The sequence below is a fragment of the Coenobita brevimanus genome, chromosome 19 (assembly GCF_032717465.1).
Source record: "Coenobita brevimanus isolate Jiangsu-jjx chromosome 19, ASM3271746v2, whole genome shotgun sequence".
NCBI lineage: Eukaryota > Metazoa > Arthropoda > Malacostraca > Decapoda > Coenobitidae > Coenobita > Coenobita brevimanus.
In genome coordinates, this window is record NC_136972.1 from 7,549,637 (window position 1) to 7,693,815 (window position 144,179).

Here is a 144,179-nt window from a genome sequence, read left to right on the forward strand (position 1 = left end):
TCTTATAAATGGCAAGTTTCGAATGTACCAAGCTTTCTTATGACACTTCTTTTCCACATCAATGCTTGGCTCACCTAAGCTACTGAAAAGGAACCCTCTGGATGTTGTTTGAAGAATGAGTTTGCTTTCTAAGATGATTTTTAGGTGACTTCTGTTAGGGTTTTCAGCTAATTCCTGGGCGATCCCTGTTATGAACTACTACCGTGGTTCATGATAATAAAGATTATTGTGCAGTTGTTGCTTGTCTGGCTGTTATACTACTGTTATTGGGGAAAAAATTTCATTGTATATTACCTTCCAAAACGTAGCACGCATCAACAGCAGAGTTTAGGTAATTTTCGTTTATTTAAGCTTCTTGCAAATATCATACACGTTATGAGGTTTCCATATTTTCTGTATATCTAATTTATATAATATAAGAATTTCGTGGATGGATTGTACATTAACGTTATAGTGACATTTACAAAACTGATTTAATTCGTTGAAGTAAAGAAATAAAATAATGAATTCTGGCATTACCCTGAAAAGGTTTTGGCATTGATAGTTCATATGTAACACAACACAACACTCATTGGAATCTTCACAACCGCTTGACGATGCATCCAGTAAGGGGTAGGCTGGGAATAAAACACCCCCAGGCAGTTTTATCTCTATTCATGAAAGGCATCCAGAAGGTAATAGTGATACCACAGGGTAAGACGATTTTGTACGGTTGAGAGTGAGTTATAGGAGCTTGAGGGTGTTAGACAAGCAAGTACGTGTGTGTGTGTGTGTGTGTGTGTGTGTGTGTGTTGGAGCTCTTGGCCAGATTAGTTGCTTTTGACATGTTCTCCCTCAGATGAGAGATAGATAGATAGATAGATAGATAGATAGAGAGAGAGAGAGAGAGAGAGAGATGAAAATGGAGGGATGAATTTACTAATCGGTATTTACACTCAAATGGTGAATGTATCCTCCAGGTTTATATAGTTCACTAAATCTAGACCCAATTTTTTATGCATGTTAAAATATTGGTAGAAATGAAAATATCTATATCTAATTGGTATTTCATGACAGACCGACAGACAGACAGAGAAACGGACAGGCAGGCAGACAGACAGACAAAGAAACCATATTTCTTATTATTATGTAGGTGACACAAATGAGTAAATATAATTTCTTCTTTATCATTTAATTCGTAAAACTGGATATTCCGAAACCATATCATTTAATCGTATGAGTGGATGGAACATACTGTTTAAGCCTTTGACTTTGACATGAGAATCTGTTAATATATTTTGGTTATAATGAAACGTTAATTTCTTTTATTAACCTATTTTTCTATTTATTGGTTGAGAGAAGCTTACCTCCCTAGTAAAGTTAAAACTTATCTTTATCAATATTCTAATTATCCATTGCCAGACGTCTTAATCCCGTAAGGGGTGCCCACAAACAATTCTCCTCCATTTTGCCCTGTTCCCCGCCATTTCACTGCCCTGCTCCCAGATCACACCTCTCTCTCGTATACCACTCCACTCCATCCCTTCATCTCATCCGTGGCCTCCCCCTCCCTCATCCCCATTCCACCGCACTCACATACATTCTCCTCGTCAGTCTCTCGGTCTCCATCCTCTCCACATGGCTAAATCACCTCAGTGTGTTTCTCCTAACGTTTTCTATCACATCTACATCCAGACCACAACGCTCCTTCACTTCCTCATTTGTCGGTCTGTCAATATTACAGTTCAGAATTACGAAAGTTTTTTTTTTTTAATTCCTACTAACACCTTGGTAATTTATTTACTTGGAGATCATCCCCTCAATCAGAGTTAAAACTGACTTGTAAGGTAACCTGTTGTAGTTAAAACCTCAGTCTCATCTGGCGTTAATCCAGTGGACTGCAGGCTGAAGTTACCAATCTCCTGCCGTCCACCATCCTCCTTTTGTGGAATAGGGAGGGAGTTGAGGACCCCTGGCCCAATGTAAACCCAGTGAACTGCAGGCTGAAGTTACTCCTGCAGTCTACCATCCTCCTTCAGAGGGACAGGAAGAGAGTTGAGGGACTTTTGTATAATCAGGCTTTGGAGCAGCTCAGCCCTATTCATGCCAGCACACGAAGGCGTCCGTCATTAGTGATTCTTTCAGTACCGTATTCCCGAGATAATGATATTCAGCACAAACTGGCAAATTAACTGTTGCAAAACACAACGCCAAAGCATTTTCACTCGACGGAGCGGAAAAAATTTACTGGATACTGTTGCCATTGAGAAGGATCAGTATTCAACAATCATGTGGAGAGAATGGAGAATGAGAGACTGATTAGCAGAGCGTATGTGACTGAGGTGGACAGGAAGAATAAGGATGAGATGCAGGGATGGAGTTTATATGTATATGGAGACTGACTCGAAGTGCGTATGTGGTTGAGGTGGACAATGAGACCGGAGATGAGACGAATGATTGGAGTGGAAATGTATGTATACAGAGACTGACTCGGAGAGTGTGTATGACTGAGGTGGCGAGGGGAGGAGGAGGGGGAGACCTAGAATAAGATGGAGGGATGGAGTGTAGATGCATATAGAGACTGGCAACGAGAGTGTATGAGATTGAGATTAAGGAGAGAGGGGGAGGGGGAGACTGAGGATTAGATTCAGAGACGAAGTGGAGATGTATACAGAGACTGACTAGGAGAGTGTATGTGACTGAGGTGGAAGGGGGAAGGGGGAGCGGAGACCTAGAATAAGATGGAGGGACGAAGAGGTATATAAGTGAGCGAGGTGTGAGTTGTAGAGATGACATTCTGATCCTTGGTCCCCAGAGAGAGAGAGAGAGAGAGAGAGAGAGAAGCAGTCTAGTTTTCTTTCCGCACATAAACATTAAATATTTCTTGGTGGACCTGAATCCTTCTACGTTCTCTCCCATTCATCTTTGCTACAGCTCAGGCAGTGGAGGGCAGGCAGAGCAAGAGGCAGAATTGAGCACTCTGTCTCTGTCTCCACGCTACCATCTCTCTTCAAGGATTTCTGTGAGCTCGACAGCCTCACTATTTCATCTTTCTCTCACGTCAGTTTGAGCTCATATCACAGTAGCTTTTTCTGTTTTTTATCTTGTGAGTGAGACAGGCCCGAAGGCGTGTTAGAACAATTTGTCTTTGTCTCCCTGCTGCCATCTTTTTTTCAGACATTTCTGTAACCTCGAATGTTTTTCTGTATCATCTTGTCCCGCGTCATTCCTAACGATTCCAGTGGCATATGTTCTCTTTTTTTTGAGCTAACACAGTGAAATGAAGCAGAAACTGAGACCAATTTCTTTCTCTCTGTCTTCACATTACCATTTTTCTTCTTGGATTTCTCTGACCTCGAATATCTCATTGTATGATTTCCGTCATGTCATTCTGAACTAATCTCTTGGCTTATTCATTCGGTGTTAATCGTGTAAAAGAAAACGAGCAGAAACTGGGACGTCTCTACCCGACAATCTTCCTTAAGGGGTTTCTTTGACCTCAAATATATGTTCATTTTATTTTTGTCCCACGTTACTTCCAGCTCGCCCACTGGCATATTTTCTATTTTGATCTAATGAGTGAAACAGTTAATACCGGGACAGCAGTCTCTCTCTGTCTCCACACTGTGTATATATATATATATATATATATATATATATATATATATATATATATATATATATATATATATATATTTTAAGAAACTTCTATTATCAACATCATCTCACTGTTTCAACTTTCTGCAACGTCCCTCCTGATTAATGTTCTGGTAATTTTGTTATTCTTTTCTTTCTTGTTTTATCTTATCAATTAAAAGACCAAAAGAAATGGGCTGCCTTCTTGTAGTATCACCGGTTCAACTGTCTGGTTATACAAATGCCCACTTCTCTATCCCCGAAGTGGAGGATGGTGGACTACAGGCGGAGTGCAATATCAGCTTGATTTGGGTTGTTGTTCAGTTAAACCATTAAATATTACTACCGTTACTACTACTGCTACTACTGCTCCGACCATTGCAGCTGCTGCAGTTACTCTAAACTTATCTAGCAACAAAATTATCCAGTTTAATCTAGTCGTTAAAATAAAATAAAAAAGAATAAAGCATATATAATTATGCCTCGAAACTCTCACTTTTCTTCATGAATTTGAATCAGAATATCTCATTTCATCTTTTATTTTAATCTTAGTCTTAGGTCACATTTTTTTTTTATGTGAGGTAGAAGGAACCAAGGGCCAGGAGCCCTAAAACTTGCTCCTTCCAAGAGAAAAACAAAATACAAGAGAGAGCCAAATTCAAGATCCGATCATTTCGAGATGCCTGGACACACTGCAGTTGAAAGACTGGAGATCATAGGACGCAGGAAATACAGAGAGAGGGAGACAGTTCCAGAGCTGACCTGTTGCATAAATGAAGGACTGGGAGTAACGGTTAACTCTTGCATTAGAGAGTTGGACAGAAAAGAGATGAGAGTTTGCAGCTAGACGGGTGCTACGAGCCCGTCGTGGAGATGGAGGAATGCATGCAGACAGTTCAGAGAAGCAGTGACCATTGAAGTAGCGATAGAAAAAGAGATAAAGATGCAGCAGTGCGGCAAAGAGACAGAGGTTGAAGGGAGCCAGAAAGAGAAGGAGAATTAATGAGACGAAAATCCTTTGACTCAACTCTATTGAGAAGAGCTGTATGTGGGGAGCCTCCCCACACATGAGAGTTGTACTCCACACAGGGACAGATAAATCCCCTGTATAGAGTTAACTATTGTGCAGGGGTAAAGAAGGAACGGAGTCGGCTTCGCACAACTAATCTCTTGGATGCAGATTTTACAAGAGATGTAATATGATCTCACCAAGATAAGTCCCGAGTAAATGAAACCCCAATCATGTTCAAGGATGATGCTGGATTAAGCTGAATGATATCAAACATTAGTGGGTATACCTGTGGAAGATTTTGTCGGGTTATAAGTGTTAAAACTGAGTCTTCGATGCATTAAAAACAACAAGACTATTTTTACCCCAGTCAGAAATACGAGCCAAGTCAGATATTAGGTGTGCCATAGCCTCATCCCTTGTTTGTTGAAGTAACTGCTGAGATGGACGTTGTGGGAACCGAATGGAAAGGTGAAGGGTGGAGTCATCCCCGTATGAATGGATAGGGTTACTGTAGGTGTACAACTTAGAAAGTCATTGAAGAATTAAAAGAAGAGAGTCGGTGATAGGACAGAGCCCTGAGGAACACCACTGTTAATAGATCTAGGAGAAGAAAGATAGCCGTCTACAACAGCGGCTATAGAACGACCAGAAAGGAAGCTAGAGATGAAGGCACAGATAGAAGGATTGAAACCCTACGAGGGCAGTTTAGAAATTAAATATTTATGCCAGACACGATCGAAAGCCTTTGAGATGTCAAGTGCAATGGCAAAGCTTTCGCCAAAGTCCCGAAAGGAGGATGACCAGGAGTCTGAAAGGTAGGTGAGAAGATCGCCAGTGGAGCATCCCTAACAGAACCCATACTGACGATCAGAAGGAAGGTTGTAATAGGAAAGATGCTTTAAAATTTTTCTATTAAGAATTGACTCGAAAACTTTTGAGATACAGGATGTTAAAGCAATTGGACGATAGTTAGAGGGTTAGGAATGGTCACCCTTCGTTGGGACTGGCTGAATGAGAGCAAACTTCCAGCAAGAAGGAAAGGTACAAGTTGATAGACAAAGGCGAAAGAGTTTGCCTAGGCAGGGTGTAAACACAGAAGCACAGTTCTTGAGAATAACAGGAGGGACTCCATCAGGAACATATGCCTTATTAGTACTGAGGCCTGTGATGGCAGAAAATACATCAGCTGAAGAAATTTTAATGTCAGCCATGAGGAAGTCAAAGTGATGGAGGAACAGCACCGGAATCGTCTAAGGTGGAATTGGAGGAGAAAGTCTAAGAGAAGGGCTGCATTATCAGTAGAAGAAATGGCTACAGAGCCATCAGAGCAGAAAAGAGGAGGGAAGGATGATGAGGTAAAAGTTGTTAGAAAGGTTTTTGGCAAGATGCCAGAAGGAGTGGAAAGAATTCGAGTTAGGGAGTTGAGAGCATTTAGTATGGATGAAATTATTTTTAGCAGAGCGAGGAACAGACTTAGCACGATTCTGGGCAGAAACGTAAAGATGATGTGATTCAGGGATGGGTTGGCTCCGGTACCTTTAATAGGCCCTCTCCTTGTTGCGGACAGCATTAGAACAAGCGTGATTAAACCAAGGCTTTCTTGTGTTAGTCACAGGATATGAGAAAGGAATGTATGCTTCCATGCCCGAGAGAATAACCTTCGTAATGCGCAAGGCACTCCCAGATGGCTCCCGGCCATTGAAGCAATAATCACTCCAGGGAAAATCAAAGAAGTACTGCATGAGGGCCTCCCAATCCACAGCTCCAAAGTGCCACAGACGACATTTCTTTGGAGGGATCCGCATGTTGTACCGGAGTGATGGGACAGGATAAGGTGATAAGGTTGTGATCGGAGGAGCCCAACGGAGAGAAAAGATTAACAGTGTAAGCAGAAGGATTAGTTGTAAGGAAGAGGTTAAGTATGTTGGAGCTCTCTACAAGGCGGTCAGGGATACGGGGAGGGTGCTATACAAGTTGCTCTAGGTCATTAAGGATAGAAAAGATGTAGGCTTGTTCACCAGGTGGATCAGTGAAAGGAGAGGAGAGCCAAAGATGGTGGTGAACATTGAAATCTCTTAGAATGGAGATTTCAGAGAAAGGAGAAATGGATAGAATGCGTTCCATCATAGAAGTAAGATAGTCAAAGAATTTTTGATAGTCAATAGAATTAGGAGATAAGTAAACAGTGCAGATATATTTAATCAGAGAATGACAGGAAAGCCGAAGCCAGAGTGTAGAGAATTCAGAAGAATCGAGTTCAGGAACACGGCAGCAAGATAAGTTGTTGCGTATATATACACAACAGCCACCTTTGGCTTTGAAATGAGTATAAAAAAAGTAGGAGGATACAGAAAAGGGTCTGCTGTCAGTTGCCTCAGAGAGCTGAGTCTCATTTAGAAAAAGAATGTGAGGTTTAAAGAAGGAGAGGTGGTGCTCAACAGAACAAAAGTTAGAGGAAAGGCCGCGAATGTTGCATAAATGAAGAAGAACAGAGGCAGTGGTTCCAGGCAGCTTGAGTCGTCACCGGGAGAGGGGCGGTAGGTGGGGACATTAATGCTCCCCCACCCTTGGGACTCCGAGGCCACGTGTTTTGCTGCCATGATTTTTTTTTCTTAATTTGGGAAAAGGAAGTGTGGTGTGTACTTTGCATGTAGTTTGGTGTTGATAGTTAGAGAAACTTGTATTGGAGAGCATGCTGGCCTACTCTCTGTGTTACTGAGACACTGAAAAAGTTCAGCAAAGGGGGATGGTTGGGACCTAGTCCCGAGGGCTGATAAAACGGGAGCTCCAGCTCTCCCTGTCATCAGCTTTCCATCCACTTTGGGAGTACTGCCCTGCTCGACTGGTGCTACAGTCTGCTCCTACATAACCATCATGTTTGCCATTTTTAAGAGAGAGAGAGACAGAGAGAGAGAGAGAGAGAGAAAGAGAGAGAGAAAGAGAGAGAGAAACACTTTGAGTCTCTCAAGTCTCATCTGTCTGTACGTTTCATATTAGATCAGAATTCTCGACCTCCTCTCGAATTCATCTTCCTCAATATCACCTTCATCCGCATCCATTGGGAAAATTTCACTGCTTTGATCTTGAGGGTATGATGGCGGCGAAGGAAGATGAGAGAGAGAGAGAGAGAGAGAGAGAGAGAGAGAGAGAGAAAGGGAGGGAGGGAGAGAGAGGGGGAGAGGGGGAATTGTGTATGAGATGGTGGAAGTCACCTGTGAGTGTCGTGCATGCAAAATATAGGCAGATAAGTTCAAGTCGACATCATGGTATTAACGCTAGCTCCGTAAGTTCTATAGGATCTCTTCTTTACTGCTTCCTTGTTGTTGCTGATGATGATGTTGTTGCAGCCTAATCTGAACATAAACCCGGTGGACTGTAGATAGAAGTTACTCGTTTTCTTTACAGTGCAACATTTTCCTTATGTGGAAAAGGGAGGGAACTGAGGAGTCTTCACATAACCAGGTCGAAGAAGTCATGATGATAATGATGACCAAAATACGACATGAATGAAACACGAGTTAATGAAAAATTGTAATTAAATTAGGAGTCAGTGTGTGCCTTTCCACCCTGCTCCAATTACTCCTTCATTCCTCCCAAAGGACTAGCAGTTGCTAAATGGAGGTAAAACGTGGCTATGTGTTGTGGCGATGTGCTGTGTCTATCTCGAGTTCTGACAAGGTTTCAAAAACCTTGTTATTGTGCAGTCGGATTTTACTGTTGTGTCCTGATTTTAACAGGCGTCATTGTAAAAAAAAAAAAAAATCATATTCTTGATGTGTACGAGCCTAAGTCTGTGTTGGTGTATAAGAGTACGTTTTTGGACTCAAGGGATAGTGATGTATGGTATAATTCAAGATCTTCGTAACCTTCTATAGTTTGGTGACGTTTTCTTGGTCTCTCTCTCTCTCTCTACATAGGGATAGATAGATCAGTACAATTGTACTAAATGAACCAAGAAATTCAGCAATGAAAACCAGCAGTATTCCTGACACTGTTGCTTAAGTGTAAACTGTAACTGAAACATTGTGTATGATGTCCACTGCCGGGCCAAACCTTCTCGTCGGAGGGAGGGTGTTAACCAGAATTAACCTTTACCCATTCTGTCAAACTGTGAATGGGGAAGGAGTGTCTCCACTAAGAGTGATGCATGAGAAAATGGAAGGATTGTGATGGCTGTATTTGTGTGTGCTAGAATTAGTGTATGTCAGTGATATGTGCCGACAGGGTGCAAACATATGAAAGGACATACCCTGAATAAAACGGTCTGCCTTTTGCTGCAATAGAATACTAGAACTGTCCCCACCACGAGAGGTTTACTCAAATATGAATATTAGCTAGATATTTGTGTGATATAAAGAGAATGGTGACGCTAGACTGAGTACCTTATTTGGGTGGAATAAACCAAGTGTGGAACCGGCACACAAAATGGGCCGAGTGCAGGAGTCAGCTGTGGCGGGGCAGAGAAATGGAAAATCACTGCGGGTGTGGCTGGAAAAGATACGGTACCAGACATGAATATGGATATGGGAAGAGATACGATGAATACCGAACCTTTAAAGATATTGTAGTGAGTTTCTTTGCAACTCGGTCTCTCAGATTAGTTCCCCCCAAAACTTCAACCTACAGAAGTTCAAGTCCAACAGTTACAGATATTTTTTTAAAGCGTTAGTTTTGGGCGAGGCGGTGGCTGAATCGGTAGAGAGGCGGCCTACAGTCCTAATGGACCTAGGATCGAATCCTGTCTGGGTCAGGGAACAGTTTAAGGATTTGAATTTCCTAAAAGCAGACTTTTCTGATCTACCAGATGACCCGCCGACATGACACAAAAATACCCCTGCTAATACCAATACACCAGTCCTGTATGAGACAGCCCTAGCATGTATTCAATAAGGATGGTGGGTGTTAGCGCCGAAGTGGTGACATGTGGAGGTGTAGGAGGACTACTGGGCCTTGGACTAGGTCACTGCCCACAAGAAATAGGCCCTGAAGCCTTTGCCCAGAGTCGGACACGTAAAAAAATTAAAAAAGTAGGCTAGTTGTTTTCGTAGCCAAAGGTTCATCTGAAAAGTGAACCCAGTGGAATGCAAGCTTAAACTGTCTTTCACCCACGGTCCACCATCCTTCTTTGGGGGGTCACGAAAGTAGTTGAGGGACATTTGTATAACTAAACAGTAGTAGTAGAAGTTATTGTTCCCTAGGCAGTCTGGCCGAACAGCCCCGAGTCCCTAAGGAAGGCCATGGCCGAGACCGGGCTTTCCCACAGAGCTCTCAAGGAATGTATGTTGTGTTGTTGGCATAGGTGATTGTGTGCAGTACAGTCTTCCATAATGTGCTTAATAGTATGGGGTGCTGTGTTACATCCTGGACAGTCATCTGCAACGGAGTCATCCAGCCTCATTTGGTAACTTACGAAGGCTGGATGATGCCCACATCTCAGCCTGGCCAGATGGACCCTGTCCTCACGAGGGAGATAGGATTCAGAAGGGTGGACATCAGGAGTCCGCGCATGCAGCTGTGTGTTGTCTCTAAGTGACTGAATGGAGCGGCGAGTGATTTGAGTATGGATATGTTTCTGGAAGCTGGTTTGAGGAGGGCGAGGGGTTAGAGATGACAGTATTTGTATATGATATCGTGTGTTGGGTGTTGATTTGATGTTCCTTGGTGTGTGTGGATGTGCTGCCATGTAGTGTAATGTATGTTGAGGGTTTGTGGAGGCTGCCGCAAGAATCTGGTTGCCTCTCATGTCTACAGTAGGTGATCTTTGACTTTGGTTTCTTGATGTAGGTGGTCTATAGGTGTAGTAGCTGTGCAGCCTGTGATTATTTTTAGGGCCTTGTTTTGTATGGTCTGGAGAGCTTTGTAGTGTGTTTTAGCGAGGTTAGGAGCCCAAGCAGGGATTGCAAAATACATCACTGAACGTATATATTGTTTGTTTACTGTGGTGGTGGTTTCTTTGTTGTGTCCGAATGTTGTATGGGCAAGTGACCTCAACGCATTGAGTCTTGATGTTATTTTATTTTTAATGTTTTTGATGTGTTGTTTAAATGACATAGATGTATTGTATATTACACCAAGGATTTTGTGTGTGTGTGTGTGTGTGTGTGTGTGTGTGTGTGTGTGTGTGTGTGTGTGTGTGTGGTAGGGGAGGCTTGTTTATGGTAAGGTGTGGAATGTGATTATGCTCTGCTGTCCAGTTTGTGAGAAGGGTCACTGTAGATTTGGCTGGGGCTATTTTGAGCCTGTTTGTGGTGAACCATTCGTGTAGTGTGTTGAGGTAAGGTTGGAGGATGTGTGCAGCTGTGTTTGCGTTTTGGTGTGTACATGTAAGCGTTATATCATCTGCATAGGAAGCTATGTGCATCTGTGGTGTGTGGGGTATGGGTATGTCGTGCATGTATAGGTTAAAGAGTGTAGAGGACAAAACAGATCCTTGGGGGACGCCATTTGTGAAGTTTCTGATGTTCGAAGACTGATTGGCAAATGTTGCTTGTTCACATCTGCCTGCTAAGTAGGTTGCCAACCATCTTTTTGTATTATTGTGCATGTTTGTGTTATTTTGTTTGTGAGGTTGTGGCGGGGGATGGCATCAAAAGCTTTGCTGATGTCTAGTGTGACTAGGAGTGTTCTGTGTGGTGGCCTAACTGAATTCATGCCATCAAAAACCCTCTGTGTAAGATCTGTAAGAAGAGTGGTTGTGCAGTGTAGTGGTCTAAAGCCATGTTGCGATTGGGCGAGGGGGGTGTGAGATGTAATTAGTTGTAGTACCATTCGTACTTTAGAGGGGGTGCAGAGGAAGTGTGAGGAAGGTATCGTGGGGTCTTTGTTGGGTTTAGGGATAGTGATGATAATGCCATGCTTCCAGATGTTGGGTATTATGTTCTGTGAGCAGCTGTACTTTGATATGTTGGTGAGTGCTTATATGCCTTGTGGTCAAAGGTGTTTAAGGTGAATGTTGCTTATGCTGTATGGTCTACAGGCATATGAGTGCTTAAGGTTGCTATTGATGTGCTGCATCTGGTTGTAAGTGAAAGGTGCAAAGTCTGGGTTTGTGGGGAACTGTCTCTTACGTCGGATAATACGTCGGTCATCGCAATGGGGGTTCAGATGGCTAACATGTGAAAAGTGATTCATGAGAGTGTTTGCTTGTTGTTTGTTTGAAGGTATGGTGTCTGTTGTTGTGATGGCAGCAAGTGATTATGTAGTGTTGCTGTTGGAGAGTGTGATGCTGTTTAGTGTTTTGTATAGTTTACTGATGTTTACTTTCTGGTCAAGTGTTTGGAGATAATTTTTCCAGTTTAGTATTTGTTGTTCTGATATTTTATTGTTTATTTGAGTTTTGAGTTCTTGTATTTGTTGTACAGAGTCTTGTGTATGGGGTGCTGGGGAGTGTCGCAGTGTGTCCCATTGATTGATGAGGCCTTGAATTTCTGGTGTGAAGTTGGGATTGTGTCTCTTTCTGTTGCCTTTAGGGATGTGTCTTTTGTCTGCGTTTTCTATAATTGTATTGAAAGTGTGCACAGCGGTGTTGATGTTTGTGATGGGTGTACTGTTTAGTGTTGTTTAGTGTTTCGAAATGTTGTTCTGTTTCAGTTGTGAAAGCCTCCCAGTTGGCTCATTTATAATTAGTGTATGTGTGTCTGTGGCCAACTGGGGTGATTCTGGTTTGGTAGTGTTGGTGATTGGGAGGTGATCAGATCCAAGGGTTTTGACCACTCTCCAGGAAGTAGTGGGGGCGAGGTTTAGGGAGGAGAAGGTGATGTCTGGGGATGATGGGAGGAAGAGGGCTTGGTGTGGGATACGGGTATTTTGATGGAGATTGTTCATTATGAAAGGATGATCTGTCTGGTGCTTGTAGTACCAGCCCTATGTTTGTGTCAGGGTTGTTGACATGCCAGGCCGACGCCTTGGCGCTGAAATCACCACCCAGGATGATGTTGGGTATGTTAGTGACGTGGTGTATTTGTGGAGAGTAACTGTGTGGTACTGTGGGGGACGACTGGAGGGGAATGTATGTGTTGGCAATTGTCATAGGCCCCTATGTGAGTTGTTACCAGCGCGTATTTTAATTGTATTTCTGTTGTGCTGTAGTGTGGGGGGAAAAGTGACTTTGTGTTCAACTAAACAGTTGAACCACCCGGTTACCTTAGTGTCATCACATGAGAGTGTCTCTCTCCGGCACCAAACTGTTGTAAGTAATGTGGATCCAGAGTCATTTCATTACGATGGCGTCTCGGAACCATTTATGCAACTTTGGGAGTTAAATCTATATACTTCCTTTTGGAAAATGTGCACAGAGGTGAATTAGCCTAAATCATCTAAAGAAAGAAAAAAATATAAATACGTCAGCAAGACTCAGAATGAAGGATGGGTGCAATCACAGATAATGGTGGGCACATCAGATTGATGGTTAGTATGTATTTTATATATAGATGATAAAAACAACACAGCTCTTTGTTTGACTCTGGGCATAACATGCACAACATGTTCCCTGAGCCCAGCAGTCCTCCTATACGCCACACACCTCCACATGTGACCAATTCGGTGCTAACACCCACCATCCATACTGAATACATGCTAGGACTGTCTTCTACAGGATTGAAGTATTGGTCTTTTTTTTTTTTTTTGAGATGTCGGAGGGTCTTCTGGTTAAAACATTAAAGTTTGCTTGAGCGAATTTCTCTGGGGCCGTTGCCCACCTCTCTAAAGACTCGGCTACCGCCTCCCCAGATGACGTCCTTTTTCCCCCCTTGATACTCTTAGATGATTGTATTAGGTTTAGGTAAGGTAAAATGTCTCACGGGTTGCTGCTGATGTGGCTGTTGTTGTTGTTTTGGTCTTGGATTAATCTGAAACGTGAACTCAGTGGACGGCAGGCTTAGGCTTTTGTCTGCAGTTCACCATCCTCCATTCTGGATGTTTGTATAACGAGGCAGTTGAGGCGCTTTGTCATATTGGGTGCCACCACATAATGGAATACCTCCACAACACCTTATTAAACAGGTTAATGAAGTATTGTATGTAGATCTATCTATCTATTGCCAGACGCCTCAATCCCGTTTGGGGTGGCCACAAACAAATCGCCTCCACGTCGCCCTGTCCCCCGTCATTTCACTGCCCTGCTCCCAACTCACACCCACCTCTCTCATATACCTCTCCACCCCATCCCTCCATCTCATCTTCGGCCTCCCCCTTCCTCTTCCCCCCTCCACCTCACTCACATACACTCTCTTCGTCAGTCTTTCACCCTCCATCCTCTCCACATGGCCAAACCACCTCAGTGTGTTCCTCATAACGCTTCCTATCACATCCACATCCACACCACAACGCTCCTTTATATCCTCATTCGTCAGCCTGTCTCTCCATGTGACTCCACAGGCTGGTCTTAAATGACTCATTTCCACTGCTCTCACTCTTGACTTGTGTCCTTCCAACAACGTCCAAGCTTCACTTCCATACGCTAGAGTTGGTATCACAATACTGTCATGTAGTAACTTTTTCACTTCCATGCTCACTTCCCCGTTTCTTATCACTGCTTTCAAAGAACCAGCAACCTTTCTTCCCTGCTGTACCCTTTCAAGCACTTCACCCTCCAAACCTCCATCCTGACTCATCACACTACCCACGTACTTAACCCGCCCCGTCCCGGCCACTTTTCGACCACTGGTACCCCCCAATCCCGGGTAATTTTCGACCTTTTTTTTTTTTGCTAAAACTTTCGCTTTTGGTGAGAAACATCGAAAATTCATAGAGAAATCGCTCACCTGAGGTTTAAAATACTCATTACAGGTAGGAGAGCCTCCTTACTTTACTGGGTTTTCTATCAGGCTGGCACCAAAGAAAACGAGTTCTATGGGAGGATAACTATTTCACACCACTCATAAACGGTATTTATTTATTTACTGTTATGAATTTATATGTAGTACAAGAGTATATTGGTTTTCAAGCAGTAATATAGGCATTATAAGCATTGTTTCACTCACTAATACCTGACCTTTTTTTGCCACATTACCTGATCATCATTTCTAACTGTTTCTTCCTCTAATGCTATGTAAAGTTTGTCCTCCACATTGTCATTGATTGGGGAATCACTCTGGCCCTGAATTTCGGACCGTGGCATGACATGGCTATACTGGCCAGGTCACTGATAACAGGTGAATTGCTGAGAAAAGGGCCTGCAGGGGGGGGGGAGGAGGTCATGCTGGGTAAGGCATTGTCTCTGCCTGGCATCTTGTTGAGGCAGGTGTCCCGTGTATACGTACCAAAAATGACTCGCGAAAATTGAAAATTGTGGAAATTATGAACCTTGCAATTGCAGGACGTTGAAGTACGTCCTCGGGATTAGCTGTGACAAAACGTGAGGACGTGGAAGTACGTCCTCGGGACGGCGCGGGTTAAACGTACTCACATTTTCCAATTCCTCACCATCCAGCCTCGCTGTACATTCACTGACTTCACCTCTCTCAAAGACCATCACTTTACTCTTCCCTACATTCACCTTTAGATTCCGTTTCTTACATACTCTCCCAGATTCATCCACCAAGCCTTGCAGTTCCCCTTCGCCTTCACTCAACAACACAGTATCATCTGCAAACAACAGTACAGGGAGTTTCCAAACACTATCCTCTCTCACCAGGGCCACTCCAACATCCACTACCCTGCCTTGTACCTCTTTAATTACCCCATCCATGTACAGATTGAACAACCATGGAGACATGACACATCCCTGTTTCAACCCAACCTCCAAAGAGAAAATTTCACTTAGTTCACCATCCACACACACTGCAGCCTTAGCACCATCATACATACTCTTCACAGCATTCAACAACTTCCCATCTACTCCATATATTCTTAATACTTTCCATAATCCTTGTTTCTCCACCCTGTTATATGCTTTCTCCAAATCCATGAAAGCTGCATACAACTTCTTTCCCTTCTCTAGAAACTTTTACACTAAAGATCAAAGAATGAATATCTGATCTACACAACCTCTTCCCTTCCTAAAGCCTCCCTGTTCTTCTCCAATTAATTCCTCTGTTCTTTCTCTACCGGTAACTCTGTCAATAATTATCCTACCATACACCTTTCCTATTATACTAATAAGACAAATGCCCCTATGATTACCACACACTTCTTATTCCCCTTTTCCTTTGTACAAAGGAATAATTATACCTGACTTCCAATCCTCCGGGACTCTACCTTCCTCCCATGCCAATCTGCACATCTTCCACGTTCATTCTACTACTATCTCTCCCCCATGCTTCAGCATTTCACCACACACTCCAACAATTCCTGGGGCTTTCCCCAATTTAACTTTCTTCATTGCTTCCACAACTTGTATCCTACTGTTTCTTCCTCTCTTCTCACCTCCCTCCTTCTCCCAGCCATTCCCCAGCCACTTATACTCGCATTGCTTCCATCCCGTATGTTCAACAATTCCTTAAAGTGTTCTCTCCATCTGCTCACTATTTCTCCCTTCTCCACTAGTAATATACCATATTTATCTTTCACTCCCCTGCTAACCTCACTTCTACCCTGTCTTACTCTCTTCACCTCTTTCCAGAACATTTTCTTACAGTCCCTCCACTTTACACTCAAATTCCTTCCAAATTCCTCATCCACTCTCTTCTTACTGTCTCTTACTAATCTTTTCACCTTTCTCTTTCTCTTTACGTATAACTCTTTCTTCCACCTCTCAACTTCTTCCACGCCCCTATTACTCATCTATTCATTGTATGCTTTCTTCTTTTGTGCCACAGCCTGTCTCACCTGTCCACCACGCTGTTCCTTGCACCCCCCATCCGTCTTCTCTTCACCCCACACATCACATCACTTGCTGCACATATTTCTTCTGTAAATATCATGCACACACCTTCCACGTCCCCCATTTGCTCTATTTTATATTTGCCCAATCGTTCCTCCACTTCTCTCTTATACTCTGCCTTTTTCTCATCCTCTTGTAACCTTTCCACTCTTCTTGCAACTACTCCTTCCTCTCGTCTTTCCCTTCTTTTATTCCTCCATCTTACTTGGATCCTAATTCTGGCCACCACCAAGTAGTGGTCAGAAAGTCCACTCCCCCAACCTCTATAAGCTCTTGCATCCATTACACATCTTCGCATCCTTTCATCCACACACATAATCAATCATTGCCTTCCTTTCATTCAGTTCACCACCCACCCTTCTCATCACTCGCCACGTATACCTGTGGATCATTTTATGCCTGAAGAGGGTATTGGCTATCACCAACCCCCTCCCAGCACAAATGTCCACTAACGCACTGCCATTCTCATCTATCTCAGCAGGCACATCCCACTCACCAACTATTCCATCCACCTTCACATTCCCTACTTTACCATTCATATCACCAATCAAAAACACTCTCTCATTCCTTCCAAACTTTTCCAAGCACACTTCCACATTTGTCCAGAACTCTTCTCTCACTCTGCTAGCACGATCTTGCATTGGTGCATACACACACAATCGCCCACATTTGTATTCCAACTTTCAACTTTACCCACACAATCGTTGACCCAACTGATCCATACTGTCTTATGCTCTTCTTCCATCTTTTACTCACAACTATACATACTCCTTCCTTTGCCCTCTCATTCTCACCTACTCCTGCACATATACCCCATCCATACTCCCATTCTCTCATACTTTCTCCTCTCCATTTTGTTTCAGTTATTCCACATATATCCATTTTCGCACCCTCAAGCACCTGGACAATTTCTCTCTCTTTCAACTCATCATTCGCTCCTCTTACATTCCATGTAGCCATTACCAAGTCCTTTGTCCAGTCCTGGGTTGTCATCGTTTGGTCAGTCCTTGTCCGAGGCTTCTTGTTTGTTTTTTTAGTTAGTTGTTTTCCGGGAAGGGGCACTAACCCTCCGCCAACCCTTTTAGTCGCCTTTATGACAAGCAGGGATACTGGGGGAGTATTCTTGAAAAAAAAACCCTACCCCCAGGGGGGTATGAAGGAAACCTGAACAAAATGTAAAGTACATCAGCTGGACTCGGGGAGAGTGATGGGAACAGTCATAGCCGGCGGTGGGCAGTTCAGGTAGGAGACCTAGGAAGATTGAACTTCGAATATGGTAGCCAATGTCGGGGATTATAAACTTTTGGAAATGTTCTGTGTGACAAGGAAAAAAGTGTACTCTACATCACTGCTTCTCAGTCATATGTAGTGTGGTATGTTTTTGGTGTTGTGTGTTGTATTGTGGTGTGGAGTTTTGCATTGTTGTTTTGTGTGATGTGCTAACCCACCACGTGCCAGCGACGTACTTGTATATTGGGCCATGCATGTGCATAAAATGCCAGTGATGTACATGTACATCATCGATTTAAGAAACTTTCCATAATTCAAAATTTCAGTTTTCTTGCGAGATATTTGCTAGGGATGCTCCCGCGCCTGTTTAGGCATAATGCCCATGCTATGAGTCATCACATCGTCCCTCCTCCTGCGTCGGGCCCCGCCAACACAGCCCCACTTTATGAGTGAGTGAGTGAGCACCATGGCGCATCATGGTATTCCACAGCACGAGGTTGACGAGCTCCTGAACATCCCCTATGATAAAGTGATTCTCCCATTGATGATGATGTTGTTGATCGAGACTATGTCCAACCTGAGTAAAGCAGTGAGTATGAGATTCCATCCCCAAGAAAGGCAAATTATATGACTGTCTGCATGGCTGTATCTCACCCTGCACCACCACAACCACCACTTCCCACTTCAACATGCTGCTCTCGCTCCATGGACAATTCCTCTTGGAATGAGGAATACAAGGCTGACCCCTCGGGTGAACATAGGCTGCCTTCGTGGGTAACATTGCCAAAGAAAATCCAGAAGAGTGGAGAAGAACTATTTAGTAAAAAGTACAAGGTGAGCAGCACTTTGTCATTCACGTGGTGCACGATGTTACCCACCACCTCCAGTCCCACGCCGTGCTGCTTCTTCCCAACCACGCCTTAACCTCCCTTCGCTCCCTCCCCACACCCTCCCTGCACTTTCTCTCCACAGCCTCAAACGGCAGTGAAAGGTGTAAAAGGTAGAGTAAAGGGGAAGAAGAAAGGAGGGGGAAGAAAAGTGCGACTCGTGGGGAAAGTGGGGAGGCAGGCTCTATTCCCCAAACTCCTCCCCAATCTACTACTGAAATTCCTCCCCATCCTGATGACGGCGACGGAGGTGGCCCCATTGGTGATGAGGCAAAACCGAAGGAGAGGATGAAGTCATGAGGGAATGGGATGATGGGAGTGATTTCGTTCCCATCATTCATCCCATCACAGGCGGTGGTTCGGCAGGCTGTACTGTGCCGGAGCTGACTCCCACCTCAAGGGGAGTCGATTTCAAGATTTTTTTTTTTTTTTTATGAGGGAGGTAATATTCAGAATCATTCCCCTCTCTAACACCTATGCCGCCTTCTACCAATGCATGGAGTGTGACGTGGGGTTGTGCCTAATCCCATGCTTTGAGGAATATCACACGCTCCTCCACTTGTAAGTATTAGAAACTTGTGTTATGTGCTAAAAGGACGCCTATGAGTGTTGCTGTAATGTATATATAAATTAGTGTAAGATATTTCATAAGTAACTGTAAAATGTAATATAAAAATTAGTGTAATTAATTTCATAATAATAAGTGCAGTGTAAGTACTTTATACATAACTTGTGTGTCTTGTGCGTTCAAGAAAAAGACACAAATAGTGAATACATTGCGCAAAAAAAATTCGTTGTGTGAAAAAAAGATGCAAATGTAAAATATATGTGTCATCAAACACTGATGTGAAGACTAGAAAATCCGATAAAATGAACATTATCGAAATAATGGCACTCTCACTCGAATGTCGTGATGCATCCCCACACATAATTATGCTTGGGGACAGTTCCCATATCATCTGTATACCTTCCTAGAGTGTCCCTGGGTCATTTGGAATACTTACCTATGAAGAAAACAAAGATCTTCCTCAACTCGCTGGGTGTCGGCGGCAGGTGATAAAGTCTACGGGTGTTACTCCGAACATTTCAGTTACTCGCTGAGAGAGAATCGACCTCAAAATCGACCTTTTAGGGTTTTGTGAGTACTTTTATGGCTGTTCTGCATGTTTTCGCATCATTCCTAACCTATCTAGCAAAAAACATGGTCGAAAATTAGCCGGCACTGGGGTGCCATGGAGGTCCCAAGTTGGCCGGCACTTGGCGGATTAAAGGATGCATGTGGCGAGGCAAGTTTTAGCAGTGTGATGTTATTGTATGTAATGTGGTGGTATGTGGTGTGGTGGTGTGTGGTATGGTAATGTGTGTGTGGTATTTGGTATGGTGGTATGTGATATAATGTGGTAACAGAGAAATGGTGTGAGAATTATTTGTGTGTACAAGCAGTTACTGAATGGAAAGATGGGAATGGACAGGAGGAAGGAATTCTTGAATGCTGATCAGTGAAAGTGAGGGGTGATGGAAGAAAGGGGGAAAGAGAAGCGAAAAAAGGAGAGAGAGAGAGAGAGAGAGAGAGAGAGAGAGAGAGAGAGAGAGAGAGAATTTTGTGTTCGCGATGATATGAACTAGGAATATAGCAGATTAACCCGTCACGTCCCGAGGTTTTCCGCACCTCCGACATCCCCTAATCCCGAGCTATTTTGGAAAAAAAATTTTTTGGCTAAAACTTCCGCTTTGGTTGAGAAACAAAGGAAAATCACCAAGAAAGTGCTTACCGTGGTCCATAAGTGGTCGGAACATGTGAAGTCCCCCGCGCCAGGTATCGTATTCTATCATTGACATGTGAGGCACTCACGTTCTCTATGGTAGGAAATATTGGGAGAAACAACAAACAACACCTCTACATTTATTGAATTTGAACTAATAAACAATAAGAGTAACAATATAATGAATTTCAAACACATATATATGAAAAATAAGCATTTTACCTTCACGCGAGCATAGTGAGTTAGGTCCGAGTGGTAACATGCTATGTGTTAAGTTTCTTGTATCAGTCAACATATCATTTTTTCTACTTGTATACTTCTGTTTCATTGACATTATACCTATTTTTACTGTTTGTAAATGGTGTCAGATGTTTTCATTCATTACGATGACATGCAGCATAAGTATAGCACACATCGGCATACTAAACGCACTCGCTATGACTCGTATTTCAACATATCCAATTGTTTTATCACTTTCCTATTATTTTTTCCTTTACATAGAACCTTTCCTCCACCACTGTAAATGTTTTCAACTATTTACATTCATTACGAGGCCATTTAGCGAAATGCTAACGCATATTCACGTAGCCAGCACAATCTCAAACACTCGTTTCATCTTCTACTTTATTTTTTCACTCCAATTATACTTTCCCACTTACATTACACACGTTTACACCCCTATACTGCACTATACATAGTGACTGGCATTATTTATTCAAGTGAGCGTCAGAATATCGCATGAAAATACCCTCGCAATGAACGTTTCGACCAACATAATACTCAAACACTTACATACAAATTTTTCACATATATTACACACTTTCCCACTTGTTGACTTCTGTTTTCATTATTACGGGCCTTATTCATTCCACTGTGCATCAGGATATCGCATCTATATATAACCGTTAGGAATATTTTGACTTAGAATATATTTCAGCACTTACAATAATTTGAACTTATATTATATCCGTTTGCATTTCCAGTAATAATATTTACATATTTACGGGCCTTATTTATTGCACTGAGCAACAGAATATCGCATCAAATAAAAAAATCGCTAGGTATGTTTCCACTTACAGCATATTTATACACTTACATACAATTTTTGTTATACCCGTATGCATTTTATACTAATATCTTCAGATCAACAGGACTGATAATTTCACTGAGCATCTGTTTGTCGCATTTACTTCATAGTTTCAGCGTCCTATCGCATTCACACCATATCAGAATTGCATCAAGGTGTGATATTCGCTGAAACATGGGTGAATACAGAGACCCACGTCACACTCAACGCACTCATAGCGGGTGTCCTTCCTCTGTGTGGTAAGTCTCACCCGGGAATTGCTACACACGTGACGCCTGCGTTGGGGCCTAGGTCTGTTTGGCTGGGGAGGGATAGGAGTGGGGAAATGGCAGCCGGATATTCTCATGGGAGTTTGGACAATAGGGGCAGTGCGGGTGCGATGTTGGGGCCTTTCAACAGCATACCGTGCAAACATCTCTTGTGAGCTCCCTCACAAACCCTTCAAAGGTTTCCTGAACTCCTGTTGTCATGGCATGAAGGTGGTGGCAATTCAGAGCAGTGATGTCTAGCAAGTGAAAGAACAGTTTCTTATACCACTTCATCGTGGTCCTGGCACACTCTACCGTCGATATCATGGAGTCTGACTGGTCCACCAGGCGCATGTTTATGTTATAGTCCATGACACACTCAGGTTTCCAAATGTGACGCCTGTTCTCACTCCGGTAATCAACGGAATCAGTATGGTGCATCAAGGGGTGGTGAACTGTTGACAAGAGGCTTACTTCTCTATTATGGTTCCACACAGTTGCAAGGATGTTGTTGGCTTTGAAGAAGACAACCTCATTCCTGTCAAGTTTCCGCCCTACCTTGACCATGTGACGCCAGTTCACCTTCATGGTTCCACAGATTCCCGTTTCATGCATGTGTAGATAATGAGCGAGAAGAGGGCTAGTGTACCAATTGTCCAGGTAGAGGACGTGACCACGATGGAGATAGTCTTCTATCATTGTCTTTACCACTGCTCCCGACAGTCCAATACTCCGATCTTCTATTATGTCTGTCTGTGCACCGGTGTATAAGACTATGTCTTGCACGTATCCAGCCCTACAGTCATACATAACAAAGATCTTGAACCCAAAACGGTGCCTTTTGCTGGGTATATACTGCCTAAATGAAATATTACCTCTCCACAACACAAGACTCTCATCTATGACGAGGTCTTTATAGGGATAAAATGACGAACGAAAGGTTTGCCTCAGGTGATCAAAGACCAACCTAATTCGCCTCATCTTATCTGTGTCATTCGCATTTGCAGGATCATCAGCATCATAGAAATGGAGGTGACTTAGAATTTGTTGGAAGCAATTACAGCTCATGACTTGCCCAAATATTGGTGTAAGCATAACAGGGTCCCTTGTCCAGTAAGCCGGAATTCTGTTCTTTCGTATAATACCCATCAAAAGGACCAGGGCAAAAAATAGGAACATTTCTGAAAGGGAAACAGAGTAATCATATATGATAGAATGCCTGCTCCTTGTTCCCAATCTTTCACTCTCACGGCAATGGGTGCTTGCAAAACGGTTAGTTTGGTCATTAATCTGCTCCACGAATGCCTCACTAAAAAACAGGTGGAAAAAATCCATCCTGGTGGAATTACGGTGAATTCCGGGAGCAATGCAGCCAGCACGCCCCTGCTCAGTGAAGGGGTGAATGAGGGGAGAAAAATCACTCCCATCCTCCAAATTCCATCCCACAAATCCCTCGTCCCCATCATCCCCATCACCGCCTTCGTCTGGGTGGGGAGGAGATGCTGGTGGGGGAGGCTGGGGAAAAGGAGTGCGGAGGGCTTCCCCACTCTCACTCCTCTTCCCTCTGCCTTTACCCTTTCCCTTTCCCTTACCCTTACGGCCTTGAGGAACATTAGAGGGCTGTGGGGATGAAGTTCGGGAATATTGGGGAGCATAAGACGTGCTGGGGAGTGGTTCCTTCTCAACTTCCCCCTCCATTACAACACCACGTGATTTTTCACGCACCTTCTCGCCCACGTGTTTGGGTATATTGGGGAGCATAAGACGTGCTTGGGAGTGGTTCCTCCCCACCTTCCCCCTCCATCACAACCCCACGTGATACAGAACGCACCCGCACTGGCCCACGTGATACACCCCACCGCCTCACACTACCTAGGGAGAGCGATGACTCACTCACGCCACTCTCACTTTCCATACTCCTCCCTGCACTTTCCCCTTCACTCTCCACTCCCTCCATGACACTTCCTACCTCCCCAAACAAATACTAGGCCCATACCTGCTCGTCTGATGTGGTGTGCACTCGGGGCCACGATGAGTAATCACCTCACGTCCATACCACGTGGCAGCACGTCCCAAGGCTCCGTCCTCGTCCTCGTTCTCGTCCTTGTCATCAAATTCGGGTTCCACATCACGTTGGGGCTGGGCATAGGATGTTGCATGTGGTTTTTTGGCCGGCTGCCCCTCTCTAGCAGCATGGTAAGTCACGTACTGCCGCTTCATGGGGGATGGGACTTCTTCATCAATGCTGGTGGTTTCCTCCTCCTCTGGCTGCACATAATCTTTGTCAACAACCTCATCGTCCAGTGGGGAATCACTGTCACCTGTAAAGGCATCCAGGGCGGCTTGAATTTCGACCTCTGAGAGACCTCTCGTCACCATGTATGAGCAGGACCATTGCTAACAGGTGAGTGAACGAGCCGCGGGTGAGCGCGGGTCACGCGGGGTCACCAAGTGTCCCCGCCTGGTGGCAGGTAGGGGAAGGTCAAGCGACGATACGTACCAAAAATCAAGCGCGAAATTTTAAAATTGTGGAAATTATGCACTTTGCAGGTGCACGACGTACCGGTACGTCGCCGGGACTGGCAGATGCAAAATGTTGCAATGTACCCATACGTCGACGGGACGGGGCTGGTTAAGAAAACATTAAAGGAAATGTACTGAGAAAAAACAAGCATGCAATATTATACAAAACTTTAGTTAAACAGAGTTCTAAACAATACTTCTTGGTACCTGTCGACAAATAAAAAAACATTTGTAAGCATAATGTCGAAAAATAACATGTAAGAGAATACAAAAGTGTCACATTCGAAAATATCCTGGTTAGGAGGAAGAGTCAGGGAAGTCTCAACAAACTTGTCCTATCACTCCAGTACGGCCTTTGGACCCTCCAGGGAAACGTCGTCTGTGGCATTTTGGAGCCACGGACTGGGAGGCCCTGAGGCAGTACTTCTTTGATTTTCCCTGGAATGATTATTGTGTCCATGACCGGGAGCCATCTGAGTGTGCCTTGCGCATTACGGAGGTTATTCTCTCGGGCATGGAAGCATACATTCCTTTCTCGTATCCTTTGTCTAACGCAAGAAAGCCTTGATTTAATCACGCCTGTTCTAATGCTGTCCGCAACAAGGAGAGGGCCTACAAAAGGTACCAGAGCCAACCTATCCCTGAATCATATCATCTTTACGTTTCTGCCCGGAATCGTGCTACGTCTGTTCTTCGCTCTACTAAAAATAAATTTCATCCGTACTAAATGCTCTCAACTCTCCAACTCGAATTCTTCCCGCTCCTTCTGGCACCTTGCCAAAAACCTTTCTAACAACTTTACCTCATCATCATTCCCTCCTCTTTTCTACTCTGATGGTTCTGTAGCTATTTCTTCTACTGATAAAGCAGATCTCTTCGCACAGACTTTCTCCTCCAATTCCACCTTAGACGATTCCTGTGCTGTTCCTCCATCTCTTCCCCCCTCTGACTTCCTCATGGCTGACATTAAAACTTCTTCAGCTGATGTATTTTCTGCCATCACTGGCCTCAATACTAACAAGGCATATGGGCCTGATGGAGTCCCTTCTGTTGTTCTCAAGAACTGTGCTTCTGTGCTTACACCCTGCCTAGGCAAACTCTTTCGCATTTCTCTGTCAACTTGTACCTTTCCTTCTTGCTGGAAGTTTGCCATAATTCAGCCAGTCCCAAAGAAGGATGATAATTCCCAACCCTCCAGCTATCGTCCAATTGCTTTAATGTCCTGTATTTCAAAAGTTTTCAAGTCAATTCTGAATAGAAAAATATTAAGGCATCTTTCCTATCACAACCTTCTTTCCGATCGTCAGTACGGGTTCCATCAGGGACGCTCCACTGGCGATCTTCTCACCCACCTTTCAGACTCCTGGTCAACCTCCTTTCGGGACTTTGGCGAAAGCTTTGACATTGCACTTGACATCTCAAAGGCTTTCAGTCGAGTCTGGCATAAATCTTTAATTTCCAAACTGCCCTCTTACGGTTTCTATACTTCTATCTGTGCCTTCGTCGCTAGCTTCCTTTCTGGTCGTTCTGTAGCCGCTGCTGTAGATGGCCACCGTTCTTCTCCTAGATCTATCAACAGTGGTGTTCCTCAGGGCTCTGTCCTATCACCAACTCTCTTCCTTTTATTCATCAATGACATTCTAAGCTGTACATCTAACCCTATCCACTCATACGCTGATGACTCCACCCTTCACCTTTCCATGCAGTGCCTGCAACTCCCATCTCAGCAGTTACTTCAACAAACAAGGGATGAGGCTATGGCACACCTAATATCTGACTTGGCTCGTATCTCAGACTGGGGTAAAAATAATATGGTTGTTTTTAATGCATCTAAGACTCAGTTCTTACACTTATCAACCCGACAAAATCTTCCACAGGTATACCCACTAATGTTTAATAATATTCAGCTTAATCCTGCATCATCCTTGAACATGCTTGGGGTATATTTACTCGGGGCTTATCTTGGAAAGATCATATTACATCTCTTGTAAATCTGCTTCCAAGAGATTGGGTGTGCTAAGCCGACTCCGTTCTTTCTTTACCCCTGCAGAATTGTTGACTCTATACAGGGGTTTTATCTGCCCCTGTGTGGAGTACAACTCTCATGTGTGGGGAGGCTCCCCACATACAGCTCTTCTCAATAGGGTGGAGTCAAAGGCTTTTCATCTCATTAACTCTCCTCCTCTTACTGACTCCCTTCAACCTCTGTCTCTTTGCCACACTGTTGCATCTTTATCTCTTTTCTATCGCTACTTTAATGGTCGCTGCTCCTCTGAACTGTCTGCATGCATTCCTCCACCATTACGACGGGCGCGTAGCACCCGTCTAGCAGCAAACTCTCATCCCTTTCCTGTCCAACTCTCTAATGCAAGAGTTAACCGTTACTCCCAGTCCTTCATTTATGCAACAGGTCAACTCTGGAACTGTCTCCCTCTGTATTTCCTGATCTAAGAAACTAGAGAAATGCATTTTAATTAAACTTTGTTTTTAATTTGATTTTAATATACAATATACAGTTTTAGTACATGCCTCCTGTTTGTGTGAAGGCTGCTGGTTTTCTAAGAAAAGGCATCAGTTTGCATTCATTTTATCTATCTATCTATATATATATATATATATATATATATATATATATATATATATATATATATATATATATAAAGGCATCAGTTTGCATTCATTTTATATATATATATATATATATATATATATATATATATATATATATATATATAAAATGAATGCAAACTGATGCCTTTTCTTAGAAAACCAGCAGCCTTCACACAAACAGGAGGCATGTACTAAAACTGTATATTGTATATTAAAATCAAATTAAAAACAAAGTTTAATTAAAATGCATTTCTCTAGTTTCTTAGATCATCAGTTATAAAATTAGTGGCCCAAGAAGAGCTGTGCTTTCTTTGAATAATTGATAGCCACTGATATTTGGTATGAATTGTCCACTATTGTCAGTTTCATTTCGAGTTTCGTGAAGCTTCAGTTGCCCCACTTTCGTAATTCGAATAAGGTTCGTTTTTTGAAGTTGTATATGGGTCGGTGTTTCATAAATCTCTGTTCAGTAATGGTTTGAATTTATTTATGATTTTTTTTCCTTTGACTTCCTTAATATAGGATCATCGTTTTTTACTTAAAAAAGGGCATAATATTGAACTTTGGAGAACATTTTTTTACACATTTAGCTATGTCGGTATTAACATATAAGCCCTTACTGTGATTAATATGATCCCTATGGAGGTTAGAACGAAGCCTGAGATTTGAGGTCTCGCCTATATAATTCTCTTTGCGTCCACTGCAGCGAATTACATAAAAACAGCTTTCTGTCGAGCATCCCATGATTTCGTTAATTTGGAATGTATAGTTGGCATTGGGAGAAGTAAATTGACTGCCTTCAAATATTTCCATGCAGAGTTTGCATTTTTTGTCTTCACATTTCTTCACTTTGAAACTAGATATATTATTAAACCTAGCCGTTGTTAAAATTCTTCTTAGATTATTAGGTTGTCGCTTTGATTTAATTAAGGAGACATCTTTGTAAATTTCTTCTGTTTCGGGTGCCTTTTTAGAACATTAATTGTACATAAGAATTCTTTAAAGTGATCATCATAATTTGGGTTATAGGTTGTTATATATGGTATTGTATGTGTATCACTGGCGTTTATGAATGTCAGTAATGATTTTCTAATCCTGCTTAGTGAGTGTTATGTCTAAGAAATTGACTGTGTCTCCACTTGTGTCACATGTAAATGTTAGTTTGGGGTCCAGGTTATTCATGATGTTTATGACTGTTGAGAAATGTCCAGCTCTCTCGTCCCAGATCATGAAGATATCGTCCAGGTATCGCATATAGTTCTTTTTCATTTTATCTGCTATTATTTTACCAAAATGTGATGACACCTGAGAATATAAGATGTTTTCTAAGTAACCCAACACAAGATTGACATAATTTGGAGCAAATTTTGTCCCCATTGCTGTCCCTGATACTTGTAAGTAGTTTTGCCCATTAAATTAGAATGAGTTGTTGTCCAAATTTAATCTGCATCCTTCTTTTATTAGGTCTGAAAGGAAACGATTTGCATTATCATAGTGTTTATCAATCCAATAAGTGATAGCTTCATATCCAAGTTCATGGTGAATATTACTATATAGGTTTACCACATCAAGAGTTACGAAAATTTCATTATCATCTAATTTAGTAGGAATCTTGTTTAAAGGGTCTAGATTGCTTTTAACATATAAAGGTATGTATTTCAGAAAGGGTTGCAGTATTATGTCTAAGAAGTGACTGAGAAGGTGGGTAGGGCAAGTTGGCCCCGCAACAATTGGTCTCATTTTAAGATCTACAGGGTTTTTATGGAAATCACTTCTATATTACAACCATTAATTTGATCAATTTTCAATTTGGACTTATGCACTTTTGGTAAACCGCAAAATAAGCTTGTATAGTCAATGTTGGTTAAATAATTAACTTCATCTTTAGTTAAGCTATCCGTATAATTATTAATTACCTTTTTATTTTAGTCATTGTTTTTTGGTCTATTTTTTTATATTTTTTCTTATGTATCCTGATTCTTTAAAATATCCATCACCTTTTGTTTATAACATGTTGTATCCATTGGTACAACAGCTAACCCTTTATCAGCTTATTTACTTATAAAATCAGTGCAGTCCTTAAGGGCTTTTATAGCTTTTTGTTCACCAAGTGTTAATTTATATTTGGTTTATTGTTTTGTTTGGTGGTGGTAGATCGACTAAGTCTTAGGAAATGAACTGCAGCATCGAGAGTGGAGTTTCTACCAGTATTTGGGTCCCGTGTAGATTTAGGTTTTACTAGTGATTCATTATTTAACACACTGTTGTGAAAAAATTCCTTTAATTTTAATTTTCGACATAACTCATCAATATCATTATTAACGTCCTCGTGATTAAGTTGATTTGGTGTGGGGCAATATGTTAGTCCCTTTGTAAGTAAGGATTTCTCATTATCACTCAGTGTGTAAGTCGAAAGGTTTATTATCTTTGGTTCTTCTCTCTGAGTTTCCTTCAATTTTGATTTCTCCTGTAAAAAATTCTGATTATTGTTTCTCTCATGTAATAGGTCTTGTGAGGCAACATTCAGTTTAGAGAAAAGGTTCCCCATTTCATTCAACCCTGGAACATAATTGTCTCTGTCTCTGTTTTGACCTTTTAAGTTTTTATAATAGGAAGGTCTTATATCATTACCGTTCAATCTTACACATACAGTATATATATATATATATATATATATATATATATATATATATATATATATATATATATATATATATATATATATATATAATTCATTTCTATTTTCCTATCATGTAACTTTCATATCTCAGTATTTTCCTGTACACAATTATAGTGAAAGACAATATAAACTTTACACTTATAAATAGTATGTGTTTTATAATTTTCATTTTTAATCAGTGAGCAATCAAGAGAACTGTAAAATGTGAGTATTAATTAATGCTATCTATAAAGTAATATCATTCTCAGTGCCAAAAGAACCCGCATTAGCATAACCTAATAGCTCTACACAAGTAGTATCAGTAAACCAGCACAAGGAAACAAATAACTCTACATAAGTAGAGAAACGAGTAGAAACTGAATAACAAAATATAAACCAAAATTACTCAGAAGTGAAGAATGATAATAAGTGGTCAGAGTCGTCAGACGTTGACAGTGAGGATTTTAGAACTTTCATACATACTTATAAAAATCAAGTAAAATCAGATAGCCTAAACAAGGGAGAGCACACATCAAAAAACACAATAATTACCTTCATATTTCTGTTGCAAGGAAATTCCAGTAAAAATGAACAGACAAACAGATAATAGCATGACAAGTAAAGGAAGTCCCAGTGCATCACATGAACCACAACATCACTATGCAAATTCGGTACCAGTCAATGTTTATCATGAGGACTAAAGTCTCACAAAATTTTCAGGTAATGATAAGGACAGAGTAGATATACTGACAGTGTTAGATGAATGTGAACAACATTTCGTTTGGAGAAACAAGAGAATTTGTGTGAAGTGTAACTGAAGTTTAGTACTATGAAGTAAAACAGTGCCAAGTGTGACAGCTGAAAGTATGACAGTGCGAAATAAAGGAGTGTGAAATGCAGCACACCAGTGTGAAGTGTAGCAGTATGAAGAGTGGCACCGTGAGATGTGTTAGTGCATTATATTTCACAATGTCTTCAAACACCAAGTCATTTAGGTAATTGTTGTATCTTCATCTTTTAGTTTGTATGTTTATGCAGACTCATTTGGTGAAGGTGTGTGTGTGTGTGTGTGTGTGTGTGTGTGTGTGAGAGAGAGAGAGAGAGAGATGTATTAACACAGCTGCACTTCTGTCTTTTTAGCTATCTATTGCCAGATGCCTTAATCTCACAAAGGGTGGCCACAAACAAATCGCCTACATGTCACCCTGTCCCACTGCCATTTCACCGCCCTGCTCCCAGCTCACACCCCCCTCTCTCATTTACCACTTCACTCCATCCCTCCACCTCATCCTTGGCCTCCTCTTCCCTCTGCCCACCCCAACTCACATACGCTCTCCTTGTTAGTCTCTCGCTCTCCATCCTCTCCACATGACCAAACAACCACAGTGTATTTCTTCTAACACTTTCTATCACATCCACATCCACACCACGCTTCTTCACTTCCACTTCCTCATTTTTTCAGTCTGTCTCTTCCCATGCAACTCCACATGATCCAGTCAAATAACTCATTTCAGCTGCTGTCACTCATGACTTGCTTCCTTCTAACAAGGTCAGAGCTTCACTTCCATACGTTAGGGTGTTATCGGAATACTGCCATGGGGCGACTTTTTTACTTCCATGCTCACTTCCCTGTTTCTTATCACTGCTTTCAAAGAACCAACAACCTTTCTTCCTTGTTGTTCCTTTTCAAGCACTTCACCCTCCAGACTTCCAACCTTACTCATCACACTACCCTAGTATTTAAATGTACTCATATTTACCATTTCCTCAACATCCCACCTCACTTAACAGTCAGTGACTTCATTCCTCTCGAAAACCATAGCCTTACTCTTCACTACATTCACCTTTAGATTTTGTTTCCAACGCACTATACCAAACTCATTCACCAAGCGTTGCAGATCCCCTTCGTCTTCATTTAACAATGCAGTATCAACTGCAAACAACAGTACGAGGAGTTTCCAAACACTCCCCTCTCTCATTAGGGCTGCTCCAACATCCACTGCCCTACCTTGTATCTCTTTTATAACCTCACTCATATACAAAATGAACAATCATGGAGACATGACACTTCCCTGTTTCAATCCAACATTCAAGTAGAAAAATTCTCTCATTTCACCATCTATGCGCACTGCAGCCTTAGCACCCTCATATGTACTTTTCACGGCATTCAACAACTTCCCATTTACTCCTTATATATTTTAATAATTTCCACATTCCCTGTCCATCCACCCTGCCATGTGCATTCTCCAAATCAATGAAGGCCTCATATAACTTCTTTCCCGCCTCAAGAAACTTTTCCATTAAAGACCTAAGAATGAATATCTGATCTGTGCAACCTCTTGCCTTCTTAGAACCTTCCTGTTCTTCTCCAGGTAATTCCTCTGTTATTTTCCTAGCTCTGTCAATAAGTATCCTTCCATATACTTTTGCTATAAACACTAAGAAGACAAATGTCCCTGTGATTACCACACACATCTTTTATGTAAGGGGAATAATAATGCATGACTTTAAATCCTCCGGGACTGTAACTTCCTTCCAGGCCAATCTGCACATCTTACATTTTCATTCTACTACTATCTCTCTCCCGTGCTTCAACATTTCACCACACACTCCATCAATTCCTGGAGGTCTTCCCATTTTAACTCTCTGCATTGCTTCCATTACTTCGATCCTACTGATTTTTTCTCGCTCTCACCTCCCTCCTTCTTATAGCCACTTCCCAACCACTTACACTTGCGTTCCTTTCATTCTCAACGTTTAACATTTCCTGAAAGATTTCTCTCCATCTTTTCACTTTTTCTCCCATCTCCATTAGCAATCTGCACTTACATCATGTTATTTTATAATTGTATTTGCGCTATCATCTTGCAGTTTTATTGATGCTGTGTGTGTGTGTGTGTGTGTGTGTGTGTGTGTGTGTGTGTGTGTGTGAGGGAGAGATAAATAGCTGTAACTACGCAGGTGCACCCAGTTGCAATGCATCGTTTATATTGTTTTACTGCTAGAATAAAGCACACATAAAAATTCTCGTAACTCGTGTTTTCACTGTTAGTGTTTCATTATTATTATTATTTTTTTTTTTCAGCACGATGGGGCCTTTTGAAGTGTTTTTGTTTCACCCGAGCAATGTTATGCATCTTGAAAGAAACCCCTTGAATTAAAGGTAATTTGATTTGTTTATGGGGGATGCAATACTAGTGTTCTGTTCCAGCTAATGCCAGACGATTTTATTCAATTGAATGAATTTAGGAACCTGAGTGTCTATGTTTGTATTGTACCAATAGCCCTCTCAGCGCCGTGAAAACATTAGTAAAGTACTGTACCAATAGTCTTGTCAGCGTCTGGACCACTTTTATTTTATTTCCACTTATACCAGATTGTTTCACTGAGCTAGGGAAAACCTATCATATTCAAGGAGGTAAAGTAGGTTATATACAACACTGAAGCTTGTTACGGCTAAACAGAGTAGGATTACACTGTCAGACAACTGCATCGATAACGCAAAAATGACAGCACATTTGATAAGAATTTATTGTGACTTACTTTTGTTTTAAGATACAGTTAAAGCAAACTGAATGCAAAAATTGTCATGGATTGTTTTAGGAAAGTTATGTACATATGGTACGGTAGGTATAAAAACCCACCGACCAATTGGACATACTGCTGCCCTCAGTTGATTCTGCACTGAAGGACAAGTCCAACGGCTTCCTGCAAGCCAGGGATGCTTTGACTACACTTAATGGTAACCATATAACCAAATTATGTAAAGAGCTCCGATCTGCTGGAGCCTGTGAGGTTTTTTATTTGAGGTGTGGTGGGAGTTTATTGCTCATACAGTTCCATTCAAGGATGATTGAGACTGGCCACCCTCACCTTAATGTCAAGACTGGGAGGCCTATCCTTGGGCATCTACGCTTCTGATGGGCCAGTAAAGGTCTGGATATGATGGCGTTCATATGGAATGATAACAACAGTGAAAGTAAGGAAGCTATTAGAACGCCTATATAATGATGAACAGAGTTTATTTAGAAGTGGCAGGGAGTGTGAGGATCAAACGTTTGTAGTAAAGGAGATGCTGTAGTCCCAGTACGAAGGAATATGTCGCTCTTTCGTAGTTAAAAAAAAAAAAAAAAAGTTTCCAGATGTGGGTACAATTTTTCTATGTGAGGGCTGCAAGGCTTCCATGGATCATGAAAGACAGTTTGACCGTTTTAGAGAGGGAAAGATGGAAGATGTTAGAGATGCATGGTTCGTAGGGAATAACGTTTAATGATGCAAGGAAATTTTGTAATGACAGCAAAATGCATGAACGGGTGTAAAAAAAAAAAAAACGAAAATTCCTAAGAATAATGCATCAACATTCTCGAGACCTGAGCATCGTAAATAATAAATTAATTAGGATCTTTAACGAACACCACCCACACACAACACAACAAAACCTTGGTGAATATTAAAATAAAGAGGATAATATTTTGCATCAAAAGATACTTGTTAACTAAAAAATAAAAACGTGCTTTGAAAGGCCATGGACTAAGAGATGGACAAATGAAAGAATATTGGATGAATATGGTGTAGACGTGGATGTGGGAAATATGAAAGACACGCTCTGAGCTGGTTGGCCATGGGGAGAGAATGGATGAGAAATCGGCAGGAAGAGTGTATGAGGGTGAGACGTGTCGGAGGAGATGGAGACGCAGACCGTGAATGAGATGAAGAAATAAGGTCATTATCATTGTGTATGCGAGTGGGAGGAATGGAGGGAAAAAGGAAGGGAAATTGAAAAAGAAGAAGTGATGAGGTGCGTAAGTATGTAAGGCCGGATGGCGTTTGGTAGGAAGACGGTTTTTTTACTGATTTAGGCACAGAAGACTCCTTGACGTTCTTTTGTTAGGACTACCCACCCACAGGATGTGGCGTCAGACAGACGGATATAAATAGACAGCTAGACAGATATATAGGCATATAATAGAGCAGTAAATAGATTAAGAGAAAAAATATACAGAGGTAGCTGCAAAGATATACAGATCCAAGGATACACAGATAGAAGGATAGATATATTCGTATAAAGTATATGACAGACATATGAATGGATGAATGGATGGACGGATGGATAGAAGGAAAAATATGGTAGACAGACAGACGGATAGGAAGATGCAATAGATAGAATGATAAACACTTCCGCCGCAAAAGTTACTACATGCAAAGTATGAAGGCCTCATTTAACTTCTTTCCCGCCTCAAGAAACTTTTCCATTAAAGACCTAAGAATGAATATCTGATCTGTGCAACCTCTTGCCTTCTTAGAACCTTCCTGTTCTTCTCCAGGTAATTCCTCTGTTATTTTCCTAGCTCTGTCAATAAGTATCCTTCCATATACTTTTGCTATAAACACTAAGAAGACAAATGTCCCTGTGATTACCACACACATCTTTTTTGTAAGGGGAATAATAATGCATGACTTTAAATCCTCCGGGACTGTAACTTCCTTCCAGGCCAATCTGCACATCTTACATTTTCATTCTACTACTATCTCTCTCCCGTGCTTCAACATTTCACCACACACTCCATCAATTCCTGGAGGTCTTCCCATTTTGACTCTCTGCATTGCTTCCATTACTTCGATCCTACTGATTTTTTCTCGCTCTCACCTCCCTCCTTCTTATAGCCACTTCCCAACCACTTACACTTGCGTTCCTTTCATTCTCAACGTTTAACATTTCCTGAAAGATTTCTCTCCATCTTTTCACTTTTTCTCCCATCTCCATTAGCAATCTGCACTTACATCATGTTATTTTATAATTGTATTTGCGCTATCATCTTGCAGTTTTATTGATGCTGTGTGTGTGTGTGTGTGTGTGAGGGAGAGATAAATAGCTGTAACTACGCAGGTGCACCCAGTTGCAATGCATCGTTTATATTGTTTTACTGCTAGAATAAAGCACACATAAAAATTCTCGTAACTCGTGTTTTCACTGTTAGTGTTTCATTATTATTATTATTATTTTTTTTTCAGCACGATGGGGCCTTTTGAAGTGTTTTTGTTTCACCCGAGCAATGAAAGAAACCCCTTGAATTAAAGGTAATTTGATTTGTTTATGGGGGATGCAATACTAGTGTTCTGTTCCAGCTAATGCCAGACGATTTTATTCAATTGAATGAATTTAGGAACCTGAGTGTCTATGTTTGTATTGTACCAATAGCCCTCTCAGCGCCGTGAAAACATTAGTAAAGTACTGTACCAATAGTCTTGTCAGCGTCTGGACCACTTTTATTTTATTTCCACTTATACCAGATTGTTTCACTGAGCTAGGGAAAACCTATCATATTCAAGGAGGTAAAGTAGGTTATATACAACACTGAAGCTTGTTACGGCTAAACAGAGTAGGATTACACTGTCAGACAACTGCATCGATAACGCAAAAATGACAGCACATTTGATAAGAATTTATTGTGACTTACTTTTGTTTTAAGATACAGTTAAAGCAAACTGAATGCAAAAATTGTCATGGATTGTTTTAGGAAAGTTATGTACATATGGTACGGTAGGTATAAAAACCCACCGACCAATTGGACATACTGCTGCCCTCAGTTGATTCTGCACTGAAGGACAAGTCCAACGGCTTCCTGCAAGCCAGGGATGCTTTGACTACACTTAATGGTAACCATATAACCAAATTATGTAAAGAGCTCCGATCTGCTGGAGCCTGTGAGGTTTTTTATTTGAGGTGTGGTGGGAGTTTATTGCTCATACAGTTCCATTCAAGGATGATTGAGACTGGCCACCCTCACCTTAATGTCAAGACTGGGAGGCCTATCCTTGGGCATCTACGCTTCTGATGGGCCAGTAAAGGTCTGGATATGATGGCGTTCATATGGAATGATAACAACAGTGAAAGTAAGGAAGCTATTAGAACGCCTATATAATGATGAACAGAGTATATTTAGAAGTGGCAGGGAGTGTGAGGATCAAACGTTTGGTATAAAGGAGATGCTGTAGTCCCAGTACGAAGGAATATGTCGCTCTTTCGTAGTTAAAAAAAAAAAAAAAAGTTTCCAGATGTGGGTACAATTTTTCTATGTGAGGGCTGCAAGGCTTCCATGGATCATGAAAGACAGTTTGAGCGTTTTACAGAGGGAAAGATGGAAGATGTTAGAGATGCATGGTTCGTATGGAATAACGTTTAATGATGCAAGGAAATTTTGTAATGACAGCAAAATGCATGAACGGGTGTAAAAAAAAAAAAAAAGAAAATTCCTAAGGATAATGCATCAACATTCTCGAGACCTGAGCATCGTAAATGATAAATTAATTAGGATCTTTAACGAACACCACCCACACACAACACAACAAAACCTTGGTGAATATTAAAATAAAGAGGATAATATTTTGCATCAAAAGATACTTGTTAACTAAAAAATAAAAACGTGCTTTGAAAGGCCATGGACTAAGAGATGGACAAATGAAAGAATATTGGATGAATATGGTGTAGACGTGGATGTGGGAAATATGAAAGACACGCTCTGAGCTGGTTGGCCATGGGGAGAGAATGGATGAGAAATCGGCAGGAAGAGTGTATGAGGGTGAGACGTGTCGGAGGAGATGGAGACGCAGACCGTGAATGAGATGAAGAAATAAGGTCATTATCATTGTGTATGCGAGTGGGAGGAATGGAGGGAAAAAGGAAGGGAAATTGAAAAAGAAGAAGTGATGAGGTGCGTAAGTATGTAAGGCCGGATGGCGTTTGGTAGGAAGACGGTTTTTTTACTGATTTAGGCACAGAAGACTCCTCGACGTTCTTTTGATAGGACTACCCACCCCACAGGATGTGGCGTCAGACAGACGGATATAAATAGACAGCTAGACAGATATATAGGCATATAATAGAGCAGTAAATAGATTAAGAGAAAAAATATACAGAGGTAGCTGCAAAGATATACAGATCCAAGGATACACAGATAGAAGGATAGATATATTCGTATAAAGTATATGACAGACATATGAATGGATGAATGGATGGACGGATGGATAGAAGGAGAAATATGGTAGACAGACAGACAGATAGGAAGATGCAATAGATAGAATGATAAACACTTCCGCCGCAAAAGTTACTACATGCAAAGTATGAAGTACACGAATTACTACAATGTGTCCAGTCAGGAAAGAATATTGTACGGAGAGAGAGAGAGAGAGAGAGAGAGAGAGAGAGAGAGAGAGAGAGAGAGAGAGAGCGTGCAGTTACAAGCCAAAGTAGAATAAAAAATACACAGTCTGCCTTTCCACAGGGATTCGTTACAAGTTTGGGGACTCCTAACTTGAAGACTAATTATAGAGAAATCAGACAGGATGAGAAGGAATTTTGGGGTTATGTCAGTCTTCTTTCACACACACACACACACACACACACACACACACACACACACACATACACAGACACACACACACACACACACACACACACACACACACACACACACACACACACATGAATGTGCACAAGAGTTAATTTTTTTTTATGCGAGGAAGAAGGAACCAAAGGCCATGAGCCCGCAGTTACAGTTCCCTCCAAGAGAAAAACAAAATGCAATAGAGAGCCAAATTCAAGATCAGATCATTTTGAGATGCCTGGACACACTGCGTTTGAAAGACTGGAGATCATAGGCAGCAGGAAATACAGACAGAGGGAGACAGTTCCAGAGCTGACCTGTTGCATAAATGAAAGACTGGGAGTAATGGTTAACTCTTGCATTAGATAGTTGGACAGAAAAGGGATGAGAGTTTGCTGCCAGACGGGTGCTACGCACCCGTCGTAGAGGTGGATGAATGCAAGCAGACAATTCAGAGGAGCAGTGACCATTAAAGTAGCGACAGAAAAGAGATAAAGATGCAACAGTGCGGCAAAGAGACAGAGGTTGAAGGGAGTCAGTAAGAGGAGGAGAGTTAATGAGACGAAAAGCCTTTGACTCCACCCTATTGAGAAGAGCTGTATGTGGGGAGCCTCCCCACACATGAGAGTTGTACTCTACACAGGGGCGGATAAAACCCCTGTATAGAGTCAACAATTGTGCAGGGGTAAAGAAAGAGCGGAGTCGGCTTAGCACACCCAATCTCTTGGAAGCAGATTTTACAAGAGATGTAATATGATCTTTCCAAGATAAGTCCCGAGAAAATGAAACCCCAAGCATGTTCAAGGATGATGCAGGATTAAGCTGAATATTATTAAACATTAGTGGGTATACCTGTGGAAGATTTTGTCGGGTTGATAGGTGTAAGAACTGAGTCTTAGATGCATTAAAAACAACCATATTATTTTTACCCCAGTCAGAGATACGAGCCAAGTCAAACATTAGGTGTGCCATAGCCTCTTCCCTTGTTTGTTGAAGTAATTGTTGAGATGGGCGTTGCGGGAACCGAATGGAAAGGTGAAGGGTGAAGTCATCAGTGTATGAGTGGATAGGGTTAGATGTACAGCTTAGAAGATCATTAATGAATAAAAGGAAGAGAGTAGGTGATAGGACAGAGCCTTGAGGAACACCACTGTTGATAGATCTAGAAGAAGAACGATGGCCGTCTACAACAGCGGCTATAGAACGACCAGAAAGGAAGCTAGCGATGAAGGCACAGATAGAAGGATAGAAACCGTAGGAGGGCAGTTTGGAAATTAAAGATTTATGCCAGACTCGATCGAAAGCCTTTGAGATGTCAAGTGCAATGGCAAAGCTTTTCCCAAAGTCCCGAAAGGAGGATGACCAGGAGTCTGAAAGGTAGGTGAGAAGATCGCCAGTGGAGCGTCCCTGACGGAACCCGTACTGACAATCGGAAAGAAGGTTGTGATAGGAAAGATGCCTTAAAATTTCTCTATTCAGAATTGACTCGAAAACTTTTGAAATACAGGACGTTAAAGCAATTGGACGATAGTTGGAGGGTTGGGAGTGGTCACCCTTCTTTGGGACTGGCTGAATGAGAGCAAACTTCAAGCAAGAAGGAAAGGTACAAGTTGACAGACAAAGGCGAAAGAGTTTGCCTAGGCAGGGTGTAAGCACAGAAGCACAGTTCTTGAGAACAACAGGAGGGAACCCATCAGGCCCATATGCCTTGTTAGTATTGAGGCCAGTAATGGCAGAAAATACATCAACTGAAGAAATTTTAATGTCAGCCATGAGGAAGTCAGAGGGGGGAAGAGATGGAGGAACAGCACCGGAATCGTCTAAGGTGGAATTGGAGGAGAAAGTCTGTGCAAAGAGATCTGCTTTATCAGTAGAAGAAATAGCTACAGAACCATCAGAGTAGAAAAGAGGAGGGAAGGATGATGAGGTAAAGTTGTTAGAAAGATTTTTGGCAAGGTGCCAGAAGGAGCGGGAAGAATTCGAGTTGGAGAGTTGAGAGCATTTAGTATGGATGAAATTATTTTTAGTAGAGCGAAGAATAGACTTAGCACGATTCCGGGCAGAAACGTAAAGATGATGTGATTCAGGGGTGGGTTGGCTCCAATATACTTAATATTCAAGGAATCCATAGGTCAATGTAAACTACTGTACCTGATACCTTGAAGAAAGCAAACATTGTTCCCTTATTCAAGAAAGGGAATAGACAGAATCCACTCAACTACAGACCAGTATCACTGACCAGTGTTGTAATTAAGATATTAGAAAAGATGATAAGAAAAGTTTGGGTAAACCATTTAGAAGAGCACAGTTTGATAAAAGAAAGGCAGTTTGGTTTTAGAAAAGGAAAACCATGTGTTATTAATCTATTAAGGTACAGGACATCCCCCTAGTACGTGCCTATATGGGGAGCAGAGGACGTCGCGTACTAGGAATTCACATACTGTGAATACATAAACTTATGGGAGAAATTACATATGGGCAGGACCCCCCCTCATACTTGAGATGCTTTTCAGACATAATTATTGTACTGTACAGGGAATCTATCTAAGACATACTACCTAAGATGAAGTAAACCAACAAGATTATGGCTTTATTAGGTAAATCAACAAGGATAGGGCTTAACTAAACCAACAACAATATGGCTGAAGGTGGGTGGAGGGTAGGCTACCGTTATTGCTTCTTCGGGGGCAATGTTGCGTACTCGGGGTGACCCCGGATTTGGGCCACTCTTCGCTGCCCATCTTGCTTACAAGGAATTCAATTCGTGTACTAATAAAAAATGCACACACACACACACACACACACACACACACACACACACACACACACACACACACACACACAGGTAAGATTGAAAAAGTACAATGAGCTGCAACAAGATGGATACCAAGCATAAGGGATCTGAACTACGAAGAAAAACTAGAAAAACTAAGTATACTAATACCATTGGAGAGAAGGAAGAGAGGAGACACGATCATGCTATATAAATGCATTCCAGGGAAAGAGAAAATAGACGTAAATGAGTATAAAACCCATCGGGAAGCATCAGCAACAGGACACTGCAAAAAACTACATATAAAGAAAGTTGATAAAGATGTAAGGAAGTTCAGTTTCCCAAATAGGGCAACTGATCAGTGGAATGCATTACCAAATGAAATAGTGTGTGCCAAAACAATTAATAAATTTTAGGATATGTATGATGAAAGTGTTTTAATACACGGGAGAGTACGAGCTTGACTCATTCCTGTTAAGATACAATTAGGTAAGAACAATTAAGTAAGGTAAGAACACACACACACACACACACACACACACACACACACACACACACACACACACACACACAAGGGTAATATTAGGTTTTTCATCCATCCATTAGTGAAATATGTACACAACTTTACCACAGAGCTTTACCTAAACATTGATTCCTATACTTTCAAGGCTTATTACGAAACTAGCAAACAGAAGGTATATAGATCACTAAGAATATGTGATAGCTTTCTTTTACCCCAGCAATATATGTGCATTAGCCGCAGTGTTTGAGGGTAAGAGTCGCGTGTAAAACGATATAAGGAAGTCCTGTACTTTCAAGCATATTGCAGGAATATATGGAGATAATGAAAATATAGGAGTTTGTCTTTAACACGGCTGTTTATCTATTGGCGTCAGATTATACACTACTAAAGGAACATTAGTCGAGGGAGTAAAAAAAAAATCAGTGTTTTACTATGGGGGAAGAGAGTGAATATGAAATAGAGAAATTATGTGATTTTCCTCTTTACCAGGCAGTATATATTTCTTACCGGCACTGTGTGAGGCTGAAAACACTGCATATAAACTTGTGGCGGAAGCTGTGTAGCAACCACATAAACAAACCCATGAAGTGCTGGGTAAAAGCCCGCCACAGCCCAGAAAAACTGCAGGAAAATGCGTTTTATAGACGTAAGTATGAAGACTTCTGAGTCGACGCCATTTTGCGTGCCCTGTTTGTGCTTAGGGGAACAAGCTTAGAGTTTTTAAGGAGTGATGTAAAACATTATGGAGCGCTTCATACATTTTACGGAGCAGATTTATGCATTACGAATGCAGTTTACTGCATTTTAGATAGCACACTTGTGCATATTAGAGTGCAAGTTTATTCATCTTAGGGCGCAGTTTTATAAATTTTAAACAAATACATTCAAGGAATTAGATTTAAACAATTTAAAGGGCAATTGACACATCACACTGCTCAAATTAATTGTTTATAAAAACAAGTTGATTCATTTTAGACAGGAAGTTCATATGTTTTAGAGATCAGATATATGCATTTTGAGAGCAGGTTCATACATTTTAGGGATCAGGTATTATAAAGACCAATTTTATGGATTTGAACCCTTTCAGGCTGATGAGTATCTATATATCTCTCTATTGCCAGACGCCTCAATCCCGTACGGGGTGGCCACAAACAAATCTCCTCCATGTCGCCCTGTCCCCCGCCATTTCACTGCCCTGCTCCCAACTCTCACACCCCACTCTCATATACCTCTCTACCCCATCCCTCCATCTCATCCTCGGCCTCCCCCTCCCTCTCCCCCCCTCCACCTTACTCACATACGCTTTCCTCGTCAGTCTCTCACCCTCCATCCTCTCCACATGGCCAAACCACCACAGTGTGTTCCTCCAAATGCTTCTCATCACATCCACGTCCACACCACAACGTTCCTTTATATCCTCGTTTGTCAGCCTGTCTCTTCATGTGACTCCACAGGCTCCTCTTAAATAACCCATTTCCACTGCTCTCACTCTTGACTTGTGTCCTTCCAACAACGTCCAAACTTCACTTCCATACCTTAGAGTTGGTATCACAATACTGTCATGTAGTAACTTTTTCACTTTCATGCTCACTTCCCTGTTTCTTATCACTGCTTTCAAGGAACCAGCAACCTTCCTTCCTTGCTGTACCCTTTCAAACACTTCATCCTCCAAATTTCCATCCTTACTCTTCACACTACCCAAGTACCTAAACGTACTGACATTCTCCTTTTCCTCACCATCCATCCTCGCTGTACATTCAATGATTTCACCTCTCTCAAATATCATCACTTTACTCTTCCCTGCATTCACCTTTTGATCCCGTTTCTTACACACTATCCCAAACTCATCCACCAAGCCTTGCAGCTCCCCTTCGTCTTCACTCAACAACACAGTATCATCTGCAAACAACAGTACAGGGAGTTTCCAAACACTACCCTCTCTCACCGGGGCCACTCCAACATCCACTGCCCTACCTTGTACCTCTTTTATTACCCCATCCATGTACAGATTGAGCAACCATGGAGACATGACACATTCTCTTTCATCCCCAACCTTCAATGAGGAAAATTCACTCAGTTGACCATCCACACGCACTGCAACCTTAGCACCATCATACATACTCTTCACAGCATTCAACAACTTCCCATCTACTCCATATATTCTTAATACTTTTCACAATCCTTGTCTATCCACCCAGTCATATGCTTTCTCCAAATCCATGAAAGCCGCACACAACTTCTTTCACCTCTCTAGAAACTTTTCCACTAAAGATCTAAGAATGAATATCTGATCTACACAACCTCTCCCTTTCCTAAAGCATCCCTGTTCTTCTCCAACTAATTCCTCTGTTCTTTCCCTAACTCTGTCAATAAGTATCCTACCATTCTCTTTTCCTATTACACTAAGAAGACAACTGCCCTTATGATTACCACACATTTCTTTTTCCCTTTTTCCTTTGTACAAGGGAATAATTATACCTGACTTCCAATCCTCCGGGACTCTACCTTCCTCCCAGGCCACTCTGCACATCTTCCACATCAATTCTACTACTATCTCTCCCCCATGCTTCAGCATTTCACCACACACTCCATCAATTCCTGGGGCTTTCCCCAATTTGACTTTCTTCATTGCTTCCACAACTTCTATCCTACCGATTTCTTCCTGTCTTCTCACCTCCCTCCTTCTCCCAGCCATTCCCCAGCCACTTATACTCGCATTCCCTCCATTCTCTATGGTCAACAATTCCTTAAAGTGTTCTCTCCATCTGCTCACTTTTTCTCCCTTCTCCACTATTAATCTACCATTTTTATCTTTCACTCCCCTGCTAACATCACTGCCACCCTGTCTTACTCTCTTCATCTCTTTCCAGAACATTTTCTTACAGTCCCTCCACTTTACACTCAAATTCCTTCCAAATTCCTCATCCACTCTCTTCTTACTCTCTCATACTTATCTTCCTTTCTACATATAACTCTCTCTTCCGCCTCTCAACTTTTTCCACGCCCCTATTTCTCATCCATTCATTGTATGCTTTTCTTCTTTTGTGCCACAGGCTGTTTCACCTCGGCTGATGACAAGTTTCATATTTTCCTCCAGCTATACCCAAACGATTGCATACAACTATGGGAAGACCTTTCGAACTGGAGAAATTAAATACAGCATTCTTGTACCGTTTCAGTATGAAAGACCTTTCCTAAGTTCCTTAAAATGTCTGATTGTGGCAAGATTATAATGCAAAAACACAGCCTCGATGTGAAGGGATTAAAGAAATATATGTATATATTACAGGGACAGACTTTTTGAAGTGTGTCTGACTCTGGACATAAGGTCGACAGCCCATTCCCTGTGGCCCAGCAATTCTCCCGCACACCACACATTTCACATGCCACCACTTTGGCGCTAATACCAATCATCCATATTGAATGTAAGATAGGATAATCAGAACTGATGCATAAGCATTAACAGGGGTGATTTTTATACATTTCTGTCGATATTGTGAAGAGTAGTAAAGCTTCAATTTTTACAAAATTCTGTTCATCAAACTGTTCCCTGTTTCAGCCTGGGGTCGAACTCCCTTCATTTCAGACAGCTGACCACCTCTCTGGCCACCCGTCTGGGGCCAGGACGTGTAAACTAAAAAAATAGGCAAGCTCTCTCCTCAGCAAATTAAATACAAGGGTAAATAAACCATATAAAGAAATAAAATAAAATAGAAATGGCCATTGATTTTCTGGGGATGGTGGTGGCTGAGTCGGTAGAGAAGTGTTTGCCATTATAGTAGACGTTAGTTCTATGCCACGCTGGGGCAGGGAACAGTTTTAGGATTTGAATTTCACCAAGGCAGTCTTTATCGATCTATCATGAGTCTCATGATGAGACCCACCGACATGGAAAAGCATCCCCGACAATACCAACATGCCAGTCCTGAATGAGACAGCCCTGGTATGCATTCAGTATGGAAGGTAGGTGTTGGCACCGAAACGGCAGCATGTGGAGGTGTGTGGCACGTAAGAAAACTGCTGGACCTCAGGGAACAGGCAGCTAAGCCTGTACCCAGAGTCGAACGCATAAAGAAAGACACAATGGGGTACGATAAAACGTTTTTATGAGCTTGCTGTTCCCAGACGGATTTCCTCAGCTTAAGGTAAACATTTTGAAAGGAGGGGGAGGGGAAAGTTGAATACACCTTCACTAACTTCTCCAGTAGTGTGGCTGTCACAAGCTGCATAACATCATGCGAAAGTAACAAGAAGATATGAAAACACCAACTGTCCTAAGGTTTATAAAGGAGTCTGGAGGCAGCAAGAATAAAACATGAATCACACCACTCAGCAAAAGGGATTCAAAATAATATATGTTTAACCTTCAATACCAATAGCACTGTTCGCTGCAGAACACATGAATGTATGGAGAGAGAGAGAGAGAGAGAGAGAGAGAGAGAGAGAGAGAGAGAATTTCATTCAATAAAACACTGTTACATGGACTGTGTCAAAGGCTTTTGAGAGGGAATTTAGAACACGATGTACCCCTAATGGAAGGATGCCTTTGTAGCTGAACTATTACAGAGGTGAACGATTCAGTATGTATAGATACAAGAATAGATTTATTTGTCTGAACAATGAATTCTTTATTTGTATTTCTTATTTTTTTTTTTATCTATCTCTGACCAGTCTCATCGTAGAGGGATGGCTGGTTTAATCTGAACATCTGTTCTTACAATTGTCGCTGTGCCACCCTAGTCCGTCGGATTGAGCAGACCCATCAACAGCAGGCAAGCAACCACCCCTGCAGGGGCATCCCCTGCAGTGAACCCATGCTCCCACGCAGCTTTCACCGCATCACCTCAGCGAGCTGCAGTGATTAGTATGGAGGTTTGGTCCCTGTGTGGATGCCGCATTTGCATCCCTCCAGCCAGGTAACAGGAGCACCATAGCAGGTTCTTCATCACCCCGTTATTTAGGTACATGGTTACCACACAACGTTGTAAATGGTTTGGTAAGTTACAGAAAACAATTTCGCTCACTCAGTGCATACCCACCTGAAGTGGAAGGAAGACTACCGGGTAATTAAGAGTGGGAGAAAGCATGGGAGAAATAGGAAGATATGAGGACAGTCACGGAAAAAGAATGATAAACATGAAGGACGTAGCAAGCATCAATACATCAAGTGACTGGATGGTTTGCATCCCAACTGACTGCACCACCGAATATGATCGGAAGGTTGTTCCGTAAAGGCAAGGTCTAGCGTCATAAAATTCATAAATAAATGAAGTTACATCGTAGGATATATTACATTACACGTATTGTAGGTGTTAATATTGTCCCAGTCAAATATATATGTACCAATTGGCAGAAAAATTGATTACAAGGAAGACACATTACAAAACGATGAAGATAACTATAGCGAAATAGTTGAAAATCGATACCATGAACTTATACTTCCAGCCTATGTATTCTCCCCATTGCACTGCTACAAATAAATAAATAAATATATATATATATATATATATATATATATATATATATATATATATATATATACATATATATATATTTATAAATAACAGAACGGAGGAAGGAAAAACAAATGAGTAAAAAAAAAATTCCATACACTAGATTACTGGCATCCTCCGTTCATAAAATATCTGTAACAGTTAGATTTGAATAGCTGTGGGTTGAAATTTGGAAGGAAACAACTCTCGGGAAGCGAATTCCAGAGAGATGCAGTTCGGGGAATGAAAGAATTCTGATAGGCAGAAGTTCTGCAATATGGCTGAGTGACATTCCAGTCATGAGCCCTACGAGATGCCCGTGTAGCACGAGGGAAGGCATGGAGAGGTGGCACCATGGACGCAACTTCGTCTGAGCATTTGCCAAAAAAATATCTGTAAAATAATGCAAGGGAGGCAACATTCCTTCTTACATGCAGAGGAGGTAGTTTATATGTAATGACAGGGTTGTTAATTAATCTAACAGCTTTGTTCTGAATTTTGTCTAGTTGTCTTAATGCAACCTCTCCACAACCATTCCACAAGGGTGAGCAGTATTCAAGCTGAGAGCGCACCTGACTTATAAATTATAGCTAACTGCTCATCGGCGAAGAAGTTACGGACTCTGTACAATAATCCAAGTTTCTTTGAGGCGGTTTTAGCAAGTGATCTGACATGAGAGGTCCAGCTGAGGGCACTGTTAAGTGAGATGCTAAGATTTTAAATACTTTTGGAGATGGGAATATTAGTAGTACTGAAGGTAATGTACAAATCTGGCAATATCTGTCTATTAGTAAACTGTATATATTTAGTTTTACTAGCATTAAAAGAGACAAGGTTGTTTTGTCCCCATTCACTGATCGTAGATAGATCTTGATTTATGGAGATGGCTGTACTGAGTTGAGAGGAGGAGATATTAGACTTTGTAAATGGGTGTCTGAGTGTGAATGAACTATGTAGTGATGAGTCATCTGCATATGAGTGAATGGGATTGTGGGTGACAGATAAGAGATCATTAATATGAACCAGAAATAGGGTTCGCGCCAGAACTGATCCCTGCGGCACGCCGGCGTTAATTGAGTGGAAATTGGAATATACATCATCAACTTTTACTCTTATTTTCCTGTCACTAAGATATGAAGAAATCAAAGGAACGAAAGACGTTAGTCCATAGCAAGGGAGTTTGGACAGCAGGGAACGGTGCCATACTCTGTCGAAAGCTTTAGAGATATCAAGAGCTACTGCATGAGTTTCTCCAAAAAGATCAGTTTATTGATGGATGGTATGAGTTAAGAGATTGACTATGTCAATGGTGGATCTTTCATTGTGAAAACCATATTGTCTATCCCTAATTAAGTTGTTGGATTCAAGATGTTTAACAATGTGCTTATTAACTAAAGTTTCAAATACCTTACCAAGAGAATATGTGACAGTTATATATATATATATATATATATATATATATATATATATATGTTATATATATATATATATATATATATATATATATATATATATATATATTGTTACATAGCCTTTGTGTAATTTTAACGCACAGTATGCTGCATGTTTGAGCACGAGCGTGTTCTGCCTCAGTCCCCCCCTTCTACCGTTATAGTAGAGTAAGTCGTCATTTCTGGAGTTCAGTACGGGATTTTCAGCTCTTTGTCCCCATGGCTTCATTTGCGCGTCCTTCTTACAAGTTGTATCAAGCTCTCCTGGCCCCTATATAATGAGCTCAGTCTCTGCATCATTGCCACTTAGATCTGCTCCTCATTTTGTTCACATCTCTGTCCTCCCCTGTACAGATATTATTATTGTGAGTGCTCAAGAAATCTCCAAACATCTAGCAGCTGTGTGTAATTTAAGTATAAGTGTTATTGCATTTTTCTTGTACTGTGTAGCATAAGGTTAATTCTTAGGCCTAGTGAGGTTTTTGATTAATGTTGGGTTTTGTGTCAGTCATTTTTGAGAATAGTTTGTATCTGTAATAATTTATCTGGCATTCACTGAGTATTATCTGGTATCTCATTTTATCAGGGCTGACTTAGATAAATTTACTCCTGCTAATTTCGTGTTAATAGAGGCTATTGCAGTTAACCATATATTTAACCTGTTTATTTGCCATTACATTATCCTTATGAGTCCTGAATGTTTTGTTGTTAGTTTGTGCATTAAACTTTAACTTGTAATTTTACCTAACTCTTTTGTTTTGAACCTGGAACTTTACGGGACAGTAGTGATTTTTTAGTATTCACACTTAAAGTGTACATTATCTTTCTCTGTTCCGTAACATAAATTTGGCGACCTCATATCAGGATATTCAGGATATTATCATAAGGATATTGCTTGATATTTTGTGACTGTTACTTATTAATTATGTCTACTATTACTACACTTGATGAAGCCAAAGATTTTTTGTCAAATGTGCAAACAGTGTGTGATGTAGAAAACAGAACAAAGAATGAACTTAAGCTTGTTGCTCAACAATTGGGAATTGTTGTTCGCTCTCATCATTCTAAAGATCAGATTGTTGACATGATTAATGAAAGCTTGTTTAATGTAACTCCTCCAAATGAGCAAACGCAGATTGAATTAGCTAAGTTACAGCTAGCCCTGCAGGAGGCCCGTGCTAGGGAGGCTGAGGCACAAGTTGAAATTGCTAGGATTCAGGCAGACCATGAGTATCGCATGAAACAAGGTGGAACTAGATCATCTAGCTCTGATGATTTTGATGTGGCTAAAAATGTTAAACTTGTCCCTCCTTTTAATGAATCTGATTTAACAAAGTATTTTCAGTTGTTTGAGAGGGTAGCTACAGGTTTTAATTGGCCAAAAAAGTATTGGCCAGTACTCCTTCAAACTGTTCTCACCGGTAAAGCTCAAGTAGCTTATGCATCTTTGCCTCAGGATCAATCTGATAATTATGATGTAGTTAAGAGCTTGATTCTTAAGGCCTATCAGCTTGTTCCTGAAGCCTATAGAGTAAAATTTAGGACAACTTACAAGCAAGATAAGCAATCTCATGTTGAGTATGCAAAAATCAAAGAAGATCTGTTAGAGCAGTGGTTAAATTCTAAGAATGTGGATTCTGATTTTGATAAATTTAAGCAGATGATTTTGCTGGAGGACTTCAAAAGGTGTATTTATAAAGATGTAAGCCTATATCTTGATGAGAAAAGGATAGATAATTTGTCTGATGCTGCAGTTTTAGCTGATGAATATGTTCTCACTCACAAGAGATATTCTAGAGAAAAAGGGAAAGCTGAGAGTAAGTACGTTGCCTCTACTCAGAGTACAGGTAACAAGAAAGAGAATAAGGATGATGTTTCTCAGGAAGTAAATACCAGCTTCACCTCTAGATTTCAGAAAAGTAAATGTACTTATTGTAGTAAGCTTGGTCATACTACGGAGAGATGTTTCAGGAGACAGCGTGATGTGAACAAAAAGGAGTCTTTAAATATTCAGTCAATTGGTCTAGTGTCCACTCTTGAGAGTTCCCAGAATTCTTTAACTGAGTTAACTGAACCTGCTTTGAGGGGTAACTTAAATTCTCATGATGGAGCTCCTCTTTTGAGCAGTAACGTGGGTGACACTCTCAAGAGTTCATGTGCTAATTTCCTGTCTGATGGTTTTGTCAGTCTTCTGGATAGTAATGACAGGAAATCAGTTAAAATATACCGTGACACAGGTGCTTGCCAATCCCTTATGCTGACCAGTGTTCTAGGCTCTAATGTTAATTCATCTGATGAAACTGTAATCTTACAAGGTGTAGGGAATAATTACTTCTCTGTCCCTCTGTGCAGAGTGAATTTAGAGTCTGGTTTTGTTAATGGTTCCGTTATGGTTGGGTTGGTTGAGACACTCCCAATGTCAGGTGTAACTTTCTTACTTGGAAATGATATTGGTGGAAGTCAAGTGTGTCCAGCTCCTCAGTTGTCTAGTGAGCCAGTGGCTGCGGCCCAGGATTGTGGTGTCCCTGATGTGTTCCCTGCATGTGCTGTCACTAGGGCTATGTCTAAAGTTACTGGTGATTTAGAGGATAATGATGATGATGATGTTATCCTAGCTGACACTTTTCTTGCTAATTTGGACCACTCACCAGATGAGGCAGTACCCCGTAGTGTTGATAATTTGTCTCGTCAAGAGTTGGTTGAGTTGCAGGTTGCTGACCCTGAGTTGAAAGGTCTAGCTAACTCTGCTTACAGTGAAGAAGAGTCAGCCGGTGCTTCTACTTGTTATTATGTAAAGTCAGGAGTACTTATGAGGAAGTGGAGACCCCCAACAGCATCAGCTGACTGTGAATGGGAGGTTGTACATCAAGTTGTCATCCCTCGTGTTTGTAGGCAGGATATCATTAGTGTGGCTCATGATTCCAGTTTGGCAGGACACCTTGGAGTGAGGAAGACTGTGGCACGCATTTTGAAACATTTCTACTGGCCAGGTATCTTCAGGGATGTTTCCTGGTATTGTAAGTCTTGTCACACCTGTCAAGTTGTGGGGAAGTGTAATCAGACCAAAAAGGTTGCACCTCTAGTTCCCATTCCTCCTTTTGAGGCGCCATTCACCCGTGTGTTGGTGGATATTGTGGGCCCTCTTCCTAAGACTTCTTCAGGATTTTCTTATGTGTTCACCATGATTGATATGGCTACTCGTTATCCTGAAGCCATTCCACTTAGAAATATCTCAGCAAAGAACGTAGTTAAGGAAATGCTAGGGTTCTTCACAAAGTTTGGTCTGCCCAAGGAGGTACAGTCAGACCGGGAAGTAATTTCATGTCAAATGTTTTCAAGCAGTCTCTGAAAGAGTTGGGCATCACCCAGATCACGTCTTCAGCTTACCATCCCCAGACCCAAGGAGCGTTGGAGAGATATCATCAAACACTCAAATCGATGCTTAAGAAATACTGTTTGGAACATCAGAAAGACTGGGATAAAGGTCTTCCATTCGTTGTATTTGCCGCAAGAGAATCTCCAAATGAATCACTGGGCTTCTCACCTTTTGAACTACTGTTTGGCCATGAAGTAAGAGGACCCCTTAAGTTACTCAAGGAATGCTGGCTGTTGGAGGAAGATGACGTCAACCTGCTGGAGTATGTGATGAAGTTCAAAGAACGGCTGTCCACTGCTTTAAAGCTGGCGAGAGAGAATTTAGGAGCTGCTCAGGAGAAGATGAAGACTTGGTATGATAAGAAGTCCAGGTTACGCCACTTTCAGCCAGGAGATCAGGTTTTGATTCTGCTACCAGTGCATGGGCAACCTCTTCAAGCCAAGTTTAGTGGTCCTTATTTCGTGGAGAAGAAACTCAGTGATGTCAACTATGTCATCGCCACACCAGATCGTAGAAAGAACAAGCAACTTTGTCACATCAACATGCTAAAGTTATATCACAGGCGAGACGAAAATAATCCAGTCTGCACTGTAGCTGTTCCACCCGAGTCTGCAAGTGAAGCTCTCCCATGCAGTATGAGCCTGAGTGATAGTTTGGGGAAGAATCCTGATATCATGAATGATCTCCAGACTAAGCTTTCTCATCTACCTCCCAAGGAAAGGCAGGAGTTTTCGGCATTACTGCAGGAGTACCCTCAAGTGTTCCGTGCCACTCCAGGAAGAACCACTGTGTTGATGCATGATGTCGATGTTGGAGACGCAAAGCCAATTAAATTGCCTCCTTACCGTGTGAACCCAGTGAAAGTTCCTCTCATCCAGAAGGAGCTTGGCTACCTGTTGGACCACAAGATGATTGAGCCCTGTCAGAGCGAGTGGAGTTCTCCTGTCACTCTGGTCCCTAAGCCAGGTGGGTCACAGCGGCTTTGCATTGACTACAGACGTGTTAATCAGATAACCAAAACAGACACTTACCCTCTCCCTCGTGTGGAAGATTGCATAGACAAGATCGGAAAGGCTAGGTACATAAGTAAGTTTGATTTGTTAAAGGGATACTGGCAAGTACCTATGACTGAACGTGCTAGGGAGATCTCATGTTTTGTAACACTAGGAAAGACTTTTGCATGTTCTGTAATGCCAGATACAGATTGTTTTAGAGTAATAAGAAATTTCCTTTGTAAATTTCTTTTTTCTTTGTGGGGAGGTGTTACATAGCCTTTGTGTAATTTTAACGCACAGTATGCTGCATGTTTGATCACGAGCGTGTTCTGCCTCAGTCCCCCCCTTCTACCATTATAGTAGAGTAAGTCGTCATTTCTGGAGTTCAGTACGGGATTTTCAGCTCTTTGTCCCCATGGCTTCATTTGTGCGTCCTTCTTACAAGTTGTATCAAGCTCTCCTGGCCCCTATATAATGAGCTCAGTCTCTGCATCATTGCCACTTAGATCTGCTCCTCATTTTGTTCACATCTCTGTCCTCCCCTGTACAGATATTATTATTGTGAGTGCTCAAGAAATCTCCAAACATCTAGCAGCGGTGTGTAATTTGAGTATAAGTGTTATTGCATTTTTCTTGTACTGTGTAGCATAAGGTTAATTCTTAGGCCTAGTGAGGTTTTTGATTAATGTTGGGTTTTGTGTCAGTCATTTTTGAGAATAGTTTGTATCTGTAATAATTTATCTGGCATTCACTGAGTATTATCTGGTATCTCATTTTATCAGGGCTGACTTAGATAAATTTACTCCTGCTAATTTCGTGTTAATAGAGGCTATTGCAGTTAACCATATATTTAACCTGTTTATTTGCCATTACATTATCCTTATGAGTCCTGAATGTTTTGTTGTTAGTTTGTGCATTAAACTTTAACTTGTAATTTTACCTATAACTCTTTTGTTTTGAACCTGGAACTTTACGGGACAGTAGTGATTTTTTAGTATTCACACTTAAAGTGTACATTATCTTTCTCTGTTCCGTAACATAAATTTGGCGACCTCATATCAGGATATTCAGGATATTATCATAAGGATATTGCTTGATATTTTGTGACTGTTACTTATTAATTATGTCTACTATTACTACACTTGATGAAGCCAAAGATTTTTTGTCAAATGTGCAAACAGTGTGTGATGTAGAAAACAGAACAAAGAATGAACTTAAGCTTGTTGCTCAACAATTGGGAATTGTTGTTCGCTCTCATCATTCTAAAGATCAGATTGTTGACATGATTAATGAAAGCTTGTTTAATGTAACTCCTCCAAATGAGCAAACGCAGATTGAATTAGCTAAGTTACAGCTAGCCCTGCAGGAGGCCCGTGCTAGGGAGGCTGAGGCACAAGTTGAAATTGCTAGGATTCAGGCAGACCATGAGTATCGCATGAAACAAGGTGGAACTAGATCATCTAGCTCTGATGATTTTGATGTGGCTAAAAATGTTAAACTTGTCCCTCCTTTTAATGAATCTGATTTAACAAAGTATTTTCAGTTGTTTGAGAGGGTAGCTACAGGTTTTAATTGGCCAAAAAAGTATTGGCCAGTACTCCTTCAAACTGTTCTCACCGGTAAAGCTCAAGTAACTTATGCATCTTTGCCTCAGGATCAATCTGATAATTATGATGTAGTTAAGAGCTTGATTCTTAAGGCCTATCAGCTTGTTCCTGAAGCCTATAGAGTAAAATTTAGGACAACTTACAAGCAAGATAAGCAATCTCATGTTGAGTATGCAAAAATCAAAGAAGATCTGTTAGAGCAGTGGTTAAATTCTAAGAATGTGGATTCTGATTTTGATAAATTTAAGCAGATGATTTTGCTGGAGGACTTCAAAAGGTGTATTTATAAAGATGTAAGCCTATATCTTGATGAGAAAAGGATAGATAATTTGTCTGATGCTGCAGTTTTAGCTGATGAATATGTTCTCACTCACAAGAGATATTCTAGAGAAAAAGGGAAAGCTGAGAGTAAGTACGTTGCCTCTACTCAGAGTACAGGTAACAAGAAAGAGAATAAGGATGATGTTTCTCAGGAAGTAAATACCAGCTTCACCTCTAGATTTCAGAAAAGTAAATGTACTTATTGTAGTAAGCTTGGTCATACTACGGAGAGATGTTTCAGGAGACAGCGTGATGTGAACAAAAAGGAGTCTTTAAATATTCAGTCAATTGGTCTAGTGTCCACTCTTGAGAGTTCCCAGAATTCTTTAACTGAGTTAACTGAACCTGCTTTGAGGGGTAACTTAAATTCTCATGATGGAGCTCCTCTTTTGAGCAGTAACGTGGGTGACACTCTCAAGAGTTCATGTGCTAATTTCCTGTCTGATGGTTTTGTCAGTCTTCTGGATAGTAATGACAGGAAATCAGTTAAAATATACCGTGACACAGGTGCTTGCCAATCCCTTATGCTGACCAGTGTTCTAGGCTCTAATGTTAATTCCTCTGATGAAACTGTAATCTTACAAGGTGTAGGGAATAATTACTTCTCTGTCCCTCTGTGCAGAGTGAATTTAGAGTCTGGTTTTGTTAATGGTTCCGTTATGGTTGGGTTGGTTGAGACACTCCCAATGTCAGGTGTAACTTTCTTACTTGGAAATGATATTGGTGGAAGTCAAGTGTGTCCAGCTCCTCAGTTGTCTAGTGAGCCAGTGGCTGCGGCCCAGGATTGTGGTGTCCCTGATGTGTTCCCTGCATGTGCTGTCACTAGGGCTATGTCTAAAGTTACTGGTGATTTAGAGGATAATGATGATGATGATGTTATCCTAGCTGACACTTTTCTTGCTAATTTGGACCACTCACCGGATGAGGCAGTACCCCGTAGTGTTGATAATTTGTCTCGTCAAGAGTTGGTTGAGTTGCAGGTTGCTGACCCTGAGTTGAAAGGTCTAGCTAACTCTGCTTACAGTGAAGAAGAGTCAGCCGGTGCTTCTACTTGTTATTATGTAAAGTCAGGAGTACTTATGAGGAAGTGGAGACCCCCAACAGCATCAGCTGACTGTGAATGGGAGGTTGTACATCAAGTTGTCATCCCTCGTGTTTGTAGGCAGGATATCATTAGTGTGGCTCATGATTCCAGTTTGGCAGGACACCTTGGAGTGAGGAAGACTGTGGCACGCATTTTGAAACATTTCTACTGGCCAGGTATCTTCAGGGATGTTTCCTGGTATTGTAAGTCTTGTCACACCTGTCAAGTTGTGGGGAAGTGTAATCAGACCAAAAAGGTTGCACCTCTAGTTCCCATTCCTCCTTTTGAGGCGCCATTCACCCGTGTGTTGGTGGATATTGTGGGCCCTCTTCCTAAGACTTCTTCAGGATTTTCTTATGTGTTCACCATGATTGATATGGCTACTCGTTATCCTGAAGCCATTCCACTTAGAAATATCTCAGCAAAGAACGTAGTTAAGGAAATGCTAGGGTTCTTCACAAAGTTTGGTCTGCCCAAGGAGGTACAGTCAGACCGGGGAAGTAATTTCATGTCAAATGTTTTCAAGCAGTCTCTGAAAGAGTTGGGCATCACCCAGATCACGTCTTCAGCTTACCATCCCCAGACCCAAGGAGCGTTGGAGAGATATCATCAAACACTCAAATCGATGCTTAAGAAATACTGTTTGGAACATCAGAAAGACTGGGATAAAGGTCTTCCATTCGTTGTATTTGCCGCAAGAGAATCTCCAAATGAATCACTGGGCTTCTCACCTTTTGAACTACTGTTTGGCCATGAAGTAAGAGGACCCCTTAAGTTACTCAAGGAATGCTGGCTGTCGGAGGAAGATGACGTCAACCTGCTGGAGTATGTGATGAAGTTCAAAGAACGGCTGTCCACTGCTTTAAAGCTGGCGAGAGAGAATTTAGGAGCTGCTCAGGAGAAGATGAAGACTTGGTATGATAAGAAGTCCAGGTTACGCCACTTTCAGCCAGGAGATCAGGTTTTGATTCTGCTACCAGTGCATGGGCAACCTCTTCAAGCCAAGTTTAGTGGTCCTTATTTCGTGGAGAAGAAACTCAGTGATGTCAACTATGTCATCGCCACACCAGATCGTAGAAAGAACAAGCAACTTTGTCACATCAACATGCTAAAGTTATATCACAGGCGAGACGAAAATAATCCAGTCTGCACTGTAGCTGTTCCACCCGAGTCTGCAAGTGAAGCTCTCCCATGCAGTATGAGCCTGAGTGATAGTTTGGGGAAGAATCCTGATATCATGAATGATCTCCAGACTAAGCTTTCTCATCTACCTCCCAAGGAAAGGCAGGAGTTTTCGGCATTACTGCAGGAGTACCCTCAAGTGTTCCGTGCCACTCCAGGAAGAACCACTGTGTTGATGCATGATGTCGATGTTGGAGACGCAAAGCCAATTAAATTGCCTCCTTACCGTGTGAACCCAGTGAAAGTTCCTCTCATCCAGAAGGAGCTTGGCTACCTGTTGGACCACAAGATGATTGAGCCCTGTCAGAGCGAGTGGAGTTCTCCTGTCACTCTGGTCCCTAAGCCAGGTGGGTCACAGCGGCTTTGCATTGACTACAGACGTGTTAATCAGATAACCAAAACAGACACTTACCCTCTCCCTCGTGTGGAAGATTGCATAGACAAGATTGGAAAGGCTAGGTACATAAGTAAGTTTGATTTGTTAAAGGGATACTGGCAAGTACCTATGACTGAACGTGCTAGGGAGATCTCATGTTTTGTAACACTAGGAAAGACTTTTGCATGTTCTGTAATGCCAGATACAGATTGTTTTAGAGTAATAAGAAATTTCCTTTGTAAATTTCTTTTTTCTTTGTGGGGAGGTGTTACATAGCCTTTGTGTAATTTTAACGCACAGTATGCTGCATGTTTGATCACGAGCGTGTTCTGCCTCAGTCCCCCCCTTCTACCATTATAGTAGAGTAAGTCGTCATTTCTGGAGTTCAGTACGGGATTTTCAGCTCTTTGTCCCCATGGCTTCATTTGTGCGTCCTTCTTACAAGTTGTATCAAGCTCTCCTGGCCCCTATATAATGAGCTCAGTCTCTGCATCATTGCCACTTAGATCTGCTCCTCATTTTGTTCACATCTCTGTCCTCCCCTGTACAGATATTATTATTGTGAGTGCTCAAGAAATCTCCAAACATCTAGCAGCGGTGTGTAATTTGAGTATAAGTGTTATTGCATTTTTCTTGTACTGTGTAGCATAAGGTTAATTCTTAGGCCTAGTGAGGTTTTTGATTAATGTTGGGTTTTGTGTCAGTCATTTTTGAGAATAGTTTGTATCTGTAATAATTTATCTGGCATTCACTGAGTATTATCTGGTATCTCATTTTATCAGGGCTGACTTAGATAAATTTACTCCTGCTAATTTCGTGTTAATAGAGGCTATTGCAGTTAACCATATATTTAACCTGTTTATTTGCCATTACATTATCCTTATGAGTCCTGAATGTTTTGTTGTTAGTTTGTGCATTAAACTTTAACTTGTAATTTTACCTATAACTCTTTTGTTTTGAACCTGGAACTTTACGGGACAGTAGTGATTTTTAGTATTCACACTTAAAGTGTACATTATCTTTCTCTGTTCCGTAACATAAATTTGGCGACCTCATATCAGGATATTCAGGATATTATCATAAGGATATTGCTTGATATTTTGTGACTGTTACTTATTAATTATGTCTACTATTACTACACTTGATGAAGCCAAAGATTTTTTGTCAAATGTGCAAACAGTGTGTGATGTAGAAAACAGAACAAAGAATGAACTTAAGCTTGTTGCTCAACAATTGGGAATTGTTGTTCGCTCTCATCATTCTAAAGATCAGATTGTTGACATGATTAATGAAAGCTTGTTTAATGTAACTCCTCCAAATGAGCAAACGCAGATTGAATTAGCTAAGTTACAGCTAGCCCTGCAGGAGGCCCGTGCTAGGGAGGCTGAGGCACAAGTTGAAATTGCTAGGATTCAGGCAGACCATGAGTATCGCATGAAACAAGGTGGAACTAGATCATCTAGCTCTGATGATTTTGATGTGGCTAAAAATGTTAAACTTGTCCCTCCTTTTAATGAATCTGATTTAACAAAGTATTTTCAGTTGTTTGAGAGGGTAGCTACAGGTTTTAATTGGCCAAAAAAGTATTGGCCAGTACTCCTTCAAACTGTTCTCACCGGTAAAGCTCAAGTAACTTATGCATCTTTGCCTCAGGATCAATCTGATAATTATGATGTAGTTAAGAGCTTGATTCTTAAGGCCTATCAGCTTGTTCCTGAAGCCTATAGAGTAAAATTTAGGACAACTTACAAGCAAGATAAGCAATCTCATGTTGAGTATGCAAAAATCAAAGAAGATCTGTTAGAGCAGTGGTTAAATTCTAAGAATGTGGATTCTGATTTTGATAAATTTAAGCAGATGATTTTGCTGGAGGACTTCAAAAGGTGTATTTATAAAGATGTAAGCCTATATCTTGATGAGAAAAGGATAGATAATTTGTCTGATGCTGCAGTTTTAGCTGATGAATATGTTCTCACTCACAAGAGATATTCTAGAGAAAAAGGGAAAGCTGAGAGTAAGTACGTTGCCTCTACTCAGAGTACAGGTAACAAGAAAGAGAATAAGGATGATGTTTCTCAGGAAGTAAATACCAGCTTCACCTCTAGATTTCAGAAAAGTAAATGTACTTATTGTAGTAAGCTTGGTCATACTACGGAGAGATGTTTCAGGAGACAGCGTGATGTGAACAAAAAGGAGTCTTTAAATATTCAGTCAATTGGTCTAGTGTCCACTCTTGAGAGTTCCCAGAATTCTTTAACTGAGTTAACTGAACCTGCTTTGAGGGGTAACTTAAATTCTCATGATGGAGCTCCTCTTTTGAGCAGTAACGTGGGTGACACTCTCAAGAGTTCATGTGCTAATTTCCTGTCTGATGGTTTTGTCAGTCTTCTGGATAGTAATGACAGGAAATCAGTTAAAATATACCGTGACACAGGTGCTTGCCAATCCCTTATGCTGACCAGTGTTCTAGGCTCTAATGTTAATTCCTCTGATGAAACTGTAATCTTACAAGGTGTAGGGAATAATTACTTCTCTGTCCCTCTGTGCAGAGTGAATTTAGAGTCTGGTTTTGTTAATGGTTCCGTTATGGTTGGGTTGGTTGAGACACTCCCAATGTCAGGTGTAACTTTCTTACTTGGAAATGATATTGGTGGAAGTCAAGTGTGTCCAGCTCCTCAGTTGTCTAGTGAGCCAGTGGCTGCGGCCCAGGATTGTGGTGTCCCTGATGTGTTCCCTGCATGTGCTGTCACTAGGGCTATGTCTAAAGTTACTGGTGATTTAGAGGATAATGATGATGATGATGTTATCCTAGCTGACACTTTTCTTGCTAATTTGGACCACTCACCGGATGAGGCAGTACCCCGTAGTGTTGATAATTTGTCTCGTCAAGAGTTGGTTGAGTTGCAGGTTGCTGACCCTGAGTTGAAAGGTCTAGCTAACTCTGCTTACAGTGAAGAAGAGTCAGCCGGTGCTTCTACTTGTTATTATGTAAAGTCAGGAGTACTTATGAGGAAGTGGAGACCCCCAACAGCATCAGCTGACTGTGAATGGGAGGTTGTACATCAAGTTGTCATCCCTCGTGTTTGTAGGCAGGATATCATTAGTGTGGCTCATGATTCCAGTTTGGCAGGACACCTTGGAGTGAGGAAGACTGTGGCACGCATTTTGAAACATTTCTACTGGCCAGGTATCTTCAGGGATGTTTCCTGGTATTGTAAGTCTTGTCACACCTGTCAAGTTGTGGGGAAGTGTAATCAGACCAAAAAGGTTGCACCTCTAATTCCCATTCCTCCTTTTGAGGCGCCATTCACCCGTGTGTTGGTGGATATTGTGGGCCCTCTTCCTAAGACTTCTTCAGGATTTTCTTATGTGTTCACCATGATTGATATGGCTACTCGTTATCCTGAAGCCATTCCACTTAGAAATATCTCAGCAAAGAACGTAGTTAAGGAAATGCTAGGGTTCTTCACAAAGTTTGGTCTGCCCAAGGAGGTACAGTCAGACCGGGGAAGTAATTTCATGTCAAATGTTTTCAAGCAGTCTCTGAAAGAGTTGGGCATCACCCAGATCACGTCTTCAGCTTACCATCCCCAGACCCAAGGAGCGTTGGAGAGATATCATCAAACACTCAAATCGATGCTTAAGAAATACTGTTTGGAACATCAGAAAGACTGGGATAAAGGTCTTCCATTCGTTGTATTTGCCGCAAGAGAATCTCCAAATGAATCACTGGGCTTCTCACCTTTTGAACTACTGTTTGGCCATGAAGTAAGAGGACCCCTTAAGTTACTCAAGGAATGCTGGCTGTCGGAGGAAGATGACGTCAACCTGCTGGAGTATGTGATGAAGTTCAAAGAACGGCTGTCCACTGCTTTAAAGCTGGCGAGAGAGAATTTAGGAGCTGCTCAGGAGAAGATGAAGACTTGGTATGATAAGAAGTCCAGGTTACGCCACTTTCAGCCAGGAGATCAGGTTTTGATTCTGCTACCAGTGCATGGGCAACCTCTTCAAGCCAAGTTTAGTGGTCCTTATTTCGTGGAGAAGAAACTCAGTGATGTCAACTATGTCATCGCCACACCAGATCGTAGAAAGAACAAGCAACTTTGTCACATCAACATGCTAAAGTTATATCACAGGCGAGACGAAAATAATCCAGTCTGCACTGTAGCTGTTCCACCCGAGTCTGCAAGTGAAGCTCTCCCATGCAGTATGAGCCTGAGTGATAGTTTGGGGAAGAATCCTGATATCATGAATGATCTCCAGACTAAGCTTTCTCATCTACCTCCCAAGGAAAGGCAGGAGTTTTCGGCATTACTGCAGGAGTACCCTCAAGTGTTCCGTGCCACTCCAGGAAGAACCACTGTGTTGATGCATGATGTCGATGTTGGAGACGCAAAGCCAATTAAATTGCCTCCTTACCGTGTGAACCCAGTGAAAGTTCCTCTCATCCAGAAGGAGCTTGGCTACCTGTTGGACCACAAGATGATTGAGCCCTGTCAGAGCGAGTGGAGTTCTCCTGTCACTCTGGTCCCTAAGCCAGGTGGGTCACAGCGGCTTTGCATTGACTACAGACGTGTTAATCAGATAACCAAAACAGACACTTACCCTCTCCCTCGTGTGGAAGATTGCATAGACAAGATCGGAAAGGCTAGGTACATAAGTAAGTTTGATTTGTTAAAGGGATACTGGCAAGTACCTATGACTGAACGTGCTAGGGAGATCTCATGTTTTGTAACACTAGGAAAGACTTTTGCATGTTCTGTAATGCCAGATACAGATTGTTTTAGAGTAATAAGAAATTTCCTTTGTAAATTTCTTTTTCTTTGTGGGGAGGTGTTACATAGCCTTTGTGTAATTTTAACGCACAGTATGCTGCATGTTTGATCACGAGCGTGTTCTGCCTCAGTCCCCCCCTTCTACCATTATAGTAGAGTAAGTCGTCATTTCTGGAGTTCAGTACGGGATTTTCAGCTCTTTGTCCCCATGGCTTCATTTGTGCGTCCTTCTTACAAGTTGTATCAAGCTCTCCTGGCCCCTATATAATGAGCTCAGTCTCTGCATCATTGCCACTTAGATCTGCTCCTCATTTTGTTCACATCTCTGTCCTCCCCTGTACAGATATTATTATTGTGAGTGCTCAAGAAATCTCCAAACATCTAGCAGCGGTGTGTAATTTGAGTATAAGTGTTATTGCATTTTTCTTGTACTGTGTAGCATAAGGTTAATTCTTAGGCCTAGTGAGGTTTTTGATTAATGTTGGGTTTTGTGTCAGTCATTTTTGAGAATAGTTTGTATCTGTAATAATTTATCTGGCATTCACTGAGTATTATCTGGTATCTCATTTTATCAGGGCTGACTTAGATAAATTTACTCCTGCTAATTTCGTGTTAATAGAGGCTATTGCAGTTAACCATATATTTAACCTGTTTATTTGCCATTACATTATCCTTATGAGTCCTGAATGTTTTGTTGTTAGTTTGTGCATTAAACTTTAACTTGTAATTTTACCTATAACTCTTTTGTTTTGAACCTGGAACTTTACGGGACAGTAGTGATTTTTAGTATTCACACTTAAAGTGTACATTATCTTTCTCTGTTCCGTAACATAAATTTGGCGACCTCATATCAGGATATTCAGGATATTATCATAAGGATATTGCTTGATATTTTGTGACTGTTACTTATTAATTATGTCTACTATTACTACACTTGATGAAGCCAAAGATTTTTTGTCAAATGTGCAAACAGTGTGTGATGTAGAAAACAGAACAAAGAATGAACTTAAGCTTGTTGCTCAACAATTGGGAATTGTTGTTCGCTCTCATCATTCTAAAGATCAGATTGTTGACATGATTAATGAAAGCTTGTTTAATGTAACTCCTCCAAATGAGCAAACGCAGATTGAATTAGCTAAGTTACAGCTAGCCCTGCAGGAGGCCCGTGCTAGGGAGGCTGAGGCACAAGTTGAAATTGCTAGGATTCAGGCAGACCATGAGTATCGCATGAAACAAGGTGGAACTAGATCATCTAGCTCTGATGATTTTGATGTGGCTAAAAATGTTAAACTTGTCCCTCCTTTTAATGAATCTGATTTAACAAAGTATTTTCAGTTGTTTGAGAGGGTAGCTACAGGTTTTAATTGGCCAAAAAAGTATTGGCCAGTACTCCTTCAAACTGTTCTCACCGGTAAAGCTCAAGTAACTTATGCATCTTTGCCTCAGGATCAATCTGATAATTATGATGTAGTTAAGAGCTTGATTCTTAAGGCCTATCAGCTTGTTCCTGAAGCCTATAGAGTAAAATTTAGGACAACTTACAAGCAAGATAAGCAATCTCATGTTGAGTATGCAAAAATCAAAGAAGATCTGTTAGAGCAGTGGTTAAATTCTAAGAATGTGGATTCTGATTTTGATAAATTTAAGCAGATGATTTTGCTGGAGGACTTCAAAAGGTGTATTTATAAAGATGTAAGCCTATATCTTGATGAGAAAAGGATAGATAATTTGTCTGATGCTGCAGTTTTAGCTGATGAATATGTTCTCACTCACAAGAGATATTCTAGAGAAAAAGGGAAAGCTGAGAGTAAGTACGTTGCCTCTACTCAGAGTACAGGTAACAAGAAAGAGAATAAGGATGATGTTTCTCAGGAAGTAAATACCAGCTTCACCTCTAGATTTCAGAAAAGTAAATGTACTTATTGTAGTAAGCTTGGTCATACTACGGAGAGATGTTTCAGGAGACAGCGTGATGTGAACAAAAAGAGTCTTTAAATATTCAGTCAATTGGTCTAGTGTCCACTCTTGAGAGTTCCCAGAATTCTTTAACTGAGTTAACTGAACCTGCTTTGAGGGGTAACTTAAATTCTCATGATGGAGCTCCTCTTTTGAGCAGTAACGTGGGTGACACTCTCAAGAGTTCATGTGCTAATTTCCTGTCTGATGGTTTTGTCAGTCTTCTGGATAGTAATGACAGGAAATCAGTTAAAATATACCGTGACACAGGTGCTTGCCAATCCCTTATGCTGACCAGTGTTCTAGGCTCTAATGTTAATTCCTCTGATGAAACTGTAATCTTACAAGGTGTAGGGAATAATTACTTCTCTGTCCCTCTGTGCAGAGTGAATTTAGAGTCTGGTTTTGTTAATGGTTCCGTTATGGTTGGGTTGGTTGAGACACTCCCAATGTCAGGTGTAACTTTCTTACTTGGAAATGATATTGGTGGAAGTCAAGTGTGTCCAGCTCCTCAGTTGTCTAGTGAGCCAGTGGCTGCGGCCCAGGATTGTGGTGTCCCTGATGTGTTCCCTGCATGTGCTGTCACTAGGGCTATGTCTAAAGTTACTGGTGATTTAGAGGATAATGATGATGATGATGTTATCCTAGCTGACACTTTTCTTGCTAATTTGGACCACTCACCGGATGAGGCAGTACCCCGTAGTGTTGATAATTTGTCTCGTCAAGAGTTGGTTGAGTTGCAGGTTGCTGACCCTGAGTTGAAAGGTCTAGCTAACTCTGCTTACAGTGAAGAAGAGTCAGCCGGTGCTTCTACTTGTTATTATGTAAAGTCAGGAGTACTTATGAGGAAGTGGAGACCCCCAACAGCATCAGCTGACTGTGAATGGGAGGTTGTACATCAAGTTGTCATCCCTCGTGTTTGTAGGCAGGATATCATTAGTGTGGCTCATGATTCCAGTTTGGCAGGACACCTTGGAGTGAGGAAGACTGTGGCACGCATTTTGAAACATTTCTACTGGCCAGGTATCTTCAGGGATGTTTCCTGGTATTGTAAGTCTTGTCACACCTGTCAAGTTGTGGGGAAGTGTAATCAGACCAAAAAGGTTGCACCTCTAGTTCCCATACCTCCTTTTGAGGCGCCATTCACCCGTGTGTTGGTGGATATTGTGGGCCCTCTTCCTAAGACTTCTTCAGGATTTTCTTATGTGTTCACCATGATTGATATGGCTACTCGTTATCCTGAAGCCATTCCACTTAGAACTATCTCAGCAAAGAACGTAGTTAAGGAAATGCTAGGGTTCTTCACAAAGTTTGGTCTGCCCAAGGAGGTACAGTCAGACCGGGGAAGTAATTTCATGTCAAATGTTTTCAAGCAGTCTCTGAAAGAGTTGGGCATCACCCAGATCACGTCTTCAGCTTACCATCCCCAGACCCAAGGAGCGTTGGAGAGATATCATCAAACACTCAAATCGATGCTTAAGAAATACTGTTTGGAACATCAGAAAGACTGGGATAAAGGTCTTCCATTCGTTGTATTTGCCGCAAGAGAATCTCCAAATGAATCACTGGGCTTCTCACCTTTTGAACTACTGTTTGGCCATGAAGTAAGAGGACCCCTTAAGTTACTCAAGGAATGCTGGCTGTCGGAGGAAGATGACGTCAACCTGCTGGAGTATGTGATGAAGTTCAAAGAACGGCTGTCCACTGCTTTAAAGCTGGCGAGAGAGAGAATTTAGGAGCTGCTCAGGAGAAGATGAAGACTTGGTATGATAAGAAGTCCAGGTTACGCCACTTTCAGCCAGGAGATCAGGTTTTGATTCTGCTACCAGTGCATGGGCAACCTCTTCAAGCCAAGTTTAGTGGTCCTTATTTCGTGGAGAAGAAACTCAGTGATGTCAACTATGTCATCGCCACACCAGATCGTAGAAAGAACAAGCAACTTTGTCACATCAACATGCTAAAGTTATATCACAGGCGAGACGAAAATAATCCAGTCTGCACTGTAGCTGTTCCACCCGAGTCTGCAAGTGAAGCTCTCCCATGCAGTATGAGCCTGAGTGATAGTTTGGGGAAGAATCCTGATATCATGAATGATCTCCAGACTAAGCTTTCTCATCTACCTCCCAAGGAAAGGCAGGAGTTTTCGGCATTACTGCAGGAGTACCCTCAAGTGTTCCGTGCCACTCCAGGAAGAACCACTGTGTTGATGCATGATGTCGATGTTGGAGACGCAAAGCCAATTAAATTGCCTCCTTACCGTGTGAACCCAGTGAAAGTTCCTCTCATCCAGAAGGAGCTTGGCTACCTGTTGGACCACAAGATGATTGAGCCCTGTCAGAGCGAGTGGAGTTCTCCTGTCACTCTGGTCCCTAAGCCAGGTGGGTCACAGCGGCTTTGCATTGACTACAGACGTGTTAATCAGATAACCAAAACAGACACTTACCCTCTCCCTCGTGTGGAAGATTGCATAGACAAGATCGGAAAGGCTAGGTACATAAGTAAGTTTGATTTGTTAAAGGGATACTGGCAAGTACCTATGACTGAACGTGCTAGGGAGATCTCATGTTTTGTAACACTAGGAAAGACTTTTGCATGTTCTGTAATGCCAGATACAGATTGTTTTAGAGTAATAAGAAATTTCCTTTGTAAATTTCTTTTTTCTTTGTGGGGAGGTGTTACATAGCCTTTGTGTAATTTTAACGCACAGTATGCTGCATGTTTGATCACGAGCGTGTTCTGCCTCAGTCCCCCCCTTCTACCATTATAGTAGAGTAAGTCGTCATTTCTGGAGTTCAGTACGGGATTTTCAGCTCTTTGTCCCCATGGCTTCATTTGTGCGTCCTTCTTACAAGTTGTATCAAGCTCTCCTGGCCCCTATATAATGAGCTCAGTCTCTGCATCATTGCCACTTAGATCTGCTCCTCATTTTGTTCACATCTCTGTCCTCCCTGTACAGATATTATTATTGTGAGTGCTCAAGAAATCTCCAAACATCTAGCAGCGGTGTGTAATTTGAGTATAAGTGTTATTGCATTTTCTTGTACTGTGTAGCATAAGGTTAATTCTTAGGCCTAGTGAGGTTTTTGATTAATGTTGGGTTTTGTGTCAGTCATTTTTGAGAATAGTTTGTATCTGTAATAATTTATCTGGCATTCACTGAGTATTATCTGGTATCTCATTTTATCAGGGCTGACTTAGATAAATTTACTCCTGCTAATTTCGTGTTAATAGAGGCTATTGCAGTTAACCATATATTTAACCTGTTTATTTGCCATTACATTATCCTTATGAGTCCTGAATGTTTTGTTGTTAGTTTGTGCATTAAACTTTAACTTGTAATTTTACCTAACTCTTTTGTTTTGAACCTGGAACTTTACGGGACAGTAGTGATTTTTAGTATTCTCACTTAAAGTTACATTATCTTTCTCTGTTCCATAACAATATATATATATATATATATATATATATATATATATATATATATATATATATATATATATATATATATATATATATATATATATATATTGTTATGGGGTGTATATTACGGTGCACTCTTAACCCTTAATTAAGCACCAAAAGGGATAAGATAAAGTTTGCAAGAAAACTAACTTAACTTTACTGTGCACTATAACATACACAACAAAAGAAGAAATCAGGGTTTGTTTTACAAAAGGGAGGATTCATATAGGCCTCAGGATACAAATATAAAACAAGTTATTTCTTACCTAACAAGAACACACTCAGTGGAAGCTAAGTACTCACAAAGCTCGAGGAAACGTGGAGACTTCGATGGTTAAATCCAGATATAAATCACACACTAGTGTAAATGGAGGAGTGAATCAAAAATGGGAAATGGTACACCAACAGTGTGTTTTGTAATCAAAGTCACGCATTGAGTAGTGTTGGGGAAAAGTGCAACACAATGTGACAAAAGTGTAACGCGACAGTAAATGTGTACAAATGTGTACAAATGACAAAATGTGTAAAGGGATGTGTGTACAATATGAGATAAAAATCTGTCTCTTCACACTCTCCTGGAGTTTATAAAGGAGCTTACTCTACCTTTCTCAGCTATTTAACCACTAGGCTGTCTTAAAAATAATCTCTGTCCATACAGAAACAATAGAGGCACCTGCTACCAATGAGGGCCTCATGCACTTCAGACAGAACCAATTGCGTGCCATCAAGAACGTGACGAAAGCGCCATTTAGGCTTCTAATTGGCAAACATCCCTACTTTGCTCCTCCCACATTATGTCACACCCACAGTTCAAGGACAAGAGGAACTTTCTGCGTAATTTGTGAGAAAAACATCTGGTGTCTTATCAGTTGAGAAGGCAAAAGTGACTCGCTTGGTTTTACCCTTACAGGCAGGAAAACTGATAAGAAAAAGATTTTATGTTATTCATGGCTCGCTTCTCTCCCCTTTCATTATCACATTATTCTCTATTTCACTCATTCGCTACTGGGGTAACTACGCCAGTGACACCTCCCTTCCTGAGAGAAGAAATTTCCCAAGGTGAAATTTCTGGATTCTATACAATCAAGTTCTGGACAGGTAATCTGCTAAAACATTACTAACACGTTTAACATGTCTTACATCAAGGGAGTATGCTTGCAAAAATAGGGCCCAGCAGATCAATCTAAGATTTTTGTCCTTAAATCGGGACAAAAATTTCAAAGGGTGGTGATCAGTGTACACTACAACATCACCTGACCCATCAGGTTTTGGAACCACTATGACCGGGAAGCACCACTCACTTTGACAGGACTCGATTAACCCCTGCTGCAACATGTAGTTCAGCTCCTCTAGAATGATGGTCTGCTTCTGAGGACTAGCCCAGTAGGGGGACTGCTTTACAGGGCAGTCCACATCGTGCAGTGCCACTTCCGTCCGTCCTGGGGTGTCCCAGAACACATCAGGAAACTTCCTGAGAAGGGCAACAAGCTCAGCACATCGCTCTGCAGTCAAGTGGGAGAGTTTATCAGCCAGTGTACTTCAAGCTTCCTTGTTTTCTCTTCAACTGGTCATCTGGTCCAAAGTCAAAGGGCAGCCCTCGTCCTCCAACAACTCGACAGCCGACACCACGCATGCGGCACTAGGGGAGTCCACGTCTATCCTGTGGTACTCCTTCAACATATTTATATGGCATAATCTTCGTTCCTTCGTCCGGTCTGGGGTTAAAATGACATAATTTACTTCACCTGCCCTCTTTGCCACTAGATAAGGGCCTGCAAAACTTGCCTGCAGAGGCTGACCATGAATGGGATGCAAGACAAGAACTTGATCGCCTGGGTGAAACACTCTGTGCCTAACTTTCTTAGAGTGGTCATACCACCTCTTCATCTTTTCCTGAGAGGACTCCAAGTGTGCCCTGGCTACTTCCATACTACAGACCAGTCTTTCTTTAAATTTTGACACATAGTCTAGCAAGTTAAAATTACTCATCATCCTTGACCCATTGTTCTTTGAGGAGTTTAAGAGGACCTCTTACTTCATGGCCAAAGATTAACTGAAATGGGGAGTAGCCCAAGGACTCACTCGGTGCCTTTCTGGTTGCAAAAAGTAGGAAAGGCAAACACTTGTCCCATTCCTTTTCATCAACACATAGTTTTCTGAGCATACTCTTCAAAGTTTGGTGATACCTCTCTAATGCACCTTGACTCTGAGGATGATATGCTGAGGAAGTGATCTGTGAGATTCCTAACGCCTTAAGGGTTTGTCTGAACAGTTTGGAATTAAAATTACTGCCTTGATCCGACTGTACCTCCTTAGGGAGACCAAAACTGGTAAAGAAGGTTAGCATCTCCTTTACAACCAATTTAGCTGAAATATTTCTCAAGGGAATGGCTTCAGGATATCTAGTGGCCATGTCTAACATTGTGAGGATGTACTGGTGGCCTGAAGAGGTCTTAGGAAAAGGGCCAACAATGTCCACAAGAACTCTAGTGAATGGGGCCTCAAACACAGGTAGAGGAATCAAAGGAGCCGCAGGGATGGGCTTATTGCTCTTACCGACTAGCTGACAGGTGTAACATGACCTACAGAACCGGGAGACATCTCGACGGATTCCAGGCCAGTAAAAATGCTGCCAGGTGCGGGAGAGAGTCTTCCTCACCTCTAAGTGACCTGCTAAAGAAGAGTCATGAGCAATGGACATAATTTTTTGCCTATAGGGTCTTGGAACCACCACCTGATGTACGGTCTCCCACTCGTTATCATGAGCAACACTGGGAGGTCTCCAGCTTCTCATTAACACATTATTTGGCCTTAAATAATAACACTCTGTCAGTTCAGACTCACATTCATCTTCCCTAACTGCTGAGTCAATAAAAGTGGCAATCTCTGGATCAGATCTTTGCATATCAGCTAACTTTCCACTTGCATCAGTCTGGGGAGAATCATCAACCTCTGGGTCATTTAACTGAGCAAAAAAGGTATCACCAAGCACAATATCATCATCGGCATTGCCAGTACCATTACTGTCAACATTCTCATGGCTGGCTTTTGCCGTAATAGCTCTAGTTACAGCACTTGCAGGAAACAATTTAGGACATGTATCTTCCAACTCTTTAGTCCTATCCTCACTCAGGGGAGTTTTTGACATGCAGGGAACAGCACTCACCTGTCCTCCCACCAGGTCATTACCCAAAAGGAAAGTGACCCCTTGTACAGGAAGCTGGTCAACAACACCCACACGCACTGAACCAGTAACTAACTCTGACTGGAGCTTCACCTCAACCAGGGGAACAGATACAAACTCATCTACACCCTGTAGCAGGTCACATTCATTAGGGTCAGCTACATCAACAATCTCCTTCAACATTAGTGACTGTGAAGCTCCTGTGTCTCTAAGTATAGCGACTTCCTTACCACATTTTTCATCAACTGAAACTAACCCCTTAGAAATAAAGTTAGCAAATAAATGACCTGGGGAGAAGTCACTTTGCGTACTGCTTGGGGAAGGACATTCTGATGGAGTCTTATTACCACTCTTACCTGAACCTGACGGCTGCACTGCCCCAGTCTTACTAGTGTCTAACAATGGCTCTACAGGAGTCTGTCTATCCACCACTGACAGTTCCACTCTGGCCTTATCAACAATATGCACCTGCTGGAGTTGTGTCTGACTACTGCTAACATCTGTAGGTGGCTGCTCTCTGTTAGTGTCAAAAGATCCCCAAGAGTTTATTAAAGAAATTGATTTTACCGAGGGACTTTTCTCTCGTTTTTTCAAGCACCAATTCTCCAAGTGCCCCGTTTTCTTGCAATAATGGCAAAACCTGACACTTTTTCTTGACCCTCTGGCAACACTGTCCTCACTTACTTTCGTAGAACTAACATGCTCTGGGGTTGCAGTGTTCGCACTATTGTCACTTGACATTAACATGCCTTTACCAGAAGAAGGGTTCACAACAAATGGTTGGTTCACACTCCTACCCTTAACAAATAACTGAGGCTTACGTTCATGTTTATGAATAATACTGTAGTTACCTGCTACAACAGCAGCCTCAGCTAGGGTATCTAAATCTTTTTCCACTTGGTGTGTAGCCACATCCCTATCTATCTTACCCCAGTGAAGTTCTCCAAGATTATTAATTCTTCGAGTTTACAGAAATCATCAATTTTCTTAGAATGCAACCATTGATCAAATAAGTTTGTGAGTACTCTAGCATATTCCACATGAGTCTGATCTTTCTGTTTAAAGGTGGATCTAAATTTAAGCCTATATGCCTCTGGCACGAGTTCATATGCTTTGAGAATTGCATCTTTTAGACAATCATAGTTAGCACTTTGATCAACAGATAGAGAAATGTTAGCCTCTTGAGCCTTTCCTTTCAAAACACTCTGCAGCAGTACTGTCCAAGTGTCTTTTGGCCACGAGAGACGACGTGCCACCTTTTCAAACATAAGGAAATACTTGGTGACATTTTGCTCATTAAAGGGAGGTACTAGCGTTCCTAGCAACATTAAAAGATACCTTGGCAGATGAACTACTAGCTTTAGGTAAACTATCAGGGTGCTTCAGTCTGAATTCGTGATCCATTTCCTTTTGTCTCATTTGAGCCTGTAAGTCTATTTCCTTCATTTTAGCTAGCACTTCAAGTTCCCTCAGCTTTATTCTGGCTAACTCAAGTTGCGCTTTGTCACCAGTATCATGAGCAGAAAAATCACTAGGGCGAGGTATCTCCGATGCCAAAGGCTCAGGGTCAACACCTTGTGCAGTATCAAATGGCTCAGAACTAGCTACAGAGGACTCACTTTGCTCAAACATGGTGTCCAATATTAAATCAAGTAACTTAGTCTTAGTGACTGAGGCAGGAAATCTCAACTGTAAGGCCTGGGCAAGCAATATGAGCTCGTGTTTTGTGCGTGTTTTCACTCTGGTTGGGGAAGGCTTAGATTCCAAAAATGCTTTCACATCACTATCATTCATTAGGGCCATGATTACTGATTATAGTTAAGTATATAAGAGTAAGCACTGTGTATGTGGCCAAGGTTGCCAATATTATGTCACAGAGCTATCATGGCCAGGAGGTCGCCAAATTGTTGTGGGGGGGTATAATACGGTACACTCTTAACCCTTAATTAAGCACCAAAAAGGATAAGATAAAGTTTGCAAGAAAACTAACTTAACTTTACTGTGCACTATAACATACACAACAAAAGAAGAAATCAGGGTTTGTTTTACAAAAGGGAGGATTCATATAGGCCTCAGGATACAAATATAAAACAAGTTATTTCTTACCTAACCAGAATACACTCAGTGGAAGCTAAGTACTTACAAAGCTCGAGGAAACGTGGAGACTTCAAAGGTTAAATCCAGATATAAATCACACACTAGTGTAAATGGAGGAGTGAATCAAAAATGGGAAATTGTACACAAACAGTGTGTTTTGTAATCAAAGTCACGCATTGAGTAGTGTTGGGGAAAAGTGCACAACACAATGTGACAAAAGTGTAACGTGACAGTAAATGTGTACAAATGACAAAATGTGTACAGCGATGTGTGTACAAAATGAGATAAAAATCTGTCTCTTCACACTCTCCTGGAGTTTATAAAGGAGCTTACTCCACCTTTCTCAGCTAATTAACCACTAGGCTGTTTTAAAAATAATCTCTGTCCATACAGAAACAATAGAGGCACCTGCTACCAATGAGGGCCTCATACACTTCAGACAGAACCAATTGCGTGCCATCAAGAACGTGACGAAAGCGCCATTTAGGCTTCTAATTGGCAAACATCCCTACTTTGCTCCTCCCACCTTATGTCACACCCACAGCTCAAGGACAAGAGGAACTTTCTGCGTAATTTGTGAGAAAAACATCTGGTGTCTTATCAGTTGAGAAGGCAAAAGTGACCCGCTTGGTTTTACCCTTACAGGCAGGAAAACTGATAAGAAAAAGATTTTATGTTATTCATGGCTCACTTCTCCCCCCTTTCATTATCATCTTATCCTCTATTTCACTCATTCGCTACTGTGGTAACTACGCCAGTGAAAATAAATATATATATATATATATATATATATATATATATATATATATATATATATTGTTACGGAACAGAGAGAGATAATGAACACTTCAAGTGAAAATACTAAAATCACTACTGTCCAGCAAAGTTCCAGGTTCAAAACAAAAGAGTTAGGTAAAATTACAAGTTAAAGTTTAATGCACAAACTAACAACTAAACATTCAGGACTAATAAGGATAATGTAATGGCAAAACAGGTTACATATATGGTTAACTGCAATAGCCTCTATTAACATGAATTTAGCAAGAACAAATTTATCTAAGTCAGCCCTGATAAATGAGAGAACCGAATAATGCTCAGTTAAAGTAAGATATAATATTATTACAGATACAAAATATTACTAATACTGGCTGACATCAAAAACTCTATATGAATCACAAAAGCCCTACCAGGCCTACGAATTAACGCCTAAGGCCATACAGTACAAGAAAAATGGGAACAACACTTATACTCAAATTATACAGCAGCTAGATGGCTGAAAACTTCCTGAGCACTCACAATAATAATACACTATACAGGGGAGGACAGAAATGTGAAGAAAATGAGGAGTAGATCTAAGTGGCAATTAATGCAGAGACTGAGCTCATTATATAGGGGCCGGCAGAGCTTGATTCAACTTGCAAGAAGGATGCGCAAATGAAGCCACAGGAGACAAAGAGTTGACAATCCTGCCCTGAACAACAGAAAGAACGACTTACTCTACTATAAGGGGGAGAAGGGGGGAGTGAGGTAGAACACGCAAGCCTGGTCACTATGGAAGCCACGAGGCGAATCGTGATGAAACATGTAGCATACTGTACGTTAGAATTATACAAAGGATGATGAAATCATAGGTTATGTAACACCTCCCCACAAAGAAAAAGAAATTTACAAAGGAAATTTCTTATTACTCTAAAACAATCTGTCTAAAGTCTAGATAAGCAATCTGCAATAACATTTTCTTTCCCCTTGACATGCTGTATGATTGTCTAATGAATACTCCTGAAGAAGTAGACTCCATCTTGTCAATCTCTGGTTTTTATCTTTAAACTTACTAAGGAATTTCAGAGGGTTATGATCGGTATAAATGACTATGGGGTCAAAACCAGAACACAAATAAAACGAAAAATGCTGTAAACCCAAAATCAAGGCCAAAAGCTCTTTCTTAATAGTTGAGTAGTTCTTTTGAGGTGGAGTGAACTTCTTACTGTAATAAGATACAGGGTGTTCAATACCCTGATCATCCTCTTGCAGGAAAACAGCCCCAGCTCCTGTATCACTTGCGTCAATAGCCATCTTAAAAGGCTTAGCAAAATTTGGAGTAGCAAGCACTGGCTGACTTAATAGGATAGCTTTAAGTTTACTGAAAGAGGATTCACAGTTATCGGTCCAGACAAATTTAACTCCCTTTTTCAGTAGGTCTGTAAGTGGTGATACAAGAATTGAAAAGTTAAGAACAAATCTCCTGTAATAACCTACCATTCCCAAAAATCTTTGTAGCTCTTTACTACTTTTAGGTCTGGGAAGATCACTTATAACCTGAACCTTAGCTCCTGTTGGTGCAACGTGTCCATCACCAATTACGTACCCAAGGTACTGAACTTTACCTTGACCAAACTCACACTTTGATAAATTAGCTACAAGATTAGCCTGAACCAAACGCTCAAGAAATTTACTGACATGGCATAGGTGATCTTTTCAGTTGTCACTGAAGATTAATACATCATCAATATAAACAACACACCCTGCCAAACCCTCTGTTACAACATTCATGAGCTTCTGAAAAGTGGCTGGTGCATTCTTCATACCATATGGCATTACAGAACATGCAAAAGTCTTACCTAGTGTTACAGAACATGAGATCTCCCTAGCACGTTCAGTCATAGGTACTTGCCAGTATCCCTTTAACAAATCAAACTTACTTATGTACCTAGCCTTTCCGATCTTGTCTATGCAATCTTCCACACAAGGGAGAGGGTAAGTGTCTGTTTTGGTTATCTGATTAACACGTCTGTAGTCAATGCAAAGCCGCTGTGACCCACCTGGCTTAGGGACTAGAGTGACAGGAGAACTCCACTCGCTCTGACAGGGCTCAATCATCTTGTGGTCCAACAGGTAGCCAAGCTCCTTCTGGATGAGAGGAACTTTCCCTGGGTTCACACGGTAAGGAGGCAGTTTAATTGGCTTTGTGTCTCCAACATCGACATCCTGCATCAACACAGTGGTTTTTCCTGGAGTGGCACGGAACACTTGCGGGTACTCCTGCAGTAATGCCGAAAACTCCTGCCTTTCCTCGGGAGCTAGATGAGAAAGCTTAGTCTGGAGATCATTCATGATATCAGGATTCTTCCCCAAACTATCACTCAGGCTCATACTGCATGGGGGAACTTCACTTGCAGACTCGGGTGGAACAGCTATAGTGCAGACTGGATTATTTTCGTCCCACCTGTGATATAACTTTAGCATGTTGATGTGACAAAGTTGCTTGTTCTTTCTACGATCTGGTGTGGCGATGACATAGTTGACATCACTGAGTTTCTTCTCCACGAAATAAGGACCATTAAACTTGGCTTGAAGAGGTTGCCCATGCACCGGTAGCAGAATCAAAACCTGATCTCCTGGCTGAAAGTGGCGTTACCTGGACTTCTTATCATACCAAGTCTTCATCTTCTCCTGAGCAGCTCCTAAATTCTCTCTCGCCAGCTGTAAAGCAGTGGACAGCCGTTCTTTGAACTTCATCACATACTCCAGCAGGTTGACGTCATCTTCCTCCAACAGCCAGCATTCCTTGAGTAGCTTAAGGGGTCCTCTTACTTCATGGCCAAACAGTAGTTCAAAGGGTGAGAAGCCCAGTGATTCATTTGGAGATTCTCTTGCGGCAAATACAACGAATGGAGGACCTTTATCCCAGTCTTTCTGATGTTCCAAACAGTATTTCCTGAGCATCGATTTGAGTGTTTGATGATATCTCTCCAACGCTCCTTGGGTCTGGGAATGGTAAGCTGAAGACGTGATTTGGGTGATGCCCAACTCTTTCAGAGACTGCTTGAAAACATATGACATGAAATTACTTCCCCAGTCTGACTGTACCTCCTTGGGCAGACCAAACTTTGTGAAGAACCCTAGCATTTCCTTAACTACGTTCTTTGCTGAGATATTTCTAAGTGGAATGGCTTCAGGATAACGAGTAGCCATATCAATCAGGGTCAACACATAAGAAAATCCTGAAGAAGTCTTAGGAAGAGGGCCCACAATATCCACCAACACACGGGTGAATGGTGCCTCAAAAGGAGGAATGGGAACTAGAGGTGCAACCTGTTTGGTCTGATTACATTTCCCCACAACTTGACAGGTGTGACAAGACTTACAATACCAGGAAACATCTCTGAAGATACCTGGCCAGTAGAAGTGTTTCAAAATGCGTGCCACAGTCTTCCTCACTTCAAGGTGTCCTGCGAAACTGGAATCATGAGCCATTCTAATGATATCCTGCCTATAAACACGAGGGATGACAACTTGATGTACAACCTCCCATTCACAGTCGGCTGATTCTGTTGGGGGTCTCCACTTTCTCATAAGTACTCCTGACTTTATATAATAACAAGTAGAAGCACCAGCTGACTCTTCCTCACTGCAAGCAGAGTTAGCTAGACCTTTCAACTCAGGGTCAGCAACCTGCAACTCAACCAACTCTTGACGAGACAAATTATCAACACTACGGGGTACTGCCTCATCTGGTGAGTGGTCCAAATTAGCAAGAAAAGTGTCAGCTAGGATAACATCATCATCATCATTATCCTCTAAGTCACCAGTAACTTTAGACTTAGCTCTAGTGACAACACATGCAGAGAACACATCAGGGATATCACAATCCTGGGTCGCAGTCACTGGTTCACTAGACAACTGAGGAGCTGGACACACTTGACTTCCACCAATATCATTTCCAAGTAAGATAGTTACACCTGACATTGGGAGTGTCTCAACCAACCCAACCATAATGGAACCATTAACAAAACCAGACTCTAAATTCACTCTGCACAGAGGGACAGAGAAGTAATTATTCCCTACACCTTGTAAGATTACAGTTTCATCAGAGGAATTAACATTAGAGCCTAGAACACTGGTCAGCATAAGGGATTGGCAAGCACATGTATCACGATATATTTTAACTGATTTCCTGTCATTACTGTCCAGAGGACTGACAAAACCATCAGAGAGGAAATTAGCACATGAACTCTTGAGAGTGTCACCCACGTTACTGCTCAAAAGAGGAGCTTCATCATGAGAATTTAGTTTACCCCACAAAGCATGTTCAGTTAACTCGGTTAAAGAATTCTGGGAACTCTCAAGGGTGGACACTAGACCAATTGACTGAATATTTAAAGACTCCTTTTTGTTCACATCACGCTGTCTCCTGAAACATTTCTCCGTAGTATGACCAAGCTTACTACAATAAGTACATTTACTTTTCTGAAATCTAGAGGTGGAGCTGGTATTTACTTCCTGAGAGACATCATCTTTATTCTCTTTCCTATTACCTGTACTCTGAGTAGAGGCAACGTACTTACTCTCAGCTTTCCTTGTTTCTTTAGAATATCTCTTGTGAGTGAGAACATATTCATCAGCTAAAACTGCAGCATCAAACAAATTATCTATTCTTTTCTCATCAAGATATAGGCTTACATCTTTATTAATACACCTTTTGAAGTCCTCCAGCAAAATCATCTGCTTAAATTTATCAAAATCAGAATTTATATTCTTAAAATTTAACCACTGCTCTAACAGATCTTCTTTGATTTTTGCATACTCAACATGGGATTGCTTATCTTGCTTATAAGTTGTCCTAAATTTTACTCTATAGGCTTCAGGAACAAGCTGATAGGCCTTAAGAATCAAGCTCTTAACTACATCATAATTATCAGATTGATCCTGAGGCAAAGATGCATAAGTTACTTGAGCTTTACCGGTGAGAACAGTTTGAAAGAGTACTGGCCAATACTTTTGGGGCCAATTAAAACCTGTAGCTACCCTCTCAACAACTGAAAATACTTTGTTAAATCAGATTCATTAAAAGAAAGGACAAGTTTAACATTTTTAGCCACATCAAAATCATCAGAGCTAGATGATCCAGTTCCACCTTGTTTCATGCGAAACTCATGGTCTGCCTGAATCCTAGCAAGTTCAATTTGTGCCTGAGCCTGTGCCTGTGCCTCCTGAATATGAGCCTGAGACTCAGCCTCCTTAGCCTCAGCCTCCTTAGCACGAGCCTGAAACTCAGCCTCCTTAGCACGAGCCTCCGGCAGGGCTAGCTGTAACTTACCTATTTCAATCTGCGTTTGCTCATCTGGAGGAGTTACATTAAACAAGCTTTTATTAATCATGTCAACAATATGATCTTTAGAATGATGAAAGTGAACAGCAATTCCCAATTGTTGAGCAACAAGCTTAAGTTCATTCTTTGTTCTGTTTTCTACATCACACACTGTTTGCACATTTGACAAAAAATCTTTGGCTTCATCAAGAGTAGTAATAGTAGACATCATTAATAAATCACAGTCACAAAATATCAAGCAATATCCTTATGATAATATCATGAATATCCTGGCGAGGTCACCAAATTTATGTTACAGAACAAAGAGAGATAATGAACACTTCAAGTGAAAATACTAAAATCACTACTGTCCCGCAAAGTTCCAGGTTCAAAACAAAAGAGTTAGGTCAAATTACAAGTTAAAGTTTAATGCACAAACTATCAACTAAACATTCAGGACTCATAAGGAGAATGTAATGGCAAAACAGGTTACATATATGGTTAACTGAAATAGCCTCTATTAACATAAATTTAGCAAGAATAAATTGATCAAAATCAGCCCTGATAAATAAGAGAACCGAATAATGCTCAGTTAAAGTAAGATATAATATTATTACAGATACAAAATATTACTAATACTGGCTGACATCAAAAACTCTACATGAATCACAAAAATCCTACCAGGCCTACGAATTAACGCCTTAGGCCATACAGTACAAGAAAAATGGGAACAACACTTATACTCAAATTATACTGCAGCTAGATGGCTGGAGACTTCCTGAGCACTCACAATAATAATACACTATACAGGGGAGGACAGAGATGTGAAGAAAATGAGGAGTAGATCTAAGTGGCAATTAATGCAGAGACTTAGCTCATTATATAGGGGCCGGCAGAGCTTGATTCAACTTGCAAGAAGGATGCGCAAATGAAGCCATAGGGGACAAAGAGTTGACAATCCTGCTCTGAACAACAGAAAGAACGACTTACTCTATTATAAGGGGGAGAAGGAGGGAGTGAGGTAGAACACGCAAGCCTGGTCACTATGGAAGCCACGAGGCGAATCATGATCAAACATGCAGCATACTGTACGTTAGAATTATAAAAAGGATGATGGAATCATAGGCTATGTAACAATATATATATATATATATATATATATATATATATATATATATATTTATAAGTATACATGGGTGAGACAGGAGGGTGGAAGGGTTGTTGATAGAGCCTTGATGGACTATGTGGTTGTGTCTAGAAATGTAATAGGAAGATTGTTGGATGTGAGAGTTCTGAGAGGGGAGGGTGGAGGTATATCTGACCACTACCTGGTGGAGGGAAAGTTAAGAGTAGGTAAGAGATGGGTGAGAGCTAGGAGGGTTAGGTGTGGCAGGGAGGTTTTGAAAGTGACTGAGTTGGATAAAAGAGAGAAAAAGATAGAGTATCAGGAGAAATTGAAAGATGAGTGGAACGCAGTGAAAGATCGGGAAAATGACAGCGTGGAGGAGGAATGGCAGTTGTTTAAGAGTGCTGTGGTGGGGCATGCAGAAGAGGTGTGTGGTGTGAGACGTGTGGGTGGTGGTGTAAGAAAAGGAAGTGAATGGTGGTGCCAGGAAGTAAGTATGGCTGTGGCTGAGAAGAGACGTGCATATGAAGTGTGGCTGCAGAGGAAGGATGAGATGTCATATGAAAGGTATAAGGAAAAGAGGAATAGAGCGAGAAGGGCTGTGCGTGATGCTAAAGTGGCAGCAGATGAGAGGTGGGGTAGGCGACTGACAGAGAATTTTCAACAGAATAAGAAAATGTTTTGGAAGGAGGTGAAAAGGGTGCGAAAGGGAGAGTTTGGGAAGGAAGAACGAGTAAAAGCAGAGGATGGAAGGATGTTAAATGAGATGGATGCAGTAAGGAAGAGATGGGCAGAGTATTTTGAAAGATTGTTAAAAGTAGAGGAGGAAAGGGTGGCTGAGATTGTGGCGGATAGAAGGGTGCAAGGAATAAATGTGTTGGGAGAGTTGAATGATTCTTTGATCACGAAGGAGGAAGTGGAGAATGCAGTAAAGGAGATGAAAACAGGGAAAGCTGCAGGTATGGATGGGTGTGCTGTGGAATGCCTGAAGGGTGGTGGAGTGACTATTGTTGACTGGTTAGTAAGATTGTTGAATGTGTGCTTTGAGAAAGGTATGGTGCCAATTGACTGGGCAAGTGCTTGTGTCGTCCCGTTGTATAAAGGCAAGGGTGATAAGTATGAATGTACTAGCTTTAGGGGTATAAGTCTGTTGAGTGTTGTAGGTAAAGTGTATGGTAGAGTGTTAATTATGAGAGTTAGAGAGGGTACAGAGGGAGTTTTTAGTGATGAGCAGTGTGGCTTTAGGAGAGGTAGGGGATGCGTTGATCAGGTGTTTGCTGTGAGACAAGTGTGTTAAAAGTATTTAGCGAAAGGCAAGGATGTGTTTTGGGCATTTATGGATTTAGAGAAAGCGTATGATAGAATTGATAGAGAGGCTTTGTGGACTGTTTTAAGATTGCGTGGACTTGATGGTAGGTTACTAAAAGGGGTGAAAAGTTTTTATGTAAATAGTAGAGCGTGTGTAAGAGTTTCCCGTGAGAGTGGGGCTGCGACAGGGATGTGTGATGTCGTCTTGGTTGTTTAATATTTACATGGATGGTGTTGTAAGGGAAGTGAATGCAAGAGTTTTAGGTGGTCTGAGTCTGGTAAATGTTGATGGAGGAGAGTGGAATCTGAAGCAGCTGCTGTTTGCAGATGATACTGCACTGGTGACTGATTCAGAGGAGAGATTGAGACAGTTGGTAGAGGAGTTTGGAAGGGTGTGTGAAAGGAGGAAATTGAAAGTAAATGAGAATAAGAGTAAAGTGATGAAGTGTACGAGGTTGGTAGATGGTAGGGGGGTGAATATAGTTTTGAATGGTGAGTTGCTTGAGGAGGTAGATTGTTTTAAATATCTAGGGTCACATGTTACTGTGGATGGAAGAATAGATGCAGAAGTGAAGTTTAGAATAAATGAAGTAGGAAAGGTGCTGGGAGGAATGAAAAAAGTGTTTAAATGTCGTTCGCTTAGAATGGATGTAAAGAGAAGGTTGTATGAGGGTGTTGTGGTACCGACTGCATTATATGGGGCTGAAACATGGAATATGGGTGTAGCAGAGAGGAAAAGTTTCAATGTAATGGAGATGAGATGTCTGAGGAGTATGTGTGGAGTGATGCGTATGGATCGAGTGCGAAATGATGAAGTGCGAAGGAGAACTGGAGTTGTTCGGGAGATGGCTGGTAGAGCTGAGCAGAGGGTGTTGCAATGGTTTGGGCATATGGAGAGAATGGATAATGAGTGATTGGTGAAAAAGATAACTAGATCTGATGTGAGAGGTGTAAGGCTGAGAGGAAGACCACGAATAGGATGGATGGACAGTGTGAAGAGAGCGCTGGATGCGAGAGGGATGTCTGTTGAGCAAGGAAGAGTGGCTGTGCGTGACAGAAATAAATGGAGAGAAATTGTGAATGAATAAGTGATGACGCAGCCCTGAGGGGATATTCTCCCACATTTGGTCTGATCAGCTAGTCAGTTCAGGTGCGGGTAAGGGGATGGGTCTGTTATGATGTGGCAGGGGTAAACCAGTTCTGCTGTCGGGCCCTGCTGCGGATGTCACTGATTGCATTGCGCAGTTGACCCTTGTGCTGTGTGATGCGGTGAGGATCTGTCCGTTCTCTCTTTGGGGCTAAGATGCGAATGAATGTATTTGAATGGATGAGTAAATGGAGAGTGAGTCGACCTGTCTCGGCTACCTCCCTTTCCCTGGGGGAAGCAGCCTAGGTATATATATATATATATATATATATATATATATATATATATATATATATACATATATGTTTTTATATATATATATATATATATATATATATATACATATATGTTTATATATATATATATATATATATATATATATATATATATATATATATATATATATATATACATATATATATATATATATATATATATATATATATATATATACATATATATATATATATATATATATATATACATATATATATATATATATATATATATATATACATATATATATATATATATATATATATATATATATACATATATATATATATATATACATATATATATATATATATATATATATATATATATATATATATATATATATATATATATATATATATATATATATATATAAATGGACGAAGTAGTGGGGAGAAGCTATAAAGTGATCGTAATGGGGGCTTTTGAGTGGAAATGTGGGCACTGGTCCTGAGGATGACATAATTGGTTGTAATAGAGTATCAGGAGAAAATGATAATGGGAAGCAACTAAGGGATATGTGTCAGGAGAGGTGGTTGTGCATTTGTAACTCGTATTTCAATCACAAAGATGCACATAAATAGACATGGTACAGACGGAACGGGGATCGTGTTGAAAGAAGCCTAATTGATTACGTGCTCGTAGAGAGGTCGGTCATGGGAATGGTTGCTGATACGAGGGCCGTGGTAGGACGATGTTGAGGTCTGTCAGATCATATGATTGTGGAATGCAATATCAAGCTGAGAAGAATGAGGAGGATCAGGAGAGAGAAGTGCAGTTGGGGAGAAAGACTGAAAGTTGAGAAGCTGAGGATCAAAGAAATGGCAGATGATTACAAGACCAAAGTAGAGGAGGAGTTAGAATCAGTGTTTTGAAATGAAATGGATCTGGACAGCCTGTGGAATGCACGTAGGGATTACTTAGTTAGGAATGGTTAAGCGGTGTGTGGTGTGGCAAGAGAAAAAACAAAGAAGAAAGGTACGGCATGGTGGGATGAAGAGGTTAAGAGAGCGATGGAGGAAAAGAGGAAGAAGTGGCTGAAGTGGTTACAGGACAGGGGTTCAGTTGAAATAAAAACTGAATATACTGAGAGCAAAAAGCATGTAAAGAGACTAGTGAAGAAGAAAAAGAAGGAGGTAAATGATGATCTAGGAAGAAAAATGAATGCAAACTACCCTGAAAATACAAAGTTATTCTGGAAAGAGGAGCGGAAATGTAGAAGTGATAGTGGTAAGAAATGTGATGGTGTGAAGGGTGTAGGTGGTAGATTATTAACTCACGGGGATGAAGTAAGGACCAAATGCAAAGAATATTTTGAAAGCCTGATGAATGGGAATAGATAGAGCAGAGCGGCTGTAAACATGATTGGTTTTGGGGGTGAGCAGAAAAGGAATGCAGTGCCAGGAGATGTGACACTTGCACAGGTGAAGAGTGCTGTGAAGTGGGTGAAAAATGGGAAAGCTACTGCGGTTGATGAGATGTATGCTGAGATGATTAAATGTAGTGTAGAGAGTGGAATGAAGTGCTTGTTGGAGATATGTAAGAAGGCATGGATGAGTGAAACTGTGCCAGCACAGTGGGAAAAGGCTGTGATTGTACCTCTGCACAGAAAAAAAAGGTGAGCGAAGTGAGTTCAAGAATTATCGTGGCATAGGTTTATTGGGTGTGGTAGAGAAGGTATATGGAAGATTTATAATAAAGTAAGAGAGATATCAGAAGTCCTAGTGAGTGATGAACTGGGTGGCTTTAGGAGTGGCAGAGGATGTGTGGATCAAATATTTGCGGTGAAACAGATAGCAGAGAAGGCTTGTGAGGAGGACCATAAGGTGTTTATTGCATTCATCGATCTGGTAAAAGCATACTAGAGAGTGGACAGAAAAAGACTGGAATGTTCTGCGCATGTACGGTGTAGATGGTATGCTGCTATGTGCCGTCAAGAGTTTTTATGATGGTATTGAAGCATGTGTAAGGGCATCTAAGTGAATGGTTTACGATCGGTGTGGGCGTGCGAGAAGATTGTATGATGTCCCGGTTATTCAATATATACATATATATATATATATATATATATATATATATATATGGATGGGGTGATGAGAGACGTAAAAACACGAGTGATGGAGAGAAGGATAGCGTTGGTAATGAATGGTGATGGATGGAATATCTCAAATTTGTTGTATGCTGATGATGCAGTACTACTTGTAAATACCGGACAAGAACTTGGTAGGTTAGTGCAGAGTTTTGCTGAGGTGTGTGAGCGTCGTGCCTTGAGAGTAAATGTAGAAAAGAGTAAAACGATGGCTATTGAGAGGGAAAGTGACTCCCAGTGCGATATTCAAGTGAATGGAGAGAGACTGGAATTAGTGAGAGAGTTCAAATACCTGGGTACAGTGATAGAAAAGTGAGAAAAATGTGCAAAAGCAGTTGAAATTAGAGTGACACAAGGAAGAAAAGTAGCTGGTTCAATGAAGGCCTTGATAAGAAACAGAGGCTTGATTATTGCAGCTGCACGAGGCTTACATGAAAGAGTGTTAGTGCCATCTTTAACATATGGATGTGAAAGTATGGTGTGGCATGAATATGAAAAGTCAAGAAATAGAGCAGTGGAGATGGGACTGCTGAGGAATGTATGTGGAGTACAGAGGGTGGATAGGATACGAAGTAATGTGATTCGTGCAAGAAGTAGAGTGAGAAAGTCGGTGGACACCAGAATCGAAGAGCGTGTACTGAGACGGTATGGTCATGTGGATAGAATGGATAACAATAGAGTGGTAAAAAAGGCATATCTGAGCGAATATGAAGGAGGGAGGAGGCAAGGTAGGCCACGAGAAGGTGGGGAGATATGGTGGACGTGTGTGTGAGGAAGAGAAGTTTGGAAGTCGGAAAGGCTATGGAACGGACAAGAGATCGAGTTGGCTCGATGAATGTTGTGAGAAGTGCTTAATCAGGCATTTGGCACCCCTTTTTAATGTGGCAGCGTCCGGATTGACTATCTGATACGTTTATGTGAAGCTGCAAAACGTGGTGAACGTTTCTCCCGTATCAGATAGACCCAGGATTCTGGGGGCTTGAATGATAGTGAATGGAAGCGTGGCCCATTGGATTGGGCAAATTTGGGCTGTCTGGACATTGCTACTCCTCACCCTGCCCTAGGGTGGGAAAGGAGGTCCGATGATGATTACGATGATATATATATATATATATATATATTGCCAGACGCCTCAATCCCGTTTGGGGTGGCCACAAACAAATCGCCTCCAAGTCGCCCTGTCCCCCTCCATTTCACTGCCCTGCTCCCAACTCACACCCCCCTTTCTCAAATACCTCTCCACCCCATCCCTCCATCTCCTCCTCGGCCTCCCCCTCCCTCTTCCCCCCTCCACCTCACTCACATACACTCTCTTCGTCAGTCTTTCATCCTCCATCCTCTCCACATGGCCAAACCACCTCAGTGTGTTCCTCATAACGCTTCCTATCACATCCACATCCACACCACAACGCTCCTTTATATTCTCATTCGTCAGCCTGTCTCTCCACGTGACTCCACAGGCTCCTCTTAAATAACGCATTTCCACTGCTCTCACTCTTGACTTCTGTCCTTCCAACAATGTCCAAGCTTCACTTCCGTGCGTTAGAGTTGGTATCACAATACTGTCATGTAGTAACTTTTTCACTTCCATGCTCACTTCCCTGTTTCTTATCACTGCTTTCAAGGAACCAGCAACCTTTCTTCCCTGCTGTACCCTTTCAAGCACTTCACCCTCCAAACCTCCATCCTTACTCATCACACTACCCAAATACTTAAACGTACTCACATTTTCCAATTCCTCACCATCTAACCTCGCTGTACATTCACTAACTTCACCTCTCTGAAAGACCATCACTTTACTCTTCCCTACATTCACCTTTAGGTTCCGTTTCTTACGCACTCTCTCAAACTCATCCACCAAGCCTTGCAGTTCCCCTTCGTCTTCACTCAACAACACAGTATCATCTGCAAACAACAGTACAGGGAGTTTCCAAACACTATCCTCTCTCACCAGGGCCACTCCAACATCCACTACCCTACCTTGTACCTCTTTTATTACCCCATCCATGTACAGATTGAACAACCATGGAGACATGACACATCCCTGTTTCAAACAAACTTTCAAAGAGAAAAATTCACTTAGTTCACCATCCACACGCACTGCAGCCTTCGCACCATCGTACATACTCTTCACAGCATTCAACAACTTCCCATCTACTCCATATATTCTTAACACTTTCCACAATCCTTGTCTATCCACCCTGTCATATGCTTTCTCCAAATCCATGAAAGCCGCATACAACTTCTTTCCCTTCTCTAGAAACTTTTCCACTAAAGATCTAAGAATGAATATCTGATCTACACAACCTCTTCCCTTCCTAAAGCCTCCCTGTTCTTCTCCAACTAATTTCTCTGTTCTTTCTCTAACTTTGTCTATAAGTATCCTACCATACACTTTTCCTATTATACTAAGAAGACAAATGCCCCTATGATTACCACACACTTCTTTTTCCCCTTTTCCTTTGTACAAGGGAATAATTATACCTGACTTCCAATCCTCCGGGACTCTACCTTCCTCCCAGGCCAATCTGCACATCTTCCACATCCATTCTACTACTATCTCTCCCCCATGCTTCAGCATTTCACCACACACTCCATCAATTCCTGGGGCTTTCCCCAATTTAACTTTCTTCATTGCTTCCACAACTTCTATCCTGCTGATTTCTTCCTGTCTTCTCACCTCCCTCCTTCTCCCAGCCATTCCCCAGCCACTTATACTCGCATTACTGCCATCCTCTACGTTCAACAATTCCTTAAAGTGTTCTCTCCATCTGCTCACTTTTTCTCCCTTCTCCACTAGTAATCTACCATTTTTATCTTTCACTCCCCTGCTAACTTCGCTTCCACCCTGTCTTACTCTTTTCACTTCCCTCCAGAACATTTTCTTACAGTCCCTCCACTTTACACTCAAATTCCTTCCAAATTCCTCATCCACTCTCTTCTTACTCTCTCTTACTAATCTTTTCACCTCTCTCTTCCTTTCCACATATAACTCTCTCTTCCTCCTCTCAACTTCTTCCACGCCCCTACTTCTCATCCATTCATTGTATGCTTTCTTCTTTTGTGCCACAGCCTGTTTCACCTCTTCAGTCCACCACGCTGTTCCTTGCACCCCCTCCGTCTTCTCTTCCTTCCACACACCACATCACATGCTGCACATATTTCTTCTGTAAATATCTTACATACACCTTCCACATCTCCCATCTGCTCCAATTCATATTTGCCCAATCGTTCCTCCGCTTCTCTCTTATACTCTGCCTTTTTCTCATCCTCTTGTAACCTTTCCACTCTCTTGCAACTACTCCTTCCTCTCGTCTTTCCCTTCTTCTATTCCTCCATCTCACTTGCATCCTAATTCTGGCCACCACCAAGTAGTGGTCATATATATATATATATATATATATATATATATATATATATATATATATATATTGTTACATAGCCTATGATTTCATCATCCTTTGTGTAATTCTAACGTACAGTAAGCTGCATGTTTGATCACGAGCGTGTTCTACCTCACTCCCCCCTTCCACCCTTATAGTAGAGTAAGTCGTTCTTTCTGTTGTTCAGAGCAGGATTGTCAACTCCTTGTCCCCATGGTTTCATGTGCGCGTCCTTCTTAAAAGTTGTATCAAGCTCTGCCAGCCCCTATATAATGAGCTCAGTCTCTGCATTATTGCCACTTAGATCTACTCCTCATTTTGTTCACATCTCTGTCCTCCCCTGTACAGTTATTATTGTGAGTGCTCAGGAAGTCTCCAACCATCTAGCAGCTGTGTAATTTGAGTATAACTGTTATTGCATTTTTCCTTGTACTGTGTAGCGTAAGGTGTTAATTTGTAGGCCTAGTGAGGTTTTTGTAATTCACGTAAGGTTCTTTTTGTCAGTCATTTTTGATAATATTTTGTATCTGTAATATTTTATCTTGCATTAACTGAGCATTACCCAGTGTATTTTCATTTCATCAGGACTGACTTAGATATATTTACTCTTGCTAATTTCGTGTTAATAGAGGCTATTGCAGTTAACCATATATTTAACCCGTTTTTTGCCATTACATTATCCTTATGAGTCCTGAATGTTTTGTTGTTAGTTTGAGCATTAAACTTTAACTTGTAATTTGACCTAACTCTTTTGTTTTGAACCTGGAACTTTCCGGGACAGTAGTGACTCTTAGTATTCTCACTTAATGTGTACATTATCTTTCTCTGTTCCGTAACATAAATTTGGCGACCTCTTATCAGGATATTCAGTATATTATCATAAGGATATTGCTTGATATTTTGTGACTGTGATTTATTCATGATGTCTACTATTACTACGCTTGATGAAGCCAAAGATTTTTTGTCAAATGTGCAAACAGTGTGTGATGTAGAAAACAGAACAAAGAATGAACTTAAGCTTGTTGCTCAACAATTGGGAATTGCTGTTCGCTCTCATCATTCTAAAGATCAAATTGTTGACATGATTAATGAAAGCTTGTTTAATGTAACTCCTCCAAATGAGCAAACGCAGATTGAATTAGCTAAATTACAGCTAGCCCTGCAGGAGGCTCGTGTGAAAGAAGCTGAATTACAAGCACGTGCTAAGGAGGCTGAGTCTCAGGCTAAGGAGGCTTGTGTTAAGGAGGCTGAATTTCAAGCAAATGCTAAGGAGGCTGAATCTCAGGCTCGGATTCAGGAGGCACAGATACAGGCTCAGGCACAAATTGAACTAGCTAGGGTTCAGGCAGACCATGAGTATCGGATGAAACAAGGTGGAACTGGATCATCTAGCTCTGATGATTTTGATGTGGCTAAAAATGTTCGACTTGTCCCTCCTTTTAATGAATCTGATTTAACAAAGTATTTTCAGTTGTTTGAGAGGGTAGCTACAGGTTTTAATTGGCCCAAGGAGTATTGGCCAGTGCTCCTTCAAACTGTTCTCACCGGTAAAGCTCAAGTAACTTATGCATCTTTGCCTCAGGATCAATCTGATAATTATGATGTAGTTAAGAGCTTGATTCTTAAGGCCTATGACCTTGTTCCTGAAGCCTATAGAGTAAAATTTAGGACAACTTACAAGCAAGATAAGCAATCCCATGCTGAGTATGCAAAAATCAAAGAAGATCTGTTAGAGCAGTGGTTAAATTCTAAGAATGTGGATTCAGATTTTAGTAAGTTTAAGCAGATGATTTTGCTGGAGGACTTCAAGAGGTGTATTTATATAGATGTAAGCATATATCTTGATGAGAAAAGAATAGATAATTTGTCTGATGCTGCAGTTTTAGCTGATGAATATGTTCTCACTCACAAGAGATATTCTAAAGAAAAAGGGAAAGCTGAGAGTAAGTACGTTGGCTCTACTCAGAGTACAGGTAACAGGAAAGAGAATAAAGGAGATGTTTCTCAGGAAGTAAATACCAGCTTCACCTCTAGATTTCAGAAACGTAAATGTACTTATTGTAGTAAGCTAGGTCATACTATGGAGAAATGTTTCAGGAGACAGCGTGATGTGAACAAAAAGGAGTCTTTAAATATTCAGTCAATTGGTCTAGTGTCCACTCTTGAGAGTTCCCAGAACTCTTTAACTGAGTTAACTGAATCTGCTTTGAGGGGTAACTTAAATTCTCATGATGGAGCTCCTCTTTTGAGCAGTAACGTGGGTGACACTCTCAAGAGTTCATGTGCTAATTTCCTCTCTGATGGTTTTGTCAGTCCTTTGGACAGTAATGACAGGAAATCAGTTAAAATATATCGTGATACAGGTGTTTGCCAATCCCTTATGCTGACCAGTATTCTAGGCTCTAATGTTAATTCCTCTGATGAAACTGTAATCTTACAAGGTGTAGGGAATAATTACTTCTCTGTCCCTCTGTGCAGAGTGAATTCAGGGTCTGGTTTTGTTAATGGTTCCGTTATGGTTGGGTTGGTTGAGACACTCCCAATGTCAGGTGTAACTTTCTTACTTGGAAATGATATTGGTGGAAATCAAGTGTGTTCAGCTCCTCAGTTGTCTAGTGAGCCAGTGGCTGTGACCAAGGATTGTGATGTCCCTGATGTGTTCCCTGCATGTGCTGTCACTAGGGCTAAGTCTAAAGTTACTGGTGATTTAGAGGATAATGATGATGATGATGATGTTATCCTAGCTGACACTTTTCTTGCTAATTTGGACCACTCACCAGATGAGGCAGTACCCCGTAGTGTTGATAATTTGTCTCGTCAAGAGTTGGTTGAGTTGCAGGTTGCTGACCCTGAGTTGAAAGGTCTAGCTAACTCTGCTTGCAGTGAGGAAGAGTCAGCTGGTGCTTCTACTTGTTATTATATAAAGTCAGGAGTACTTATGAGGAAGTGGAGACCCCCAACAGCATCAGCCGACTGTGAATGGGAGGTTGTACATCAAGTTGTCATCCCTCGTGTTTATAGGCAGGATATCATTAGAGTGGCTCATGATTCCAGTTTGGCAGGACACCTTCGAGTTAGGAAGACTGTGGCACGCATTTTGAAACACTTCTACTGGCCAGGGATCTTCAGGGATGTTTCCTGGTATTGTAAGTCTTGTCACACCTGTCAAGTTGTGGGGAAGTGTAATCAGACCGAAAAGGTTGCACCTCTAGTTCCCATTCCTCCTTTTGAGGCGCCTTTCACCCGTGTGTTGGTGGATATTGTGGGCCCTCTTCCTAAGTCTTCTTCAGGATTTTCTTATGTGTTGACCCTGATTGATATGGCTACTCGTTATCCTGAAGCCATTCCACTTAGAAATATCTCAGCAAAGAACGTGGTTAAGGAAATGCTAGGGTTCTTCACAAAGTTTGGTCTGCCCAAGGAGGTACAGTCAGACCGGGGAAGTATTTTCATGTCAAACGTTTTCAAGCAGTCTCTGAAAGAGTTGGGCATCACCCAGATCACGTCTTCAGCTTACCATCCCCAGACCCAAGAAGCATTGGAGAGATATCATCAAACACTCAAATCGATGCTCAAGAAATACTGTTTGGAACATCAGAAAGACTGGGATAAAGGTCTTCCATTCGTTGTGTTTGCTGCAAGAGAATCTCCAAATTAATCACTGGGCTTCTCACCTTTTGAACTACTGTTTGGCCATGAAGTAAGAGGACCCCTTAAGCTATTCAAAGAATGCTGGCTGTCGGAGGAAGATGACGTCAACCTGCTGGAGTATGTGATGAAGTTCAAAGAACGGCTGTCCACTTCTTTACAGCTAGCGAGAGAGAATTTGGGAGCTGCTCAGGAGAAGATGAAGACTTGGTATGATAAGAAGTCCAGGTTACGCCACTTTCAGCCAGGAGATCAGGTTTTGATTCTGCTACCAGTGCATGGGCAACCTCTTCAAGCCAAGTTTAGTGGTCCTTATTTCGTGGAGAAGAAACTCAGTGATGTCAACTATGTCACTGCCACACCGGATCGTAGAAAGAACAAGCAACTTTGTCACATCAACATGCTAAAGTTATATCACAGGCGGGACGAAAATAATCCAGTCTGCAATGTAGCTGTTCCTCCCGAGTCTGCAAGTGAAGCTCTCCCATGCCGTATGAGCCTGAGTGATAGTTTGGGAAAGAATCCTGATATCATGAATGATCTCCAGACTAAGCTTTCTCATCTAGCTCCCGAGGAAAGGCAGGAGTTTTCGGCATTACTGCAGGAGTACCCGCAAGTGTTCCGTGCCACTCCAGGAAGAACCACTGTGTTGATGCATGATGTCGATGTTGGAGACGCAAAGCCAATTAAACTGCCTCCTTACCGTGTGAACCCAGTGAAAGTTCCTCTCATCCAGAAGGAGCTTGGCTACCTTTTGGACCACAAGAAGATTGAGCCCTGTCAGAGCGAGTGGAGTTCTCCTGTCACTCTGGTCCCTAAGCCGGGTGGGTCACAGCGGCTTTGCATTGACTACAGACGTGTTAATCAGATAACTAAAACAGACACTTACCCTCTCCCTCGTGTGGAAGATTGCATAGACAAGATCGGAAAGGCTAGGTACATAAGTAAATTTGATTTGTTAAAGGGATACTGGGAAGTACCTATGACTGAACGTGCTAAGGAGATCTCATGTTTTGTAACACTAGGAAAGACTTTTGCATGTTCTGTAATGCCATTTGGTATGAAGAATGCACCAGCCACATTTCAGAAGCTCATGAATGTTGTAACAGAGGGTTTGGCAGGGTGTGTTGTTTATATTGATGATGTATTAATCTTCAGTGACAACTGGAAAGATCACCTATGCCATGTCAGAAAATTTCTTGAGCGTTTGGTTCATGCTAATCTTGTAGCTAATTTATCAAAGTGTGAGTTTGGTCAAGCTAAAGTTCAGTACCTTGGGTATGTAATTGGTGATGGACATGTTGCACCACCAGGAGCTAAGGTTCAGGTTATAAGTGATCTTCCCAGACCTAAAAGTAGGAAAGAGCTACAAAGATTTTTGGGAATGGTAGGTTATTACAGGAGATTTGTTCTTAACTTTTCTATTCTCGTATCACCACTTACAGACCTACTGAAAAAGGGAGTTAAATTTGTCTGGACCGATAACTGTGAATCCTCTTTCAACAAACTTAAAGCTATCCTATTAAGTCAGCCAGTGCTCGCTACTCCAAATTTTGCTAAGCCTTTTAAGATGTCTGTTGATGCAAGTGATACAGGAGCTGGGGCTGTTTTGCTGCAAGAGGATGATCAGGGTATTGGACACCCTGTATCTTATTACAGTAAGAAGTTCACTCCACCTCAAAAGAACTACTCAACTATTGAGAAAGAACTTTTGGCCTTGATTTTGGGTTTACAGCATTTTTCATTTTATTTGTGTTCTGGTTTTGACCCCATAGTCATTTATACCGATCTTAACCCACTGAAATTCCTTAGTAAGTTTAAAGATAAAAATCAGAGATTGACAAGATGGAGTCTACTTCTTCAGGAGTATTCATTAGACATACAACATGTCAAGGGGAAAGAAAATGTTATTGCAGATTGCTTATCTAGACTTTAGACAGATTGTTTTAGAGTAATAAGAAATTTCCTTTGTAAATTTCTTTTTCTTTGTGGGGAGGTGTTACATAGCCTATGATTTCATCATCCTTTGTGTAATTCTAACGTACAGTATGCTGCATGTTTGATCACGAGCGTGTTCTACCTCACTCCCCCCCTCCTCCCTTATAGTAGAGTAAGTCGTTCTTTCTGTTGTTCAGGGCAGGATTGTCAACTCTTTGTCCCCATGGCTTCATTTGCGCGTCCTTCTTACAAGTTGTATCAAGCTCTGCTGGCCCCTATATAATGAGCTCAGTCACTGCATTATTGCCACTTAGATCTACTCCTCAGTTTGTTCACATCTCTGTCCTCCCCTGTACAGTTATTATTGTGAGTGCTCAGGAAGTCTGCAACCATCTAGCAGCTGTGTAATTTGAGTATAACTGTTATTGCATTTTTCCTTGTACTGTGTAGCGTAAGGTGTTAATTTGTAGGCCTAGTGAGGTTTTTGTAATTCATGTAAGTTTCTTTTTGTCAGTCATTTTAGATAATATTTTGTATCTGTAATATTATATCTTGCATTAACTGAGCATTACCCAGTGTATTTTCATTTTATTAGGGCTGACTTAGATATATTTACTCTTGCTAATTTCGTGTTAATAGAGGCTATTGCAGTTAACCATATATTTAACCCGTTTTTTGCCATTACATTATCCTTATGAGTCCTGAATGTTTTGTTGTTAGTTTGAGCATTAAACTTTAACTTGTAATTTTACCTAACTCTTTTGTTTTGAACCTGGAACTTTACGTTACAGTAGTGACTCTTAGTATTCTCACTTAATGTGTACATTATCTTTCTCTGTTCCGTAACAATATATATATATATATATATATATATATATATATATATATATATATATATATATATTAGCTTCAGCTAATCAGCTAACTTCGAGTCCGCTAACGATACTGACGAGTCTACATCCAGTACAAGCCATGCTGACTTTGGTTTGTTTGTGATGAATAGTAGAAACTTAATAATAATAATAATAATAATAATAATAATAATAATAAATTAATACTAATAATCCCGCACAGAGGGACAGATTTATAATTACAGTCCCTGCTTAGATTGCGCGCGGATTAGTGTGAAAGTAAACAGTGTTTAACCTGTGTTGACTAAACACGTGTATCCGTCACTCCTGTGTCAGTGTCATCTACAGCGACTACCAGATTTTGCTATGGAAAGAGACTTAAGTGAGGACATAACTGTCCTGATGATCCTGGGTATGCTGAGGAGTCTCCAACATCTATTTTTAGGACGGAGGAAACTGACTCAGGCTGAGGGCCAGGCCGGCCAGCCATGCTATCTCGACTCTCATCCATGGCCCCACCTAAGTCAATATTTTCTATATCTGCCAGAAGGTGAGAACGAGAAGAGCACCGGCAGCTTGAGCTTCAGGTATGTACCGCCCAAAATACACATTTATGTAGACATCTTTAACAGCCTACAGGGTGCCATATTAAATTTAAAACTTTCGTTTGGGATTTAGGATGAAGAGAAAACTTTTTCATTTATTAACTTGTCAGTGTTCAAAAATATATATGTCTCCTAAATTACTTTCCATTAATTACCCCATTACCTTAACTGTTGTGAACCAGAAATTTAGGGATAGCCTACATCAGTGGTTCTTAACCTTTTTAGTACCATGCCCCCTCTAAGAATTGGTCCTTCGCTGCACGCCCTCCTTGCATCAATTAATGCAATTCCCTCCAAGATTTTAAAGAAAAATGAAAAAAAAATATTAGTCTCTTTATTGAGCGTGAATTCCGTGGTTAAGAGAATAACAAATATAATTAGAAAAATTCCTGCTTTTTCCCAAGGGCTCGCGTCCCCCCTTGAAATTACTGACACCTAACTAGGGGGGCATGCCCCCCAGATTAAGAACCACTGGCCTACATTTTCAGACAGGTTTCTTCAGCCTCATGGTTTGGGACCCTGAATTGTATGCATTGTTTTCTTTATATTTCTTATTTAGAAGGTATTTATTGAACTCTGAAAGACTGGACATTCAGTATATATGAAAATATATAATCTCAGACGAGCCTCCACAACTTGAAGTCCCATATTAAGAAGAGCCACCAGCCTCATTATTGCCAGCTTGAGGACAGGATCAAGGCAGGCTCTTCCCGAGGGAAACGCAGGGAATCCTTGGAAAGTAGCAGTGGCAGTAACATTTCTCCAACTACAAAGAGAATATGCCAGCCCTTAATTTACGAGGCATTTGGCCAAGTAGCTGCTGGCACTGCTGGCCTTCAATCTGTGGTTGACACCAAGATTGGGGAAGCATTCATCTGCAACATGTTGCCGCTGCATGTAGTGGAGTCCCCCACCTTTGTCAGCCTGATCAAGACACTGAACCCTAGTAAGATATCAATGTCCCGTCGCACCCTGGTCAGGAGGATCTCGGACAGGCATAAGCAGCTGGAGGAATATCTTATCAGGTATGAATGTTATTTAACATATAGGTAATTCCATTTTTTTTTTTTTTGATGATATATGTATATATTTTCTTTAAATTTCAAGTCACATCTCATCAGTTAATTACAAGTGAGCAGACACTATGCCCTGTTTGTCACTATTGCACATATTTTAAATGTAGTGTATATATATATATATATATATATATATATACAGAGAGAGAGAGAGAGAGAGAGAGAGAGTTATAACAATAATTCCATTAATGACAGACTTTGTAATGTTTAATACAAAATTTACTTCAGTTATTAAGGACTAATTTTTTTCATGAAAAAAGTTAGTTTTACAGACAGTCTTTAATGTATAGTACAGTATTTCAGCATCACTAGCTATTACTCAATCATTTATTTTTATTTTTACAACATATCTTCTTACTCTTTACATTTTATAATTTTCAATTACAGGCTGCTGCGGGATTCCTCTGGGTGGCAACTACCGCATACTGTTGGTCGGCTCACAACAAATCCTATCTGGGAATGATGGTGCACTGGCTGGACCCCAAAACCCGCATGAGACAGTATGCAGTTCTGGCCTGGTTTCGGCTCAGAGGGCATCACACCTTTGATGTTCTCGCTGAGGCCATGGTGGACATCCACTACAAGTTTCACCTGCAGAACAAGGTGACCAGGACCACAACAGACAATGGCAGCAACTTTGTCAAGGCATTTGTACAGTTTGGCACAGAAGTTGAACTCTTTGCCAGACATTCCTGAGCCTTCCATTGATTTAGACATGGAGCGCATGGAGGATGAAGATCCCAGTGACGGGGCTGTGGATGAAGAGGTTCAAATAAAGAGCATCTCTATTCAGCCTGCCTTTGATGAGAAGCTTGACAAGGCAGAGTCGAGTGCCCACATCCTGCCAACGCATATGAGGTGCGCAGCCCACACCTTAAATTTGATAGCCACCGTGGATGCTGATAAGGCACTTCTCAACATTCATTTCAAGACGGCCTACAGAAAAGCCATTTCAAAGGCACAGGCACTATGGAACCAGCAGAGCCGCAGCACAGTGTCGGCAGACACCATTCTGGAAGAGTTAGGGAGGAGACTGGTGGTCCTCAACAGTACCAGATGGAATTAAATCTATGACTCGATTGTTGTCCTTAATGGACTGTTGGTGAAGAAGAGACCAGCTGTTCACAGGGTGATGACGCAGCTAAAGCTGTCGACTTTTACTGATTCTGAGGTTGCCTTCCTAAAGGAATATGTGCACGTGATGTCCATTGTTGCCAGGGCTTTGGATACGATTCAGGGGGAGAAACAGGCCTATCTCGGGAGCCTTCTCCCAACTATAGCAACCATTCTGATGATGCTGAATGAGGTTAAGTCCAATGGCCTCCAGTACTGCAATCCTTTGGTAGATGCGATGATTTTAGGCATCACAAAAAGGTTTGGGCCTACCCTAGATGACCAGTAGTGCAAGCTGGCATCTGCTTTCCACCCCAAGTTTCGTCTGTTCTGTCTGGAGAAATATGATCACACCCAAATCAGCAAGGTAACCAGGGCTATGGAGATTGCCGTGGAGGAAGCCCTGAGAGTCGGGGAGGATGGAGAGGCCGGTAGCAGCAGTACCAGCGATGGAGATATGATAATTTCTTAAAGAAAGTCCAGTAGCCACCTGAAAGAAGAAAGAGCAACAAGTCCCTGAAATCCAGGTCACAGAACTTAGTGAAAAGATGGCTGAAATCCCGCAGCTCCCGCTCAATGGATGTCGTCCTGACTGACGCAGCCGTCTTGGATGAGCAAGTGTTGATCGACCTGTTCGTGAAGTACAACACACCTATCCCATCTAGCGCTGCAGTTGAACGCCTTTTCTCCATAGGCAAAGACATCTTGAGGGCCAAGAGAGCCAGCCTGTCAGATGCCAACTTTGAGAGGCTGATATTTATGAAAGGAAACCAGCATCAAGTGGAGGCAATGGAGAAGTCCATGAAGGAGCAGAAAGAGAAGACAGAGTGAATGGCTGGATTAATAACAATAACTACAGGCACTGATGAGTCTGAATTGTTTGGTTCTTTGCAATTTATATTATAAATGCCTTGATCTTACTTTCTTGAATCCATGAATTGTGTAAATTTGAATAAATTCTTATTAATAATTATTTTTTGGGGAAGGTTTTCAGTTTTCATCAGTACTAGGAGGTCATGATCAAAGTTGTAACTCATGCTTAATAAAGATCTTACAAGCCTTGATGAGTATGACTTGTTTGGGTCTTTGTTGCACTATAAAATATAAAAGCTTTGATCATCATCTGAAAGATCTTATCCTGGCATGATTTACCTTTTTCTAAAGTTCTATGTCTAGGCTACAAGATATTAAAACTTCAACTACCTAGGAGTTTTTCTTTAAGGGTTTTAGAGCCAAATAAACAAACCGAATTGAAATCCCAATAGTGAAAGTTAGCTGTTTATCGAAAATCGTTAGCTTCCGCTATATTTTGCGGCAGTCTATCGGTTTAGCTCAATCGGAGTTGACTTTTGAGTTAGTGGACTATCGGCCATCGAAGCTAAATCTTCGGTTAGCTGTGCCCACCACTGTTATATATATATATATATATATATATATATATATATATATATATATATATAGATGAGGAACTATTACTTCACTGTAATCTGTTTTCAAGTCTTTCACACTTTCAAAGTTATCTTTCTCGTTATGTAAAGTGTCTTCCTTTTAACTTATTACTCTGCTTTTTGTCAATGAACTACGGTATATGACTGTTGGTTCCTACTTTAACGAACATAGCTTCTGATGGATTTCCTCTCTTCTTCCGTGGAGTGCCCGAATCTTTGGGCATTTACGCCGCCGATACATCTTTGGCCACCGGGCTGAAGATGGCGCATACTGTCTTTCGTCTGTCCTTGGTGAGGATGCCTGTTTTATTGAAGGGGGAACCCTCTTGTTCGTGAAGGAGGCCGGGCTGCTTTCCAAGACTGTTTTTTAATTCTTTTCAATCGATTTTCCCCATTTTTTTCTTGTGTGCTTTCCTTCCTTTTTAGTGTTTTGTTGTAGCCAATGTTTTGTTTAATTACAGTTTGTGTCCGGCGGCATATGACCCTGGCCGTTGCGCAAGTTATGTTTCAGCCAATCAATCAGTCAATCCTCTCCTCCGATCCATTGCCCTTAAAACACACACACACACACAAACACACACACACACACACACACACACACACACACACACACACACACACAAATACACGCAAATGCACACGCTCTCTCTCTCTCTCTCTCTCTCTCTCTCTGTTGGAGTCAGAACTCATATAATTCTTGCCGTGCGCACATAATGAGTTACATGCTGTTATTCGGATTTCTACATTTTCACTCCCCAGGGCATTCTTATGATAGTTCTCTTACTTTTGTATATTGTTCTTCATCTTTCTGGAACAAGGTACAGGTGATGATGATGATGATGATGATGATGATAAGAAGGAGGAGCAGGAAGAACAGGAGGACGATGGTGATGGTGAAAACTGTACACTGTATTCATTTCTTTTTGTTTCTGGATTCTAATAAGCGCTTTTGTGACTGGCAGTATGGTGGTAATAATGATGATGGGGAGGAGGGGAAGTGCGAGAGTTGTCCTACTTTTGTGATGATGTGACGATGATGATGGTGAAGGTGATGATGATGATGATATTGATGATAATGATGAACATCATTTTTTATCTATTTAGTTGCTTAAGAATTTCTCTGATTAACTTATCTAATCCTGCAACTTTACATGTGGGCGACAGGTCTGAAGTTACAGGTGAGATTATACATATGTATAACAGATGATAGGAATAGAACAGGTGTGTGGAACAGATCTGTAGAACAGGTGTGTGGAAAGGGTGTGCAGAACAGGTGAGTTACAAGTGCTATTACAGTTACAGGTCACAGGTGAAGATCACAGGTGGAACAGTAATACCACGCCTGACACTTAATTTAACCAGGCAATGACATCACACCTGTATTTTTTGCGACCAGGTGAAGCTCAGAATAATGAAACAGTGAAAAGTTGATGAGACAGGACAGGTGGCCCCTCAGCTTCAGGAAACCCTTGACTACGATATCACCTTGTTTAACTCTACAGGGTACTTCTGGTAATTCCAGAGGCAGAACAGGTTTGGATGATTGATGGCTGGATGAATAAAGTCTGGTGGTAACTGGAATAAATTAACAAAGTCATAAGGGAGGCCTTTATCTCTTTCACTACGGGAAGTCTGTTCCCAGCTGAAAAACGACAGTAGTGGCCAGACGGCGACAAACGTACCATGGAAACTTGAGAGGCACTCAGTGGAGCGAATCCCTCCGACAAGGGCAACGTAATTTCCAAAGCACCCTTTTTAATGGGTTAAGTTATCTTATCGTTGGTTAGTGTTTCACAAAAAAAAAAAAATGTTTTCCGGATCCAGGATCTGTAATACATTGTTCCCTGGGACATGGCCTATCTACCCAGCAAATTTGGTCCACATTTCTCATTTAGTTTTTGAGTAATCTTGCTAACAGAGAAACAAATAGACAGGTGTGAAAACATACAATCCTCGTCGGAAAAAATCATATCGTGTGTATTTGCTAACGCCTACAGATCGCGGATGTATATTTGTAGTATATTCTTGCTTCCTTGACAGTTTTATTCAGCTTTGTGGAGACCTATTGTAATGACACCGTTAATGAAGGCTATATCTAACCCTTGCAACACACACACACACACACACACACACACACACACACACACACACACACAAGCTAAACAGCATCTTTTGGAGACTTTTTATTCGTTCCTTTAAGAGAAATAATTCCTAATTGGAATAAAATTGCCAACATGTAAGAAGATTTCTTAAAAAATATAACATCCTTGCAATTACTTGGTCACATAAATAAGACATCAGGCAACTAACGATGGAAACGTTAAACAAATCATATCACAATTCATTCAGGTTTCAAGCTTTCCTTTAAAAAAAATCAGCTTATTAAATCAGTCATACTAAATCCTCTCACATTGATTTGCCAAATATACCATTTCATTAATGTTGTGGAAATATTGTCAGTGTGATTTTGAAGAAGAAAAGAGCTTTTTTCTTTGACCGTGACACTGGTCATCCATCTGTCTGGTTATTTTGTTTAGCTCTTGTTTTACTCTGAAGAATGGTCAAAATACAGGTATTTTTATTACTTTGACACATGTGTCATCTCTGTCTACGTTCTGTTGTGTTCAATTTTATTGTTGCTGCCTCCAGACAATTTTGTTTGTCTTTGTGGAAATAGAGCGAATTCGATACTGAATACTAGAAGCTGCAGGTTCTTCACACTGGTAATCAGTCAGTGTGTGTGTGTATATATATATATATATATATCAGTACAGTAGGGAAGGGGTCGGAAACAGGGGTGTTGTGTTTAGGACAGGGGTGGGGTAAAACAAAGCAAAAAATTTATGTTTTGTCATGGCCTTATCTTAACCTATAATACCGACACACAAAAGAAAAAGTGGACTTCGTGCATTTGTAACTGCGGGCAGGTCATTATAACCACTACACCCCCGATTCCCACAATTAGAGGGGAGAGCAAGGACTGCGACTTAATATATCATTTCTGTTGCTTGTCATTTTCGCCTGTTGAATTTGTGGCTAAGTTGAGAGACATTTTTTTTTCCTGCTCGTGGATGGTTTTCTTTGTTATGATGCTTCACGGAGAAATGAGGCGGACACACATGCAGTGTGAAGCACATAATGAAGGACAGTTGGCCAGTTTTTGTTCCTGACTGTGCGTAGGTAAATCAGGCCAACTAACTGTAAAATGAGGACATCAACTTAGATGCAATAAGTCTGATGTAGACGCAGTGGAATATCAAATTAAATTCTTCCCCGACTGTCCAAGAAAGAGGTCGAGGAGTCGATAGAGGGGTGGTTGGGAGGTCGGGGTGCAGGGGGAGAAGGGGTGGTTGGGAGGTCAGGGTGCAGGGGGAGAAGGGTTGGTTGGGAGGTCAGGGTGCAGGGGGAGAAGGGGTGGTTGGGAGGTCAGGGTGCAGGGGGAGAAGGGGTGGTTGGGAGGTCAGGGTGCAGGGGGAGAAGGGGTGGTTGGGAGGTCAGGGTGCAGGGGGAGAAGGGAGGGTGGGGTAGCATTAAGGTTATTAGCGGATATTATCCTGTGCTTAACTCACATCAAGCACCAGTAAAGTGTAGGCATTATGTGGCATAATTACTGGCCATGTCAAGATCAATGCAGACGAGTATCTGTGAGGTGTTTCAGTGATGAATATTTATGGGCATGAGCGGAGGAAATCAAAGACGCGAGACGAAGAGTAAGGTGGATAAAGAAACTCGAAACATACAGTGAAAGACAAAGTGGGTGTTTCAATGAGAAGACAAAGCGGAAGAGTGTAATATGAATGGATAAGGTGGAATAGCAAATGGAATGAAGCGATGAAGTGTATAGGGAAGGGTAAGACGGATATTAAGTTGTAGGATATGGTGGAAGAGCATATAGAAGTGTAAAGTGGAATATAAAATGAAAAGATATGTTGGAAGAGTATATTGGGGGGTAAGGTAGAATATTTAATGTTAGGTGGAATAATAAAATGATGGATAGCGATGGTAGAAGAGTGTATGAAAATGTAAGGTGGAATATTAAATGAAAAGTTGTTATGGTCGAAGTGTACTGTATATGGAAGGGTGAGGTGGAATATTAAATGGAAGGATTATTGTGGTGGAAAAGTTTATAGAAGAATTAGTAGAGAGGAATATGAAAGATGGAAAAGTAATTTGAATTTATAATGGAGTTTTTTGAGCTGCGAAAATATCCCAGAGATGGAAGACGAAGACGGTCACGGAAAGTTATATAATTAATGTATATAGAAGAATTAAGCTAAATAACATAATGAAGGATGGAAGAATTTAGTAAAAGAAGGAAGATCAAAGTAAAACGGCACATTAAAAGATTGAAAAGTTTATTTTAAAAAATAAAAGCCAGAAAAATTTAGTGATGCTGAGGATCATAGTTAAAGGACACATTAAAAGATGGAAGAATTTATTAAAAGGAACCCATTAACTGATGGAAGAGCTTAATGAAAAAACATAATAATAGAAGAATTTAGCAAAAAGAACACAGCAATAGATGAAAGAAATTAGTAAGAAGATGGAAGATCTTAGTAGAAGGACACGATAAAAGATTGAAGAATTCGTTAAACAAACTCATTAAAAGATGGAAGAATTTGGTAAAAACAACATATTAAAAAAGAAGTTCGTTATTAATGAAAAAAGGCGATTCAGTGCTTAATGAATATTTATAGGGATGTTTGAGGAAATCAGCAATGGAAGATGAAAAATGAAACGGAAAGATGAAGTGTAAGAGTATTCAGGAGGTTATACAGTAATGGAATATTCATACTCTCACGTTTCCATAATCACCTTTGGTTTGATTAAATTGTCTGGCCTCAGTTGGAGAAGAACATAAGAGTTTTACAGATTATGAGATGGTTAATGGTATAAAGAAGTACAAAGGGAAGCAAAGAGAAACCGACTTAATGGTCCTTTCAAGGCTGTTTGTTGCAGAGAAAGCTAAGTCTGATGGCTATCTGTATGACTGAAGATAAGGTAATAGTAATAAGACTTTCTGGGTCGAATGCTAACTCTTACATGAATAAAACTGCGTGGTGGTGTGTGGCGTACAATATTAAAGTGTACTGGCTATAAAAATGTTAATGATGACAGTCTTAACACTCAGACTCATTTCACTTGCTTTAAGTGATAAGCATCTGGCATTAGTTAGAATTAAGTAGCAGAGTTGTTTTAACCATGGTGGGTTATTGGTAGCAGTATGAACACTATCGGCCACCTAACCTCTCCCTCAGCGAATCAAATCACCAACTGATAACTGGAGTTCATTACTGGGGTTGTCCTCAACCAACGTACCATAAAGCGAAGAGCGAGACGGAAAGGTGAAGTGAAAGACAGCATGAAAGATTTTGGTTTTACCTGGCCGATATGTGTTAGCAAGAAGAAGAACACAAATAAATGCGAAAATGAAAATAAGAATAACTTTATCTATTTATTGCCAGACGCCATAATCCCGTAAGGGGTGGCCATGTGACTTAGTTATTTGTTTTACGGGGAGGGGCACTAACCCTCCACCAACCCACTAGTTGACCTAGGGAGCACGTATGGTTTGGTTAAATAGTTACCACCCAGCGTTGTAAATGATTTCTTGGCTTACAGGAAACCATTTGGCTTGTCACTCAATGTAAAGCCACCTGTAAAGGAAGGAAAAGCAATAACAGTGACAGGAAAGATGGGAGAAATAGGAAGAGAGGAGGGCAGGCACAAAAAAATATAACAATAAATATATAAATAAACAGACGATTACTCAGTGCGCTCAATCTAGTCTATGTCAAACTAAAAAAAAAAAAAAAAAGGGAGGTATTGTGACCTTCAGAGGGTCACGATTTTCCCTCTCGCGTTTGAAACAACTCAGGTAAGTTCCTGTATCCAGGTTAAAGCTAGTTACTCACCAGCAGTGGTATGAGAGTAATATATATATATATATATATATATATATATATATATATATATATATATATATATATATCCGTTTCTTTTGTCAGGGATGTGTCTTTTGAGTTGTTATTAATCACTTATTTACTATAACTGAAGTGAAATTGTCAGTGCCAGTGATAAAAAGCAAGACCAAAACCAAGATCTGTGTTGTAGTAGTAGTAGTGGTTGTTCCCTATTCAGTCTGGCCGAACACCCCCGAGTCCCTTAGAAAGGCCACGGCCGAGACCAGGCTTTCCCACAGAGCTCTCAAGGAGTGTATATTGTGTTTTTGGCACAGGAGCTTCTGTGTAATGCAGTCTTCCATAATGTGCTTAATAGTATGGGGTGCTGAGTTGCATCCTGAACAGGTATCAGCGACGGAGTCATCCACCCTCTTCTTATAACTCAAGAGGGCTGGATGATGCCCACATCTCAGCCTGGGTTGTTGGCCAACCAAGTGCAAGGCTACTTGGAAGTAAGTTACCTCCTTGTGGAGAAGTGTTAGCACGACTTTTCTACCTGATGCGAACAAAGACACGAAACATTGAGAGATTCAGCATGTGTTCTCTCTGAAGAACTAGGGGGATTCCAGGAGAGAGCTCGCATACCTGCATCTGAGCCACGGAACTGTATCCCCCAAATCGAATCTCTATAAAGAATGAAGAAAGTTTGAGATGAGTAAGAGCTGGAACACAGAATGAGAGGAGAAGAGAAAGAACTTCCAAGAACAGATGAAAGATCCCTTTTACACAGCACATGTGAATGCTTTCGAGCTCATCAAAAATTGTGAGGTTAAGGAGTTTCTTGTGGCTCAGAGGGAGATAGGGAGGCGAGGCTCTATGTTGGGTACTGATGTCAAACTCCACCGGAAAGAACGAAGAGAGAGAGAGAGAGGGAGAGGGAGAGAGAGAGAGAGAGAGAGAGAGAGAGAGAGAGAGAACAGACTGAACAGGAGAGGAGAAAGCGTGAAGAATGTCATCAGGCAGTAAGAGAGGAAATAGTGCAACTGGGGGAAAGCGCAACCAGTGATGACGAAACAGGTAACAATTATACAGATACAGCAGGTTCATCCATTTCTACTGCAGCTCCTCCTCTGAAACGCCAACGAGCGCGGAAAATAGTTGCCACTTTTCCAGATGCTGCTGCTTTAGATAAGACCAAGACTTCAGACCGTGCTGCAGTTCATCTGTTTTCTGCGACCATTTCTGCCTGTTGACACAATCCAACAATGTATACTATTAACAGGCAAAGTATCCGCCGATATCGAACCAGAGTCGGAGGGAATCTGCAGAATGGTTGAAGAAATCATTTGATCCAGCTGTGCCACTTGTAGTGTACTGTGATGAAAAACTAATTCCCGATATAACAGAAGCAAATGTCACGGAATGCCTTCCAATTCTCGTTTCAGGTGATGGAAATTCAAACCTTTTCAATGTACACGGTTTGGAATCAGGGACACGAATGGTCATGGCCAATATCATCGCTGAAACTTTGAATGACTGGGATAGAACTGAATGTGTGGTAGGAATGGCATTCGGCACCAATGCCAGAAATACCGGATTGTGGGCAGGGGCTTGCACTAGGGTGAGTCGAAATATAAAAAAAATTGTCATGCCTGTGCTAGAGAAATATGTGAATGGGTGTTAAAATTCTAAACAAAGTTTTTTTTATTTTTTTATCCAGAAATATTTAGAGGAGCCGTATAGCATCTGTTATTTGACGCCATAAGTATCATGAATAAACTCGTAAAGTCTTAGACATATTAGAGTGTAGAGGTTGTATTTTTTTTTTTTTGTGTGAATTTGTTTTTACGCAGTGCCCTACATTGATCTGCTGTCTATTGCATTACAGGTAAAGGTAGTGACTTGTGAAAGTATACTGATATCTAAGAGTACAGAACATTCTTAGTAACTAAAAGACATTGCTAATGCAGTGATAATTGAAAAGGAGGTAAAGAGAAAAAGTATTTCAGCTGTCTCACTTTTTGGAGAGGCAGTTTACTGAAACCCAACTTCCTGCATATGATGAAGTTATTGAACATTACCTACATATCATAGCAACTCTTCTTCGGAAAAATGAAGGAAAGAAGGAACCAGCTGCCAACGAAGTAGCGAAACAAGTGGCAACAGCAGTGAGGGAAATATGGATAAAAACTTTGATTTCTACAATCTCACAACAGCAAATACTTGCGAAAGTTGTGTCACGAGAATTACAGAAAAATTATGAAACTGACCGAAAACGGAAAGATTTTGAAGGCAAGTTGAAGGATTTTACAAGCAAAAACTAACATTTTCTCGACATTGCAGCTTGTAAGTGAGGACATCTCATCGTGTTCTTGTGATAAGAATAGTAAAGTTCCAATTGAAGGACGTTCCTTTTTGACTGATCAGCGGACTTCCAGGAAGATGTTATCCAAGGTATTTTATTATCAAACCTCTAAGAAGCTTCAGAAACGCGCAGCACGTGAATAACAACAAAAACATCGACTTGAGAAGTACATGAGGGACGACATACCATCGGCATCTACAGCAGAATATGTGGATAACAGTGATAAAAGTTCTACTGATAGTTCAGATGATGGCGAGACTGGTTATGAATGCGAAGCTGAGGATGGCAATCGAGTACCTAAATCGAGCCAGCTCAGAATTTAAGCTACCATCTCTAGCAAGAGCATGTGACAGGTTTAGAAATTCTGATAGGGCAGGAGCAAGAAAAGCATCAGCTGCAGTTCAAAATTTTGGTTTCATTACTCCTCAAGAAAAATCAACTGTAGTAGACAAAACTAAGCTAAGGAGACAGAGGAACAAAGTAAGGGAAGATTTGAATGAAACAAGGAAGGAAAATGAAATAGAAGCCTTGTATCTTGATGTGCGAAAGGATGACACTAAAGTAAACATAAAGAAAACAAGTGGATATTACACCATTAATGTAAAAGAGGAGCATATTACACTGATTGCTGAGCCAAATTCAAAATATCTTGGTCATTTAATTCCTCAAATTGGGAATGCATTAACTATAGCTACTGGAATTATTGACTATCTTAAGAAAGAAAAAAGTTAACATGGATGACTTTTTTTTTCTTTTATGCTAGGCAGAAGGAACCAAAGGCCACGAGCCTGCAAACTGTTCCTTCCAAGAAAAAACAAAATACAAGAGAGAGCCAAATTCAGGATCGGATCATATCGAGATGCCTGGACACACTGCGTTTGAAAGACTGGAGATCATAGCTAGCAGGAAATACGGACAGAGGGAGACAGTTTCCAGAGTTGACCTGTTGCATAAATGAAGGACTGGGAGTAACGGTTAACTCTTACATTAGAGAGTTGGACAGAAAAGGGATGAGAGTTTGCTGCTAGACGGGTGCTACGCGTCCGTTGTAGAGGTGGAGGGATGCAAGCAAACAGTTTAGAGGAGCAGTGACCGTTGAAGTAGTGATAGAAAAGAGATAAAGATGAAACAGTGCGGCGAAGAGACAGAGGTTGAAGGGAGCCAGTACGAGGAGGAGAGTTAATGAGACGAAAAGCCTTTGGCTCCACCCTGTTGAGAAGAGCTGTATGTGGGGAGCCTCCCCACACATGAGAGTTGTACTCTACACAGGGGCAGATAAAACCCCTGTATAGAGTCGACAACTGTGCAGAGGTAAAGAAGGAACGGAGTCGGCTTAGCACACCTAATCTCTTGGATGCAGATTCTACAATAGAGGTAATATGATCTTTCCGAGATAAGTCCCGAGTGAATGAAACCCCAAGCATGTTCAAGGATGATGCTGGATTAAGCTGAATGTTATTAAACATTAGTGGGTACTCCTGTGGAAGATTTTGTTGGATTGATAGGTGTAAGAACTGAGGCTCTGATGCATTAAAAAAAAAAGAAAAATTTTTTTTTACCACAGTCAGAGATATGAGCCAAGTCAGACATTAGGTGTGCCATAACCTCATCCCTTGTTTGTTGAAGTAACTGCTGAGATGGACGTTGCGGGAACCGAATAGAAAGGTGAAGGTTGGTGTCATCAGCGTACATGTGGATAGGGTTAGATGTACAGCTTAGAAGGTCATTGATGAATAATAGGACAGAGCCCTGAGGAACACCACTGCTGATAAATCTTGGAGAAGAAAGATGGCCGTCTACAACGACGGCTAATGAACGACCAGAAAGGAAGCTATAGATGAAGGCACGATAGAATGATGGGAATCGTAAGAGGGCAATTTGGAAACTAAAGATTTATGCCAGATTCGATCGAAAGCCTTTGAGATGTCAAGCGCAATGGCAAAGCTTTAGCCAAAGCCCCAAAAGGAGGATGACCAGGAGTCTGAAATCTCTGACAGAACCCATACTGACGATCAGAAAGAAGGTTGTGGTAGGAAAGATGATTTAAAATTTTTCATTTAAGAACTGACTCGAAAACTTATGAGACACAGGATGTTAAAGCAATTGGACGATAGAGGGTTGGGGATGGTCACCCTTCTATATGGGACTGGCTGAATGAGAGCAAACTTCCAGCAAGAAGGAAAGGTACAACTTGATAGACAAAGGTGAAACAGTTTACCTAGGCAGGGTGTAAGCACAGAAGCACGGTTCTTCAGGACAACAGGAGGTACTCCATCAGGCCCATATGCCTTGTTAGTATTGAACCCAGTGATGGCAGAAAATACATCAGCTGAAGAAATTTTAATGTCAGCCATGAGGAAGTCTGAGGCCACTGGATGTGATGGAACAGTCACTAACTTTGGCAGAAAAAAAAGTCATTAAACTACTGGAGGCAATTTCAATAGACCCTTTCACTGGTTCGTATGTTCACTACCTGCCAATAAATTGCCCCTTCTCTATTTATTGTACCATTTGGACAGAGGAACTAAAGGACCTAACCACCTCAATGGACATATTGGCAGCAATCTGTCCAAATGGGAAACAATGCCTGTCGTCAAGTACCAAGCTGTTAAAGTCACAAATATGCCACTGAACTGTGATGGACTTGGCCTAAGCAAATATCAAAGATATCTTCTAGTGATGAGCAATGCTGTATCCGAGGGAATTTGTCCAGTAAGTCCTGAGCATCGTAATCCTGGTCCTTTAACCCGTGGATTGGCCAATTATCTTTTTTCATCCCACCCCTTGGTGGGCAAAAACTGAGAGAAAAAAATAGTTTTTGTTTATTATAAACCTGAAGAAAAACATCCAGGGCATCATCTAGAGAAAAAAATATATATATATCTCTGTATTTGCATAGAAAACCATGCATAAGTTTGCGTAGGGGTGGAGTAGTTAGCGGTGATGCACGGTCACTGGAAGGTTAGCACAGCCTGAGCTGTAGCTCGCAACATGATGCTTCCCAGCCTGAGCTGCGGCTCGTAATGCGACGCTTCTCAGCCTGAGCTGTGGTTCGCAATCCATGAGTTAAATCATGCAAGGTGGCTAACAACTGCTAATAGACTCCTGAGACTTTAGGTAGCTAGTGCTAAGCCATCCGAAAAACTGACTACTTTAACCACAGTCATTATACAGGTGTATGCCCCAACATGGTTTGAAATTAAGTGCAAGTCATCTTACAGTCATGGACCAGAAATCTTACGGTTCATGGTAATCCAGTTCAAGATACTTGTCGGATGATCTAAAGTCAGTGATAGATCCGGTTATTCAGAGGAATGCTTATTTTGGTCACCAGGAGAATATCCTAGTTGCTATGCTTTCTGACAGCAGGAAAGAAATAAGGCAACTGGCCTTCAAGAGAATCATGGTGGCTAGAAACCAACCAGAAACGAGTTCAAGGTCCAGAGAGTTTGTACTACCCAAACTAAACTTCCATGCCAAGGATTACACAGACGTGATTGTCTTCCTAGATTATCCAAGACATGAGCCACCACTGACCAAGAAACTAACAGTCGCTGAGCTGGAAGTTGTACTACAAGGAGAAAAATTGTGTGCTATTTCCAAGAGATATCCTTTTCATACACAGGTAGTAGAAAGGCATCTTAGGTTATTCACAGAAGCCTCTGCCTCGGTTTGTGGAGAGAAGGAACGTGACGGATTTATCCGTACGAGAATTGATGCAAGAGGATTAATGCCCAAATTTGAGACAAAGTCAGACTACAAATGAAAGTAAATGTCAGAATGGAGAGAGTATGGGCTGGTCATGGTGTGGAACTCTATATGCAGCCACCTCCTCATGGTGCGTTCTGGGTGACTTGTCATTTTCTGTATGTCATGATGAGTCAGCGACGAGCTGCTTTATTGTGACAATTCACATAGAACAATCAAAGGAGTTGTGGCACCTCTAAATATTGTTTATTTCATATTATACTTTAACAGTGTCTTTATTTCGACATTCAACAAGTTTCTGAACTACAGGCCAAGTCAAATATTTAAAAAATTATATTCAACCATTTTCGACCCGCCTAACCCTGCACCCTTAATCAACAACAGTTTTACAAGGATCTCCTCCACCTGGCTTGTCGGCATCACATTCTTGAGATCCTTGTTCAAAAGTCCTTCGCCATTTGCCTTGGACCGTCTATTGGTCCCGGCATCCACATATTCAAGCAGCTCAGAGCCATCTCGCTTTCAGACCTTCAATGACAGTGAGGAAATGCGGGTGATTGACAGTGAGCAATTTGATGAGGTCATAGCACATTGTATGATGCAGTTGCAATAAAGCCAACCTCGAGATGATTATCGAGAACTGCTAGTGTTCATTGTTGTCTTCGGTGGTGTACCGCCCTGTGGAACGCGGTTTAAGCATCCTGGTGTTTGCTACCATTCCAGATGGATGGTTAAAGTTATATACAGCTTCAAAGTCTATCGTTTCCATCATCATACGAGCATCATACTGAAGTAGGCCGAGGATTAAAGCGGTTTGTTGTATTCATCATGAAGCAATACCTGATATCGTGGTTCATGGCAACAAAAGCAACTCTAGCTCCAGCAAATGATCTGAGGTTTCTCTAGGAATTGTCGCTTTATCCTGATAAGGACATCTCACAAGTCTGATTGAACGCACGTGGTCGTCACTTATGGTATTTGTCGGAATAATTAATTGGATTGTCCATTTTTTATCCAATTGTTGGCCTAAAAGAGAAGTGAAAATGGTGATAGCGTATAACAAAGAAGGAAGCAAAGATCAACTAAAGAGAGCAACAGTTAAACTTGAGGAGACAGCACTGACTCAAAAAACAATTTCAAGGTTTGTGACCAGTAACACCAAGAAGATCACACTGCTTGGCCTTCCTCATTCATTCCTAGAATTCGATCAATCCACATGGGAGAGTCGTGAGGATTAAAAGGTAGCTGAGCGCATCGTCCAGGGCCTACAGGTAACATATGACTTTGCTGAAAGAGGAGTAGCACTGATTCAAGAGTTTAATTCAGCGTTGACCAAGAACGAAGATCAATGGCACTTTCTTCTCCAGGTCATTGAACAACACAGGAAAGTGTATCCAGATGTGAAGAAGGCTACAGCTGGAAGCAATTACAAGTCAAAAAAAACAGCCAACAATGAGTGGGAGCTGGGTTCCCATGATAAAGCCCTCAGTAACCGGCCAATACTCTGGAAAGAGGGGGACCTAGGTAACCCAATGGCATATTAACATTACGCCATAACTGTAATAATTTGAACATGAAGGGGCACGAGTTAAAATTATCTAATATGCATGAAAATTTGCATACGCTATTATTTAAGCAATACGAACGAAATCCCACAGCAGCTGATGCAAATTTTTCATGTTGAAGATTATGGACCACGCTAGTGTATATATATATATATATATATATATATATATATATATATATGCTAGGGAGCCTCTGTGGTACAGTGGTAAAGTGTGCGTGTCACTGAAGAACGAGGGTTCGCGCCCCGATAAACTTTGGGAGCGTTCTTCTGGCCACGTACTGCATTGGCAGACACAAGGGGTGTTGTGGTTGAACCAGTGTCGCATACTATAAAGTATGCTTGCACCCAGACGGCTTGCCCAGGCCGATTACACTTGGTTCACAGACTACACACACATCCAAAGCCACTCCAACGCTACAGTTACACTTACTAGCACTTCTCACCCTACATACAATCTCTACTAGACAGTCTAAGCCACTCGGTAGAGATACATTGGCTGTATCGTCCCCACTTCGGTAGGGATAGGCCGGTCCTGCAGTGGACACTCAAAAGGTTGATGAGATAAGAGATGAGATGAGATATATGCTAGAGAGAGAGAGAGAGAGAGAGAGTCTCCAGGTAACGAGCAAGAATGTAGGCAACTTTGGAATAAAATGCTTATGCAGTTTCAACAAGAATTAAAATTCAGCTTGGATGGGCTTTCATGAGCACAGTTTACAGGCATAGACGTGTGGCAGAGACAGGGCTTCGGGATAGTTCTAATTTTTATATATATTTAGATACTTATATTCAAAATTTTTAACTAGTGTAGCCTCAAGCTTAAAAGAAACACCTCGTTCTGAAGGGATTAGTGAAGCCTATGTCTAAACCCTATAGTTTGAAAAGTTTCACGTAAGATAAATAATATCTCCTGGAGAAAATAAGCATAAAATGGAGAGGTTCATCCTTGTAGTAAAGGAGTTAATGAACAGTAAAGCCAACCCTATCAGTTCACAGAGTTTCTCCTAAGTTTAATGAATTTATACGTTGATACAAAAAAAAAAATCATTTTATAACCAAAGATATGTGAAAGGGGAATGCTTATAGCCAAACCAAACACACAGACAGACGCAGCAACACAGATGCAGACAAATGAACAGAAACAGACACAAACACACACATAGATACACAGACGCGGACTCAGACGCGGATAAACAAGACGCAATCGAAAACACACACACACACACATACTGGCGCAGCAATCGCTGACACAGACACGGATACAGATACAGAGGAAGAAGTGGAAGGTGGAGGGGGATTTGCAAGGTATTAATATAAGCCGTGCAAAAAGACCTCGATTAAAGGAAAGAGGGATTTATAAAAACGCTCTAATCTCATACTGAATGGATATTCAATATGATATTAAAGCGTTTATTTAAATCCCTCGTCACGCACCCGTTTGAGAGAGAGAAAGAGAGAGAGAGAGAGAGAGAGAGAGAGACGACAGACAGACAGAAAAATAAGAATAGACACAGGAGGTAGAGGGGGGAACACTGGAAAATAAAAATGGTTTGGTTTCTGAAGTATTTCAAAATAAACTGTTGCGGTTTTCTTTTTTATGCGTGTTCATTAGGGAGGGTCGAATTCCTATGAACTTAGAGTTGCTAGTTTGAAACATGGTGGAAATGATGCTCCATCACGGTCACTCCGCCAACCGTGCAAACAGTTTTTTAATATTATGTACACTCACTCCAGCAACTTTCACTCCGAAACCGAGGAAATCATGACAAAAATTAAGAATTTGATATGATACATGTTAGAGGATTTCTCGCACGATCTGGGTTTGAACGAACCATAAAATCATCTGCTTGCCAGTATTCAGTATATACAAACAGTATTCTGCCAATATAAACCAAAAACTACAAATCACAGATGTATATGAAACATCAAAGTGACAAACCACGTAACTTATTTCTGATCTATTTCATTAGGAAATGTAATTACGAACCAGGAACGTATGTTCCGATCAGAAGTCTTTTTTTACTCTCACGCTTCGGAAATCTCTGCGAGAGCACATACGCTGCAGAAGCATGCCATGTCGCGCCTGATGCCAGTAGACTTTTTTGCGTGGTCGATGTTACATCTTTGACTCAATGCCCCACACCTTGAGAGTGACAAGGGTAGCATTGGTCCAAGATTATGGGTTGGTTGTCGTCCATTGTGCCGTTCTTCAAAAGTGGAGGGAGTGTGAGAGACGATTCGTCTAGCTGCAACAGCTCGGTGTAGTTCTTGTCCTCGAAATCTGACTTTAAAGATTTGTTTAACACTCTGACATCATCGCTGTCTTTTTCCCGCGCTCGCTGAGTGCAACAGCCATGCAATGTACGTTTGAATCATAATCAGGAACAGCCGACAGCAGGATATTTTCAGGGTGAGAGAAATAACTATGACTGCTGAGTATTGGGCTAACGATGCCCTGATCTTCTGGTGGGAATTCTCGCAATACAGTAGTTCCACCATATAGAGGAAATTCTTGGCTCCATCCTGACACGAACTGTTCGCTCTCACTTTGAGCCAAGCTGGAGCATAAAAGTTGAGAATGAATGAAATACTGGAGATGGTTCTTCTGACATGTAGTGCCGAAGTTTTCGGTTGGCTTTACTTAGCCATCTGGCATAGTTAAGTGGCCTTGGCTGCACAAATGGTTTCAAAACTATGCCTTCGACTCCTCCGGCTTGCACTGCCAGACATGCACAGTGCAAGTATCGCTGATCTTTGCTGAGATCCTTCTGAACTTCATCTGGTAGACTGCAAGTTTTTCTGCACACCCATTCATAGTCCACAATTGTTAAATCACTTGGATCGAACTCAAAGGATCTACCCACTTCCCCTCTGGAGCCAGTTGGACCCGTCATTGCACCATCAGTGGCTTCAGAATGCCGTCTGAAAACCAATTCGATGAGATGTAACAGACAAGCCATTTTAATGGTCTCTCCAGCTGGGTTTCCAGCACACGAATCACCCCATGGTTCCTGCCATTGTTTACGTTCTTGCCGATTCTGATGAATCGGTCTCATGAATAACCGACATGATCTCCTTAACGATATCCACTGCTATTCCACTTTCAGGGGAGACATGATCTATGTAGGCAGCATTAGGGAAGCCAGTTACTGAGTAGTCATCCCTGATGATGACCCTCTCACCATGAAGGGTTTTACTCAGAGTCTTGTCAATTTTACCGTCAAAACCCAGACAGACTACCTTTGTCATGGCGCTTTGATGCTATTGAACGGCACTATCCCTCCAGTATCTTCTTTGACGCCGAAGTTTGCTAGGATCAAGTTTGTTTTCCTCAGCAAGAATACCCATGTCCTTCAGTGCAGCATTCACTATGGAGCATATATCTCTGTTGCTCATTTGGCATCGGTCTGATACACGACATAGTTCAGAATATGCCAATCTGTTCTGACCCTGCTTCCCTCTCTTTACTTGTTCAGTACCATCATCATCATATTGATCATCTGATACATTACAAAATCAATATCATCCCTACATGCTGTTCCTGCATTGTCTTCATCATGCATGCCTTCCTGAATTGACTTTTCTTGAAGCTTTCTTTTCATTTGTTTATTTTCAATGAGTTCATTTTTTGTGTCTTTTGCTTGTCTACTTTGCCGATGTATATTTTCCTACAACTGTTTTTGTCCACCCAAAAAGGCCACTATTCAGGAGGTATCTTAAAAGCCCTGGCACAACGACACTCAAACCCCTCTCGAGCATCAATATTTTTGTAGCATTTACAGCAACAGATGTTAAATAGCACATCACCGCTCGCCAACTTCTCCAGGTAGGTGCTTGAAATCTTCTTGTTTGCAGAGTATTTTTTTTACCTCCTGAGCTTTGTCATCAAGCGTTTCACACAGATGGCAATGCTCTTGTAGTCAGCCATAGGAATTGATGCCTTCTCATATATTTCTAGTACTTGGTCAGCAATAGTTTCAGCGTGGGGTTGAGCGCTTCTTAATGGATCTGTCATTTTGTGTTCCAATTATTCTCTAATGACACTTTTGCATGTAGGTAGCTGATGCACGGAAGACTACAATGATAACCAAATACGCAATGTTTGACCTTTTCCCTTGTGCTGCAGGTAGTCATCATTCCAAAATAGGGTATCAATGAACGCAAAAAGTTAAAACTAACGTCTGACAAGTACAGCTCGTTTGTGTAACCGGCAACAAAGCCATAAAAATCAGTATCGTCACTGTCAAAGCTGCCAAAGTTCGTATTATCGCTAAATATTATTGCGCTCATACGGTGCAATCATATAATAAAGTTGCTGGAGGAGAGTTGATCGATTTTCAATAATACAGTTATATTAGGTGAATATGGTGTTTCGGGCATCAAAATATCCATGTTTTAATTTAAATTTCTCGACCCGACCTAGTGTTCATTTCCTGCTTCTGAGTGGTGTTCATCATGGGTCTTAACCCTTTCCTGGTCATAACAAATCTGGTATTCTGTTCGAGCTAATACAGTATGGATTTTGTTCAGGTGAAAATAAAAAATACTGTTTGATTTCTCACTCAGTATAGTGTCATGTATAGTTTTTAGCGAGTGCATACCTACAGCAGCGCCTGTTCCAGGCCACTCAAATCACCTCTCAAATTTAATCAACTCTTTCTACGTCCATGACCCACATATCCACAAAATATCATTGAAATACATCAATAACATTTTGAGCTATCTTGTGGATAAACCACCCAACAAATAAACAAGTGTGAATACATAACCCCCTCCAGCTTCGTCGGGGGAGGTAATAAAGGTTGTACGCTACACGACCCTATTGGGTCAGAAAAGCTCTTGTGAGGTGAGTAACATCCCTTGCAATTCGGAGGATAAATTAAGGGCCTCATTTTACTAAAGGAATTGATAATGGAGAATGAAGGAAAATGTGATTCACTTACGAAAAATGTAGTAAGTGCCTATATTTGAGGTATTTACCCTGTATATGGTCCTTGACATCCACAGCTTGTAAAGCTTAGTTGATGCTAGTAATATAAAAGCTTCATGCAAATAACATGAATGCTAAAGAAAACGAGATTATTTTATGAAAAATGGGAAGGTTTGAGTATTCAGAAACATTTAATATATTTTGGTATATCGATTTGCACAGAGGGAAGCTTCTCTCAAAAAATACAGATAAAAAAACTCATTTAAATACTCGGGACAATGTTTGACTATTATGAAGACATTCTTGTCCCAGTTCTTTGATTTTTAATGACTTCTAAGAAGTTCTTCTAGGCATAAGATTGTTAAAAGCTATTTTTAAAAGAATGATGATATTTGAAACTTCAACATAATTGTTAGCATTGCCAAAGTCAGGCAGTCTCAAAGGTGTGCTGTGATAAATATTTTTCAGCATTTTAGGGGTTCATTCATTGTAGAAAGGATTAAGTGATAGGCTGTCAAAGGCCTCACTTAAAGAACGTGAAGCAGGAAGAAAAAGTGGATTTTATATGAAGCAATGACACAGTGTATCAATATCAAAAGAATATATATAAGTATCTTAAGATGTTTTCCGACTTCCAAAGAAAAGCAAAGTTTTATAACAAAAATGCTTATCGAAGAAAGACAGAGTACGAATGAAAAAAAAATATATATATGATTACCATTTTCCTTATTTCGAAGTATTTACCTTATTAATTCACCCACGCTCACTGAGAGAGAGCTTGTGCTATGGTTTGATGTGCCTGTTTGTAATTCTCTCTCTCTCTTTCTGTGTGTGTGTGTGTGTGTGTGTGTGTGTGTGTGTGTGTGTGTGTGAACTAAACATCTCAATCAGTTTTCATTTGGTCTCATCAAAACCTTCTAGAATGATTGAGGATCAACCAATGAGATTTTGAAAAAAAAAAAAAAAAAAAGTCAAATGGTCGTGGTTAAGAGCACCATAAACAACTGTTCTCCAAATATCAAGATTTAACCGAACCTGAGGGAAGGGTTGAAGGTAAGACAAGAATCAGTTGATTTAAGTTTCAGAACAATCAGCCAAATGTTAAGGTCACAAGGCAAGATCAAGGTTCGACCTGTGTGAGTGAGTTTTATTAGAATAACTTAAATAGTTCTGATCTAAGTTACGTAAAACTACGTAAGGACATGGGGTTAGGTAACGAGTAAAATTAATGTCTGAAAGTAATAGGTCAAAGGTCATGGTGACAGGGCAGGGTAAACTTGTACTACTTTTATCCGACTTCGACCAAATCTATGGAAGGGTTGAGGATAAGGCAAAAATAAAATGACTGAATTTTGAGAACATTCAAAAATGAAAGTCACAGGGAAAGGTCAAAAGCCAAGGTCATCAATCAAGGTTAACCCAAGCAGTTGAGATCTAATCTGAACCAAGTCTGGTACGATTTGCCAAAAAACAAGATTATTTTGAGAACAATCAGTCTAAGGTTAAAATCACAAGGCAAGGTCAAAATTCAACAGGTGTGTCTGTGTAAAAAAATAAATAATAGCTCTTTTAACCAGAACTGAATAAAATTCAGGTGATGAGTTTAGGATTACCATAGAGACTGAACTTTTTAAAAACAATACATCAAATGTTATGATGACATGCCAAGGGAATATTAAATAGGATTTATCCACAATACACAAAGTTTTGTGGAAGGGTTCTTGTTAATACAAGGTTAAATATATTCGAGTTTGAAAACAATTAGTCCTTGTCAAGGTCACAGGGAAATGCAGAATTTCAAGGTTACAACAGGCAAAGCCAGCTTAATCAGTTTTGTTCCGGTCTGGAACTCAGTTGCTGGAAAGGTTAAAAGTCAGATAACAATGAACAAATCCGATATAGAAAGCAATCTGTCGAAAGTCAAGATCACAGGGCAAGTCAAATATTCAGCGCTTAAATCAACTGGTTAGCGCAGATGTTACTCTCTATAAATGCTCCTTCGTCTTATACTTTGATTTTCAAAGACCCAGAGATATGAGGTGATGCAACTGATTAAAAGGCTTCTTTCAAAAAGAAATTAATGATGTTAAAAAAAAAAGTAAATTGTATAAAGGAATGACAAGGCTTACCTGTTTCGAAAGAATTGGAATATTTCTTCCATTCAGTGGGTTCATCGGTTCCGAAAATGTGTACCTTACATGAATAATAAAAAAAAAAGTGAAATAAAAACTTAGTGAAAAACTGGAGATAATGGCAATCCATACATAATAAGTCTGTATTAATAAATAAAATGTTAGCATACAAAAATTTTAGTAATGCAAATATTTATATTGTAATAAAAATGTATAAATGGACGAGTAGTGTGCATGCAGGAAGACGGCTTGCAATGGGGAAAATGGTACGAGATAAGACATGATCGAGTGGCGTGGAAAAGAACATGATGTACTCAATATTTATGAACATGCTGCATTATGTAAATCGATCATCATCATCAGTATTATCACCACCATCATCATCACCATCAGTATCATCACCATCATTATTATTATCAATATTATTATCCCTCTGATGGGACAAGTTTGATCTTTTATTTCAACCAACGCCAAACGATTTTATTCCCTAAACATGAGTCATAAGAATTTGAGGGAGTTCTGTATCTGTCATCATTACCCCTCTCCTGTTAGGGAAATTTGATTTGTTAGTGCGAACGAATCGAAACAGAACCCTAAACAGTACTTCAGCCGAATTTTGGTGAGTACGCTAAAATTCTTGCCTGATATGGCCTGCATAAGTGTCAAGCCTGAGAAGCGCCCAAAGTCTCTCTCTCTCTCTCTCTCTCTCTCTCTATCTACCTATCTATCTATCTATCTATCTCAATTAGTAGGCCAATAATGGCATGTCTACCTTGTTAAAACATTCATGAAAACTTTCTTTCGGCGGTTCCAGCCAGTTCTTATCAGAAGGCCAAATGTAATAAGAAATACAGTATTATTTGCTCACACATTTTCCACACCTGCTATGTGGGCGCGTGCTATATGATACAGCACTGACCATGAACTCTTTGATGTAGTGTTCATTTTTCGATCAAGCAAAATTTAGAACAGTGCTTGACAGGTAGATAGGTATGTGGACACATGCACCTCCCACTGCACCATAAACGTGTACGGTATTTCAGAAACAATTACAGCTTCAGGAGATTGACGTAAATCGTAACAAATATTTACACACACACACACACACACACACACACACACACACACACATCTATCTATCTATCTGTCTATATATATATATATATATATATATATATATATATATATATATATATATATATATCGATCTATCTATCTACCTGTCTATCTATCTATCTATCTATCTATATCTATCTATCTGTCTATCTGTCTGTCTGTCTGTCTGTCTGTCTGTCTGTCTCTCTCTCTCTGTATATATATATATATATATATATATATATATATATATATATATATATATTAGAATTGTTCAGAGAATGTGGTAAAATTTTAAATTAAATTTTCTTTCCTCCCAGGCTATAATTTGGTTCCTTTTAGTAAAAAAGTAATCCATGTAAAATTTGAGGCAAATCGATTAGCTTTTAGGGGTGGCTGAAAGCCGTTTTTTTGTAGACCTGGAGTGTCGTTGTGTGAAATTGTGGATTTACAGTTTGGCCATCTGGGAATACTAGATTTCTGGGGAGTGGCATGAGCGGGGAGAAGGGGAAAATTACGCTGTGTGTGTGTGTGTGTGTGTGTGTGTGTGTGTGTGTGTGTGTGGAGAATAAAGAAGAACGTTTTGCTATCTTTTTCTGTATGAATTAAGCACGGATACACTAATACAATTATGCCCTTTATTAACTGTATAGTGCATAATTACAAGAGACATTATCTACCAATTATTTAATGACTATCTAATGATTATTTTTCTGTCAGATTGCTTAGAAATTGTCACAATGTCAAAGAAACGTTCATTTTACTTAATTAAATAGTTACAGGAAACGATCACTGGAGCCAAGTTGCCTTCCCGTGGCCAGGTCCTCCACATGTTCTTCCACCATCATCGAGTCTTGAAGAAGATCAAACCTAGTTCAGAAACCGTTTTTGAAGAACTGCGTCTCTTCTGGGAGAGAGCCCGAATCCCTTTTCAAAGGAAAGAGTACATTCTTTACAAAATTCAAGCTCTACACTTGGAGTGGAAAGCGATTAAGAAGAATGCTGGAAGGAAAAGCAAATCCTTTTTAGAGAAAAAGAAAACCTTTCAGGGAGAAATGGAGAACCTCTTTGATGTTGCCCATGCATATGCTTTGACCTTAATCAAACATGATGAAGACCGTCAGTTCTTGATCCAACAAAGAAAACCGTGAAGAGTGGGATCAATGGTCTCTGTCGATATGGTGACTGACAAGGCAGAAAAGAGAGCTGCTGAGAAGTAAATGAAATTGGAAAACAAGAAACGGAAAGCTGAAGAAGAAAAATATGCTGCTTCACAGAAAGTTGTGCTAGATCAGGGAAGTTCTTCTGATGAATTTTTCTGTGAGTCACAAGAAGATGAAGAGTACCTTATTGATTAACCATCAACCAGCGGACCAACTCTATTAAAGAAAAAGGCAGTGAAGAATATTAAAACTCCCAGACTGGCTGCCACTCTGGGCAGGACAGGCATCAGTGACAGGAGAACCACCTAGCCTTGGTCAAGATCTTTCGAGGTAAACATCTCTCGTTCTTCAATCAAAAGGCACCTTGAGCGGCACCGAAGTCAAGTAACCCATGCCATCAAAGCTAACTTTAGTCCAAGTATTTCAATTGTCCACTGGGATGGAAAGTTGATCCCTGATCTACTTGCCAAGAATGAAAAGGTCGACAGATTCCCTGTCCTTGTCTCTTCATTTGAATCAGGTGATCCTAAACTGCTTGGTCTTCCTGAACCATGATGTGGAACAGGGGAAGCTCAATCAGCTGCAGTGTATAATCTTCTTTCAGAATCGAGCATAGATAAGCCAATTATCGGAATGTCATCAGATACTACAGCATAAATACAGGAACAAACATGGAAGCATGCGTTCTTATAGAACAGAAACTTGGTCGACCACTCTTCTATTAGCCTGTAGGCATCATTGCATGGAAGTCATGTATGGAGGAGTGTTTAGCAGTTCTAGGTTCATCTTCTATACCTGAGCCACTCTTGTTCACGGGGCTCCAGTCTCTGTGGGACTACATTGATCCATCCAGCTTCTCTACATCACAGGATGATGACGAGATGAAGGAGCAAGTTGAACCTTTCATAATAGAACTAATTGCCTTTGCCAAAGAACACCTGTCCTCTGGAAATTTTCGAGATGATTATAGAGAGTTTTTGGAAGTCTCTTTGATCTTTCTTGGTGAAAAAATTGAAAGTTACACATTCAAACGCCCTGCAGGCATTCATCATGCAAGGTGGATGGCCAAAGTTATCGCATTAAAATGTGGCTTTTCGAAATCAAATTATTCTGACTCCTTGGGGGACAAAAGACCTGAAGACCTTCACCCATTTTGGAGTCAAAGTCTACTTAAAAAGCTGGATCACAGCTGCCATTCCACCACAAGCCCCGAAGAATGATCTGGATCTTATCCAGAAGTTAAAGGACTATCATGACCAGAACGTGGCCAAAGCAGCTCTTAAGAAGTTTGAAAACCACTTTTCATATTTATCAGAAGAGTTGGTGGCCCTTGCTTTCCTCCATCAAGCTGTTGCACCAGACACCAAGGTTATCATGATCCAGTGTATGAGGGAAAAGGAAGGGCCATTAGACTTCCCTAAGAGAAGCAAGACTCAGGAAATGCAAAGCTGCACTGAAATTTGAAAGTCGCCACAAAGGACTCATTAAAGCTTCTTCAGGCCCTATTGATCGATATCAGTTTTCTTGATGATGACCCCAGCACCTGGGAGAAGAATGAAAAGTTCCAAGAAGCAAAAAGAATCATAGGAAACATCAAAGTAGTTAATGATCATTCAGACCTTCAGTGGAAATCTGACGAAAGGAGACCAACTCCAATTTCTCTGGTGTGTGCTGGATGAGCACCGAAAGAGGTTCCCTGATTCTAACTAGTCCACAATCTCAGCTGGGCAACAATGATTGGTTTGGTCAGCCATGATACCCTCGCCAACGAGCCAATAACACCCATATACTGTACACGTATATGGGGGGGGGGGGGAACCTAAAAGCCATGAACGTGGACTTCTGGGGGTAGCTGTGCCACCCATAAATTTCAACTGATTGAACCCAAATTTTGCTCATAGTAGTTTTCTTAAGAAAATGGACCTAATGTAACTCTGGGAGCAAGAATTTGAAATACTTCACTTTTGTGGACCACCCTAATATATATATATATATATATATATATATATATATATATATATATATATATAGTAATCTCCCAAATATCCCATGTAATACAGCTAAAGGCATGTCCGGAAAGTGGGACCGTCTGGATACTAGGAACCTGCCTCTTGGACTGGTACTTATGGACCCTAACCCAGCCTAACTCAGAAAACCACCTACATAACTCCCTACCGGACAAGCGTACTCCTATGTAAGACCCTATTAAAACTATTAAGGGACAGAAACCACGAAAAAAATGAAAAGGAACCAGAGAATGAGGAATTAGAGATGAGTATGGAAAATAGTTTGCAGTATTCAGGGTGCTTACAACAAGTCCGTGACTGTCGCAATGAATAACCTGCCTCCTCTCAGACCCTGACAGTAATAAGGTGCACCTAAAGCACCTACAGTAATCCAGTGTTGCACTGCACTTAATCCTTTGCACTCTGAATTCTTATTTCTTAACACTGCGCATTCTTTTCTCAATTGCACTCTACTTGAAACTCACCACTGTTGCAGTCTGCACATAAGCCTTTGCACTCTGAATTCTAATTTCTCAACACTGCACATTCTTTTCTTACTTGCTCTTGCACTTGAAACTCTCCACTGTACAATAGCACTCTGTACTTAATCCTTTGCACTCTGAATTCTTATTTCTTAACAATGTACATTATGTTCTTTACACTGCACAATGCTGTAAATTCCCGTGTGGTCTATTGGCAAGTTTTTGCTGTTTATTCACTGTCAGAGTTTGCGAGTAGGTGTTGCAGGTGGCCGAGGGGCGCATCGCTGGGACGTGGTGATGGATTACCCACTGCAGATGACTCCGAAGATAGGCGCAAACTGACGTCCAGTGGCGACTCCACCGTGCTCGATATGCTGGGCTGTGGCTCAGAGGTGGAAGGCCTGTCTTGGGGAGGCTGCAATGTGGAGCCAGGGCTGGGCATGGTGGGGGTCACGGGCCTGAAAAAAACATCAATGGTTGATTGACGTAAGGAACGGTGATTCTGGTGATTGATGATGCACTGCGTGAAAGCTCACACTTCCTCCACAAGTCCCAGGGGCCCCATCTCTCTGTTGCAGTCCAGGTGTTCTATGTAGTCAAGAATGAACTCGACGTGCCCCCGGAGTGCAGTCAGCTTCGGGATGGCTGGAATAGTGGCGCACTGAGAGGAGTCCACATCATTGTCGCTGTCCTCATCAGAATCTTCAAGCTGGGTACTTGTACTGGCAACTGAAGATGCGATCTCGATATCAGACATGATCTGATACCCAGGATCACCCTTGTTGTCATTGAACCACTCACGCACTTCGTCCACATCAATGTCGTCGCCAGCTGCACGAAGACGTGCATGGAAGTCATCCACATCAAAACTTAGAGAGTCGTGCACCACATCGGCTCCGAGAAGCAGACGAGATCAGCCACCTTCCAGAGTCTTGACAGAGACTTCCCTTCATGCACTGGCCCAGTTGTAGATGGCTGGCGATGTTGCAGCAGCAAATGTTTTTCTCAGTCCTCTGGCCTCACGTGTCCCATCCCTCCCTGATGTACCCCCTCCACAATATGTCTACCCCCGATGTATATATGTTCCCCCCAATGCATACATGCCCCCACTAAATTTGCTAGGTCAGCATGCTCTCCCACGCCTGAAGACGGCGTTATTGCATCAGTTGATAGCAGACATCCTAGCCGGGCAGACTGTTTTACTGTGAGCTTGTAATAAACTCCTTATCTAGCTGTTTGTACACGGAGTTTCTATCACCAAAGTATTGCAAGATACATTTGGTGGCAGCGGTGTTTCGAACCATCACATTCTGACCGCCTCCTTGGATTTTTAGTGATACAACAAGATACACGACATCTCGCATCTGCCAGCCTCGCCCCTTCCTCCGTGCCTCTATACCTTGGCTGTGCTTTTCGAGTGTACCATTTTTCTCACCAGTGCTCACCTCTCAAACCACCGCACCCATACACCTTGTTCCTGACCGCATGTGTCGCCGTCGCCGACCTACGCACCTGTTGCACCTGTTCCCGGCACCTGTTCCGGACTCATCATAGCTCCTGCCCCCACGGTGCCACTTATCACTGTCTGCCCGCTGTCTGCCCACCACCATTCTCTGCATTTGCAATTCACCAGCTCTACACCTGCCTTGCCCGACATCTGCCTCACCACCCACCACCGGCCTCCACCGTCGCCCGCATCTGGTCTGCATTACGGAGCCTCCTAAGACCGCCACTCCCTGCCGATGATTCATCGCGACGTCTCCTCTCCTCTCCGCCCAGCTGTCTCTACCCCGCAGCCCAGCCCCGCCCCGCCCCGCCCCAGCCCAGCTACGCCCAGCCACCCTGCACGTCATACATCTCGACACTCCCGTTTCTCCTGTGTAACTATAGTATATCTTTCCTTTCTCTAGAGATTATCCTCGATTTTCTCTACAGATTGGTTATTGTAAATATTCCATCTCATTTCCATTACCCCGCTTTCATCTTCACCTACGTTATTTATTATCCATCTCATCCTTCGCATTTTATTTCAACCATCCATGCCCGCACCTTCATTCATTTTCACACCTAGTGTATTCCATTCTCTCATTGTTATTTATACATTTCCACCTACGTATCCATCTTCATCCTTTCATCTTCCATTGCCGCATTAAATGTCATACTTTCCACGTCAACCGCTTACCGCCAGCCCTCTCGACCCGGAAACATCACCTGCTCATACCCCGTCTGCCGACTCTACCACAATCACTCATTTACGTAGTGGCAAAGAGTACCACCGCCCTGTACCTGAGACTCCCGTTTCACTTCCCGCAGAATCACTTACTACCCATCCTACCCTCGTTAATCCAGATACTTCCTCCTCTACTCCTGCCTCTACTCTCCCTTCTTCTTCCTCTACTCCTTCCACTGTCGTTACTTCTCCTGCCTCCCTTCATACCCCGTCTTCCTCGCCCTTAACTGCCACTGCCTTCTCTCTCTCCCACACCTCTCCTCCCGCCACCTCTGCACTTCCAGCCATGGCCAACCCTCCACAGTCTATCTATCTCGACGATGCCAATCATCCCAAATTTACCAGCCAGGACCCAACTTGGTCTGTCTATGATTTCCTCAGAGAAGTCGAAACCGAAATAAATAATAGACAAATTACCGAGGAATCGCTCAAACTAGCTTACCTCCTCGGTCGCTTGCATCACGGTAAATCAGACATCGGATCCGCGATCCATGCAGGACATTTCGATAGCATTCGTACCTTTGCTGATTTTCGTACGGAACTCATCAGCCTTTGTTGCCACCATTCAAATTCCGCGTCTCTCATGGGATTCATTAATCTCCTAAACCAAGTAGATGAGGACTTGCGCGTCCCAGCGCAACATGCCAAGCTCCGCGAAGCTGCCGCCGCCATGAAAGCAACTAGTAGTACTGGTAGGCACGAAATGGTTAGAAGACAAGAATGGCATTCCAATGCTTTCACTCACCAACTTTGCTGATTTATTTGGTTACCTGAGATTCCTTCACTGGCTTACTCCTAAACAGCGAGAGCTAGCCTTGGAAATCGGTTTCAATCCAGGAGATAAAATTATTCAGGTCACTAAAGCCATTCATGAAAGAACAGGATCCAACTACACGCGTCAGGGCACCACCCAACCCTTGGCCTCCTCAGTCTGTCACACCTCCACTACCCCAATCTCGCTCCCGTCCCACCACATGCGGCAGACCTGCCACACATCGCTCTCCTACTGCAGGTCGTGATCAATCTAGTGCCCGACGGAACAGACAATCTTCGATTCTTTGCTGGTACTGTGGTCATCCAGGACATCGAGCATCCAGTTGCGACCGTACATACAGACGTCCTCACTCCCACACCAGACAGCGTACGCCTTCCCGCTCACGTCGTCCACACTGCAAATACCACAAATCAAGCACAACTCACACCACTGAGGAATGTCGTTACCTCAACCACCCACAGTCGGGGGAAGCGCCGCGCCCGTATCGGACCAATATCACGTAGAACCAGAAACCCAACTCCCCATCTGCCATGTAGGTCCCATAACATGCTCGGGTTTAGTCATTCTCGGAAGCAGTCATGACATACCAACGTCATTCTTCTTGGACACAGGATCTATAGTAAATCTCATCTCCGAAAATTCCTTACAAATTATTCATCGCCATCACAACCACGTCAGTTTCCTAGAACCACCAGACATTCGCCTATGTGGTGTTAACGGCTCAGAGTTTAAGGTTAAGGGAAGAGTCACCCTTGAAGTCAAACTCCACAGAGCTTTGCCCCCTATCCTCAATGAATTTCATGTCACTAATGACTTGCAGTATCCCGCAGATGCCCTTATTGGTTTCTCCACCATGGCACAACATTCCATTGCATTATTACCTGCTTGTGGTAGTATAGACATTTCTGGATTCCCGGTTTACACTATGGAATGTCCCCGTCCTGTTCTTACGATCAAATCAGTCCTTCAATTACCTCTGTCCCTATCACTACCAAAAAGTCCAACCCAGCCCAAACCACCACTCTCATCATCTGAGAATACAGAGATCATTCCTTTACTGACTGCGAGCAAGGACATAAATTCCTCAATGTCTCCTGATACATCATCTCAGCCCTCGAACATGGCTCTTACATCCTCTCCCGACAACACTATCGCTGACTCAGACATGTCTCAGTTACCTACCTCACACAGTCTGAATGATCTTCTCCAACACGCAGAGACGAAACGTGCAGTAACGAATACGTGCACAATTTTGTTACCGCATGAGTTCACCAAAGTCTCTGTTCGTGTTGCCGGTGCGAAAGAAGGAGTGGATGTACTAACCCTACCTGAGACGTGTTGTGTGAATGGCTTGACTTATGAGTCAGCGTGGTGTACAGTCTTAGAGGACAGTTTATGCTACCTGTACTTGCTCAATGTCACAAATGCTCCACTAAAACTTAAAAGTGGTGTAAAGATTGGAGACTTCCTAGTATACCCAGCGGCCATAAAGGTGTGCCAGGATTTCTCAATTCCTACTATTCAGACTGATGATACGCCAATCGGTGTATGTACTATTAACTCTACGGGATCTGCGCCGACGCATTCACCCGATATGCTCTCACATCTCACTTGCACAGATTTCCCAGAACATACGCCTCAACTCCTCGACCTTCTGACCCCGTACAGAAACGTGGTTGCCTTACCCGGTGAACCGATGGGTAGAACAGACCTTGTCAAACATACGATTGAACTACTCCCAGGAACTCAGCCGATTTACATACCAGCGTATCGATTGCCTCACAGCCAGAGAAAGCAAACAGATCAAATGGCACAGAACATGTTAGACCAGGACATTATTGAACCCTCCGTCAGTCCATGGAATAGCCCACTTTTCTTAGCACCAAAGAAGGACGGCAACCGTAGACCAGTAGTTGACTATCGTAAGGTCAATTCTGTCACCGTTCCAGACCGTTTCCCGCTACCTGTCCTCACTGATTTGCTAGAATCCCTTGGTGAAAATAACGTAGTCTTTTCATCTTTAGACCTCCTCAGCGGGTACTGGCAGGTCGAAATGGAAGAGTCCTCTCTCCCAGTTACAGCCTTTAGCACCCCTTCCGGACATTTTCAGTTTAAGAGACTCCCTTTTGGTCTGAGAAATGCTCCTTCCGTGTTCATGCGACTTATCCATTCAGTCTTCAGCGGTATGATGGGACACTCTCTTGTTGCTTACCTAGATGATATCATTGTTGTGAGTAAATCCATCCCAGATCATTTTACCAAACTCCAGCAAGTCTTTGAACGCCTCCAGCTCGCAGGCCTAAAAATCAATCTCAGTAAATGTGACTTCCTGTGAAAGAAAATCAAATTCCTAGGCCATGTCGTAGATGCACAAGGCATTCATACTAATGAGGATAAAACTAAGGCGATCATTAACTTCCCAGAACCTACCACTACCGACGCTGTATGAAGTTTCCTGGGCCTCAGTGGCTATTATCGTCGCTTTATCCGCGATTACGCGAAGATCGCCGCTCCTCTGACCCACTTACTCAAGCAGAATGTGCCCTTTGTTTGGACTAACGACCAGTCACAGGCTTTCCAAAAGCTAAAGACAGCTCTTGTAAATGCCCCTATTCTAGCATTCCCTGATTATGCCACACCATTCCTTCTCTGCACAGACGCCTCAGGCACTGGACTTGGTGCCGTTTTGATGCAACTCGATGAAGCATCAAGGAAGCGCGTAATAGCGTATGCTAGTCGCATCCTTACAACCGCTGAACGTAACTACAGTGTCACAGATCTCGAAGCACTAGCGGTAATCTGGTCCTTGAAACATTTCAGAGATATCGTCTATGGTTATCCAGTGCATATCCAAACAGACCACCTTCCACTATGTGATTTGTTCAAAAATCGCAACCTAACAGGTAGGTTAGCTAGATGGTCTGTCATCATCCAGGACTTTAATCCCACTTTTCAATATGTACCAGGCAAGTTGAATGTAGTCGCAGACGCACTCTCACGTCACGTAGCAGCAGCTATAACATCACTGCAGCCCGAAGTAACTGAAAACACTACACTAACGTCAGAAGTTGTTCGAAACTTTCAACACCAAGACCCCATGTGGTCCAAAGTCATTTATTTCCTAGAATCTGGCGAGGCCTCGACCTTACCTACTCTGCCAGTATCACTAGATGAGTTCATGCTAGATGATGATCTCTTGTACAGGAAAACACTGCTAACAGGCAAAGATATGCCCAATCGCGAAGTACGCCAACTTGTTGTCCCCACTGCCCTGATACCAAAGGTTCTTCATATTGTTCATAATACTTCTCAAGCTTCCCATCCAGGTAAAGACCGATGCTTGCGCCAAGCACGTCTCAAATACTATTGGCCAACCATGCGCTGCGATATCAATGCCCACTGTGACTCTTGCCTCTCCTGCCACCGCCACAAAGGATCAACCGGCTTACCAGCACCTCTCTTACAATACCCAATCCCGTCACGACCATGGGAAACTGTCTCAATCGATCTCTTAAAACTACCTCTCACAGAATCTGGCGCTGAGTACTTGTTTGTAGCAGTCAACCACTTCTCCCGCTACTGTGTCCTCGTCCCCCTCTCCGACAAGACCGCGAAGAGCGTTGCCCGTGCCTTTGTAGATCACGTAATTTGCCCATTCAGTACCCCTCATACTCTTCTTACTGACAACGGTACAGAATTCAACAATAGCCTTCTCGATGAGATCTGTCGCCACTTTCATATCAGTAAGTGCAATGTTGTGCCTAACCATCCGGCTTCCAATGGCCTTGTAGAACGCCACAACCGTAAACTCTTAGAGTGCCTCAGACATCTAGGCTCCCATAGTTCATCCTGGGATGCCTGGATTCCCCAAGTGGCATCTTCCATCAATAGCTCCATCAATGCATCCATTGCTGAATCTCCTTTCTTCGTCCTTTTTGGTTTTGACAAGGACCTCCCATACTCTCTCTTATCCTCAAAGCCAGAACCCATCTACAACATGGATGATTATGTTAAACTAAAATTGGCCAACTTCCAGACAATCCACCAGTATGTCCAATCCACTTTGGCTTCCTCTCAGGAGGACATGCTGCAGCGCCAACATAAGTCCGCCTCTCCAATCACTATCAGTGTAGGCGATCTTGTCTTTGCTCATTCCCATACGCGTTCCTCTAAGTTGGATGACAAATTTACAGGGCCCTACCGCGTCCTCACTCAACAAGGCAACAAATTTCACCTCCAGGACCTGTCCACTAAAGACACCAGATGGGTCCACGTCGATGACTTAAAGCGAGCACCCCGTGGCCTCATGTTGGAAGAGTCACTTACACAACCTCCTGCCCCCTCTTCCCCTCCTCCCATCCTTCAGTCTACCTTGTCTCCACCTATCCCTCAGTCTCCTTCATCTCCATCTCCACCTGCTCATTCATCAACCAATCAATATCGGTCCAAACTGCTCTCTGCCCATCAACCTCTTCACGACCTCCCCCATTAACTCTACCCTGATTTTCTAGGTACGATGTTAGCGATCTCCCTGCTGGCAGTGCTGACCCTCCTGGGGTCTGGGTCAGGTCAGGACGATGGTGGAGTACGTCCCGGGGCCTTGGTCAGCTCGGGAGGCGAGGTAATGCTTATCGACGACATCGCCTCTTTGCACTACGATCTTGCGCCCCTGGCCGACGTAGCCATTGCCCTACCTGCCTACACGCACCAGCTCCACGGAATCAGGAACCATCTCACGGCCCTCATGGGGACACACAACCCAAATGAGTATCTCTATAACCTTTTCCTCCCACTCTCCTGGCAGTTGCAATACATAAGTAACAGATTCACTGAGCTCAATGACACATTTTCCATTCAGACACCCGTGGGTCGTTCTCGTGTGAAACGAGGTCTCTACGACTTCGGCGGTGAGATTCTGAGTGGCTTGTTTGGCGTTGCTACAGCCCGTGCCATTTCTGGTTTCCAATCTGATCTCACTCATTTAGCTTCCGCCCTAGAATCACAACGCCAAGTCCTTAAAATCCAACACACTATGTTACAGAAGCTCACAACCCAACTCGATGAAGTCACGTCCACTCTACACAACTTCACCGATATCTTACAACGCCACTTTCAGATCTTAACGTTATCTCCCTGTTCTTCTACCTCAAACTCAACATGGATAATCTCCAACTGGCCGTTGACTCTCTCCTGTCTCAAGTCTCTACCTTGGTTCGTATCCTGGTCGATGCTATCAATGGACGTGTCACTGCCGACTTAGTAACTGTCTCAGCTCTCCGTTCTGTCCTGGAATGGGCTCACTCCACCTTCGGTCTCTCCCCAGTCCTCCCTTACTCTTCCCTTGAATGTTATTATCCTGTTGTCGAAGCCACTCTTCTCACTACATACGTCGTCGTCCATATTCCTCTCCGTTCTGCCATAACCTTTAACTTTTTCCACATCATTCCCTTCCCTTTCCGCCTCAACAACTCCTTGTTCCAGGTATCTGTTCCTTCAGAATATTTCCTCCTCTCCCATGATCATCTTTCCGTTGCCTTCCTTTCTTCCACAGACCTCCAGCCATGTTCCTCCCTTACTCCGACCTCTCGTCTCTGTGCTGCCCACCTTTTCGCTATCTTCCCTAGCAGTGCTACACCCTGTGAGTCTGCTTTAGTTCGCAACCATTCCATCTACTCGGCCTGTACTTTTGTCCCAGCTCCTGACCTCCCGGTCCACCATGCTCACCTCAACCATGTCCTGTACTTCTTCTTTGCTGTTCCCATCTCTGTCACAATCATGTGTCCTGGTTCTTCCGTTCGCTCCGTCCCCGCCAGTGGTCTCTACAAAGCACCTGACTATTGTACCGTCAAATCAGAGTCCGTCATCACTTACGCCACTCGCTATCACCAAGCTGTTCGTAAACACTCCTATGACATCTTTCAACCAATCGACATGCCTTCAACCCTACCATCTGCCAACATTACCATCACCTCCCCTCACTTGCACATGCTCACCTTCCTCAATGACAGTGATTTCATTATGGATCAATTTTCTCTGGCCTTTAGCCGTTCATGGGTTCATCCAACAGTTGTGTTTCCCCCTGTGGTTATCGCTTTCCTAGGTTTTCTACTCATCATCTGTGCAGTGCATTGTTGTGTCAGAAAAATGGAACGTCGACTCCAGGAAATCAGAGTCGCTACAGGCATAGTATGCCCTACCCACGACGTAGAAACTCCCCTTACTTAGTGCCCTCGTATTCCGTGACTACCATTGCCATCTAACCATTACCAAAACTGTGAACCACACTCTGCCTACTAGAAAATGATGGTATTTCTTTCATGCATTACTGAGTGACAGTGTATCCTACAGACAATACAAAAAAAAAAAAAAAAACTGAAGGAAGAACAACAATAGAACTCTCATATCTACTCCTTGTTTATCATGTATCAAACTATTATTGTCATTCCCATTATGTTTATATATACCTTCGACCCTTACTGAATTTGTATCTATTAATCCTTGTATATCTCATCTGTATATATCGTTCTAATTCCCTCCCCTCAACATGGCCATGTCTCCCCTACTGCCCCTGTATCATACCTATCCCTTGTCCAAACCTCCCCGATCCTGCCTTACTATTATACTCACCCACCATTTACCTCCTGGTGTCAGGAGACACCATCTCAGCTACCCGGGGGAGTAGTGTACCCCCTCCACAATATGTCTACCCCCGATGTATATATGTTCCCCCCCAATGCATACATGCTCCCACTAAATTTGCTAGGTCAGCATGCTCTCCCACGCCTGAAGACGGCGTTATTGCATCAGTTGATAGCAGACATCCTAGCCGGGCAGACTGTTTTACTGTGAGCTTGTAATAAACTCCTTATCTAGCTGTTTGTACACGGAGTTTCTATCACCAAAGTATTGCAAGTTACACTGAGCTAGTCCTCATCCTCGAGAACAACCATCGCCTTGTTCAGGAACTTCCGATGGTACAGCCTATTCGTTGGCACGATCATTTTTTGGTCCATTGGCTGGATGAGAGCAGTTGTATTAGGTGGCAAAAACATGCACCTAATGCGGCCATTCTCAGCCACCAACTCCTTGTCGGATGGATGCGCGGGTGCACTGTTCAGAAGAAGGAGGGACTTTATATGGTCATGCAGGATTCCCAGTGTGTTTGCCTCGTAATGGATGACCTCCTTGACGAAGTGCTGGTGAAACCAGTCTTTGAAGATCTTGGCTGTGAGCCAAGCCTTCACAGAATGGTACCACACGACAGGAAGAACATCCATCACCCCATGAAGACATCGAGGCTGTGTTGCATGGCCACCAAAAACGGGCTTGAGCCGTTGCATGCCATTAGCATTGGCACAACACAAAGCAGATATCTGTTGCTTTAAGAGCTTGCGGCCAGGTACACGCTTCTCCGTCTCCTCTGCTAGGGTGTTCGTTGGCAGCAAGCGATGGAATAGACCAGTTTTGTCAGCATTGTAGACTTAACCAAGAGTGAGGCCATCCCTGTCGATCAAGCCCTTCACCTTCGGCTGAAACTCCTCTACTTCCTCCTTGTTGGCGTCCAGAGCTTCGTCATGGGCCATATGGTTGGTAAAGCCATGCTGTAAATTGAAAGCGAAAAGCCAACCCTCGGATGCCTTGAAGTCTGTGGGGGTGTCATGTAACCTTGCGAACTTCTCAGCGGTAACCTTCAACTCCACATTACGCACCAGCACACCAGAAGCATGTTGTTGTTGGTATCAAATCAATGTGAAGCAGTCGATTTCTGCAATCCAGGGAGTGTACATAACCTTCCTGTCCACGTTGCGTTTGGTCTTTGATGCAAAGTCAGACGTGTACTGCGTGAGCTTGTCCCGGGATCTCTTAATATCAAACAAGGTAGAGTGGGCCACATTGAATTCATGGAGGATGCGTGATGTCGATCATCCTGCATCCACTTTCTCTAATGTCTCCCTCTTCTTCTCCAGAGTCAGAACCACTCGTTTCCTTTTCTTGAGCAGCAGGGCCATCATCACACACACGAGGAAGAGGCAGCAGAGGAACAACAGGACCTGCTGGAGGTAGGGCACCACCACAAAAATGAGGACATGGGCGGCTGTCGTGAGAAGCGTGCACTCATGATGATGGGTAGGTAGGAAATGGGGAGGAGGCAGTATCACCCTACTTGACATTGGCAGAACTACGCGGCAAAACACATCTGGTACACGCCAGGTGCCAAGTTCAAATTGCGGGTGAAAGAATATCAGATTTTTTTTTGGCATATTTGGATTCCGAAAGCCTGATCCCAAAATGTCTGGACACTGGGGAGTCTGGATACTGGACATCCGGATATTTATACAGGGAATACCTTGAGCATGCACTCCATTTCCTAAATTATCCTCTCCCTGAAGTGTGGAATTGCTCTGAGAGCGGAATTCACCATCCATGAGCATACAGAAGGGCCAGATTGATGGGGTTGCTGATCTACTCGCTGAACATTTACTTGTTCTGGGACCAATTCCCTTTCACCCCTTACAAGGAATGAGCCTTGAAGTGGATTAATGTCTACTCGGTCACAGTGTACCTTCGAGCTTGGTACTCGTCGCCCACTGGAATCGATGCATCCATAAATAATCCGGATCGTCAAGGCACTTCAGATCAACATGAGCCAGGTGGATGAGGAAGTGGGCTGCACAGAGTTAAAAAGTACCATGGCTGGCACCTCAGTGAGGATCTCACAGGCTTTCACTTGTTCTTGAACCTCGTGCCTGGGGACAAAAAAGCTCAGATGCTTCAAAACCTTCAGTAGAAGCCTCATCAAACGATGAGGGCAAAGATGGTGGATCCATGAGTATTGTAAGATCCCACAGACGAGAAGATTGTTGATTCCATCATGATCCGAACACAAAACTTTTTCAAATGTTTTAAGATGGAAGTTCCCAAGAAGCTGAAGGACTTCGAGGAGCACCGCAGCTGGGGCATCACAGTCAGTGTATCCAACAACTGTGCTGATGCAGAGTCAAGTTGGCAACTGTCTTTAGTGAGATGCTCATGAGGAGTGAGGAAGAGAGACAGCTGGCCTTTCAAATAACCACCAGCCACAGGAAGGAGGTTCTTCAGCTGCGGAAGTCCGTATGTGTCTAAGCATCATCTTCAGTCATACAATTAGATGTCAGTCAGTCTTCTATACAACAAACAACCTTGAAAGGACCATTAAGTCCTTTCAAGGCTGTTTGCTTCCATTTATATTTCTTTATACCAAGAACTATCCCACAGTCGGCAAAAATCTACCATTCTCCTCCAACCTGAGCCATACGATTTTATTAACCTGCCACGTGGTGGCTATTTTCAGCCCTGTGGGTCACCCCAGGGCCAGCCATTTTTCTACCTTTTTTTGGGGGGGGCTAAAATGACAGATTTTGATGTGGAAACAACGAATTTCGCCATTAAAATGCTCACTGAGGCTTGAAAATCAGTTTTATTGAGTCCTGCATACTCGTGTACAGGTATGGCCACTCTCTCACACTCACCACGAATGTGAGAGAAAGCCGTTTTCTGTGTAAGGTATGCTCAGGAATTTATGCCAGGAAGGTATAGCAATGTTCAGTACACTTTTCTTATTACTTATTACTTCAGCATTTATCACAATTTGCATGTCTTTCACACTGTAAATGCATTATCTTACACTTACTTGAAGATAGGTACAACCTGACTTCATTACATACAGTCCTGGCACTTACAAGAAGGTATTTACAACTTAACTTCACTATATACTCCTTGCACTTTCCCAGAATTATTTACAACTTACACTTACATGAAAATATTTACAAAATGCCTTCACTATGTACAGAACTGGGTGAGGCACACAGGCAGAGCGAGCGTGAGGGGGGGAGCGAGTGAGTGTATGGCCTTGACAGTCTGGGGGATGGTAGAGGAACAGTTACCTTACATGACTGTTAATTTTTACCCGTGAATCTTGAAAAATGCGGTCACAGTGAAGTTTTTTATTTTAAACTGTTTTAAAACAGCACTGGCACTGGCCGCAGAAATATGTCAGACCGTTTTAAAACGGCACTGGCATGCAGGGGGTTAAACCAAAAGTGATTATGGAATCATTAGAGAATCAATATTCTGCTACTGTATAGTCCTGTCGATAAGTAGATTTTTTGGTTAGGCAGGTAATTACTGAATACTGTAGAGAATCATTGCCACTTATGTCGTAATTGTACAGCATCATAGATTACTAATCTATGATACTGCCAAACATACATAACAGTCATAGCTTGAAGTTGGGATTGTATTTATAAGAGTGGCATGGCATCTCTGTTACAAGTAGTGTGGGCTGCAACCAATATAAAGTCGAAAGGCATTGGATAGCCTGAAAATTTTATTGTAAGTGAAGGTGAAGTATACTCACACCGGGGTGAAGGGGTTTGCTGTGGCACAGTTATATTGTGACACAGTTATATTGTTCAGTTATATTAGCTCACTGCTTACTCCTATCATGAACAGAGTGACGTGTCCTCACTGAGTCAGAGTGACAGCCTTCACTGGTGCTCTCTGGCTCTCTCTGTCGCTCTCTAACTTTCACCTCCAATTTCTGGGAACATATTCTGCCTGATAGGTGGGTTTGTAAAGTCTAGTACTAATCTTTCCAATTGAGCTAACTGGCTCTCTTCAGTTACCCCATGTGATTGTTTGGTATGTGTTTGTCATACAGTGTGTTAACATTCTTACCAAAGAATGTGTATGTTTCCACATGGACACTAGTCATTGCTTATTGTACAAGTGGTACATATTGTGTTATGGTATATACTAATGCCTGCAACTACATGTCTGTAATAGTTACATATTGTGTTATGTGTTATGGCATATTAATACCTATACAGTATATCGCTTGGTCACGCCAGACTGTCGTATCTACGACCAAACTTTACAGTCTACACAGTACACAGAAATATGTTACATTGCTATTAATCTACTTGTCAAAGAATCAAGCAATCAATTTAATGTAAATACATGGTATCTCTTATAATATTGTAAAATTGAATATAACGTAATTGTAGGAACACAGTAATATTGTTGAAACAAAATTGGTATATATATATATATATATATATATATATATATATATTGTTACGGTTTGCGCCAGCCCGGGGCTATTACAAAAAGACAAGTCAGCCTTAGATGATCGGCCTCCACTGTGTTGCAAAAATAACGCAGACCCCGGCACTGACACTCCGCAAACTAGAGAAAAACTGCACAACGGAAGTACTTAAGAACGCAACACTCTGTACTTTGATAATAAAACGGAACAGCCTACCTATAGATCTAGCCTACTATCGCCACTACCGGAAGTAATACCGCCCGAGACAGTATACAGGAACACCTCCCACTTACTTCCGGTGGTGACTTTCTACTTAACCCGTGTCCAAGGGGGAACGCAGTTAATAGCTCACGATGGTTCTCACTAGCCTTGAGCAAAGAGATGGGATTAACTGTGTAGGGGTTAGGGGTGTGTGTGTGTATGTACGTGTGTTGGGGAACGTTAACAAAGGCAGCGAGAAGACCACGGTGAGCCAAACTGGCCCTCCAAAGACAACACGGTTACAAAAACAAAATAAAATAACTACTTCCCTCAGTCAGCAACAAAAGAATAAAAATAAACTTAAATGAAAACGCCAGCTCGGCAGAAAAATAACTGGGGAGAGAGAGAGTGTACAAGCACCCGATACTAAAGCTGGCTGGGAAGAGACTGACAAAGGCTGGCTCCTGTGCGGCCAAGCGCGAACGCATGAATCAAATTAATTAATAAGAACTTATATTCGTGCCCCTCTCTCTCTACAATAAATTGGTACTTCTAATGCAAGCAAAACATCATTAAATATACTGGTAGCTCACATAAGACAATCAAAATAATCAAATGCATTCTCAGCATGGTATGAAATAAAATTGCCCTCAGTGGCAGGAACGAAAGAAACAAAAGAACTTGTAACACTCGCTAATATAAACTCCGCGAATGACACGGATACATACTGCATAATCCCCCTAGCCCAGCTGTAACGGCTGCATCCGTGGGAACGGAAAGGCGGACAGCGTAACACGCCCTTCCCCAAGGGAAAATTTTGAGCCCCGGATCAAAATTTTCGAATCAAGACCCTGACCCCTCCCTGGATAAACAATCAGCAATTACGTTATCAGTCCCTTTAATATGCCTAACTTCTAAATTGTACTCTTGCAAAAGCAAACTCCAGCGGGTCAAACGCTGGTTCTTAAATTTAAACTTGTTCAAAAACTGCAGGGGATGATGGTCTGAATAAATCTTGATCACAGGGCCAAAAGGGGGCAGGTAGACAGCAAAGTGTTGTAGGGCCAGGATAATCGCTAATAACTCCTGCTCTATGACGGAATAGTTCTTCTGGGCTCTATTAAACTTCTTTGAGAAGTATGATATGGGATGTTCAACCTGGCCCTCATCCGGCTGCATCAACACTGCTCCTACCCCTACTCGGCTAGCATCAACTGCCAGCACAAAAGATTTGTCAAAATCTGGTGCACGCAATATAGGGTGGTGGCACAGCAGAGACTTAACAGTAGTAAAAGCTTGCTCACACTCGGCTGTCCACTGCCACTTCTTATCCTTGCGCAATAAGTCAGTAAGAGGGGCAAGCACTGTGGAGTAATTCCCAATAAATCGTCTGTAATAGCCGATCATGCCCAAAAATCGCTGGAGGGCACGGCGACACTGGGGTGCTGCAAAGTTGGAAATGGCATCCACCTTAGCCCGAGGTGGAGCCACTTGCCCATGTCCTACAACAAATCCAAGGTACTGGACCTTAGCACGTACGAACTCGCACTTGTCTAAGTTGACTACTAAGCCAGCTTCCTCCAACCGCTTAATGAGCATTTCCACATGATCAAGGTGCTCCTCCCACTTGGTGTCATACACAATGACATCGTCGATGTAAACGACACAATTAGGTATGCCATCCACCACTTTATCCATAAGCCTCCGGAAAGTGGCTGGAGCATTCTTCAATCCATAAGGCATCACCTGGCACTGATATACTGCACCACTGACAACGAAGCTAGCCACTTGTTTAGCCCGTTCAGTCAGCGGGACCTGCCAGTATCCTTTTACCAAGTCAAGTTTGGTGATAAAAGTGGCATTTCCCACCTTGTCCACGGAGTCATCGACCCGAGGCAAGGGATAAGCATCGGTCTTAGACAGTGAGTTAACTTTCCGGAAGTCCACACACAACCTAACCTTCCCATCTGGCTTCGGCTGCAAGGTAACTGGTGAACTCCACTCACTGAAACTCCTCTTGATCAATCCATGGTCCAACATATACTTGATCTCATTATCGAGAGCTTTCTGTCTGATAGGGTTGATGCGGTAGGGAGCTAATTTTACAGGCTTACTATCCCCAACGTCAATGTCATGAGTAGCCCAAGTTGTCAATCCCGGGGAATCTCCAAAAACTTTCGGATGTTTCCATAATCTGTTGCACAGCTCTTCTCGCTTTACTGGCTCAAGGTGTCGCAATTTCTCCACCAGAGCTGCATAACCATTGCCCTCCCATAGGTCAGCTGGTAACATCTCACCACGACTAAGCACTTCCTCCTGCTCCTCCAACTCACTACCAACCGCCAAAACTACAGGAGCGCTCTTATCCCTGGTTCCCTCGACGTCCGCTCCAAAGTCACCTTCCAGGGACTGTGGCTGTAACCCTGGTCCACTACTCACATCATCAGCACCAACAGCTCCCTCCACAGCACGTTCCTTTGATGCCACGTCCTCCTTTCCCCGTCCTTCACATCCCAGGCGAGAGACATCAGCAGTCATCCCACAATGAGAATCAACTGGGCGGTAGTATGGCTTCAACATATTAATGTGGCACAACTGAGTACTCTTCCACCTGTCTGGGGTAACAATTAGATAGTCAAGTTCCCCAACTTTCTTCTTCACAACATAAAGACCACTGAATCTAGCTGCCAGAGGTTTTCCTTGCATGGGCAGCAGTGCCAAAACTTCATCTCCTTGCTTAAACTCACGACTTCTGACCTTCTTATCATAATGAGCCTTCATTTTCGCTTGAGCCCTGATTAGATGGTCACGGGCAAGCTCTAAAGCGCAATGCAGACTCTCCCGAGTGCGGCAGACATAGTCAAGCATGGATTCCTGGTTGCCAGATTTGTTGTTACTCCAGGCCTCTCACACCACATCCAAGGGACCACGAACTCTGTGCCCAAACACTAACTCATTGGGTGAAAACCCTAACGACTCAGTTGGTACCTCTCTCACTGCAAACATAACAAAGGGTACCGCTAGGTCCCAATCATTTCCACTATCATAGCAGAAGGTGCACAGCATGGTCTTTAAGGTCTGATGATGCCTCTCCAGGGCACCTTGTGACTGCGGATGGTAGGCACTGGACAAAATGTGTTTGATGCCCAACTCTGTCATTGTCTGCTTAAATAAATTAGATGTAAAATTTACTCCACGGTCTGACTGCAACTCCTTGGGCAGGCCAAAATGAGTAAAGAACAGGATAAGTTGCTTGACTACTGACTTCGCCTGCATGCTTCTGATTGGTATAGCCTCTGGGTATCGCGTGGTAACATCCATTATGGTTAACAAATACTTGTTTCCAGCAGAAGTAGGAGGTAAAGGGCCCACAATATCAATGATTACCCGGGTAAACGGAGGTTCAACTGCAGGAATGGGAGTCAAAGGGGCCACAGGAAGAACTTGATTAGGCTTGCCCACTGACACGTGTGACAGCTCTTGATGTACGCAGCAACTTGTCCCGGCATACTTGGCCACCAAAAGTTATACCTTAAGCGCTGCACTGTCTTTCTGTTTCCCAAGTGACCAGCTAAAGGTCCCTCATGTGCTAACTGTATTAACGGCACCCTATACTGTACAGGCACCACCACCTGCACTAACTCACTCACTCCATCCACCGTGGCGCCAGTGGGCGTCCATCGGCGATGTAAAACACTGTCTTTAATCAGGAACTCCTTACCACACTCCATACTTCTTTCTTCCCCTACTCGAGCAAACAAGGTCTTTAATGTTACATCCTCCTGTTGCTTCACCCTCAATTCTGCTGGCCCAACACCCGCCAGCTCTACTGAGGACTGAGATAAGGGACTGGTCGGGACACTGGATTGCGAAGGGCGATCAATCTCAGCGTCACCTCTAGTACACTCGACAGGGGGAGGAATGTCAGATTCCACACTGACATCATCGCCTCTACCCTCAACAGTGACACTCTGTTCCTCAGGCGCGTTTGACGGAGGTCCTGCATCCTCGCAGTCGACCCCAGCGTCCTGAAATTCTTCTAATTCAGTCGGTGAGCTGGGTTCAGTCTCCACACAGACACACTCAGCACCACCTCTAGTGTCCTGAGTGGGAAGTGGGGCGGCGCCCATGCACGCATTCCCACTCTCCTCACCCACTACAGCAACACTCTGCTCACTAGGTTCCTCCATTGGTGGCCCTGCCTCATCACAGTCGACCCCAAGAACCTGTGACTTCACCACTTCTTCCTCCCGGACTGCAACCTGTGCCATAGATCGTGTAATTGCACAGACCGGAAACATGGCTTCCACTTCTGCATCAACTTCAATACCAATTTCTGGGGCGTCAAAACACTTCTCTGCCACAACAACTGGTGGGGGAAGAGATGGAAATACTTTCTCCCCAGCCAGGTCGTTCCCCAGCAGAAAATCAACCCCCTCTAGTGGCATTACATCAGCAACAGCTACTTGAGCTGCAGCCTGAACAATGGGGCAATCGAGTTCCACATGAACATAATCATAGTATTCATCTGCGTTCATGCCTCTACACAGCACATACTTCCCTGAGTTTACAGGCCCTCCAGTCACGTTTCTGCACACAGACTGTTGTGCACAGGTATCACGAGCCACAGTAACTGGATAACTGATCCCATGAATTTTCACTGTGCCGTGACACATAAAAGGTTTACACCAGTCTAGGGACGATTTCTGAGGCAGTTCATCCGGAGGTGGCGTAGCATGTTGGGTAACTTTTTCAGCCTGAGCTGGCAGCGAGCACAGCCGGCTACACTCCAGCTTTCCACAGACTTCTCCCTCACCGTTACCACTCTCCCAACTCCTCTCGTTCACCTGACTCGAACCTATAACTAGTGCCACTGGTTTGGCATTTTGGGAGGCCTTCCACATAGGACAGTTAGGCTTGATGTGCCCACTCTGTTTGCAAAAGTAACAAAGTAGCTTCGAACTGGATACAGGGCTCTTTCTCCCTGAATTCTTTTTCTCCTCTGAACTTCCCTTGGACTGATTCACGGGAGATTTATCCCAGGCAGGGCCACTCACAGTCCTCTCCCTGGAATACTGAAAATTAGCATACTTGACCCCCATACTCCGCAAGGCAAACACCCGGTCATCAGCCCACGTCGTTGCTTCCTTCAAGGTCTTAAATCTCTTTTCCCTAATTTTAACACCAATTTCTTTGTCAGCCATGTTGGTAAAATGTTCCATCAAAAACAGTTCACGCACCTCGTTATACGAAGTGGCGCTCTCACTCAGCAACCACTCGTCTAACCTCTCCTCCAGATACCTAGCGTAGGCCATATAGGTGTCAGCAGGCCTTTTCCGAGCACCACGGAACAACAACCGATAAGCCTCTGGTCTAAGTTCATATGCCTTCAGGATGGCTGTTTTAAATTCATCATAATCATCTACATCCTCAGGGCTCAACCTATTATACACTTCCAAGGCTTTTCCCTTCAGCACATTAGATACCAACCCCACCCAGCGCTGCCTTGGCCACTCAAACTCCCTAGCCTTCTTCTCAAATCTAACAAACCATTCTGTCACCTTCAACTCATCAAATGCTGGCACTAATTTTAGACTCCTTGAGAACCAGCTCTCCCTATCCTCTGCACGGCCTGAGGTTTGGGTATCTGAAGTTGGTCTATTAGCAGTCAGCTCCAAGCGAGTCTTCTCCAGCTCAAATCGCATTTTTTCACGCTGCAACTCCATCTCCCTCTCTTCTTTTGCCCGCTGCATTTCCCTCTCTTCTTTTTCACGCTGCATCTCCCTCTCTTCTTTTGCACGCTGCATTTCCATCTCCAACCTTTTCAACTCCAACTGCAACTGAGCCTCTGGTGACAAGGCTCCAGGGTATATGGGAGTGGAATGAACAACTCCAGGGAAAGCACTAGACATACCTGGGGGAACTGCTCTAAACTGGCTCGGCGGCA

The 144,179-nt window shown here is 41.9% G+C and overlaps 1 pseudogene; it reads left to right on the forward strand.

The window, feature by feature from the left end:
• The first annotated feature begins 18,144 nt into the window (after nt 1-18,144).
• Nucleotides 18,145-111,178, forward strand: LOC145391620 (uncharacterized; annotated as a pseudogene).
• The last annotated feature ends 33,001 nt before the right edge of the window (nt 111,179-144,179 follow it).